Source organism: Daphnia pulicaria, chromosome 3, assembly GCF_021234035.1.
Source record: "Daphnia pulicaria isolate SC F1-1A chromosome 3, SC_F0-13Bv2, whole genome shotgun sequence".
Classification (NCBI taxonomy): Eukaryota; Metazoa; Arthropoda; class Branchiopoda; order Diplostraca; family Daphniidae; genus Daphnia; species Daphnia pulicaria.
In genome coordinates, this window is record NC_060915.1 from 7,757,821 (window position 1) to 7,895,001 (window position 137,181).

At 41.8% G+C, this 137,181-nt stretch overlaps 13 protein-coding genes, 3 long non-coding RNA genes and 1 pseudogene across 26 annotated transcripts; 9 read left to right on the plus strand and 8 right to left on the minus strand.

Moving 5' to 3' along the window:
- Positions 1-8,076: 8,076 nt before the first annotated feature.
- Positions 8,077-8,995, plus strand: LOC124329422. Its single transcript, XM_046788485.1, has 4 exons — positions 8,077-8,294; positions 8,444-8,636; positions 8,713-8,833; positions 8,910-8,995. The coding sequence occupies exons 1-4, from the start codon at positions 8,089-8,091 to the stop codon at positions 8,993-8,995; spliced, it is 606 nt and encodes a 201-aa protein (XP_046644441.1). The 5' UTR covers positions 8,077-8,088.
- A 2,283-nt stretch (positions 8,996-11,278) lies between these two features.
- On the plus strand, positions 11,279-14,449 carry LOC124329334. Its single transcript, XM_046788375.1, has 11 exons — positions 11,279-11,589; positions 12,085-12,306; positions 12,417-12,546; positions 12,616-12,734; positions 12,809-12,940; positions 13,028-13,240; positions 13,319-13,548; positions 13,617-13,686; positions 13,813-13,885; positions 13,953-14,139; positions 14,198-14,449. Exons 1-11 carry the CDS (start codon positions 11,532-11,534, stop codon positions 14,348-14,350), a joined length of 1,587 nt encoding a protein of 528 aa, XP_046644331.1. The 5' UTR covers positions 11,279-11,531; the 3' UTR covers positions 14,351-14,449.
- Positions 14,450-15,350: 901 nt separating this feature from the next.
- Positions 15,351-19,008, plus strand: LOC124329496 (alpha-tocopherol transfer protein-like). 5 transcript variants are annotated; one of them, XM_046788568.1, is made up of 8 exons: positions 17,045-17,257; positions 17,330-17,422; positions 17,593-17,731; positions 17,805-17,893; positions 17,959-18,109; positions 18,168-18,361; positions 18,562-18,672; positions 18,742-19,008. In XM_046788568.1, exons 3-8 carry the CDS (start codon positions 17,683-17,685, stop codon positions 18,901-18,903), a joined length of 756 nt encoding a protein of 251 aa, XP_046644524.1. In that variant the 5' UTR covers positions 17,045-17,257; positions 17,330-17,422; positions 17,593-17,682; the 3' UTR covers positions 18,904-19,008. The 5 variants fall into 5 exon arrangements, with proteins under 5 accessions (XP_046644526.1, XP_046644524.1, XP_046644522.1 ...); XM_046788567.1 differs by lacking the exon at positions 17,330-17,422 and adding an exon at positions 17,259-17,295 and having other exon boundaries at positions 17,046-17,170; XM_046788570.1 differs by lacking the exons at positions 17,045-17,257; positions 17,330-17,422 and adding an exon at positions 15,351-15,498.
- Positions 19,009-19,124: 116 nt separating this feature from the next.
- LOC124329495 (alpha-tocopherol transfer protein-like) lies at positions 19,125-20,847 on the plus strand. 4 transcript variants are annotated; one of them, XM_046788562.1, is made up of 7 exons: positions 19,125-19,356; positions 19,505-19,691; positions 19,750-19,838; positions 19,910-20,060; positions 20,126-20,319; positions 20,410-20,520; positions 20,611-20,847. In XM_046788562.1, exons 2-7 carry the CDS (start codon positions 19,619-19,621, stop codon positions 20,773-20,775), a joined length of 783 nt encoding a protein of 260 aa, XP_046644518.1. In that variant the 5' UTR covers positions 19,125-19,356; positions 19,505-19,618; the 3' UTR covers positions 20,776-20,847. The 4 variants fall into 4 exon arrangements, with proteins under 4 accessions (XP_046644518.1, XP_046644517.1, XP_046644520.1 ...); XM_046788561.1 differs by having other exon boundaries at positions 19,125-19,352; XM_046788564.1 differs by having other exon boundaries at positions 19,125-19,352; positions 19,591-19,691.
- A 646-nt stretch (positions 20,848-21,493) lies between these two features.
- Positions 21,494-23,172, minus strand: LOC124329497 (cdc42 homolog). The gene is made up of 6 exons (XM_046788571.1): positions 23,029-23,172; positions 22,701-22,824; positions 22,566-22,638; positions 22,375-22,484; positions 22,120-22,317; positions 21,494-22,047 (listed from the first exon to the last, which is right to left on the minus strand). The coding sequence occupies exons 2-6, from the start codon at positions 22,803-22,805 to the stop codon at positions 21,958-21,960; spliced, it is 576 nt and encodes a 191-aa protein (XP_046644527.1). The 5' UTR covers positions 22,806-22,824; positions 23,029-23,172; the 3' UTR covers positions 21,494-21,957.
- A 472-nt stretch (positions 23,173-23,644) lies between these two features.
- On the minus strand, positions 23,645-49,482 carry LOC124329329 (histone-lysine N-methyltransferase PRDM16-like). 2 transcript variants are annotated; one of them, XM_046788368.1, is made up of 4 exons: positions 49,391-49,482; positions 30,004-30,462; positions 27,972-29,032; positions 23,645-25,274 (listed from the first exon to the last, which is right to left on the minus strand). In XM_046788368.1, exons 2-4 carry the CDS (start codon positions 30,367-30,369, stop codon positions 24,533-24,535), a joined length of 2,169 nt encoding a protein of 722 aa, XP_046644324.1. In that variant the 5' UTR covers positions 30,370-30,462; positions 49,391-49,482; the 3' UTR covers positions 23,645-24,532. The 2 variants fall into 2 exon arrangements, with proteins under 2 accessions (XP_046644324.1, XP_046644323.1); XM_046788367.1 differs by lacking the exon at positions 49,391-49,482 and adding an exon at positions 40,132-40,795.
- Positions 49,483-59,512: 10,030 nt separating this feature from the next.
- Positions 59,513-60,816, plus strand: LOC124329423 (annotated as a pseudogene).
- A 2,189-nt stretch (positions 60,817-63,005) lies between these two features.
- On the plus strand, positions 63,006-65,135 carry LOC124328274 (endoplasmic reticulum resident protein 44-like). The gene is made up of 7 exons (XM_046786982.1): positions 63,006-63,118; positions 63,218-63,279; positions 63,347-63,422; positions 63,491-63,643; positions 63,719-64,321; positions 64,385-64,518; positions 64,584-65,135. Exons 2-7 carry the CDS (start codon positions 63,229-63,231, stop codon positions 64,830-64,832), a joined length of 1,266 nt encoding a protein of 421 aa, XP_046642938.1. The 5' UTR covers positions 63,006-63,118; positions 63,218-63,228; the 3' UTR covers positions 64,833-65,135.
- Positions 65,136-65,924: 789 nt separating this feature from the next.
- Positions 65,925-74,964, minus strand: LOC124328259 (collagen alpha-1(IV) chain-like). Its single transcript, XM_046786970.1, has 25 exons — positions 74,608-74,964; positions 74,010-74,204; positions 73,854-73,898; positions 73,481-73,702; positions 72,496-72,783; positions 72,245-72,406; positions 72,043-72,172; positions 71,802-71,951; positions 71,556-71,732; positions 71,323-71,487; positions 71,087-71,248; positions 70,828-71,009; positions 70,629-70,759; positions 70,449-70,555; positions 70,191-70,384; positions 69,905-70,111; positions 69,193-69,834; positions 68,321-69,126; positions 68,076-68,253; positions 67,922-68,003; positions 67,666-67,836; positions 67,404-67,589; positions 67,156-67,333; positions 66,973-67,087; positions 65,925-66,901 (listed from the first exon to the last, which is right to left on the minus strand). The coding sequence occupies exons 1-25, from the start codon at positions 74,689-74,691 to the stop codon at positions 66,563-66,565; spliced, it is 5,298 nt and encodes a 1,765-aa protein (XP_046642926.1). The 5' UTR covers positions 74,692-74,964; the 3' UTR covers positions 65,925-66,562.
- A 279-nt stretch (positions 74,965-75,243) lies between these two features.
- Positions 75,244-99,623, plus strand: LOC124328258 (collagen alpha-2(IV) chain-like). Its single transcript, XM_046786969.1, has 25 exons — positions 75,244-75,712; positions 75,822-75,873; positions 89,793-89,930; positions 92,188-92,430; positions 92,496-92,720; positions 92,814-93,002; positions 93,075-93,191; positions 93,286-93,450; positions 93,511-93,718; positions 93,787-93,881; positions 93,980-94,360; positions 94,460-94,835; positions 94,910-95,031; positions 95,119-95,281; positions 95,345-95,584; positions 95,652-95,687; positions 95,756-95,881; positions 95,987-96,201; positions 96,268-96,958; positions 97,021-97,602; positions 97,680-97,849; positions 97,969-98,170; positions 98,243-98,414; positions 98,508-98,622; positions 98,698-99,623. The coding sequence occupies exons 1-25, from the start codon at positions 75,642-75,644 to the stop codon at positions 98,953-98,955; spliced, it is 5,352 nt and encodes a 1,783-aa protein (XP_046642925.1). The 5' UTR covers positions 75,244-75,641; the 3' UTR covers positions 98,956-99,623.
- LOC124328261 lies at positions 78,407-79,486 on the minus strand. Its single transcript, XR_006916244.1, has 2 exons — positions 78,830-79,486; positions 78,407-78,752 (listed from the first exon to the last, which is right to left on the minus strand). It is a non-coding gene; the product is annotated as an uncharacterized LOC124328261 (long non-coding RNA).
- On the minus strand, positions 90,990-92,181 carry LOC124328260. The gene is made up of 3 exons (XR_006916243.1): positions 91,650-92,181; positions 91,365-91,484; positions 90,990-91,136 (listed from the first exon to the last, which is right to left on the minus strand). It is a non-coding gene; the product is annotated as an uncharacterized LOC124328260 (long non-coding RNA).
- A 1,684-nt stretch (positions 99,624-101,307) lies between the features above and the next one.
- Positions 101,308-109,005, minus strand: LOC124328342 (synaptic vesicular amine transporter-like). 3 transcript variants are annotated; one of them, XM_046787087.1, is made up of 17 exons: positions 108,804-109,005; positions 108,642-108,693; positions 106,207-106,361; positions 105,342-105,536; positions 105,087-105,225; positions 104,000-104,058; positions 103,841-103,924; positions 103,663-103,758; positions 103,487-103,573; positions 103,285-103,386; positions 103,106-103,194; positions 102,954-103,039; positions 102,819-102,870; positions 102,643-102,748; positions 102,503-102,580; positions 102,291-102,424; positions 101,308-101,982 (listed from the first exon to the last, which is right to left on the minus strand). In XM_046787087.1, exons 3-17 carry the CDS (start codon positions 106,325-106,327, stop codon positions 101,911-101,913), a joined length of 1,500 nt encoding a protein of 499 aa, XP_046643043.1. In that variant the 5' UTR covers positions 106,328-106,361; positions 108,642-108,693; positions 108,804-109,005; the 3' UTR covers positions 101,308-101,910. The 3 variants fall into 3 exon arrangements, with proteins under 3 accessions (XP_046643043.1, XP_046643044.1, XP_046643045.1); XM_046787088.1 differs by having other exon boundaries at positions 108,642-108,720; XM_046787089.1 differs by having other exon boundaries at positions 108,642-108,741.
- Positions 109,006-115,665: 6,660 nt separating this feature from the next.
- Positions 115,666-117,341, minus strand: LOC124329324 (electron transfer flavoprotein subunit alpha, mitochondrial-like). Its single transcript, XM_046788360.1, has 7 exons — positions 117,187-117,341; positions 116,955-117,107; positions 116,621-116,885; positions 116,318-116,551; positions 116,144-116,247; positions 115,921-116,062; positions 115,666-115,848 (listed from the first exon to the last, which is right to left on the minus strand). The coding sequence occupies exons 1-7, from the start codon at positions 117,226-117,228 to the stop codon at positions 115,775-115,777; spliced, it is 1,014 nt and encodes a 337-aa protein (XP_046644316.1). The 5' UTR covers positions 117,229-117,341; the 3' UTR covers positions 115,666-115,774.
- An 81-nt stretch (positions 117,342-117,422) lies between these two features.
- Positions 117,423-126,388, plus strand: LOC124329323 (calcineurin-binding protein cabin-1-like). The gene is made up of 19 exons (XM_046788359.1): positions 117,423-117,704; positions 117,819-117,932; positions 118,002-118,151; positions 118,219-118,320; positions 118,385-118,596; positions 118,664-118,880; positions 118,952-119,409; positions 119,468-119,734; positions 119,803-120,091; positions 120,164-120,405; positions 120,479-121,091; positions 121,159-121,503; positions 121,571-121,857; positions 121,917-122,584; positions 122,651-122,750; positions 122,836-123,121; positions 123,188-123,474; positions 123,541-123,862; positions 123,932-126,388. Exons 1-19 carry the CDS (start codon positions 117,618-117,620, stop codon positions 126,242-126,244), a joined length of 7,359 nt encoding a protein of 2,452 aa, XP_046644315.1. The 5' UTR covers positions 117,423-117,617; the 3' UTR covers positions 126,245-126,388.
- A 689-nt stretch (positions 126,389-127,077) lies between these two features.
- Positions 127,078-127,925, minus strand: LOC124329544. Its single transcript, XR_006916809.1, has 3 exons — positions 127,777-127,925; positions 127,391-127,658; positions 127,078-127,274 (listed from the first exon to the last, which is right to left on the minus strand). It is a non-coding gene; the product is annotated as an uncharacterized LOC124329544 (long non-coding RNA).
- Positions 127,926-129,378: 1,453 nt separating this feature from the next.
- Positions 129,379-130,555, plus strand: LOC124329498 (endochitinase-like). The gene is made up of 3 exons (XM_046788572.1): positions 129,379-129,579; positions 130,025-130,225; positions 130,297-130,555. Exons 1-3 carry the CDS (start codon positions 129,495-129,497, stop codon positions 130,302-130,304), a joined length of 294 nt encoding a protein of 97 aa, XP_046644528.1. The 5' UTR covers positions 129,379-129,494; the 3' UTR covers positions 130,305-130,555.
- Positions 130,556-137,181: the final 6,626 nt, after the last annotated feature.

Sequence of the window (137,181 nt, forward strand, 5' to 3'; positions counted from 1 at the left end):
CTTTTGCCCCTTTTAGTATTATCTATAGACAGACTACAGACTGTTCGTTTACTCAACCGACCAGCATTGGTAGAACTGTATAGTGCTTCTCGGTGCTTCTTCTTCTTGCTGTGCTGCTGCTGTTGGTGGCCTCGATTCATTGCATTCCATTTTAGAAATGGTAGTGTAGTATATTGTCCGTTGAATGTTATACACCCCTCTCCCGAAATTATGGACACCTTCTTTATCTTTTTCGTTCTCTATCCTCCTATAGATCCTTCCTATAATTTACCAAACGAAATTTTCTCTCATTCCAAACGATGGCGCCTATAGAGTTTCAGGTTCTCGGAAATGAGCAGCAACTGCACACCAAAATAAATAAATAAATAACATTTTGTTTCTTTTTAAAATAAATTTTAAAATAAAAAGCAGTCGCCCACCACGAAAAATGAGAAAAGAATCGAAGCTGCTGCTGCTGGACCACCGTCTTCTCCGACGGTTTTTCGGTTGTTGTTGGTGTGTACTGGTTATTGGTGATGCGTAACGCTGGAGGTTGATACTCATTTTCATTCCTCTCCTATATATCCCCCCCCCCTCTCTCTCTCTATCCCCTGCTGCTGATGGCCGTCCTACATCATCCGACCCAACACACTATACTGACGGATTACATGATCGATTCCTCCTACTCCTCGTCCAGTCAAAGATCCGACCCACACAGAGAGCTTCTTAAATTCCCCGGCCGACTTCTTTTTCTTTTTTCTTCTTCTTTCTTTCTTTCATTCGCCCCCCACTGTTGATGATGATGATGATGATGAAATGAGCACTACGGTGGCCTTCCCTCCTTCAGCAGCCAACCGTTGCCGGCCCATGGTTTTCTTATACATATTGCGGGCACAGGTGAACGGGCCGCTCATATATATGTATTTGTTGCAGCGATACGTGGATGGAGGTTCAATCGGTCGGATGCTGCTGCCCGCGCCGCTGTTTCCATTTTACCTGAATAGACACGTTATTATTGTTGTGTGAATTTCTTTTTTCCTCCCCCTGTTGTAGGCCACCGAAACAAATGATTTATGATGGCGGTGGACCAGTCGCGGCGGCAATAACGGTCTGTTTCTTTTTTCCTTCCATCTTTTGCGACTCATGGGGGTCATTACGGACGGATCCCGGGTTCCACCGACGCAAGAAAACGCGGCCGCTGTTGAGCGATGACTCTGTCGGAGAAAGTAGTAGAAGAATCAAAGTCGGTTCGATTTTTCTTAGACCCAAATGATATTGCCTTCTTCATTTTCTTGTACTTTTGGGGCTGCCCGTCAGTGTAACAACTGCGGAGAGACCCCCCCACAACAGCAATCGTGCTCATGCAAATTCAAATGGCTACCGTTTTTCGGTTTGAATAAATAGCTGTGCACATGCACACGGAAGGGAGATGTATATGAAGCACAGCAGCTTCTCCATAGGCCGAACATCGTCACGCGATTATGATTATTTCTTACGTTTCAATGTTGAGAAAACGGACGGGAAATTTGCCGGCGGTCTTACCGATTGAGAGAAACAAAAAATAGCCTCGAGGACTTTTATTAATAGAAATGGCCATCCGTTTGAATCGGCTCTTAATCGCACTATAACAAACGGCCGCAAAAGGCTCTCGTGAAGATCGTAAAAAGCTATCAAGAAAGTAGAAGCAGCTGTTTATTCCCCAGCTATATACTCAGACTGCTGCTTCTGGCAATCAAATTCTTTGTATATATTTATTGCTACTTAATGGTCGCCTCGATGGCGTCGGGATGCTGTTGATCATTTCCCATGAAAAAAAAAAGAAAAAGTGTAAAGAGAGAAAATGGGTTGCTGCTCATTTCGCCGCCGACAGATCTTATCTTTTCTTTTTTTCACAAAATAAAAAAGATAAGCAGCAGACATACTTTGCTGCATTGGCGCGTTCCTCCATTCAACTTGTCTCGGATCATAGTCAGATCTCTTCATCACATTTCCCCTTTTTTCTGTATTTGTGCTGTATAGCTGCTGTTATTTGGCGTTTCTTCTTTTCCATCAATACGTGGGCGGACAAATGGCGAATCTTCTGAATGGGTTGTGAGAAAGTGTGGGAAAACGTATTGGCTGCTATCGAGTATATGTCCGGTAGCGTAAAAGATGTTATTGTTGTGATTTGCGGCTTTTCAGAATTGTTGTGCAGTACATTACAAGACGGAGGATTTTACACATTCTTGAGCTCCGGAGTGGCGCCCGGCCACTTTAGTCGCTACTTGAAAATCCATTTGCGGCGAAAGTCGTCATGTCTTCCTTGATTTCTAGTTCTCATGTTATACTGTGCATTTCTGCGTGATGGCTATGACCAATCAATCTGCAAGGACATCATTCCTTGAAAGTCAGTTTTCAGAGACATTGGCTAAATAGGTTGCAGAAGGATGTTTTAGTCAAACAAGGTTTCACAAAATAAAAAAATAAGAAATAATAATTAACACTGCGTTTTTCTACATGTCAGTTAATATGGCATCTAAAAAATATTTTTGATTATTTTTCACGAATATTCCTTGCGTCAGGTTATTTCACACCTAATTTATATGATTGATGGGTAACGACTAACGACCAAAGATTTTATTGTTTATAACAGGCTTATAAATTTGAATTTTTTTTTGTGTGAATGTTTTTTGCTAGCCCGCAGGTAGTCAGCAATCAAGAAATGTTTCCATCTAGCGATAACTTATGTTACAAGAAAACAAAAACTTTGCTCTAAAGAAATTGAATTTTTGTGATGCTGCAAATAAAAAAAAAATATTTATTCCTTCGTTTGCTAATACACGCATACCAAGTATATGATCTTCTGTGTATTTAACTAAGTAACTTGCAAATTATCGGCGAATTATTCAGCAAGCAAGAAATATATTCGACAGAATCAGAATTGATTGAAACGAAATGAACAGCAACATCAAAGAGAAACAAACCAGAATAAGCTACTCAGCTTCATGTATCAAGGTCCTGAATAACGAAATTTAATATTCCAGTTTTTCTGATGGGCTTGTTGCTCCCAGTCCGCAATATCATCAGGCGTCAGATTTTCACAACAACTGATACAGATACTTTTAAGCGGATTGTGATGAGTCATTAAAGCATCGACACCTTTTTTTGTCACCGAATCACAGTACTTTAACATTAACTCTTCTAAGTTCTGTAACCGATGACAATTTACAAGTTTTTGCAGAATATCGTCAGTGAGGGCATTACAAATATTAACGGAAATAATTTTGAGCAACGGAAAGGACAACAAAAAAAAAAGGATTTCTGAAGTTAAATAGTAACCGTAATAAATTTCAAGTTTCTGCAAACTGGAATATTCGCTTATGACAGGGAAAAAATTTGACCCGATTTCAGGCAAAGGTATATGATTCCTACCTCGGTCGCCTCGGTCAATTAAGGCCAAATATATTAGATTTGGACATAGTTCGACGATTTTCCAAATGTTGCCGACATCAAAGAACATAATGTAGAGTTTTATCATTGAACTTCCAACCTCTTTCAGTAGGGGGGCTATACCACCATCAAACGTGATTCGAACTTGACGTTCTTTAAGCGGATAGTTGCAAATCCTCAATTCTCGAAGATTTTTTAAAGGTATCAAAGATAAGAGATCTTCATCTGTTAAAGAGTCCATCCGATCAATGACGATACAGGTAAGTAAAGGGCACACGGATACAATTAGTCCAAGACCATGATTTCCATGAGGACTAATTTTTTGAATTAACAAATAGCGAAGTGAGAGTTTGGGTATTTTTGCAGGTTTTCGATAGCAATATTTGGACGATGTTGTAGCCAAGTTTACCAAGATTTCAAAAGTAGTTTCATGATAAAGGTACTTTAAGGCGGGTAAACATTTTAAAGCCATTTGCGCTCCTCTTTTTGTAACTCCGGTATTGTTAATCATCAAATTTTCAAGGGACTTCATCATTGCTTTATTTTCCTTTCCATCAATATAGTCGACACAAAGGAACTTTATTCCAGCATTTGTCACATCGTGGCAACCATTAATATTCAACTTCCTATTTGACAAAGAAAATTACCATTATATTACATAGAAATAAAATATGAATCGAATCAAATATATTTAAAAAAAATGATTTTCTTATATCTTACTTTAACTTTTTACAAACAGCTCCAATGATCGATAAACAATCATCTTTCACTTCACTGCCCTTTAATACTAATGTCTCCAACTTTCGGAATTTGTAGAAAATAGATAGATATTTTTCAGAGTAATAAGCCAGTTCGACATGCGTGAGCTGTCGGGATGTTAGACAACGAAGGACTGTTTGGTTTAATGGCTTCAAATAGTTTGATGTCGTGATATGCTTGACGATTTCCTCCAAAAGAGATATGGCTGTCCAAATTCAATAAATAAAATGATTATGCCTAGATAAATTACTACATTTGTGTAGCAATTTTACATATTTCGTATACTCTGACCAAACTTACGTAATTGATGAAAGGGGTTAGTTGGTGGTAGTATCCGTACATAGTTCCGATAATAGTTCGTTTCATTTAAACGGAAATAATTCCATTTTAACCATGTTTTTCCATTTTTTTCTATTTTCGAAAAACGGAAATAATTCCGTTTATTGTTCCCATAACAGTTCTCAATAAAAAAATCACCGTTCTCGATGCATTTTATTACACATTCTAAGCAAAATTTCAAAAGAGTTGGTACAGTTTTAATATTAGGCATTCTTTTTACTACTAATCCAAAGAACTAGGAACTCAGTTAATCAAGAGGGTATCAAAGACTGAAAGAAACAACACGAATCGAAAATTTTCTGGAGGGAAGAGCGAAAGTAGCTAAATCGATATAGCTGTAACCTTCCCCCAGGTCTTGAAAAACAGTACTAAATCCCAAAGGACCATTGGTCTAGCTACCAACCTTAACAACGTTTAATAACGTTTAATAACTATTCTTTCGCAGAAGTGTGGAACTGGTGTGCAATGATGAGATTCCTTTGATTTCCTGTTAAGGCAAGATTGCGTGCATATATCGTTGGCAGCGCCACTCTCACTACACCGCCAACATAACGTTTTCCGGAATTCATTAAAATATAATTCCAATTATCAATTGTTACTTGGTAGTTTTAACCTATTAAGAGTAAGACAATTATTCAAAAGAAAATGTTTTAAAAATGTTGTTACATAATTGACTATACGGCCAACTATTGATTTGGCCCTCCACTCGGTACTAGCTAAGTTAAAAGCGCTTCAAATTTCAATTGGATCAAATCAATGCCATTATGCCAATGTCATGTGAAACAACAGCCAGATCCGGATGGTGTAAGAGGCCATAAAAACTTCTGCAGATATTACGCAATCTAGTCAAGTTAAACATTCAAGCGTCGTTATGTGCGCATTTCCAGCCTCTTGAAGACGTGATTGGCGACGAGTTGCCATAAGTGATTTTCTGTTGAGCATAACATTATATCTAGAATTAAAGGTTCAAATAATATAAGAACATAAACCACATGCATCTCGTCGTCTCCCTTGATCTCACGTTCGTAAACGATGATGGTCAATCCTTTTTCTTGCACTTTATTTCGGGATCTTACGTGTTCTTACCGTTGCGCTTGTGCGTGCTTTTTTTAATGCAATTTTTAGAAAAAAACAAAGGGTTGCAACATATCTGTAACACATACCTAGACTTTGCGTCCATCCATAGTTGTCTTTTCTTATTCGAAGTTTAAAACAAAATTCGTGCTGCTGCGTTCAGGGAATCCCTCGGCCGATCCGCTCACTTTTCTATTGGTCGCCATCGTGGGAATAATATTCGGAAATGGGTCGCAAACTGCGCACCTTTTGGCGCTCCAGCGTTGAGACAGAAATCAATTAACTTTTTACAGATTGAAATAAGTTCAACTAAAATACATTTTTCCATACCGACTGCCTTCATCATGATTTTTTCGTGGGAGTCGTCATCTCCGACAACCAACAATAAGAATTTGCCGGTTTCGAAAACCATTTTGAATGAAGAAGTAGCCTACATTCTTTGCCTCAAATGAACCATCGCGCCATTAGAGCTTATCAAACGACGATCATGGAATAGTATAGAATATTATCCGGGTTACAAATATAGTCAGACAGCAAACTGTGCACTTTTTAACCTGACTCGACAATAATCGCTGGAAAGTCCCAGCGAGTTCACCACGGTTGTATATATACACTAAATATACGTGAGCTATATTGTGCTATGCTATTTCTTGACTTTGTTTCCTTTTCAATTACATGAAACTGGGCCAGGCCTGTATAATAGGGGTATACAAGTTAGAAGTCTTTTTCATACGATTAAGTGTGTTATTCTTATTCACAATAATTTCCATTTTCTGAATGGTAACACCGGGGAACACCTCATGTCCAGTTACAATGGAAACAAGAAATCCAGGTTGGATTGTTGAATGTAAGCAATGCTGGGCTGGCCGGACTGTAACTCGGTGAAGTTGGGTATATACTTTGGCGAGGCAGGCGGAATAACAATAACGTGACGTGAGCAAGTTGTTTGGACTGCTTGGAAAGTATGCCGGAACGGATATATTTTGGACAACCTTGGGAATAAGAAGGCAATGTCAGTAAATAATTTGTGTTGATTGGTGAATATCCAGACTGCGTGTATAGCGAGATGGGGAGCTATAGGGAGCTAGGCGAGTAGCTTGTAAATCCTGTGTTTAGCCGGTAGACCTCAGTGAGTAACTGGGACTTGTCGGAGAATAGCTCGGACTGGTTAGTGAATATTGCTAGGTGAACTAAGACTATAAGATGGACTCGATGGTGAATAAGTCGGAAATGTCTGGCTGTAGCTCGTCGAGATAGGAAAGTAACTATAGGACTGATGGTCGGCGAATAAGTCGCGGAGACTTAGGACTGTAACTTGGCGACTCCGGTGAGGAACTCGAACTGGTCAGACTGTTATTCGGGATATTGTTAAACTGTATGATATGGACTCGCTGCCGTCATGGATGGCTGATATACAGTACCTACCAGAAGTTTGGAAACGCGCAAGAGGAGCGGAGAGAAGCTTATGTAAAAAGCCGATTTTCGCCGCGTTCCCCAAAAATCGGGTTTTTGACGGAGGGTGTTGAAATTTTTTTTGGAAGTAGCCATAATAGTTGGCTACTTCCTGAATTTTTTTCAACGAAGCTCTTTATTTTGCTTTTTTTGGCGTGTTTGTAGGGCTATTTTTTCCCTAATTAGAGAGCGGCAAAGTAGCCACTTTTTAATACGCTTGTATAGCGTGTTTCCAAATTTTTAGATCCATTTGTAGCTGCCCTCCCCTTAGATATAAAAATCTGAAAACAAATTCAGGAAGTAGCCAACTATTATGGCTACTTCCAAAAAAAATTTCAACACCCTCCGTCAAAAACCCGATTTTTGGGGAACGCGGCGAAAATCGGCTTTTTACATAAGCTTCTCTCCGCTCCTCTCGCGCGTTTCCAAACTTCTGGAAGGTACTGTAGGTGCATATGCAAGCGATGAAGGCGAGTAGAAAGACATTCCCAGACTAGGAATGTAAGGACTCCTGCTCAGACCAGGTGATCCTGGCCTTCCCAGTTGAATCACTTTTGGGAAAGTTGGTTCACGGATTTCACACGTTTTCCGTCACGACGAAATAGAGGCAGCGGCACTCTAGAACGCTTATGCGTGCATACCATTCGCACGTAAGCAAACTCTCTGGGAACCAAAAGAAAGAAAAATGTGATGGGGGAAGGAGACGAGAAGTGAAATAAGTCGTCCGCATCGGACGGATGAAACGAAAAATATCTGATTATTTTTTTGGTCTACCTTAAAACATAATTCAAAAATTATGTAATAGGCTATTTATATTAACAAAACCGTCTTGATTTATTCTGCCACGTTTTTGCCGTTAAGCCCGTTGGGCGGCTTACGTATACCACCAGCAGCGATAGCTACGGGGAAAAGGACAACGACTGAACTGAATTGAATGTTCCCGCTACCCCTATAGCTATACCGATTACGAGAAAAAAAAATGAATAACGCTTGCAGAAGAGATTTCGATTTGGAACTTCGATGTTGTTTTCATATCAATTCAATAGATTGCGAAAAATGCACGTAACACGATCCCGAACGGCGCAATTACGAGCACAGGAAAGGGGAGAACAAATAGACCCAGCAGTGATTGCAAATCAAATACAAGTGAATCCTGCTGATGCACAAGGACCACCCATTATTGAAGATCAACAAATAGACCCACCGATTGAAGATGTTGATCCTGCTGCACGAGAACCAGACATTAATGATGATCAACAAGGGTAAGATCACTCTTTTTTATGTGTGATGTCTTCTCGCCTCTTAGGTGAATTGCTGTGTTTTCTGGTGATAGATGTACACATCTATAAGGATGATTTTCACACGCGAAAATTGTGAAACAAACAATGAAACAATTTTTTATTTATTAAAGGAATGGCGAACGTCAACACAGACGACCAGCTGACTATTACAGACCTGTAATACGCCGCCTTCGGGGCTTTATCGATAATCATCGAACCCAAATTGAAACTGATTTAAGAAATCACCAACAACAACAAAGACAGAATCGGGAAGCCCTTGAGTTGCTCCTTAATGAAAGAAATGAACACCTGAATCAATCCGAGGTATTGTCATTTTTTACCGGTCGCAATCTATATTAATTTACGTGTCTAAATCTGTCTTAATGTTTTCTTATCTCAGAGAGATCTAAACGTGATGGTAGAACAATTGGAGATCGTTTTTCGACGACAAGAAGAGGAATTTATAAGAAGACGTGATGAGCTTAATCAGCGTGAAAATCAACTCAACCAAACAGAAATCCGTCTGAATGGCCGTTCTCTTTTTAACGAACAACGCAACATATATCTGCATAACCTGGAAAGAAGTCTTTTGCAAAGAGAACGACGGATCCTACCACAACTTAACCGGCGACATCAACACGATCAACACAGAGGCGGGAGACGTCGTCGGTAAACGGTTATAGGACTATCCTTCTGTCATCCCCTTTTGTAAACTTTCATAAATGCCATAACTCTAATCAACGAAAATACACAGCATTTATAGATATTTGAAATATTTCATACTATTCTCTTTATCTTCCATCTACGTGGGAGAGCTGGGAACCGCAAAATATACAACAAATTGAACCATTACGTCGATTTTAATCTACGCGAGTTAGTGGTGATGAATAATTAGCAGACGGTGTAACGTAGGAAAAAAAATATAAGGAATAAAGGATTGGCGTGCTGGGTGCTATGTTGGATGAACAACATGAAAGGAGAAAACTGACGGCAATAGAAGGGCCCGACTCGGACCACAAATGTAACCCACCCACGGTGATTTGGCGGTCATGCAGAAAATTTATTTTTCATAGGAGACCAAAGTTCTACTAATGTTGCCTTAATTGTCTCATCTTGTGTGTTCAAAAACATGTCGTCGGTAGATTCTGATAGATAGTCTACTGGTAGATTCTCGGGTATTTGATGTCGGCATCGATGTCAATTGTCACGGTTGGAACCGGTCGAAACATAAACACACATACACGTGAAACAAACCGCAATCAGTCACAACAAGACAACAGGTACCTGTAATATTTACACAAGATGTTCACTTTTAGGTGTACTCCAGAACAGCACCACCACCAGTTTTTAAACTTAGAAAACTCGCACTCGTGTCGTCGATTTTACGTCCACCCAGTTGTCCGCGTTTGAAAAGACTGACGTTTTCCTCACAGACAAAAGAGTTCGAACCAACCCCCCCTACTAGCACAGAGATATCCATAGGATATCCTATGGATGTCAGAGCCGATCCAGTTGGATGTCCCAGTTGGACGTCCTATGGATGTTTAAAGGATATACTAATGTCCTCTCCTGTGGACGTCCAACTTGGGATATCCATGGACGTCCAAAAAACGGACGTCTTTGGTATCAGTTAAAAATTTGGGAAAAATTAAAATATGTTACTTTATCGGGGGATCGAACCCGGGACTCCTGAATGCTATGCCAGTGCTATGCATCAATGCTATACTTGTTCTTATGAATATGAAACAAAGGGGATACTCAAGCTTCCCTACTAGCACACAATGTCCACAGGACGTTCTATGGATATCATGTGAACGAAAACCGTCCGTCTGTTTAGCGTCAGCTACGGATATCCTATGGATGGAATGTTTGGATCAAGAAAACACGGTCCATACTGGGATGTCCTATGGATGTCCATCGGTACCAATCTGGGATGTGAAATTAATCGTTCGTTTCAGATCCTTATTCTGATATCCATACGATGTCCAATACTCATCACGAATGTACGGCTGACTTCACATCCGAGATTGGTACCAGATGGACATTCATAGGACATCCCAGTATGACCATCCGCGACCAACCGTTATCTGGATCAAAATATACCATCCATAGGATATCCGTAGCTAACGCTAAACGGACAAACGGAAAATGGACCGTCGGATATCCAATGGACGTCCTATGGACAATGTGTGCTAGTAGGGCCCCCCCCCCCCAATGGTTGCTGGGTCTGATAGGTGCTGGTAAAATATTTTTATCGACGTCCCTAGTGGTCTAAATTGTGAGATCCATTATTTCGGGGAATAAATTATTGTGAATTTCTGAATTTCTAAGAAAATGTGTACATCAGAGTAGGCTATATCAGCACAAGAGATTAAAAATACAATCGTTTACCAAAAATAATATTGAAAAAGATTAAATAAATTTATCATGCATGTCATATACCAGCTCAGCTCAGCAGATAACCATTATCTATTTGGGTTGCTTATTCTCGTGCGCGTAATTCACATCCAGTGTAATTCTATATCCCCAATTGGCCCTGATTGAATTAAATTAACAATTACAAATTCGTATTTTTCAGCATTGGCACGGGGACAAATCGGGAAAAATAGAATGATCATCCCTGTTCTCACTTAGTTAAGGCAGGCATGCTGCATGCTCAGCTTCCGATCCGTTTCATATTTAGTCACTGTTTCAGTGATGATCAATTAATTTCCCATTAATTAAAAAATACGAATACGGTATAATTATCCTCCAATTTTCACGTTTGTGTTTCATTCAATATGTCATTGTAATGCATCCTATCTTTGCTGAGGTGTTTAAAAAATTTGAAAATTGTTTCGCTTTTGGATTCTAACAACTACCCATAGAGGGCAACGCTTATCGGAACGAGCCTGCGCTACAGAAACTCACTATACAAAAAAAATATGCGTCGGGGTACAGAGAAAAATATTCACCAGTCACAACTCTAGGCGCATTGTTTTTAAACGTCTTGAATAAACGCGCATCTCCTCGTTTTAATTGAAATATTTCCAATTAATTTTTCAATCAAATTTTGATTCACTTTCCCCTTTTAGACTTTAGATAATTGAATTCAGCTGCCGCAATCGCTAGCTGTATTTGTATTCTAAAAATAATAGGCATCGTTCATTTTACGTTATATTCATTTTAACCTTACTACCCCATAAAAATTTAAAAATTCGACAGACGCTCAAAGTAAAAATGTTTGACAAAATTATTTTCCTGCTTTTTGTTGCGTCCGTCGTTTTCTCCAACCCGAGTAAGTACAAACCTTCTTCAAGTTCAGCAATTTCATCGCTTTTTTTCTCTTTCTAATTCAATTTCAATATCAATGATTTTTGTGTTGTCTGTATTATTTTCCTATTTGATCAAGTTCTCAAACAAAATATTATTCTTGGTTATTATCCTACTATTCGTTGCTGACATGCCTAGCCGGAAACTATCCATCGATCTATACAACGGAGCGATGAAATTTTTATCGTTACAGCAGTTTATCGCTTAAACCCTAAAGTATGTTGGGTGGGGGTGGGGAGTGGTACTGGGGACGGTTTCCTTTGACGGAAACTGATAAAAGCTGGAAAAAAAAATGTGTTTTCAAAGAAGGATTTCAACGATGGATCATGTTCAAGTCACAATTAATACCGACAAGCGTCGGATCTTTTTGTAATTATATAAAGGCTCCTATTGAATAAAAGCTATATAACCGTCGTGATCTTTTACAGTCATGCGATATGTAATTTTATATTCCTATTAGTGAACGAAGCCGAAAAGATTGACGAACTGAAGAAGCTGGAGAGATGCAGCTTGCCACCCGTTAAACCAAACTCGTTCATTTGTTCTCTTACTATCACCCCTTCTTGGACTTATGACGCCAAAGCCGGAGAGTGTCTGAGCTACCAGTACGGAGGTTGCGGAAAAACAACGAATCTTTTTGGATCCCAGGATGAGTGCAAAGCTGCTTGTAGTCGTGGACCGGGTAAGATAACATCTAGACACAACGGTTATCTCTTAGAATTCTGTTTATGCCATTTTATTTATGCCAGTAGTTCATTCTCAAAAATTTTTATTGAATCACGAATGAAACAGCTAAGGAAAAATCGCTTCAAGAACTATGTTGGTATCGCAACGTTTCCTACTACGCTGGCCAAGAGATTGCCCAGGTCAACAAGGACGATGCGTGCAAAACAGATTGTTTTTGCGAGAAGAGTGACAACCAGTAATAAGAACCGTTATTCTCGACTTGATTGCGCCACTGATTAAACTTGAATGAACAAATATCTTGAAGTCGAGGTGGGGCCACCATCAAATGTAACCAGATCGTCTGCGACGAACTCATCCCGCCGCAAGAGGAAGGCTGCGTTCTAGTCACGTTACCCGGCGCCTGTTGCCCGTCTTATAAATGCCGTAACAAGAGACAAACATAACGGTAGATCGATTGATGTACTAATACTAGTTTTGAATCAATTTTTCATTTACAGCGGAGAGAAGTCTAGATCAGGAAGGTACCCCAGATGACATTTGTGTTTTTAACGGTAAAGGGTATCTTAAGGGACAGGCGATTCCTTCCGGCGATCCGTGTAAGCGATGCGTCTGTGTGGACGGATTCAGCGGTAAGATTCATTCATAAAACATGAGATATTCAACATAAATGCATTGTGACTTTTTGAAAAAAACAAAAAAAAAACAACAACAAACAGGTTTGAATAGTCCGGGCTGCCACGAAGTTCACTGTATCTTAGATAATCGCATTGGATGTAACCCCGTTTACACGCCAGGAGTCTGTTGCCCAACTAGTTACAGGTGTAATTCGCCGATGGCAAAATTTTTCCCGCAAATCGATTCAGATCTTTCGCGCATCAAGTGGGGACATGGAATCAACAGCAAAGTGCAGCTTAACACGTCCCTTTACGGTTAGTCTTTTTTCGTTTTCGTTAATATGTCCCTTATTTTTATTTCCATTAAAATGATTCGACTTAATAATTTTAAAGGGAAAGACATGATGATTGAAGCTGACGTTTCTATGGGTACCATTGTTGGTGGTGACGGAAGTATTTTACCAATCATGGCGCATCCACCGTTGGTCTCTTCTGACCTAAGCCTGGAAGAATTTATGGATACTATTCTAAACAGCGGTACATTTAAAGGAATTAAGCTTGACTTCAAAGACATAGAAGCACTGGAACCGTCTTTAATGGCAATTAAATCTCGTGCTAGTAAGGTATATAACAGGGATGGATTTTATTAGTTAATGCATCGTCTGAAATTTCCGTATTTTATTTCTTGAAGATAACCGCTCCTCTTTGGTTGAACGCGGACATTCTCGCAGGACCGGTGAATGCCACTACGAAGCCAGTTGGTAAGACGAAGTTTTTTAGTATTTATTTACGTTAATTACAACCACTCATCATTTGTATTAAACCTTTATGTCTGGTTTATTGGATGCTATAGCTTTTTATTATTCATTCATCTGTTCCTTTGACAGATATTGGACGATTCCTTGATTTGACAAAAAGTTATTTCCCAGATTCCGTTCTCTCCGTCGGGTGGACTACTAGGTTCCGTTATCGTTAATTTACGAATATTTCATTTTTGTGGTATAACACGGACAACTATAATTAACAGGTTTGGCCCACAAATGACTTGGCCTTTGCAGATTATCAACGAAGGATCTTACACCATGGACCATATGATTCAAATGCGAGATGCTCTTCACGCAGCTCAGATTCGACAGCCGGTTACATTCCCAATCCGGGCAGGATTATCAACCTCGCCAGAGTCGCAAAGAAACATCCTCTGGTTACTCGAACAAGTATGTATTATTCTTCAATTTTAATTTGTTCATAAGTAATGAAAATAATTTCATATAGATTGAAAACAGTTCGTTGACTGTCTGGAGTTCCCAATACGACATTGTAGATGTTCCTGCATTAATGAAGCTCGTCAATCATATTGGGAAAGAAAATATTTTCGTCGACGTGCCCAGTGGTCTGAGTTGCGAGATCCAACATTTTGAGGAATAGAGTCATCAGCCATCCTATTATCAGCTATAAACTGTGACTCGAATGCGAATCACTATATACCTTAGATCTGAAATAAACGGTTATAAAATTACTTAAAAACACTAAGCGGAAATAGGATTAACATAACACAGTGTCAATCAGTTATCATTTCTTTAAATTGGAATAATTTGCAAGTTATTATTTTTGTTCTTAAACTATTAAAATTATGTCTTGAGTTTCCCACAGTAGAACTCCAAAGACATAAGAACTCCTTTTTTAAATATTATTAAAAATACCCGACAATAGAACTCCAGTACCCGACAGTAGAACTCCAATATTTTTTAAATTATTTTCATGTTCGACAATAGAACTCCATTGATTTTAAAATTATTTTCATGCCCGACATTAGAACTCAATTGAATTTTTCAATATTTTTCGTAATAGAACTCCAACATTTTTTAATTATTTTTATTTATTTTCAAAATATGAAAAAATATGAAAAATATTACAAAATATGAAAAAATATATATATATTTAAATATTTCTTAGTACGCCGAAATCATGAGTCGACAACCCCCCCCCCCCCGTACGCTCGACGATGGTTTCAATTTTTAAAACCAACGTGCAATCCAAGCGTACCGAAAAACCGTAAAAAAATCAACCATTTTGTCACTTGTCACAAAACTATCAGTTGACGGTTGGTCTAGATTACATTTTTTTAGAAAAAAATAGGGACGTTATTCAACCTATAAGTAAACTCGATCCAAAAATCATGTAATAAGAAAATAAAAAAAAAAAGTGCGGTTCTTAAATCGATAAAAAGATGCATATTAGTTAGTATTTATAGTTTAAACTGGATGGGTATCAGTTCGACAACCACAGCAATGGATCAAAAAGGCTGAAGTGAACGTACCATTAGGTGGTAACTCATTCCTTATCGTTGATAACAGGTGGCTAAATTCTCTAGAATTCATTGGGGGTAAGGAAATTCACTTTGTCATTGTCTCCTCTCTTGTTTAGCCGCTGAAGAATTTAAAGTAGAAATCAAAGAAGAAATTGTGCACACAGACCTTTTTAAGAATGTCTTCATTTTAACTTGATTTTTCAACACTTTTATTGTTTTTTTGCGCTAAACAGTGTCGAAATTTGGAACATTACAAAGTCAAACAGTAAGCATTTTTCTAATCCATATGTTGTTACCACCTTTTGATGCCATTGTAAGTTTTTGACAGCAGCCTGTCAGAGCGTTTTTATGTAATAGCCTTTGTATGAATCCTAAAAACTAGTGATAACTATATCATAACTGAAGCAAACTGAAGCGAGAAAGAGTTTCGTAATCCTTAATTTAATACCCCCATATTATTCTTAAAAAGACTTTTTCTGGTTTAAGAAAAACTAAAGTATTTTATTTTTTATTTTTTTATTATTATTATTTAATCCAGTTAGCGTTTTTGTCACTAGAGGACATTATTCATTAACGTGGTGTAATTTTTTTATCAATTTTACTCTCTTCTTTATTAGGATATCATGACGGAAAGAGTGTGCTATAGTGGCCTTCTATCTCGAGCTGATAAGGTGAAGGTGAAACTACGCTCTAACCACTGACATAAGACTCTCCTGTTAGACCTACTGATATATATACAATACATAGGCCTACTTGGCAAGCGATTGGTACACGCATTTACAAAAACGGTACTTTTTTCAAGTGCCAAAAGCCGCTATTTTTCCGAGCAACATTAGATTAAATGTGTTCCTTATTTTCAATAGAAGTTTTGGCATTTGGTATTTTTTATTTATAGCTTTAATACCGCAACGGTTATACTAAATCATTCTTTCTTAATTCTTAGTTAAGTAACACATGGATCATCGGCAACCAATTTCAGTCAAAAGCGTTTTGATCAAACACATTTCAATGTGCTTTTTTCTTTTTGATAACGTTCAAGTTTCTTTTTCCTTGTGCGCGTCAATAACAAGATAGGCTAGAAGAACGTACACTACTACACTTCTAGACTATTGGTTATACTGCTGTCATATTGATACTGTAATTGACCATGCGATATACGCTGACTCTTTTATTCTGATTATTGGACGAGAACGGCGATATTTTCCCAGCGTCTGTCTGCCCGAACAAAATACTTTTCAATTTTTGTGTTAAAGAGTGACGGCCACAGTCTAGAAGTAACATAAACCTCTTGAAAAGATTTGCTAAATGCGGAACAGGAATCGTTTAAGGACATGCGATTCATTTGTGAATGAAAAAAAATATTCAGTAAATAAATGAATGAATCACAGTATCATAATAATATTAAGCTAATACAATAATTTCGAAAAAAAAGATCCGAAGGGAGTATATCCTTCATTTTCTTTATTTCTTGTTGTCCGAGTCGAAATCGGAAAACATGTTATTATGCAGTGTCACGTAACATAAAAATATTGCGTATTTAGAAACGAATTTAGAATTTTCAAGAAAATGTATCAATTCCCTGCCGTGTTGGAGCCCGAAGCGAACCAATTCAAGGCCACTGAACAGAGAGGCGCCGTGATACGAGTCGTGGCTCTGAGCAGATTAGCAGAGAGGAGTTTATTATGATGGCGACGAAACGAGAAGCGTCAAAGAGGCGGTTCTTCTTCCGTGTGTCCAGGCGACCAAGGAGGACTCCTCAGTCCTCAAGGCTATAAAATGAAGCATTTAAAAAAAGCCTTTCAAGGGCGTAAATACTGGGGGGAAGAAAGAGCTATATATTAGGTTCGCAGTTCTTGCGTTGTAATAGTCAGTTGAAAATTAAAATCCGAGGGATAGAGAACACGAAGCGTACAGCGATTCACTGGAAATACTTAAAAGTAAGAGTGGTTTACATGTCCAATTGCGGATGCCCCATTTGAACGATCGCAAGTTCACTAACCTTCACGTTTTGTTCACGTGTTACAGTACGTACTGAACTTTGAGAGCATCTATCTTCTTGCTGGTTTGTTTTTGTTCCTAATAAAATTATTTTCTAGCGTTGAAACTTGAAACACAATCCACTAATCCAGTGCGTGTTCGCTGTCTAGCCTATTATTGAAGACATTTTAAAAATAAACTTTTAACTCTGGGTACGATGCTGAGTTTGTGTTAAAAGATATGGCGAACAGTGAATGTTTTCTAACAAAGAATGTTTGTTTTACATGTTTGGTTTGCCAATAGGGAATTACTGCCCTTTTTTCACTATACACCAAACTGTTGGAATACTAATGTATTTTATTTTTTATTGCAATTTTATTAGGTTTCAAAGGATTTCATCAAGTTAATATTTGTCCTCGGTTGTTTGACACAACTCTGTTGCTTTCGCCGAGGCATTTGGAAATTTTAAATCATGTTTGACGAAGTAAATGGACTGATGCGCCTCCGCGCTCTGGTTGACGGTACAAAATGTTTATCAGTTAGTTCATGAACTCTTCGTGTCCCCAACTAAACCAGGATGTTACTACGTTACAGAATCGACTTTGGAACACCCGATAAAAGAGGAGCTCCTTCTCTGCTTCCTTCGCGCGCGAAAATACAACGTAGATCGAGCCTTCAAATCTGTTAGAATTTGACTGTCTTTACCGACTGAATTCATTTTTAACTAATATTCCTTCTTGATTGACAGCTCAAGAATTATCTCAAAATGGTGAAGAACTATCCTGAACTTTTCACCAATTTGTCCGCATTCAAATTGCGTTTTCAGCTTAAGGAACAATTGCAACTCGTTTATAAATCCAGGGATAAGCAAGGCCGTCGTATCTTTATTTTCCGAGCAGGTATAAAAAAATCTTTACGTTTTCAATCACAAGTGTTACAAAATCTTGACTAACGTAGGGCGATGGAATCCGAAGGAATGCTCCCTAGATGACATATTCCGCTGTAACTTATTTTGCCTCCAACAGCTCGCTTCAAATCTTGACTCTCAGATAAACGGGATTGTGGCCATTGTTGATCTCGAAAACCTCGGTCTGCACCAAGCAAGGCACTTTACGCCGAGCTATGCCAAGAAAATTGCTGATTTATTAATAGTACGAATTTACTTGACTATTTGAGAAATTTGCAAATCAAGTGAGGAATCGCTGAATTCGACTTCGTGCAGAAACTACATGCTATGTAAAATTTGTCGTTTCTGAAGTCGAATTCTTGATGAGAAACGTACGAACTTGAAAAGCAGATTTGCAAATCTTTAGTTATTCATTTTTGTTTTTATAATTTGTTTTTATTGCAGGAAACATTCCCCATAAGCTTTCAAATTATCCATATTGTTAATCAAAATTGGATTGTTCACACCCTTATGTCCATTATTTGGCCTTTCCTGTCAGCTACAATCCAAAAACGGGTAATATCGGTTTTATTGCAATCTAAATCTTTTATTTACATTTTTTAAAAACATTTTCTTTAAATAAAGCTGCTATATCACGGATCTTGCTGGGCTTCTTTGCACGAATACGTAGACGTTGCGGATTTGCCAGAAGATTACGGCGGTTTTCGAGAGCGGCTGGATTGCTCAAAACTGCCTGACACTAAAGTCTCCATTGAAGAAACTTGCAATTTATTCAACTTGAACTGACACTGTGATTTAAATCTTCCATATATGTCAAATATCCTCCCCCCTTTTTTATTAAAAATGTAAACTGAATTGATGTAGGCAAATAAACGAATGGGTCGTGAAACTAAAAATAAGACAGCGTATACGCAGTTTCTTGTTGAAGACCACATATTATATTTGAAAAAGGCACGAGTTTTGATATTTCCTTCTATTAACAGCAGCATGTCTAAAGGTCAAGCGAAAGAGCATACACACGCAATATGTGTAGTGTACTCTATGTAGATCAACCCTCTCCAGAGATAGGCAGCCGGTTGCTCGAAATTATTTGGGTCAGTTATTGCCAAAGACCCGGACAGTTTTTTTCCCACAATACATTAACTGAAGATATCACTCGTAGTTCATTAGTCAATCGACAGCAGTCCTTATACTCCGACCTGCTACTGTCCGACAGTCAAACAGTTCAGAAAATCGTAAGTGAGAAAATATTGATGCTTTTTTATTTTGAAATAAGCGCGCTAAGTTAAAAAGTTAATTTTGAAATTTAATTTAGTAGTAAACTCTTTTTCATTTAATAAACTGCCAAAATTGTGTGACTTTATTACTCAATATCTTCCGCCAGCAGTAAATCCCACCCGCAAACATCGGTAGTCTGACTATATTCGTGCGTGCCTGCATTAAAAAAGTAAAACAACAATTTCCGTGTGATAGGTGATCGATCTGCAACTAATAACAAAAAATGAGCAGCATAAATGAATTTAAAATGGAAAACAACAGTGAGCTCTTACTCAAATTCGGCTCACTCATCAAGGGTAAATTCGTTTGCAATAAGTTGCTTCGTTTTCTTCACTAATTCTCTGCTTTCCACAGAATCCGACATTAATTTCCAGATACCCGATGAACTGATGCTGTGTTTTATTTACGCGCGCAAACGCGAAGTGCAACGCGCCATGAAGCTGGTAAAACATTCTAAATGATGACACTATATCCACCATTGAATTTAAAATTAAATATTTCATTTGTTAAAAAGTTAAAGAATTATTTGAGAGTGATGAAAAACTATCCGGAGCTTTTTACTGATTTGCGGGGTGAACGCGTGAAACACGTTTTAGATTTGGGCCATCTTCTGGCGTCTCCCATTCGCGATCAAAACGGATCCCGTGTCTTCATAATAAATGCCCGTAAATTTCATCAAGAATGTCTTCGTTTTAACTATGAAAGTTAAGAGAGTAACTTTACTTTGTAGGTAATTGGGATATTCGTCGTTGCAGTTTAGAGGACGTCTACAGTGCTGTTGTGTTCTGTTTTCAAAGGATGGTGTCTGAAATGGAAACTCAGTCAAAAGGAGTAGTGGGCATCATGGATTTCCAAGATTTCGCACTTCACCAAATAAGACACTTCACGCCATCTTTCGTTAAGAAAGTGGCCGATCTCATACAGGTACAGTAGATCCCCAGCCCTATACGTATAATACACCAAACATTTTAATGGGGAGAATATTCAAAATAATGTCTGTCAATAATATTTTAGGACGTGTTTCCCATTCGTTTGAAAGGAATTCATATCGTGAATGAACCTCGGATCATAAAGATTCTTGTGGCTATGATATGGCCTTTCTTATCAAACAAAATTCGTAATCGGGTTAGTTGTTTTTGTGTATGCACTTTTAGTTATCACCGTCACTGTTGTAGACTATGCATCTAATGTCGGTTATTTTATTTTATCCCGAAGCTGTTTTTTCATGGTTCGTGCTTCACAACATTGCATCATCACGTTGATCCCTCTTGTCTACCAAGCAATTACGACGGTTGTTTGGGACCGATGAGTTCTATGCATTTCTCCAGCGTATTCTTTGAAGAGGATTACTACTCCAATATATTCGAATGTTTCAATTAAAAATAAGCTTGCTGCTTAATACATTAAATTCTATTACAAAAGTAAAAATTAATATATTTGGTTAAAATCACGGATTTATAATCTAAATTTTTATGCTTGCCTTGATTGATGATTCCATATCTTTAATTGTTGCAAAAAAATTTTTGCTAAATAAATATAAATCTCAATTATTTTCAACCGATTTTCCGCTGTCTTTATGAATTCCGAGAAGAATATGCATAAAACTGAAAAATTCAGCAAATTCCTACTACAAAAAATTAATTTAAGTTATAATATACAGTTTAAAAAATTAAAACCTTTGGGGAGAGTAGTTAATTTAAAAAAAATCATTTTGCTGTCGCTGAACGACAGCTTATCAAAAACATGTGATAAAGTTGTATATTACATATTAGTTCATACCAACCAGGACTTAAATTGAACTCGTTTTTCGTTTGTAGTAGATTAAAAACTGCTGATACACAAATCAATGACGTCAATGAGCAAATGAGTTGCTAACCAACCGGCAAAACTATTTATCAATGTATGATGTGCGCAAGTGCCATACGCAATCTTACTTTTACATCTGCTCCGGCGATCCTAAGCGTCAAAAGTCAAATTCAATCAAATGTTTTACTTATATTAAATAACAAAATAGTAGCAGATAAGCCATAACATTGCGACGACGCAATCGTCCAATGTAGCGTAAATTCTGAACTGACCAGCATTAATAACTGCAAGGTATAAGAGAAAATTTTATTGTATATTCTCTCCTATGCCATACAGACAAGTTTTGCGATGAGGATTACAATGATGAGGCCAAAGTTCTTTTGTTATGCTTACTTCTTTTTTATGAACAAAGAAAAGAGAGGAGAAAGGAAGGAGAGCAACAGAACAGGTATGTGTTATTTCCTAGATCGAGAAGGTAGAGGATGAATGAAAAGAAGATTGGAAGAGCGCGGCAAATGGCCTGCGAAACACGCGCACGCACACACAAAATAATCGAAACGATAATGACACGTTGAAACTGGTTAATGCAAGAACTGGCAAAAAGAACGTATCATCAGTATTTTGCTTTTCCATCTTCTCGTTGAATAATTCCATTGGTTAGTAGCAAGGTGTCATTTAAGAGTGTTTTTTTTTAGCTCTCCTTATTTTATATAAAGGAAATTTTATTTTGCCTGTTTTGCTGTCAATTTGTCTTGCTCACAGAATATTACACCTCCTCTTTTTGATAGGCTCAGGAGGTTCCAGTGCTGCCAAGATGGCTTCGTCAAAGACGTTCTTCAACCCTTTCTGCGAGAGACATAATTCAACAACCATGTTACCTATTTGCGACTATGGAGAAACAGAATTTGCTCGACTTACCTGAGTGAGGGCAGAGCACTCCACGTATTTCACTGCTTTCAGTTCGCGAGCTAGCTTCTCTCCCTGGTCGATAGTGATCACTCTTTGCTTATTTTTTGCCAACTTCTCTACTGTTGCCGCGTCGTCTCGCAGATCGATCTGCGTTCCAACTAACAAGAAAGGTGTCTTCTGACAGTGGTGTGTAATTTCAGGAACCCACTACAAACAGAAGGCATTAGTTCACAGTTTTTTAATGATTGAGCTACTAATATTAACCTTTTCTTTGACATTTTCAAATGACGACGGTGAGACAACAGAAAAACACACCAAGAACACATCAGTCTGTGGATAACTAAGTGGTCTTAATCTGTCATAATCTTCTTGACCTGTTGTCATAAAATTAAGAAAATATTGTTAAGTAACAATGATAAAAAAATTATATAAATGAAGTTGAAAGGAATTCACACCTGCTGTATCAAACAACCCAAGAGTGTAAGGTTCACCTCCAATCATAACAGTGACAGCATAATTGTCAAATACCTAAAAAATGTCAAATAGCTGTTAGAAATAACATCTTGAGAGAGTATCACAAGATAGCTTACTGTTGGAACATATTCTGACGGGAACTTGTTGGTGGTATAAGAAATCAGAAGACAAGTTTTACCCACTGCACCATCCCCCACAACAACACACTTGATGGTCTGCATTGCTCCTTCCTGTCAGACTCTAAAATGAAAGGGAATAGATTACATTGATGAAATGGCTTACATAAAATTAGCAGATCACAACGAGATAAGCGGGCGAAACGAAACTATTCGACAGCCATTTTGATAGATAGGACGCTGGGCGAAAACACACACATAAAAGTGGAGTAAGACCTCGGTTTTAACCGGTCAATGAATAGAACCTCAAATCACTTTATTCACTTACGATCAATATCTTGAAATGTAGTATCAGCACAATTTGCTGAAAAATATTTAATATCCAAAAAAAGCGGTTGTGGAAGTGACACTTGGAGAATATCAAGGCGTGAACGTCCCTGGTGCAACGTTGCCACTTGTCAGAAAATATTTCAGGACGCCACCGCTTCAACCGCAAGCGACAAGCCACACAAAAAAACATGGGAAAAATGCGAGCGTGTGTGACCATCTGAGACCACCAATTTCATTAAATTGAATCGTTTATCGCCGTTTTCTTTTCCCTTACAACTTTTTGATCAAATATCAATTGTCTCGAATTTGTGGCTTCAAGCATTTTTACATCGTATTCGAAAGAGCAGGTATATTTGTTTTCGCTTTTCATTGTTTTAAAATTTCCTTTTTTTTTTAAAGAAATCATTTATTATTCCGAATTTATGGGAGGAATGTAAGATGGTATCCGGGTGTTGTTGCAATTATGAGTCATCTTAAGGTTACGGTTCAGTTTGCGAAACTTTGATGAAAGAGAAATACCGGAGACATTTTGTTTTATTTATTTTTTGTATTTAATTTCAGGAATCCTGTTTTATTTTACAGAAAAAAAAAATAATGAATAGCAGTAAACCATATTTTCCCAGCTGCCTGTATATTTTCTATTAAAAATACACTCTGAATTATTTCAACACTATTTTGTACCTCATTTGCAGAATTTTTACCGGATGGTGCAGGGAAAAGTGCTGATTGATAAACCATAAAAAAAAAACATTCAGAACAAACTATTTTAAATTTTTCGTATAAATCAAAACAAAAAAAAATCATTTCCATTTACGTTTTTCTTGTAAATTTGTAGGTAGCAGTAATTTGTTTCAAAACCCACCAATAAAAAAAAAAATGAACGACAATTCGGGAGGGGAAAAAAACAGAGATGAGAAAAGAGGTCATCGGGGGTGAACACAATGAGATGGGGGATTATCATTCTTCTACTAAATTAATTATAAAATCTCAGATTACGTTCAATTCATTGGCTACGGTCCATGTGTGTCGCTGATAGGCGACGATCCGTGCAAGTGTCACCGAGTGAAGATAAAGTCCAAGGGTCTCTTCCGGACCAATAGCGTCGAAATCAAATTGGGTGCACCAGTGCTTGCTATCCAAATAGGAACAAATCGTGTTTCACGTGTGTTTGTGTCGGATCATCATGCTGACGTGTCAGTGATGTCTCTTGGGTGTGTGTACCTTGCGTGTGTGTGTGTGTGTATTGCTGGACGGGAAAACAAACAAAAAATGGAAGAGAGAAACTGCACTAAATTAATAGAAGAGAAAGTTAAAACAAAAAACCGGGCCGTAGAATGGGAGTGAAGAAACAAACCAAAAAAAATCAAAAATAAAATAAAGGGAGGGGTCGGTTGATTCGTGATCAGCCTATTCAACTATCTAGCAATATTATGTCTGATGACTTTTTTTACGTAACAGAGAGCAGCAGTTCACAGTCATCAGTCATATATTCAAACGGAAATTCAACTGGACGGGGTGACGACGATAATAGCGGCGGAGTTTGGCGACAAAGTCGGCGACTTGTTGTCCGTGTGGATGGTCACCTCGCATGAGAGGACTCCCGCGTTGCCTTCGCTGCTGGGCGCCCCGGCGCTGCTATTGCTGGCGCCGCTGCTGCTGTGGCTGCCGGCCTCGCTGGCCGCATCGGCCTCGTCTTTGACCGAGCTCTCCGCAAGCTCCTCATCAGCGATGGTTTCTTTCGAGTTGGCGAGATCGTCTTCCTCCTCGGCTTCCTCTGGACTGGATTCGATGGCGCTTTCTTCTTCGTCGTCTTCCTCGATTTCGTGGTGCCGGGCTTTCTTATTCATTGGCGACTCGTCGTGGTCGGAAGAGCTGCTGCCGGACGGCGATTGGGCCGGCGAGTGGACGGGAGATTGAGCCCCCATCATGCCCAGGCGGCTGTTGAGAATCGGCGAAATGTTGTGGTGCAAATCCGGGATGGCCGCCCGTCGGTGCTGCTGCTGCTGCTGCTGGTGATGATGCTGGGCGGCGGCGACGGCGGCCAAGTCGGCGTAATAAAATCCTGCGGCCGGCGGCCTCAAGAGTTGGACGCCAGATGGCCTGGCGCCGGCTGCGGCCGTCATTCCGGCCGCACGACTTCGCTTACGATCTTCGTCCAGAATGGTGGGCCCGTCCGATTCGTGCTTCTTCAAATGTCGGTCCAAATTGGTTTGTTGCCCGAAACAGCGGTCGCACAGCGGACACCTGCCGTCAGAGAAACGAAATAGACGATGAGTCAAGGTGAATGAGAATATCAAGAGAATATAGACGAGAACATGCCAACAACATTTCCTGTCGATATCATTTCACCCTTTCAAGGCAATGTTACAGAAGAGAGAAAACAAAAACAAAAAACAACATGCGCGGAATAATAAAGAGCGTGATAATAAAGTGTGATATTATTTTTATTTGACAGAACAGCGAGTTTGATAGCGATGTATATTGTATACGCAATGTCGAGGAGTGATGTATATAGCGTTGGGATAGCGGAGAGGACCCGCATGACGACATCATTAAACCGCAAATAAATAACCGAAAAGAGTTGAGAAATCAAATAGGAAAACAGAAAAAAGAAGGGGCGCTGAAAGGAGGAGTATTTCGAATGAGTATGGCGAATAGTCGCGACAGACAAGGACACGGGCGATGTGCTCGATGGCCGTGATCGCTCACGTTCGACGGTGGCGGATCAGCCGCAGCCAGGAATGACGACTGCTGGCTGACCAGAGAGAGCGGAACGGCCCGTTCAAATAAGTCGAATTGCGCGCGACAAGCACTTTCCATTCAGCGCTATGCGATCTATCGATTGACTTCTTTCTTCTTCTTCTTCTTCTTCGACTTTTTATTGTTTCGAAGCCATTTTTTTTTCTTCTTTCGCTTCTTTGTCTTCCTTCTCTCTCGAGTTATCGGCCTATCTTATATATACCTCCCTTTCCTTTTTTCTTTTATTTCTATATTCTATCTGATTTCGACATTCCCAAAATTGCCACCTACCACCCAAAGCGATGAGAGCTCCGACGAAGCATGACCGCGCCGATTTTCGGTGTTTTGTTTCTTTTCTATTTCGTATTTTTTCGTTTCCTTTTTCTTTTTATGTGTATCTGCTGTCTGACGCTGTTTGGTTATATGGCGAACGTACACATAGAATCCCGATCAGCAATTCAAGTAGGTCAGTATGCAGCATGATCCTATTCGACTACGAAACGTAAAAAAAATAAAAGGAAAGAAGAAAAAAAAAATCGTTGCGCAGCTTTTGCCTTGGTCTTCAGGGCGGTTCCTATACGCTGGCGTGTCGTGATCACACACCCTTCGCTACATCTGCCTTGTATATATATATACATATACGTTTTTTTTTATTATTATTCATTTATATATTTTTTTTGCTAACCAATCCAGTTCGCTCCTCTTTTGGTCACGCGTTCAAAATACTGTTTTCTTCATCTTCTTCTTCCTCTTCTCTTTTTTTTCGAAATTTTTGCCCCTTTTGTTCGCTCTCTACTCATATTTAAAATTCAGATTTTCTGTGTCTGGTTTTATTTTTTTGAAAATGCGCTCAAGTTTTCCTGGCCGCCAGCGACCTGTATTTGTTGCTGGCCACTGGACACAGCAGATTGATGGTAAGCCATCCCTCTCGTCTAATCAGCTACAATAAGAAAGTATAAACACCTTCTTCATATTGTGTGTGTTTGCACACGTACATGACCATTCACGGGTTCTAACGGTGACATCATTCAGCGCAAACGCTCCGTGTCGATTTGCCTCACCACTCCCAAAACCCCCATTTCCAATCCCGCTTTGCAACCAGGTATATCAATCATCGGCCACAGTAGAAAATACAACTTTTCTTTATTTTACAATATTTAATGAAAAGCTACACCTGTGATGAAAGAAGTTAAAAAAAAAAATGTCGAGACTTCTTTTTTTCCCCTATTCGCTTTCAGTTTCACACGATTGAGAGAGAGAGAGAGAGAGAGAAGATTCATAATCAATGCAAGCGAGCAGCGGGGGTTTCTTCCCCCGCATTCAAAATACACGAAAATAGAGTTGGCTTTCTTCTCTCTCCTGTGTGAAAAAAAGAAAAAAAAATTATATAGCCGAAGAAGGGCAGCCACAGCGGAATGGGAGAAACGGATTTTTAATGAAGGGATGAGCTCTAGCGCCACAGCATCTTTAAACGCGTGACAAAACGAGGCGGCGCAGCAGTATTGCGCCAAAAAAAAAACACAGCGGTCGTGAAAATGCTTCTGCTTCACCGAAGAAAAAAGGCGAATGAAATATGAATCGGCGGAGGATTCGTGCTGTTGGGCCGCCTGCGCTCGGTCACAGTCAAAAAGTCTATAGGGATTTCGAACATTAACGACTTTTGCGCGGCGCTCCGTCCAATCGGGAGAGAAAGTTTGCGTCGCGCCCGCCGGTCCGTTTTTTTTTTTTTATTTTTTAAATAGACCAAAGTGAAAGAGAGCACCGAAAAAAAGTCGTCATTATGGTTGTTTTTTTTTTCTTTCCCTTCATGTTCGGGTAAAAAATAAAAAGGGAAATTTCCGAATTTCTCAAGAACATGATGACTAGCTAAATAACTGTTCTTCTTGGTGGGGGGAGAGACTCTTTGCAAGCATCGCATTTCACGCTTGACCCAACAGAAAGTAAAACCAATTGAAAGAATTTCGGTTGGCTATATAGTTATCTATCCGCGCGCAGCCGGCGCCGGTTAGCGAGTACATTTGGCCATTTAAGATTTGGAATACAAAAAAAAAAAAAAAAAAACTGGTTATTCGCGGTGAAAAAAAAATAATAACGAGACGAACTCAAAAGTTGCGTGTTGGACATCGCGTAGAGTGGAAAAGGTAATTTTCCAGACTAATGGAAGATAACAACAAAGAAACATGTAGTAGCTACGGTATTTACCTGAACGGTTTCTCCTTGTTGTGAATGTTGCGAACGTGTCTCTGCAGGTTGGACGAGATGGAGAAGGAGCGATCGCAGTATTTGCATTTGTAAGGCTGTTCGCCCGTGTGAGTCCGCAGGTGGCGGGTCAAGTTGGCCGAGCGGGGGAAGACCTTGCCGCAGAACTTGCACGAGTAGCGGTCGCGCGATTTGTTCACCCCGGTGCTACTCGACGCGTTGCCCGTCTTGTTCGAATTGGACGACTCCTGGCGGCCGAGCCGCGGGTAGTTGCTGCCGCTGCTGGACGCTTGGTGGTGGTGATGGTGCGAGACCAGACCAGTGGCCGGATGGATCAGCGGCGGACAGGGCCGCTGGTGGTGCGGCTGGTTCGGCGGATACGGTCCTCCCGGGAAGACGGTGGTCAGACGAGGGATCTTCTCCATAGAGCGGTACATGGCCTCCAGCATGACAGGGTGGAGCGTGGACGGGCAGAGCAGTGGCGACGAAGTGGCCCGACCGGAAGACGAACTGGGCCGGACCGGAGAAGCTGGCGCCGAAGAGTAAGAAGCGCTGGACGAAGACGGGCGGACGGGAGATGTGGCCGGACTTCTATTGTGGATCACCAGAGGTGGGCAAGGTGAGTCCTGGCGTCCGCGAGCGGGAGAGTTGTCGCTGGAGCGATCCTTCTTGCCGTCAATCCTCAAATCGAGCGGCGCTCCGGATTCATCCGACGGAGAATGCGGACGCCGAGAGGAGAGATCAAAAGGCATTTGGTCCCCCTGATGCCGATCCTGTTGCTCGCGTTCCTCCTCCTCCTGCTGGAGCTGTCGGCCCGGCTTGATCTGAACGGTCAGCTGGCGCAGGAGGCGCGGAACGGCCTGCCCTATGCTGGAGTCGCCGCTGAGCGGCCCGGGGTAGACGGACGCTTGCTTGGGCGACATTTCTCCGCCACCACTGGAATTGGACTGCTGGCTGGCGCTCATTTGCTGGTGCTGCTGCTGGAGTCGGGTGAACAGCGAGGCGTACATGTTGGCGATCTGCAGCTGCTGAGTGGCCGTCGCCGCAGCGGCGCTATCCGTGACCTGTGCGGGAAATCATTGGGAAAAGGAAATTCGGCGACGATTAGATCGGCGATTCAAACTGAATGTTAATGCAGTCACAAGCGGCACGTTTATAATAACGTTCTTTTTCCTTCTTGCGACTTGTGTGTTATTTTCTCCCGAAAGTAGGTCCCGCGTATTACATAAGCGTAATTTACGGTTGCGCTAAACACGGCGAATAATGATCATTTAAAAGGCAACAACCGAAAAGCCCCAAAAAGAAAAGAAAAGAAGAAAAATCCATGCCGAATGGAGGGTACTACAATGGAATTGGGCGCTATTTTGTCGCTAAACGAAGTCTTTAACTGGTGAAGAGACGGCACGGCTTATATGTACGTATGTAGAGAGTATATAGCTACATTAGGCAGGCAAAAAGGTCAACCTGCTTGCCGGCGCGATTCACCTCTCGGCGGTCGACCTCATCAGTCATCATTGACCCTAGAGCGCCTCCTATCCGAGGTGACATTTCCTGTATGAATTCCCTTTTAACTGGAATCTTTTTGCCAACCACCAACCACCCGCTGCCCAATTTCCTATCGATGCCGTTTTCGTGTCCCGTATTATTTAGTATTACCTTGTCTTCTATCTACGATGTATAGTACATAGTATATACAGTCTGGAAATTATAACCTCGTTTGTTTTTTTTGAAAGCATTCTGGTTTCGAACAAGACTGGCTATCCCTTTCTTTACAGAGCACACGGGGGGATAGGTAGCCTTAGAAAAATGGTCTTCAATGGCAAATCGAAATCTTTCCCAATTCTCGGTGATAGAGCCACCGACAATGGAAAGGTCTCAATTGTTTCGTGGAATTTTTTTTTGCCGAGAAGAACCTTGATGGCCACCAGTAACGAGTTTCGGATTCTTGTTTTTTTTTTGCTTCCCTCCTCTAATTAGAGGAGAGCTGGTAGTAGCTGGAATTCCATGAAATTGGGGCTCTAGTGCAGTATTATACCTGTGGAATGAAAGGCCATGGAATGGTGCTGGCGGCCATCGCGGTCATCCAGGACGGAGGAGGCGGCGGCGGTGGGTGGGGCAATCGGTGGTGATGACGGTGGTCCATGGCTAGTGGTGATCTGGCTGGCGGTGGTGATCGACCGTCCGAAGGATGATGAGGATGGTGGTGATGATGGAGACTATCGGCCTTCATCAAGACGTCCCAACAGTGCTGGTAGTAAGCGGCGGCGGTGGCGGCGGCTACAGCAGATGAGGCGGCCTCTGGCTGCTGCGTTTCCACGGCGACGGATGCGATGGATGGCGGATTGCGACGTCGGCGATGATCGGCGGCGGTGAGTGGAGGCGTCAACGATTGCGGGTTCATTCAGAGGAAACGGCAGATCGCAGAGTTGTTTTTATGGAGCTCAGGGTGAGACGCAGTGGTGATTTCAAATCCAATCAGGCCGAATGAATCATTCTATATTTATAAATAGCAGCAGCCAGAGAAAAGTAGAAACAATTAATGAAGGTGATCCAAGGCAATGGACAATTACGAGAACATGAGATCGAGCGCAGCCCATTTCTATTTTGGCAATGGCCAACACTTTTCCCAAATAGCTCTATCATTGCAACTCGATCGGTTTCGCGCTATAGACATCGTATCGCTTTATCGAGGTCGATATTTTTAAACGTCATCGCGCTCGGTTAACGTTGCGCTCGATTAGAGAGTGGACACCGCAGACGGAACCAGCCAGCAGCGTCTATACATGTAAAAGGGACGGTGCAGGAGCCCAACGCAGGCTCTGCTGCCGCGACTCGATAATGGCGTTTAAAGTGCAGCAGCAGCAGTGGACGACAATGTGGTGGTTATATAAAAAAAGAAAAGTAAAAGGGGCAGCGGGGGACACTGAAGAAGAGGTGGGGTGGGGTTGCTTTAAAACAAAAAAAAGCCCTAAATTGGCACAGCCCAGAACTCTTTTTTTTTTTTTAATTTGGTTCCGGTCGATTGTGCTGGCGTTCAACCCACTTTCCCTGTTTTTTTTTTCTTTCTTTCTGGTTCTTGTGGACTCCATTCCTGAGGCTATTTGGTAGCAGAAGCGCGGCAAAGCAATGACATAACAACTTTGCTATCAATGCTGGCTCTTTTTGGGGCTTGCCAACTCTCGTTTTTCTTTGGCGGACACAAAGTCTTGCGTAAAGTCGCATCGACAACTATACTACTGCCTCTGTCTATACACTATACTCTATAGTATATATAAATAGCTGCACTCGTTTTATTTTTCTCTCCTTATTCTTTCTTTTTTTCTTTCTTTCTTTTTTTTTTACCTTGTATACATTCGGCGATGAAGGGAAACAACAAAATTGGAAGTGAAAACACCCAAGGAATCGAGAATAAACACCGCAGACGCTCCGTGACGGAATCCGGGAGACCGTATCGCCTCCCACTCGGCGTGGTTTGATTATTACTATAAGATCTAGAGTACTACACTATTTTCTTCTTTTTTTTTTAATATTTTGTTGTTGTTGTTTCGTTATTGCTTGTTATCCTTTCCTTGATGAGAAAGTGTCGCAAAAAGAATACGGGCCAGATATTGTATAATATAAAAGAAGAAACGGTTGTTTTCACTCGGCTCGTCGTCGAACCTCATTAGTGCGACGACGGCCTTAAAAATAGAAAAGAAAAAAAAATAAGCGGTGCGTTTAGATTGTTGAGAACACACACACATTCATCGAATTAGTTACATCAACCCCATCTCGTCCGTAATGGCCCAGTCAAGTCCGTGTCGTAAACATTTACAACGACTTTTTTCGCCCATCGAATGCGAGGGCGATCTGAATATATAAGCTGGTCCACATTTTTAAAAATGAACCGCCAGTCGTCGAGTATATGGTTTAGTTCAGGTTTCTCCAGTGAGGAGGGAGGCCTATATATAATATATAAATTGTCTATAGGGAAACGGAACCTCTATAGCGCCTAGCGGGTGTTGTTGATGTGTAGGAGCCGTGAAATCGGTCGCAAGGGGTTTCCAGATCGCGTCATCACCGCTCTCGGGCCAAAGGCAAAAGCCCTGGCAAGGCAAAAGAAAGAAGAAGAACGAACGAACGAACGAAAGAAGAAACACACACAAATTGCCCATTTTGTGGGCCAAATTGTTATACGTCGTTTCATTTTTCTTTTCTTTTCCTTTTTCATTCGGTTGGAAGGAAATCTCTTTTTCTTTCTTTTTTTTTGTATTTTTTACGATCGAGTCTCTTCTTCTGACGGTGACATGCGTGACCCCATCGACTCTTCTCTAAAGCCTCAACCAGACACTTAAAACGCGTTTTTTTTTCTTTTCTTGTTATACTCTTAAATGATTGGATTTTTATATTTTTTGGTTTCTAACTCTCAATGTTTCCGGCCTCTATCGCTGTAGGTCAACCGGCAGTTTTCTTTTAAATTTTTTTTCCATTAAAAAAAAAGTAGAAAGAAACACGACGCGTGCCTAGCGCTACTCGCGACGGTGCCTCATCGGGAATGCGCAACCGATTCCGCCCCCAACAGTTGAGGAACAGGGGGAAAACAAATAAAGCGCAGCACCTAAAAATGTGCGCGAATTGTTTCAACAGAAGAATTAAAAGCGAGAACGACTTTTTCGGTGATTCTGAGAACAATGCCATGGCCGGCATCTCTCGTATCTCTGATTAATTCGTTATGTAATACCACCGCCAGCTGAACATTTTTTTATTATTTGTAGTTCCCAATTAAAAATTGAACAACAGAAAGTCGATGATAACAACAACATTTTAATGAGTGGGCATCTAGGGAAAGGAGTGGGCGGATATACAACTCTCGGGTTCGTCAAAAATAGACCAACGAAATAGAAATTGCATGTCAAAAAACAGGATCGCCCGTCTGGGCCTTCAGTCTCGTGCTGCTGTCGGACTTATCTAAAACAATTTGTCTGGACGTTCTTATATATGTCTAACTTCGGGAGATCGGGTTATGGCCGGCCGGGTTCGCGCAACCGAGTTGACGTTGCTCCACATTCAAGGAAAACCCAAAAATAAAAGTCTCTCATTTTCTTTCTTTCTTTTTTTGTTTTTTGTTTTCGGGTCCCCACGAAAAGACATGAAAATGAATAGAGGTTTCACCCATTGTCCACATTTTTATACGGCGAGCGACGAATGTTCCAAAAAGGCAGCCAGCAAAAGAAAAAGAATGAAAAACAAAAAACAAAAAAAAAAAGAACCGGAGCGGTGCATTTACAACCAAATAGGGAAACGCGCAAGGCAACGGCTGCAGCAGCAGCAGCAGACCACCAAGTTTGAAACAGATGAGAGTCCTAAGTACTGCCACGGTTGTATAGTATAGAGCAAGTGTGGCCATTACATCACTAAAGAAAGACGAAGAAGAAGAAGAAGAATGGGGTTTCCCTTCTATTTTTTTCCCAGCGCGCCCACACTCATCTGTATAGAGCGAAAGGATGAGCGAGGGCCATAGGCGAGCAGCCGAGTGAATATCCAAGAAAAAAAACACATTAACGATAGAGAAGAAGAGAGGTCCAGTTACTCCAGGTGGCGTGCGGGCACGACAAATACGACGACGAGCGAGCGCCACCCGGTAATTTGAATCAAAGTAATGGCAGCAGTCGCCTCTCGTAATGACGGCGAGAAACAAAATGAAATGACGGCCGGAGCTCTGCTTTAGTTAGTGCAGCAGAAGAAAGCGAAATTCTCTTATTCTCGCTCTCGCTCGCCTTCGTGTTCTTTTTTTAAGCTTTGTTATTTCTCGACAGAGACTCTCCTGAATCATAAACGTCGACTAATTGAGTTAATGGCGCTCCGCTGCTGCCGGGTGATGATGATGCTATCGTCTCAATAGAAAATCATCACGAGATGAGGGGCCAGCAGCTAGGACAGGAGAGTCAGAGTGCTGAAACGACCGCAAAACAGTCGAAACAAAAGCGAAGAAAAAAAAAAGGAGAAAAGAGTCTGGCCATCAAAAAAGTTTTCCGAGCGGATAATTGAGGTTTACATCTCGATAACCTGACGCAAGAAGAAGAAGAAGAAGAAAAGAAGATAGCCAAGCGTGAACGAATTTTCACTGATAAATCCGAGCTATGGGCAGCACGAATCGTTTTTTTTATTTTTCGTATTATAATAGAAAGGGATCCGACAAGAACAACATCCAGATTCCGGTTCAACTAGATCATCATCAACCTTTTCGGTTTGTTTTGTGGCCGAGAGAGTGAAAGATGGCGAACAAGACAAGCACGAAACATTGTTTAGGGGGAGAGGTGAGAGGAAGAAGAAGGAAAACAAAACTGGAAAATCGTCCAGGGCACACAGCACACACGAAAGGAGATCGTGTCGGAGCGGATTGATCAGCCACTCGTCGTTGGCATCGCATCTCACGAGTGAAATTTATATTCAAGTATGGCATTTGGGGTTCTTCTAGCTGCTATATAGTGCACACTGCACACTACATCTCGACTAAACTCTCTCATTTCTCGTTTGAAGCCCAGTCAGTTTTGTAAGTAAATCAGCCGCGAACTAGCCGAGTAGTGCAAGAAAAAGAAAGGAGAAAGAAAATGGAAATGGAAAAAGAGTGCAGTGCGCGACTTTCTCCCCTTTGGCGTCAATTCAATCCGGTTTGATCATTGGCTCTCTCTCTCTCTACATCTGGCCGTAGATGCCGAGTAGATGCCCGGCAGTTTGGGATGGGATCAATGTGTGAATAAAAAGAGCACACACCGCGTCGCTGCTATATCGCCATCACCATCACTCACAACTGCTGGGCAAGGGAAAAAAACAAAAGGAGCCTCTGAAGCTATGCACGGCCATCAATTGTGCGCTCGAATTGGTTGGTTCCTTGTGTTCCCGTTTTTTTTTGTTTTTTATTATTATTTTTCGGGATGATCCAGATGCGCTGGCCGGCATCATCTCTCCGCTCTTGTAATGACGGCCCTCTCCTATAAAAAATAAAGATGCCCATAGCTCGTCGGCGGGTATTTTTTTTTTCGAAATATATTTTCATTTTAATTGCCGCTCGCGTTGCCGACAGGCTGTTTGGACCGTATGCAAATCTCACCGGTCGTCCGAATTATGGACATTGATGGCTTTAGCTTTCATCATGAGGAGATATAAAATGTAGGCGCATCGCCAGAGAGAGAGAGAGAGAGAGACTTTACGTGTTACATAAACAATAAGGACCCCTATACATCTCTCGGAGGAATCAGGGCCTATATACTAAGTCGATATTATGTGCATGTACGCATATGCATAAACATGCATGTATACGGTCAATCGTATAAATAACATCGTACATATATAATCGCAGTGAATGGCTTTGGTCTTCCAAGGTTTTTTTTTTCTTTTCCTTTTTTTTTTCGGGATTCAGAAACGGGATATAACCACACCTCCCCTCAAGGCTGGGATGGGCCGTCTCTCTCTTTCTCTTTGTTCTTATTTCTTTTCTTTATTTTAGATTTTTTTTTTCTCCGGCCACATTTCAATTTTTTTCTCATTCTTCTTCTTCGCTCTTCTTTCCTTTATCATCTGCCCAGGTGCTGCTGCTGCTGGCCCTGGCCGGTCGTAAGCTACGCATTTTCCTCCTCATTTCTCCTATCTACTCCTCCCGCCCCAAAATAACAACGCGCAACCTTTTCGATGCGTCATATCATATTGCGTATGCGCTAGCCAGGCGTCGTAGAGTACACTCGACCCTGGACAAGTAAATTAGATCGAAGTTCTATACCAAAAGGGAAAAAATCAAATCAAATAAGCAAATGAAGGTATACCAAAGAAAAGAAGAAAAAAAAAAGAAAGGAGTCCACCATTTCACCCGGGCACACGACGGGAGGAGACATTCGACACAAAGGGAGAAGGTCCCCGGACGACGGACGAGAGAGAGAAGGGACCGGTTCGATGACGCGACCGTCAGCGAAAGTCAAACCCGTCGAGATTGATCTGGCATTTCGTGAGACACGGTGTGCATTGTCCTGATTTCTTCGCTCGTCTCTTTTATATTCTCTATGGCCGGCTGGCGAAAACAAACAAACAAACAAATGTAACGGGGGGGTATACACTGGCCGTCATTTCGTCTGGTCATCCATTTGATTTTGTCAACGACTCAACGAAGAAATGTCCAAGGACGATGGAACGACTCCGCTCTCAATTGCGCAAATTGGCGTTAATCACCGACGAATAGCCCAAACACGTCGTTAATCGTGGGGAAAAGAAAAAGGGCAAACAAACAAAAGAAAACCAACTCACAAACGGCACTGAACAACTCCGGAGAACGAAAAAGGAAGAAGAAGACACAAACACAAACGAAAAAGAGAACTAGAAATGGAGGGAGAAAAAAAAGAGGAGGAGCAGAGAAGGAAAAATAAGAAAAAAGAAAAAGAAAAGAAACACAATTTTCAATGACGTCGTTACGGTGAACTGTGTGGAGCGCGCGCGTCTCTGTGTATAGAAAGCCCGGGCGGCCGCGTGTACTATAGATCGCGGCTCGAGATGCACGCATTCTCCCATCGAGAAAGATCTCCAAAACGAGAAGGAAGACGAAGAACGAACGAAGGAACGAAGGAACGAAGGAAAGAAACGAACGATAGAAGGAAAGAATGAGGCGAAAGAAGATGACCATGGTAAGAGTGTGCAAAGTGACTACGCCCTTATTCTTCTTCTTCGAACGTCTCGTATATTTTTTGAGAGTTCTCGCCGTTGATGCCCCGCAACTCGCCTTATATATATGTGTTCTCCGCCACTATCGGAGCTTCTTCTATACGTATAATACCCGTTCTTTTCATTTTTAACGTCGGCTTTTATCCCAATATACTAGTAATACTTCTTTTTTTCTATTTTATTTGTGAATTCTCTTCTTCGTGATTAGGTAAGATGGCGGGGGGAGAAAAAAAAAATTCAAGGACCGAAATGGAAAACGTTTGCGCATACAGGTACTATGTCGTGTGGAAGCGAGTGGGAAAGAAAAAGAATCTTGGTCGCACCAAGAAAAACTGGACCACCACCATCATGCGACGACCAGCATGAAGATGATCCGTGAAGACTTTTAGCGATCCAATCGCCAAGACGCGCTGATAAACATCATCCCATTCAACAGTCACCACTGCCAAAAGAGAAGTTTTCCATCACACACAGAAGGCCATTCCGGTCATGGCTGCCCCTCTTCTCTCTTCTTTTTTTTTCTTCTTCTTCTTCTTTTCCTTTTATCTTTTGTCTTTTTCTTATTTTCCCATGTTTTGTTTCATCGCCTTATTTTTTTTTTTCGTTCGTTCTTCCCGCTCTCTCAGCACATACCACGGCGCTTCTATTTTATGCTCGATCTTCTTTTTTTTTCCTCTTCATGCCCAAAGCTCATCACGAAATCGCCACTGACCCCACCCAAATTGTCTATTCACGGGGGCCTTGGGAGAGGAGAGCGGCCAGCCGGCGAGAGAGAGAGAGAGAGAAGTATACGCGATCTTTTATATATAGAGCAGTCCCTTTCACCTGGATCTTCCCTGGACGCGGGCGCGCCACTCCTCTCTCTTTCTCGAACTACTCCTCCCATTTCTGTTTTTTTCTTCTTCTTCTCCTTCTTCTTCTTCTCTGTCTGTCTATATTTTCTTTTTCGATATCGATGTCATCGCGAAAAGAATAAGAAAATAAGACGACCAAAAAAAAATTTAAGGCGGTCGATGGGGATAATCAGCGTCACGAACTGGCCCCACCACCGTCTCTCTCTCTCTGTGTGTGTGTGTATGCTGGCCGAGAGCCCTGCCCAGCCAACCGACCAACCCAGCTTTCTCTTTCACTGGACTCGTTCGCGTTTTTTTCCCTATTTTATTTTTTCTTCTTCTTCTTCTTTCTGATTCGCGCCATTGTCGGAATGAGCACTCTCTTCTTCTCCAAATTCCCCTACAACTATACCACATCGACCCGCTCTCTTTTTTTTTTTTTTCACGTATGATTACGTTTTTCGTCATGTGATGTAAGAATATTGAATTAACTAGTTTGGAGGGGGGTAGACATCAATTTCGCAAGATTGCTCTTCTTAAATGATTATTTTTTCGTTGAAATGGAGTCATTCCCTCAATGGTTATCGCTCGTTTCGATGAAACACAACGGACCATTTCGAGCAATAAACGTTTTTTTTTTTTTTGGTTTTTAAATGCATATGGCGGATAAAGGTGGACAAATAGAAAAGCGGCCAAGTCTCTCACACGCGCTCAGACCCTCCGTCCGATTGGCCCACCCACTCTATAGCCTCGTCCACTTTCGCGTCGTCTTTTAATAATCGATAAGAGATAATAAATGGAAAGAGAGTGAGAGACTTTCCCGGTCCGGTTTCGACTCTGGCCGACTAGTTTCCTAATCAGCTTGCGGAAAGAAAGAGTTGGGAGGAAATAAAAAGAAAAGAAAAAAAAAAAATTGAAAAAAGAAAAATGGGAAACGAAGATGAGAAAAAGAAGATGGACACATTGAAAAAAAGACGGGCGGTACACATAAATTTACGCTATTCACATGCATTCCGTACCAGGTACCACGACTTTTGTGTTGGTCGATACCTATATGGACTGCAGGTGCTGGACATGGCTATGTGTAACAAGTTCCGGGCTGCCGTTATCTATCTGCGATGACGAAGAAGAATGTCTGTCCGTGTTTTTGTTTCTTTTTCTGTTCGTTTTTTTTCGCCCCTTTTTGTTGTCGATTTCTTGGTTACCTGGACTTAACTTTTTTTCACACGTGCGTAAAAACTGACTGTGCGCGTCGTTAACTCCCGAAATGCTCACAATAAAAAGAGGCGTGGATGGTGATGGGTAGGAACACAGGGGGGGGACTCCTTTCGCTCATCCGAAAGGTATGAAGAAAGTAGGCCAGAAATACCTTGCCTTTTTGTTCTCCCCTTTCTGTGTCTCTGTTTGCTTCTGTGTCTCTTGTCTATTTCTCTTATTTCTCTCTCTCTCTCTCTTGTCTATCCGCTTTATTGATCCCCTCCCTTAAAAAGAAAAAAATAACGAAAGAGCGTCCGATCCAGTTAGTCCAGTTATTCGCTATGGAATTGTCGCTATCCCAATGCCCAATTGTGGACAGCGATGGCCCAATAGGGTCCGGTTTTGGGGACTGGGCAGGGAGAGGTGCAAAGTCCTGGATGGACTAGGGCAGTTGGGGTGAGTGAATGAGAAATCGGCGAGAAACAAAAAGGAAAGGACCCGAAAGTATCTCAGATGAAATGATTAATCAAAAAAACGAACAACAAAAAAAACAGGATAGGATTCTCGTGCGCGCTGAGTCCCACTGTTGGGCAAACATGTGTGTGCAGATGGTTAATAAGATATTCTCGAATGCGTTTCAAAATCTTCGTCGCCGGACGAAATATATGGAACAAGGTCGTTAATTGTCACTCTCTGATGGAAAGGATGCATGGAGTTTATTGGCTACCTACGTCGTGAGACTGCACTCGGCTTGTTTTGTTTGTTTTTTAAAGACGAAACATTCCACAAATTACACTAAATCCGGCAATGGGTCACGAGCGCGCTTCGGAATTTTTCGGGGGGAAAAAAAATTACGAAATGACCATAATTGGCGTAAATAACGATGTCTTGTTTGCGTTAGGACGGAAACTAGCGAGACGTTTGCCCGTCAAATCCCCCACCTTCTCGTTCTCGAGAGTGAAGATGATGGATCAAAAGGAGAATCGACATCAGACCCCGTGGGCAGCAGCAGTGCTGGCCACAGCATATAGAGCCATTCGGACACGGTCACTATAATGTATAATAGACTTTCTATTGCGCCAGCAACATTTGGCCTTTGGATATGATGCAAATAACAAAAAAAAATCAAATAAATCTGCATCCAATTTCGGAATGTTTCTTGTGATTTTTTGCGATACTTTTCTTTGTGTGTCGCGGGACCGTATCAGCCAACTGTCGTATAATGAACAGTAAAGGTCGTCACGATGTTACCCAAACGACATCTTGTTTATTTGCGCGATTTCGGTTTGCTTTTTTTTTTTTTGCGTGTGTTAAATAAAGTGGCCTGTTACCTGCCTGTTACAACCCAATCGTTTTACTTTACAATTCAAAATACTTGTTCTGATTGCTATTTTTCTTTCTCTTTTTTTTTTTTGTTGGTCTGTTAATTATTCTGAGAGATACATTACCTTGCCCTTGTGAAATAAATGTAGGAAGTGAACGCGACGAACAGCCACTCGTCCGGGCGATCTTGACGATTGAAGAAATCAGAAGAAATGAGACGGGCGACGACCGATGTGACGAAGGGTGTATAGGCGATGGATAAAACCGGAACACTGCGCGCAAGGTCAGTGACGGAGATTGAAACGAACCGATCGTTGAATATCCAAATCAATCACGCGCGCATGCAGTTCACGAGTTGCGATGAAAACAACTCGAACTAGACCAAATTGTCAGTCGGCAGCGATTTAATCGTTGGTCAAATCGACTTTTGAAAAAAATTCACTTGTGAAAATCGTTCGATAATATATTTTTTTTTTCGATTTGATTAACTGGAAGGGCGGAGGCGCTGAACGAAGGCAGGGATTGATGGGGTTGTGGCAGAGGGAGAGAGTGGACGAAGACACGTCCACCGGGCGACGAGGAATCACTGAAAGTGAAAACGAATTCGTTGGGTGGCACTGACCAATAGGAGAACCAACCGAAGCGAACAAAAAAAAAAAAGTAACGGGATGGAGACGATGATGACAAAAAAAATGTGATCAATCGTTCAATAATGAAAAGTCGGGCGTTAGCGACGGACACGTGCGTTCAGTTCGGGACCGGGCGCCCGAATGAAGATCAGTGGCAAGTGGTCGCCATAGTCATTAGAGCCACGCCGAGCACCGGTGGCCACGGCAGCACGGCGGCTGCTGGCGAATAAGGCAAAAAGGGAGGGGAAAAGAAGGTGGAAGAAGAAGAAGAAGAAGTTAAAGAAGAAGAAGGAAAAAGGAGGCGGCGGGAGTTTGGGCTGGTGATTCGCGCCCCCATCGCTCTCCGTATAGCGGGAGCGAAGGGGGAAAAAGAAGAAGAGGAGAGAAGAGAGATTGGGAGGTTGAAAAGGTGGGGGGGGGGGGGGGGGAGAGAGAGAGAGAGAGGAAATGTCTTGATGTTGTTGTGTATAGTGCAGCATAGCCCAGCATGCTGCTGCTGCAAACAGCCACCAGAAGATTTTCAAACTCTCCCGCACACACCGGCATAGACACACACCTTTTGGAAAGGGGGCTCTAATACACTGGCGAGAGTCTACAATTCGAACGGGTTGGCCGACGCCCTATTTTGTTCCTCCTCCAGTTATCTAGTCCTCCTCCCACCCACCCACCTTTCTTATTGCAAATGTTGCGCTACGACTATTTTTTTTTCCTTTTTTTTTTACCTTGTTGTTGTTGTATAGACATAACACTGGGCACGAGCATTCTGAAGAAACTTTTACTCTCAGTTCTAGATTGGCGTGGCGAACCCTCCTCCACCACCACCCATCAACCACCCCACCTTGTCAGCTGGCCTCGCACTACTGCAGTTCAGCTGTCCTCCCTTTTTTGGTCCAGCAGAAGAAAGAAGAAGAAGAACCAGAATTTCGAGAAAATATCTAACAAGAGCCGCGCGTCTCTTATTCTTGTGTTGTTGTTGTTTTTTACACAATTCTGACGGAAAAAATTGTGTGCGAAGAAGTAGAGCATCGCCTTTGGGCGACTTTTTTTCTTTCCTACAGGTCTATGCTATATACATCCAACAGTATTAAAAGTGGTCTGGAGTTTTCTCTGTTGGCTCTCTAGATTGATGATTCTGCTCGATTAAAATTTCGAATGAGTCAGTCAGACAGAGAAAGATGGGGGGGAAACTGGAATCGTTTAGTAAGTAGTGTCTGGTGCTGGTGCTCGACTATCTAGCGAGCGTAACTTCTCATCCAGTGATTTACATAATAAGTACTATATGCCGTGTCTGATAGACGGGCGAAAAAGTTGACGGGACTATAACAATATTTGAATTCCCAATCAGAGCGATATCATCGCGTCTGATTAAAGTTGGGAGAAGAGCACACATCAGCATGTCTATTATAACTCGGTTGGAAATATAGGCGCGCTTCACATATAAATATAACGGGGCGCCCGATTGAAATGAATGAAATAACCGGAGCTCATCCAAAACTTTTTATTTTTATGACGAGGCAGAGCATCAAGAAGCTCCAGGACTTGGGCATCACGTCTATCCAAGAAAAAAAAAAAAATAAAATCAAAACCATCTCAAACTGACTGGAGAGAAAGTTGAATCCATCGGGGGGGCTGCTCGGCATCAAAAGAGGGGAGGTGCAAAAAACTTCAACGCACGGACAGACGGCTATAATTCCAGCGCTCATGAAATCCAAGTTCATCGCGACAGAATCAATTTGGTTGGGATGATTAAAAGAAGAAGAAGAAGGCAAACAGAAAGGCAGCAGCAGCAGCAGTCTCAGCGAAGAAGAAGAAAAAAAGGGGGCGATGCTCATCTGTCTGTACTTTGTAACAAAAAAAAAATGCCCTGCCACCACCAAACAACATCCGAAATGATGGATATTTTCGTTCAACTTTGGTCATAAAAAGCCAACACGTAATATTACACATATCAGCTCTTCTCTCGAATGCGGATCAGACGCAGGCAGGCTGGGGAAAATGGAAACGACAGCGTTTTCACTCCGGAGAAGCAGCGGGAGGCAGCCCCAGTTCTCTTTTTTCTCTCTCTCACTTTGCTGCTGCTGCGGCTGCTGCTCGCGCTGCTGCATTGCAAGTTGCAACCCGTTCTTGTTCTTCTTCTTCTTGTTCTTGTTCTTCTTCTTTGGAATTAAGACGAGCTGCGAGCCAAGAAAGAAACTGATAGGAGCCCCGACGAGCTAGGCGGAGAAGGAGGTTTCCCCCGCGACGAGATTGGATGAAAAGTGAACTTTCTACTGTGTGTGTCTGTGTGTGTGTATCTATCCACTACACTGTATATACTCTAGATACACACCTTTCATCAAAGGTATGAAAACGAAATCGTTATTCGAAAGAGAAAAGAGAAAAGAGAGCACGGCGAGCTAGCGCTCCTGATTATTTAGAACGGGTTCTTCCGCCGTCAATTTCGATCTTCATATTCCGTTTGCCAATCGCCAACATCACGAAATGAAAAAGAGTCACCCAAATTGCACATTTGTCAAACATCGAACCCACTTGACGACTTTTCCATTTTCTTACGTAACTTTTAACTTAGTCAATTTATATTATTCCGAATTTCTCCGATTCCCGCAGCGGATACATTAGACTATATAGACGTGCCAAGGTTGGCTGATGTTGCTGCATCGCCGCCATTGATGGGCTTCTTTCTTTGGGTGGGGGGGTCGAAAGAAGCTCGCCAGTTTAACTCGCCCATTTCCTACGCAATCGATGAGGCTGCTTTTGGGCAATTCAAATCGGTCGCAATCATAAAATCAAAAAGCGGCCGAATTGGCGAGGGAAACCAGTGAAGGATATAAGAAGAAGAAGAAAACAACAACCAACCGGCTGGCGCAAAAGTATCGAATCGTGAAGATCGGTCAGAGGTCGACGGCGTGCGTGAAAGCGAAACAAAACTATATATGTATACTGTGTATATCCCGCGAGGGTCTAGTTTGTTTGTATGTGTCTGTGTTTGTGTTCGGTGTGTGTCCGTAACGGTATTGGCCTCCCCGCGTTCCATCGCCGAGAGAGAGAGAGAGAGAGAGCAACAATAGGAGAGAAGAACAAGAAGACGCAATAATATAGCCGAGCAGAAGAATAAGAATAATAAGACGGATACGATTTATATATAGAAATATAAGGACGTGTCGTTCTCTATAGAAAATGGAACGTTGGCAAACAAGATATTCATCAAAATTTCAATAATACGATTATGTTTGGGCGGCACGAGAGCAGGAAACGGACGCTAGCATTTTCGACTCTTTTCTTTTCTTATTTTTTCTTTTCTAGAGAAAAGAAAAGACAAAATTTATTCAAAACGTCAACTTCATCTTCCTCCCACTCTCTTTTTTTTCCGCCTCAAAATGTGAACGATGACCCTGCTGGCTCCAATCTGTAGAATCTACCTGACCCATACGGGGCAGTTTGAGTTTTGTGTGGACATCAAATTTTCCCTCCCAGATAATGACAACTATTTCCTCTCTCGGATATACATACGTTTACTGTAACATATATTCCATCGTAGACCTAATCTGAATGAAAATCAAATAAAGCGGGTGCAACAGAACCAATAGAACAATGCAATGCGATTACTACTACGAAAGGGTTGACAAATGCGGGACAATTCATCTCTTTTTTTTTACTAGCCGCCGCGTTTCGTTTTGGTTTTCTAGATCGTGTTCCACGCTTGATCGGCTGCCGATTGGGACGATTTATCAACCAATAATAATAATAACAACCTTCATCGAGGCTTCGTCTACTTAGAAATTGACTTCACGCTCTAATTTCTGTTTTTTTCTTCTCCTTTTTGCCGCGTCCGATTCAGCGTTGAAAAGTTACAAACTTCCCCGTTTTTCCACAAATTGGTTGCGTACATTCTGTGGCCATCCACGTCGTCGTATTGTTGGCTATAAGCTTGTCCTATAGCGTTGGCATACCAGCAGACTATATAGCTGCTGCTGTAAAAAAAAAAAAGTCCGCATCGCCAACTGAATAGAAGTTACTTGACGATATCGAATTAATTCGACAAATGTGCAGATGTGATGCAAAAAGAACCGTTGTCACTGCTTGAACTAGCGCAACCGAAAATTGTTCGAGCATTTCGAAAAAAATTCACCTCAGCAGCGCTAGAGCATCGTCCAGTTTTCCACTGTGGTTTTTATTCATCGCGACATTGCCCCGTATAGGCGAATTAACTCTCCCGAACGCAATTTCAAAAAACCGCCGAATATACGACTGGCGGAGTGGCGGTCGGTCAGTCAGAAGACCACGCCAATTGATGAATTCCAGTTAATCCACGACCATCGTAACATTTCCACCGCAATAACTTGTGTTGAAGCGACGTTGTTGTTGTCTATAGGATGATGCATATATATACTGACGTGTGGATTAACTCTCACGTATGTGCGCAGCGTAAAAAGACACGCAGTTGTAATTCAACCGCCGTCTCTTCTGCGTGAATATCTAGCGGTCAGCCACGCAAATTGGCTGGTGGACTACTCAGGCGATCCGGGACTAGCGCAACAAATTCACCTCAAAAATGTAGACTAGACTATACACAGTCAAATAACATTGGCATCTCTGTAATCTTTCTTTATTCATTTACGACAAAGCTGCGCCTTATATGTAGCCTATTGTCAGTTGGCGCGTGTGCTTTTTGAAGAGAGAGAAAAAGACACACAATGGAAGAAGGTAAGCCGCAATCTCATGATAGTATTTCCGGCCCGGAAAAAAATGTTCATTCAGAAAAAAAAAGATTAAAAAAAAGGTCGAGTTGAGTTCTTCGAGGAGGATATCCTCTGACCGGTCAAATGTAAATCTCAGAGCCGTAGCTACTTATTATTCTGCTTGTGTATACTCTGCCGTCATTAGTTGTATGGTAATCATGTTATATTCCTCTCGGACCCATAGGGTATATGACAAAGGAGGATATAATAGAAAACGCTGCCCATTAATGATAATGAACGTGGCATTCATGCCGGCTGACCTGGAAGTTCAAGAGTCTTGACCAGCACACCGTCGTCGTCGTCCCTACCACAAAACAAAAACCCGGAATAACGCCGAATGGAAGAGACAAAATCGAGCACACGCGCATATATGTATCCTGTTATATTATAGTCTCCTCCCACTAAAAGGCTACCTACACGTCAAGTCATTAAGGAAATATATACGACTTGTTAACGATTGTTTAAATCCTAATGATTAATAACGCAAACAAATGAAGAGAGTTTTGATTACGGCGTAATCACGTCGATCCGGGGTTTCTACCATTGGCTATTTTATTTTGTTTTTTGTTTTTTTGTTGTTTGGCTGGTTGCAGAGTCGGCATAAGATATATATAATAATAGTCTTGGAAAGAAAAGGAGAGCGAGGGAGAGAGAGCGCGTTGTTTAACAAAAAAAAAAAAAGAAGTTTCGGAGAGGGGCAAAAAAACGGCATCACGCGATGATGGGAGTCGAGTGCTGTGCGGTCCCGGAGCGTGCCGTTTACTCAAGTCTATGTAGCAGAAGAAGGGAAGGAGAGAAGAAAAAAACGGAAAATCGTCAAGGCAAAGGTGTGGTCATCTGATTCGAGCGCCATCAGTCAGTCCAAGGTCTTGTGTGTGTGCATTGTATATATGTATATACGCGATTCTTTTCTGTTATTATTTCTTTCAATCTCTCTCTTTCACTTTTTTTTTTCCCTCTTTCTCTCCTTTAGCTCTCATTTTCGACGTGTTGCATATCGCTTAAACTCCCTCGTCCCCCTCGGCGCGGGAGCTGGCGTCTCCGTTTGATTGACCAATTGTTACTTTTGCTCGGCGCTCGCACTTGCAATGCTACCCATTTTATTAGCCTATATTACCCTGCTGCTGGCGCTTTGTAAGTATGTAATATAGTCATGGCCCCGGTCGCTGTGAACTTGATGTTACTCTTACGTAAACACGACAAACAAAAAGGGAGCGCAGCATAGAAAATCAGGAGTGCGATTAGACTTGTCGTCGTCCCTATTGCGCCAGCGCGCGACTAGATATGTATCGTGGCGCGTGTGGAGGACGCGCGTAGGAGGACCCTGGAACGGATCCTTTGAATCCGTTTTTTTTTGCTGTCCCCCAACAGCCATCAGCAGACGTGGACAAAGAGCTAGTGAGTGTAGTAGTAGGCTATTAGGTTACATATTTCACAACAACGCCAAAGGTTTCGATAGGAAAGGTCATTGCGAGCAGCAGCACTCTTGACTTTCCTTCGTTGGTTGCTGGATTGCAGCAACGCGAAATCTCTCCCGTCGAAATAATATACGCAGAAGCTGTCGCTTGTGTCTCGTATGCAGATCGGTCAAATTATTTGGTCGGCGACGCACGCTCCTCCTCTAGTCGCTAATTGAAATGTTTTCAGGTGCGCTCAATATATAAGAAACAGCGGCGGCAGCATAGCCACCGATCGCCATTCAACAAAGGAAAAGAAAAGAAAAATAGAGAGAGAGAGATCGCCGACTATGTCTAATATGCTCGGTCGTAAAGTAGGCCACGTTAGACGAGAGATGATGCTAATCAGCATCCGCGTTGGCTTTTATTTATTCATCGAGCGTCCAGAACTCTATATACAGCACTATTACCATACTACGGCGCGGAATAGAACTTGATAGCCGTGGGCGATATTTGCGAGCGAAACGACGTCCCGCCGAGCGTGAAACGGCCAGTCGGGTCTCTTCTTCTTCTTCTTCTTCTTCGCGCATACACACACAAATCGTAATCATGATAATCAGCGGGCCGATAAATCAGACGCTGAACTCGCTCAACCCGATGAGGTCGATCGTCTTTTCTTGAAACGATCGTTTTCTCGTGAACGTCGGCGGCCGGCATTACCGCATCTTCTGGCACACATTTCCCGCCTAATAATTACTTACTTAAAGAACGAACCGCTGCGGCAACGTTTTAAAAATAAATAAATAAATAAATTTCCTCGCTCGATATCACGGTCCAAAGCCGAGATTCAGCATTCTCGACTTTCTTCGTGAATTTTGAGCGTATATATCGTTCTATGCAGCAGACCATAATAACACCAACAAAAAATCAGGTTTGGGAGGATTCCAAGAGCAAACTGGAATAACACAGAGCAAGGCGTTAATTTCTTGGCTTCACCTCTATTTCGATTGTAAAGGTAATACGTTCGTTTTTCTTTAAAAAATCAACTAAACTCGATAGACAGTCTATATACGTGTTCCACGTACCAGACGACCTTCGACATTTTGGTTTTCTCGGGTTTTCTTGATTTTCGTGGTCTCTTCGTCACTGGCGTTGCTTTTTATTCTCGGTAATGCGTCGTCGGTATTGAAATATTGTTGTGGCCTTTATAACGGCCCGGGTATGTCGCTCGCCAATACGCACGGAATGGGGAATAGCAGGCTGTTTGCCTTGAATGTGTTCATTTCGACAATCGTTTCGAGTGAGTGCCGATAAGACGAGCGACTACTGTTGTTTCGATCGAAAAAACAAAACACAACAACAACAAGAAAAACGTTTCCTTCGCCAACATGACTTTCCAAACACTTGCGCACACCAAGTATATATAGACGCGGAGTTATTTCAATGTTTCGTGCGCCACATTTTTCTTTTCTTTTCTTCAACAAATAAAAAATTCATTGAAAAGAAACGGAAAAAGAAATATAAAGCCGCGGTTCAAAGTTCATCCTCGAATTTTTTTTTTCCTTACTCGCGCTGGATGCGATTATTATACCCTGTCACGGACAATAAAGGCTCTATTCAGACTTCATTTATAGTTGGTTGTGTGTCTCACAGCTTGCCGTATAACCTGCACATCCTATACTATATAGACTGTACACATTTAAAGATGCTGCAGGCAGGGCAGAGTTCGAAATCCTCTCTCTCTTTAATTGACGTACCGGATATAATAGCGAGTCATGTCTTTTGCCTTCAGTCGAATAAATCCGACACGTGTGGCCACCGCCGTACACACTATGTGTGTGTGTGAGTGTATACAGTGCGCATATACGCGTAACAATAGTAAGACAAACGCGCGCACACACGATACTTTATTCTCTCACGCTAGATTGTTTTGATTTCGGAAATTCTGCACTAACTTTTATTTTTTTTTATTTTTTTTATGTGGTGCGCGCTGTACATATTGGCAGAGGCAGCTGTAGACAGTGTGCAAACGAGAAAAAGTGTGCGGCCGTGTTACACGTCTGATGGGACGTGTGTGCTGTGTGTTGTGTATACGGTAAACGTGACAAGATACAAGCGGTTGTTGGGGGTCTACATAATTTCTCGTTACGCTCGGCGCCCAACAGAAAAGCGACCGCAACAGACAACGGCAACAACAACAGGAAGAGAAACATCTTCTCACGCTCGCGTTGATGTGCATGAAAAGTGGTTTTCATGCGCGCACAGGCAATTGTAATAGTATACGCGCAGCAGTTCTCTCCGCTGTGTACGGGCCAGGTATTTATGTGTGCTCATCTTCTAGCCGTCAGGTGAAAGTCTGCCAGAAATTTTTTTTTTTCTTTTTTTTTTTAAGACGAAGACGGACGTGCACGCAAACCAAACACGAACCGAAAAACACACTGTTTCACAAACGCCTTTTGTTCGATTGAACTTTTGACTGCGGCTTGACGAATGATGGTTTTTATCTAACATTTATTCTTGGCGCTGCAGCATATTCTAGACATATTCACGTCGTGTACGAACGACTCTACACTTGATGATGAAACTTGGAAAATAAAAAAATCTTGGCAGACGACTTACCGGTGTCGGCGATGAAGAGCTATTTTATGGAAGATGGGCGAAGGGATGAAATCAGATGATGTCGTGGCGACGGCGGCGAAGAGACGAATGATCCAACACGAGTCGATTCTCTCGGCGTTTGTCTCAAATAATCAGGAACCCGAAACCGCCTAGGAGGAAACTGTTGAGCCTCCGATACACGCCAACAAGAAGCTATATCCCGATGTCGGAAGTGTGTTATGTGCTCAGCATGCGCCGTGGATGCCATAGCGCTAAAAAGGCCGGGCCCAGGTATATTATAAGGAATCGAATTCTCATCTTTAGATTTTTCCTCATCCCAAGCCACTCTGGTTGGTCTTCTATACGGCAAGAGGAAATGCGCGTGTTAAAACGACGTTTAGAGAGAGAGAGAGGGACCTGTGGAAATTCTATTGGGGCTGTCGTTCGGTGCTGGTCGGAGGAAGGCTGGGTTATGTGATTGGGGTTGTTGATTGTTGAAGAGAGAGGCCGAGGAGTGTGAGGATTTTTCCTCCTCTCCTTTTTGCCTGGCTCAAAAGGCAGCCGTTGAATAATAATGATGAAACAGCAGCAGCAGCAGCAGCCGCACAGAAGGAGCTGCTATGCAACGTTGGATTTCTTTTGGGTCGAGAAATCTCCGCCTTTAATGCCGCCCCGCGTTTCCTCCGCGGAACGTTGTTGTTTTCTCTAATCAGACGCTGTTATAGCTGGCGCGCGCCACGGCTTCCCATGTTTGCCGTGACTCGACCCCCCCCCCCCCCTCTTACTAATACCCTCCCCCGCATCATGTCATCACCATCTCATTAAATTAGAAGTATAGCTTCGAGCACCGTGTCAGGTGTTTTCCTCGTTCTGAAGCCGAAGAAACCAAAAAGAAGAGGAAAGGATATACATAATACAGAAAGGGAGCGAGAGCCTTGCGTGATGCCGATTCTATCGGCATATATGAAATATAAACGGTCGTCATGATCGGATCCGATTTGCTGCATAACTGTTTCCGGATGTCGTTCTTTTTTCCCCAAACGGAACTTATCAATTCACATATAATTTTTCCTGGTTTTTCATTAGATTAGTTTTTTGGGGTTTTTGTCTTTTGTTGTCTTGGTTGAATATTCAAAGCGCTAACTTTCTGTTGAAACTTATAAAAAGTGATGAATATTTTGAGGCCACCACCGTTATTGATACATGTGGCAAAGGACAATATCACGGTTTCATTAAGTATTTAAAATAATATCTTAAATCAACTCTAACGGGAATATCTTAAAAGGATTTGCATCTTGGAAATACTATATACGTCCTGCGGGTTAATTTATGTTTTTAACACGCATTTGAATTACAAAGAAGTAGGGGAACGAAAAATAAAAATAAAAATAAAATTTTGAACTGGTTTTCTGACGATCAATGATACCCATAAACTTCAGAAAACGTACAAGGTAAAGCTTTGAGGACTTTACCAGTAAAAAGACTCGTTTACAAAGTCGACGAAATTATTTTGGCATTTAAAAACAGGTCATTTGACCTTAAAACCTTTACACCCCAGTACCGCACATTTACCAGAATTTGCAAGGATTTTTCAAACAATGACCCAGTTTATTTGCCGACACTTGCTGCTATTTTTCATGATGACAGTTCAATCGAATATTCTAATTTTAGTCGCGGGGATAACAAGGCGAAGAATTATTTGCAATATAACGAGTGCACTGTTGATGACGATAGTTACCGGTAAACGGTGGTCGGAGAATCACTTATTTTATTAATGAAAAATCGAATGGGATCGTAATCCGTAGAATGTCCATTTGATCCGGCCTGAATTCTCGGCCATGTCCGCCGATTGGCAGCATGGCCAAAGAAAGGCAATTCTATGAAGCAATGCTGATTCAGGATCTTCTAGATAAGCAAATGTACAGTTGAGTCCCTTCTCCGAGGACTGCTCGCTGATTGGTCTATGGTCTGTCGTCGTTTTTCACGGTTTTTTCAAATGAGAATTATCGACAATTTCTCCGGACGAGAATTATTTACAGCCGAATTTCTCCCGAGGGACGGATAAAACTGTCATAATGATTTGCATTCGTGCATCGGCCAATTACCATATCGTATGTCGTGCAGTACTATATAATTCCCATCATATTTCAAATGCGCTCTCTGTTTTTACTGTCACCGTGTCTAGAACAACGTACGAATCAGCTGTTAAGCCAGCAATGTATATTGAAACACGAATGGCAATCAAAACAGCCAAAAAATAAATAAAATAAAACCCCAGTTGGTTAAAAATGACCGGTTTGGGTTGGAAAGTTGTCGTTTCCAGTAACTGAAACGACTGCCGACTTCTTAGTTTGTTATTCGTGTTTTGAATATACACACATGCACACTCGTTGAGTAGCACGTTTGATGGTACTGGTACTGTACGACATGCAAGATTCCGGAGGCCAGCACCCGAAAGGGAAACACCGAGTGTTATTGATATCGGGGCCAAGGTGATTCCTCATCATCGTCCGTTATTAGACTATCTCAGTGGCGCAGTTGTATATAGAGTGAAATTCCCAGCGATTGCGGGCACTCCACAGCAGCGACCGTGTAAATTACGTCGCAGCCAATAAACAAAATCATCGGACCTAGAAAATAATTCAATAAAACAAAAACAAAACCACTTCAAATGAATCAAATCCATACATTATGGCCTTATCCAGTATTAATAGAGTGAGCTGGAAATGGGTGCGAAGACTCTGACGAGAATAAGTTGAAAAAAAGTAAATAAATAAAAGTTGCGTCGATCCGCGCACTCTCGCGCGCTTCTAAATGGCCGGGAGCGAGATATTACTGGAGCTCTGAGTGATGGCTGCGCACATGTAGGCGCTGACATGCGTGCATCAGCACTGTGTCATTATACATCGTGAAGAAAATAGATTAGCGCACGAGCAGAAGTCCGTCCAGGTGAAAGGGGAGTCCGTTCGGCGAGGTTGGGGCTGACTCAGGGATATATAGCGGGAATCGCTCGGCCATCTCTTTGCTGCACTCGTCCAACGAGTTTTGATCGCGTGATGGCACAACACGAAAGCACAAAAGAGTTCTCGAGAGCCACTTGACCACGCCCGATGCCCCAATTTCTCGGATGACGACAAAAAAATCTGATCTGGATCACTTTGCTTTTGCTCTCTCTCTCACCTCGCATTCTCCGAAACCTTTCTCATCACGGTCCGCTTGAAAATCCAGTTTTCCATCAGTCTGACCATTCCGGTTTTTTCGTGGAACCTTCACCGGTTTTACCAATTATATAAGGAAGAGTGTCCGATCTTCGGACCTTGCAAGTCGCGAAAAGGAAAATTTCGATACCTGTCTAGTCTTTTGGGAGGAGGGAGGGTGGGGTGGGTGGGGGACCGAAAAATGAGTTTAATCGAAATGCTGCCATTGGATGAAGTTGCTTATTCTGAAAATGGAGAGTTCGAAAACTTTCGTGGCATAAAAAACAAACAAAAAACAATCACATGTAATGTGCGTAGTTATGCGCGAAGATGGCCAATTTGTGATAGAAATTATTGCTGATGAATGTTCGACGACATTCCTCTATAATACGCCCAGAAATACCGAATAGTAAATAGCTAACTGTTCGCTTTATCGTACATATATACGCGCTGTTTTCTGCTTTTCAAACAGTCAAACGTGACTGTCAACGAATAATAATCGCACAAGTTTATAAATGAAAGCGTAAGCCAATAATTTCGACATTCTGGGGCGGCCTTTTTTCACGCAAGTCGTCGTTTCTGTTTTTCCTTTATCTCAATCCTTCCATCTCCATCCTTATTCTCTTTCTCTCTATGCCGTCGTATCAAAAGTGGTTACACGGGAGTCTTTGCCGTTCCCCGAAATCTCCCTATCTGGAAACTAGATCAGCCAAATGAATAAACGAGAGACTTTCGGATCTGTGGCTCAATCAGGTTATTTTTTTATTTTTTGTCGTGAGCAAGTGATCTGGGAAAAACTCTCTTCGCTGCGTTGCGCTTCTTTTTTTTTGTTGTCCCGACTGATTTTTGTAATGAGCTAAATGATCAGGCATTGCGGCGTAGAATGTGCACGCGGGATAGGACCGGCTAGTTTCGGGCCAAAAAAAAACAACAACTCGAGTTTCGCTGCTGATATACGCTCTCGGGGGTCTCCATTTTTATTTCGACTTGAAACTACAAAAAAAAAAAAAAAGTCGAAACGAAAGAGAAATTGGTTGTGGAGAGCAGGAACAAATGAAAGGGTCAGGAAGAGTGTTCTGAAGGGTTCTGCTTCTGAGTCGCCAGGGCATGGGCAGTGTAGATAATTGAACGGGAGACACACGCAAAAAAATAAGGAGAATAAGGTGCTGCTAGCCGAGGTGATAAAAGGGGGTATATTTTATGTAGAGCGAGACGAAGCAGCAGCACGTTATACACTCATGAGCACGGTCAACCGGGGAGAGTCAGGATTCCTTTATAAGAGACCAACCGCGTCCTGAAGCAACCCTCCTTCTTCTCCTATATATTTGTTGTAGAACAAAAAGTGAGACAGAAAGAGAAAGAGAGAATAGGGCGTTTCACTGTCGATTTCTTCGATTATTGTGCGCTTGCTATTTTTACAATAATAGACGCTGTCAAAGTTGTGGCCGAGAAAAAAAGAAGAAAAAAAAAACTGAATCGCCGAGCCGAAAGGCGTTTTACTTCGTGACGAGCGTGCTACGTATATATACACGCTCCTGCTGTTATGTGACTGTCATGTGGAGGATTCGCCCAAAGGGGCGCGGTGAACGCCGACGCTGCCATCACCAACGCAGAAGAAACAAGAGAGACACTGGAAGACAAAAAAACAAAAAAACAAAAAAACAATAATAAATAAAAACGAAAAAATAATGGTAATAATAAGTCTGTTTGGGTGAAAGTCATCGCGAATGAGGAGCGACCAACCGCACCGAATCGTCCGAGCCGCAAAATGAGTCGAAATGTATCCACAGAAGTGGATTTTGGATGAAGTATAGGCTATATAAACGCATAGAAAAAGGGCGTGGCAGATGAGACTTATTCATCATCATCATTCGCGCTTTCCTATATACTCGGCTATACGTGGACGTGTGTAGTCCTTGATATACGGCCACTAAACAACCCTGGACGACTTAGCATTCAAGTGATTCCCGAATCCCAATTATTATCCTTAAACCATCGCAAAATGTCATTGTGTATTATTCCAGAAAAAAAAAAAAAAAAATGTAACATTCCGGTTTTTTCGTTTAATATTTTTTTTTCCCGTTGAATGTCAGTATTTCTTTTAAACTTTTTTTTATTCCGTTAAGGTCGAAGTATGTCCCGGATATGGAAGCAAGCGTTATTATTTATTTATTTATTTTTTTAGTTCTATATTCGAGATCGAAAAGGATACACGCAAGTCATATAGATGAAAAATCATTTTTCTATACGTTAAATATAGAACTTGAACCCATACTGAGAGGTAGAGGTCTTTATATAAAAAAAACCGGCTCCAAATAGCTGCCGGTCGGTTGTACTACAAAGAACCAGCAAAAAAGTGTTTTCCCTGCGAGTGCTGGGAGGAGTCCTTGCTAACGTGCCTACAGTGTAACCTGCTGGACTCCTGTACCAAAATCGCGAGGTCGTCACTTGGGCTCGAAAACGTCGAAGGGCGCGTCATTTGAAATCAGGAATGACTCATGCTGAATGGTCAATCGTTGTCTCTCTTTTTTTCAAACCGTGTGATATTGATTGGCTAAAACAGGCAGAAAATAGGTCACTAGATAGAGAATCATTTTGATGACATAACTGGACCTCGAGACCCAAAACTTCTATATCTGTTGTTTGTATGGCAACATAACGATCTCGGCCAGTAGTTTCTGTCTGGATAAATCGATCTGATGGCTTTTTCTATCTCAAAAGTCAGAACAGGTTCAACAGCTGAATCGCTGATCGACTAGTAAAAAAAAAAACAATTTTCCCCTTAGATTTTCCAGTAATCGATTCGTGTCACGGTGAATTTCGATTGCTTTATCTTCGTGCTTATCTCTATCTGGTTTGGATTATATAGGCCTAAGACTGTCATGTTTTTGAGGGACCAAGAAGTCGTGCTCTGGATGGCAAACTCAATGGATGTACAGTTATTCATCGACGGCGTCGACAGTGTCAAATACAAAAAACTAAACAAAAGAAGAGACGGAAAGATAAAAATTAAGACCTGGAGCAAAAATTTCGCTTTCTTCTTTTCAGATCCAACTAGTTCTGTATCTCACCATTTTTGCCATTGATTTTAAAGGGTTCCGCTCTAGATCCTTCCGGATTCTTGAAAATAATAATAAAAGCAAAACAAACAAAAACCAAACAACACGGCAGATATGTTGAATCCATTCATTCTCCTCCAGTTAGAAGAAAGACAACTTTTACGTAAAAAAAAAAGGCAAAACAGTTTCACCTTCTTTTTTCTGTAAAGCTGATGCCTGTAAAATGTATCCATAGAACGGGTTATACCTTAGAAATAGACACGGAAACAGGCGCGGTTGAGACGCCCGAAATACGTATAAAGGAGACAAATATAAGAAAGAATAAAACGACGATGAAAACCAGAAAGAAAATAACGCGCTTTCAAATTTCCAAATTGGTTAGACGAATTGAGGTTTTTGAAGCGACCGAGCCAGTATATACTTACTGTCATCATGAAGCACGACACTATCTCTCTATAGCATCCAAACTATCAACTGTTGTTGTTGTTGTTTTCATGTTCTTTCGTAAATAAAGACGCCATTGTGTTTTTCGTTTCTGTCGGCGCGAAATGATCGTAAAATAATAAAGAGCAGCTGCGCGGACCCATCGTAGCGGGTGGTTCGCATTGATGTTTACCTTATTCGTCTTTTTCGTGAGTGGCGAAGAAGTCTAGAGCGAGAAGCCTGGCGATATACAGAAGATAAGGAAGAAGAAAAAAACGGTATCAACTATCAAGCACATTTGTGGGACAAGCGGTCGGCGTCGTGATTGCACGAAAACAAAATTAGAGTATAGATTTTTTTTTATTATTTTATTTTGACTTTTAGAAAGAATCGCTGTTATAAGCTGCGGCCGAAAAAGTCAGGAATATTAGTTGTCATGCCATCCAAAAAGAAATCATAAAAAGAATGAGATTTTTTGCGACCCATAAAAAGATAGTGGGCTAGTGTATAGTGGGCTCCCCTCTTTTCTTATCTGGATTTTTCTTTCAATTAACCGGTTTGATTCGTTTCACGAAGGCGCGTTCGGGTAATCTTGACGAGGAAATGAACGAACGCGCAGAAGAAGAAAAAAAACAACACGAAACAAAAAGCGCCCTACTTTCACTTTCGAGGCAACCAAGCATCGTCAGCGGTGCTCTGTTTTGGCATTCAAAAAACTGAATTCACAAACACTTTTTTGTATTCGACTAAGAAGAAAAGAATACAATTATTCTACCAAGAAAGAAAGAGAATTACTATCTACTATAGCTGGTCTCGCGGTGATGGCCTGTCGATTCGCCGTCGGATTCAGTCGGTCATGTCCGAAGCGGCACCAATTAATTCGAATCTTTTCTCTGTCAAGAGCGCAGTTTTCTCTCTCTAAATCTTGAGACTTTTGTTCAACCGACGTTTCACTATCAAAGGGCAATATACAGTATACATTTTTTTTTTGGACTCATTTCTTCAATCCGTCTCTCAAAACCACATCAATGCTCTAGATTTTTTTTTCTTCTATAATGCGCTTATTTTCTGCATTTGATGCAAACTATTGCTGAAGGCGTTTCATATTCAACTTCACCCTTTTCTTGGGAGGAGTGACTTTTAAATATCTAATATGCGTGTGTGTATATTTTTAAATATTTACATTCATTTTACGTGGGTTCCCATCACGATCGAATTTAGTAAGTAACGGAATCCTTCGTATTTCGATGATTTGCTCCCTTCGACCCTTCCGCTTTATATGATGGGATTCTTGGAGGGTAGAATAATTTTTTTAATCAATTGCATCGATCATAAAAGCGAGAACCAGCAGTACCTATAGCCGAGAACAGCCGAGATATCATCTCATTGAATAAAACCTTAAAATGTACATAGAAATTAAAATGAATAATAAGGTGGAGGCAATCACGCTTAAAGTAATTAAATTGTTAGGGAATATGGCGGTAATTTTCACTCTATCGTACCCAATCAATGATATTTGAAAAAAAAATACAAAAAAATAGGGAAGATAGAGCAAGTAGGCACACTCGTGCAAAACACTTTTTAATCTGTCATCGTTTCTAACTCAACAATCGAGCCTATTGTTAAGTAAAAGAAACCATAACAAATTGCTATGGGAGGAAAACCGCTTAACTGTATAGACAATCACGATACGTCTATACCTCTGCTCCGTATAAAAAGAATTCCCGTTATCGTGACTTGGAAACAACTATCTCGCAACTACCAACTTTACCTAGCTTCTAGACCATTATTGTATGGAAGGAAACTAAAATTAGCCGTATTTCTTCTAGGCACGTCATTAATTAGCATAGAATAAATACTCCGATGACGAGATTACATTTACATTCAAACGCCATCTATACCTTATGGTTTGAACGAGAGTAGTAAGCGGTAAATTTGACAGGACTATAGGAGGATCATCCAAACTTCCGACGTCAAGTAACAGACATTGAAATTTTTTCCCTTTCAATGAGATTAATTGTATTCTCAACAATAAATATAAATAGTGTATTAGCCTGTCGTAAGCATTTGAATGATCTTGAACATGCGATCCACCATCTCTATTGGGCGAAATAAATCACGGTGCGCATTTCCAGAACCATATAGACAACGAAGTGCAAGACTGGATGTAAGCGATGCGCGTGTAATGCCTATGGTAGCGCGTCGTATGCTCGTATAAACAAGTTCGTGTTTTATTGCATTTCCCTACGGTTCCAATGCTTCATACACCGTTATTTTCCCGTGTAACTAACTATACATATGAAGTCATTTACTGGATACAGGTGTTAATTTTCTAATCCAGATGTTGGGCGGTTCTCTCTCGTTTATATATGTTCAAGCTATAATTTGTCGTTGGCAAACAACCGAACAGGATCCGCGAGTACGACACATAAAGGGTTACAAGCAGTTGCGAGAAACGAGGGAATAGAATAACGTATCTATAGAAATTATTACTAACCATTTGCATGGTTGGCTATTAAACAGACATGAACATTATCTACTTCCACGCATCGGTCCAAGTTTACTATTCTATTATAGCCAACCTGGTTGCAACTATTAAAAAATGTGAATAATATATGCACATATGGTACGCAGTTGTTGGGAGCACGACAGTACGAATAATAAATCTGGCACTTTGCTGTAAACGTTTATAGTGTATATAGTATGGTGTGTTTCGTATTATATATGACGTGCAGGCTAAACGGTTTCTATGGAACGCCATAGGGACAAAAAATTAACTGCTCCCAAGTTAGCATTAATTTAGTGCTCTCCAAAAATAAGTGCTCACAATTTAGTGGTCTCTCGCATCCGCCCTCTAGCGGGCGGTTCAAAATATTTCGCTATCAATGAAAATATTGACAATTGAATATCGATTAAAATCTAATTTTCGAATACATCAGCGTCGATCAGCGTCTGCCCCATCACCTCCGTCACCTCCCTTCTGTCCTGTGATTTTTATCGTGTCTTTTTATGATTTCATCTTTGTCGAAGTAATCTTCGTGACTAGTACTTCGTCGATACTTTTTCTTCTTCCCCAGCAGAAGTAACAATATTAGTCCTGGCATGTTCCGATGTTCGGCATCGCCGGAATCCGGAATGGATGTTGGATGACGGATTTCAGGATTCTCGGAAGACATAAGGGGTTGCCGGGTTGGCAAAGGTGATGAGGCAAGAAAAAGGGCAAGCATTCGAATTTAGAAATCCCATAGTTAAGCTAAATATTGGATTTTAATTCGATATAGCTTCGAACTCCTCTCACAAGCAGGCGGAGAAACGAAATATTTTGAACCGCCCGCTAGAGGGCGGATACGAGAGAGCACTAAATTTTGAGCACTTATTTTTGGAGAGCACAAAATTAATGCTTACTTTGGAGCAGTTAATTTTTTGTCCCTATGGCGTTCCATAGTTTCCAGCTACATGTAATAAGGCTCCTTGTTTGTGATGTATAAAAGTTAGTTGAAAATTATCTGTTGCTCTGTACACATTCTGTGTAATAGTCACTAGAATGGCAAGTTCTCAGCGCTTCTTGTCGGCACCATTTTCTGGACATGTCCTAATAAAGACTTTAATTTTGTTCATTATTTCAATGCTAATTCCAAATGTAATCGCTGCACCCAAACTAATTTTCGAAGATAATTTTGACACACTGAACAGGTCCACCTGGCAACATTTAATAACTTCATGGCGCGGTGGCCAGAGTCAATTCCAATATTACACTAACCGCACGGAAAACAGGTAGTATGTTATATATACTAGAAACATGTAGCTTATTAAAGGGGAATTTTTTTCAAACAACTATTTTCTGAAGTTATGTTAAAAATGGAATATTACATATTGTCCCTACTTTCACGTCCACCCGTTTTGGAGAGTCTTTCTTGTACAACGGTACACTCAATTTGACCGCCGAAGGATGCAATTTTATTGGTCCGGAAAACCTTTCCAGCAGCTGTGTCAGGTTTTATTTGATTTTAAAAAAATACTTTCCAATTAGCTTTTTTATGTACGTGATCTAAAATCAGGAAAGGATGACTCAATGGTGATATCATTAATCCAATCCAATCAGCGAGAATGAGGACCATTAATTCCTTCAGTTTCACTTACGGGACCGTCGAAATTAGGGCCAAATTGTCGCGCGGAGATTGGCTGTGGCCCTGTAATTTTGAAGCTAAAAAAAATTCAATACGATTGCAATTTTTTTTAATAAATTGATTTTGATTTTTTGTTTAGCATTGTGGCTATTGCCGACCGATAATGTCTACGGAGAATGGCCCAAATCGGGAGAAATCGATATGGTTGAAATACGTGGCAACGAGAAATACTTTTGCGATGGAATGCAAGGTGGTAATAAACGGGCTAATTCTACATTGCATTGGGGTGCGAGCGTTACGCAAGATAAGTACGCCAAAACTAGATGGTCCAAGTAAGTTAAAAACTAAAGGAATCCTGCTGCATTTTTTGTTTCCATTAATATAGCATTGCCTAGATAAGAAAAACGTTATTTCCTTTTAGATTCCTGTCCAATGGCTCATTTGCTACTGAATTTCACACATACGGTTTAAGCTGGCTACCGACCGGAATATCCTTTCTTATTGACGGCCAAGTAATTGGGAACATTACTCCGACTGCCGGTGGATTCTGGAAACTGGGAGGTTCAAGCGGTACCAATATTTGGGCCAATGGTACCATCATGGCTCCTTTTGACAAACGAGTACGTATTTATTCAATCTAACTTACGTAGGCTATAGACATTATAAAAACAATGATTATGGCTATGACAGAGATGACAGACTAGGCCTAATAATTTGTATTTTGGAGTATACTTCATTTTGAAAGTAGCGGCTGGTGGCGATTATTTTCCCGACCGTTGTTTCAATTATAACGACACAGGGGCGTTAGTTCCAAAGCCGTGGAGTACCAATGCCACCGTGCAAATGAAACCATTTTGGGCTGCGAAAAATCAGTGGTACCCAACTTGGACTCGCAATCCTGAAGACAGTCACATGTTGGTCGATTACATTCGCGTTTGGTCACTATAAATGAAGCCATGATTTGTCATGCCAATTGACAGTTTTTTTTTTTTTTTTTACTTTCTGGTGTTGGTACATTTCTCCTTTCCTATTTATATGGTACAGCATAAAAATAAAATGCAGTGTTTACACTCACTGGCGATCTTTTAATTGAATTTCTATCGCAACCCTTGATCTCCACTAACGTGGTTAGACTTAATTTAATGATTGTTGGAGTACGCTTCGCTTTCCAATTTGCCGTCAACGAATCGATCGTCTAGTCAGTGATGGAAGAAATCCTATGATTTGCCCAAAATAAATGTAACAGCATAAATTATCAAGTTCATCGGTCAAAGGGTAGGTTATTAGTATATATTTAAAAGAAAGAGTATTTATATATATTACGCAGTGTGCGCTGTGGGGGGGGGGGGGAGGGTTGTAGGGGACGAATGGTAAGCTGGCAGTCAACACCACCAGCTGTGTTTTAAGGAAACCTCTTAGAAGTTCGATGTGAAATTTCTAGTTCAACACAGTCACGGTTAACAATCCATCTCAACCATAGTGCAAATATTCATTTCTATCTAAATTAGGGCTGTAAAGTAATTTCGAATAATTTTTGTTGTCTTAAAAAAGTCTATTTACAAGTGAAGTAAATTTTATTTGTTTACAACATCTTTCGAGTTTGCAATGGGCTGTCTCTGTAGCATTTTGAGTGAGTATGATAAAAAAAACTTGTGTTACATAACTGCAGTAACAAATATATTTTTTTTTAATAAAATAGGTTTAGCATGTTGCGGGGCTAAAGTTGTCGGTGCAGCAGTATTTTCTATACTTGGATCTGTTATGTCAGGTATTTCACTGGCTATATAAGCTATTGCTGTTAAATTCTTCTATATGAATATTGTTGGCATTTTTTTTATTTGTTCATTTTAAATAACTCCTCAAATCATATTTTCGTTACAGGAATTGGTGTTGGCTTTGCTGTTGTCGCCGGAGGAGTTGCTGTTGTCAATGCTTTTGCTAGTGGAGCTTTAGTTACCGTGGCCACTGCAGTTTTAGCGTACGTCGGGATAAGATTCGTTATTCGTTGTTTACGTTGACACGGCGCTTATGTGAAATGGTGCATAACTGAAAAGGTTGGAAACAGCATATTATTTTCTTAAAAATACACGTCCGCATTTATTTTTTAAATTACACTTCGGTAAACTCCTCATAAATCTAAATTTCGACAGAAGATGAATAAACCGGATTTTTAATTTTATGGCAAGCGACGAAGTGATGTACGCTGCCCATTAAACAAAAATAATTCTGATATATATTGGTATAGGCCTCCTCTTATTCGCAAGAATGAAACTACAGAGCTCTATCTGTTTGCCATTGCCGTATTATGGAAAAGCCCCTGCTGTGCTAATTATACACAAACAGTCCTGTTTAGTACCTAAAAGGAGGTTTTTCATTCATGAGAAAACCAGAAATCAAACAGCAGTAAGGAATATTTTCGACTTTCTATTACTTGTTTTGTCAGGTTTCTTTTTTTTTTGTTAACCGCCTCATCAGCACATAATAACAGAGCTATAGTATTCTATAGCTCTGACAGGCTCTGATAGAACCATGTTAAATTTCCCACCGTTTTTTCAAGGCAGAATTTTCAAGTCTTGCAACTCAGCATCCCGGCATTGGTCTATATTTAGAGTTGTAAGAGTTAACTGTCGAATATTAAACAGAAACGCATACAAATTATACAGAAATTAGACTTTCCTGGTATATTGAACACAACTATTTTTTTAAATATTGCAATAGAATAAAATATTTCTTTACCTAACTTACTTCCCTATTTAATTTAAAATTTAACAGGTTAAATTCGCCGTTAACCGATTAACCAATACGCATGGTTTGCGTGGCATTCTGTGAGTCGTCTGTCTACTGTCTTTGCGTAACAGCGTAAGTGACTTTTACGGACTGCGACACGGCTATTTCCTTCTTTTTAGGGTTCAGTACGTTGTGTTCGCCGCTATCTTTCTGTAGGTATGGGTGGCCATACGAAGGGAAACTAACATCATAGTAGTTTTTAAAAAATTTCTGCACTCATCATCAGACTACAAACAATATCGACATTTTTTCTAGCATTTTGCAACATGAGGATATTTCGCCACGTCACTCCTCTTAACTTCGTAGTTCAATTTCTGGTAAGAACAGAATATGATAGGAGTAAAAATGTTGGTAGATTAACATATGTTTACTTTATTGTGACAGGTACTCTTCAGGTTATTCAGCCATGGAGAGTGTGGTGCAGTACAGCTCACAGCTGACAATTTTGATACAATTATTGGTATACATTACTTGAGCTATTGGCTTTTCAATCATTTCACTTACTCTTCTTTTTTTGTTGTAATACAGCAAACACAGAATTGGTGCTAATCAACTTTTATGCGGACTGGTGTCGATTCAGCAACATGTTAGCACCGATTTTTGATGAGGCTGCTGACAAAGTAACTTCTGAGTTCCCTAGCTCACGGGTGATTCTAGGAAAAGTTGATTGTGACAAAGATAGTATGAACATAACTACTTTCTAAATGTTTTTAACTGTGTAATGATAATGTTTCTTATTGTATGTCACTCTTACAGCTTCTATTGGCACAAGATTCCATATTTCCAAATATCCCACACTAAAGGCAGTGAGAAATGGCCAGTTGTTTAAGAAAGAATACCGTGGACAGAGATCCGCTGAGGCCTTCGCTAATTTTGTGCGGGAGCAATTGGTCGATCCGATGAAAGAGTTTACTCAGCTCTCGGAAGTACAGCATAATCAAATGGATGACAAGAAACGGCACGTCATTGGTTATTTCGAGACGCGAGATTCACCTGAGTACGCCAATTTTGCTAAATTGGCTGCTGTTTTGAAGGATGACTGCAATTTCCATGTCGGGTTTGGCGAAGTAACCAGAGCTATGCATCCTCCTGGCCAACCAATTGTGGCTTTCAGGCCAGCCAAAGCACGTTCTAATGATATGGACGAATCTTTCACTGGGGATCTGAAGAGTTATGATGAGTTCAGTATTTGGACAACAGACAAGTGTGTGCCGTTGGTGCGAGAAATTACTTTTGAAAATGCTGAGGAACTAACTGAAGAAGGTCTGCCCTTCCTTATCCTCTTCTACAACCCAGATGACAACAATAGCATTAAAAAGTACAACGAGATTATCAATCGCGAACTGTTGGACGAAAAACGTAAAACTACTTGTAATATTTAATAGAAAATTCAGTGTTTTAATTTTTTTCCTGTATTCTTAGAAAACATCAACTTCTTGACAGCCGACGGAGTGACATTTGCCCATCCTCTTCAGCATTTGGGGAAGAGTAAAAAAGATCTTCCACTCATCGCTATCGATAGCTTTAGGCACATGTATCTCTTCCCTAAGTTTGAAGTACGAGCACTAAATGATATAGATTTAAAATAAAATAATATTCATATTCATTTTACTTTTTTAAGGATATAAACATTCCTGGTAAGTTAAAGCAGTTCCTCGCCGATCTACATTCCGGCAAACTGCACAGAGAATTCCACTATGGTCCTGACCCAGCTACCGATCCTCCTCTGCAACTTGAACATCACGCAGGCAATGAAAACAGCAAAGATGATGATCTAAGCAAAAAGCCAACTCAGCCACCTGAATCAACATTCAAGAAACTCGCTCCATCTAAGAACCGTTACACGCTTCTAGATAAAGACGAGTTATAAAACTGTGACTTTACAAAAAAGAGGTGTGGTGGTTTTTGGTTGGTGGCCTTTCTCTTTTCTCTTGCACGATTAATTCTCTTGGTCTTTGCTCTTTGTTTTGTCACTATATTTAAAATGAAAAATGTTTCGATCCAAAATTCCAAGGTTTCTTCAGAAAACATTTAACCATACAAATTCTTAAAGATAGAATGTGACTCTTTCAGTTGTTACTTCTCTGAGCATAATTTTCCCCTTTCCGCCATATAGCAGTTGCCGTTGTTCAGTCCTGGCCACCAGATTTGTAAATACAACAGTTTAACCAAACTACATATGCTACTACGCTTTTGTTGGCAGATGTGTTAACATGTGTGATCAAACTATAGTCTGGGTGGTGTGGAAAGTGGTCTGTAATGAGCCTGAGGAGAAGAGACAGCGATTCCTTAATTGACTATTTTATAATTCGACATTTTCCATACATTTCCAATGCTTACGCATGTTAGTTTTTTTTAACGTCAGAAACTATTTATGTTCTTTTTTCAAACTCGTTGGAGTTTTATTGTCGGAAATTTAAAATATTTAAAATTCAATGGAGTTCTATTGTCGGACCTCAAAATAATATTAATATCGTTGGAGTTCTATTGTCAGGTTGTGGGTTTCTACTGTCGGGCACTGGAGTTCTACGGTCGGATATTTTAAATAATATTTTAAAGAGGAGTTCTTGTGTCTTTGGAGTTCTACTGTCGTTGGAGTTCTACTGTCGCATACAAAGAAATTTTTAAAATTATTTAAAAGATTGGGGTATTGTCGATGGAGTTCTTTTGTCTTTGGAGTTTTACTTACGATGCCATACCATTACCAACTGCCGCCACTGGCCTGAAAGGATTTGGACATTCAGGCCAGTGGCCGGGGACTTTCCAGGCCATTTCCAATGCTGGCCTCAACGTCGCGAGGAATCAACGTCTGGCCTGAATGTCCGGCACCCTCTTTTTTTTTAGTTTGTTTGTTTTCGTTTTTTTTGTTTTATTTTTTCATATAGGGCTAATATTGCAGCGAATTATCTTGTTTTTCACGGAATAGGATTTTTCTATTATTCAAGTAAATCTCCTGTTGAAATAGTTTTAAATTTAAAGTGTATTTGCTTTAAGATAAAAACAAGATATTTGTCGTTCAAGATGTGGTGAAACGGTGTAGCTTTTTCATGAAGTAACTTCGAAAGAAGCTGGAGCAGTCAGAATTTAGAATAATTCAGTTGACAAAACGTATGGAGAAGCAGTATTAAGAAATGGAAGAAAAGCCCCATTGCAAAGAAAAGAAAACTCGGAAGAAGGCGCTATCATCGAGAAAGAAAACTGTGTTTATCATTAACGAACGGCAGTGAAAGGTTCCGAAAATGAAGCGCGCATACGCGCTCATGAATTTATTACAGGTATATTTTTTAAAAAAGAAAAAAAAAGTAAGGTTCAATATCTACGGATTTTTGAGATTGACAAAAGCAACGACCAATAGGAAAGCACTCATATTCCCTATTCTGTACATCATAAAAGATTAATAAGTGCCATTTCATCTGCTAATTAGAAGCTACATTTGCAATGTAAAGATAAATTTGGAGAGCTTTGAAAGTGAAACGACGGCAAATGCACAGGGAATTCCAGACCAACGTTTCGCATTAAGATATTACTGACTTTGGAAGAAGACTAATCTGAATGATGTTTCCTTCGGGCTCTTAGAAAAAAAAAATAATATTTTTGAAATTAAAATGACGATGTTCGCCTGCCAGACCGGACAGATCGAGACGAACTGAAATTCGATGGTGGTGCTCTACTAGAATTTGGTTGCGCGAATTTGCGTTGGCAAACAGCGCAACGAGATATGCGCGAAGTCAAATCGCCAGCCTTCAGGGTTTGTGGCAGAGGCTTGGCAAACTGTCTATCCTCTTCAATAGTGGACAACCAATAGGAGGTAGCCGTAGCGTAGTAGTTGCAGCGACCGTGTCCCTGGCACTCGATAAATGGCGTGGGTCGGAAGTCTTCCAAACACGAACCTGGAGACACTAAAGACTGACCACTTCCTTCAGCTCCAGAATCGGTGTGCTAATTTTTGATCAAATTGGTCGTTACTCATCAGATCCTTAGTTTCATATGAATAATTGACACATCCATACCATAAGGAAGCTGTAACCGATCCAAAGTTCCTGCCATCCAGCAGGACAGTCGGGAATTTCCATACTCTGACTGTGTACTGCAATGACGTAAGTGGGGGTCTCACATACTGAACATCTATTTAAGGAAATTCAATCACTCAATTCATTTCAACGAGTGATGATAATTTCAATATGGAAATTTACCTCGACACGTATCGGGTGAGCTCGTTGCCGGTTATAGGCGTCATCATCATAGGCATAGGTTCGGGCGTAGATAACCAGTAAGAGTAATCATTGCGGCTTGCGTAATTGCAAACGTTGTCCAGATTGCAGAAAAGGAATGGCATAGTACTAAATCTAGGCATACAGCTTCCCGGTGCACCTGTGTTAAAAAAAACATCATTTCATTATTTGTCAACCGGCGGGATGGGTTAATTTGATAAAATGAATACCCAAGTCCTGCCCATGTGCCTTAGAGTCGCCAGTGAGATGAAGTAGAGAGTAGCCGGTCCACAGTTCTTGAGAGCCAGCTGGACAGCCAGGTATTCTAGAGCTCTGCGAATGGCGTGTGTAGAAAAAGCCTCGTGATTTAGGGGGAGGTGGAGGAGGAGCCGGTTCACCAACCAAACCTTTGGGACCTATACAGTAACAAAAAATAAAAACACGGCGTCAGTTATGAACAATCAAACCAGATTCAGTTTTTCAATTGAAAACCTTTCTGTCCCGCAAGTCCAACTGCGCCTTCCAGACCGTCATCACCACGGAAGCCAACAGGGCCACGCAAACCGGGCAATCCAGGAAATCCTTGCATTCCAATATCTCCAGCCATTCCCTTGAGTCCCTCAAGACCTGGCAGGCCGATTTGACCTCTTGCGCCCGACATGCCTAAATGTTCAATTTGATGATTTGGATTAAATTTTACATAAACATGATACTTCTTTTTTAAACGTAATTGGTTGCGAGTTTATACCTGGAAGACCGGGAGGTCCTACGTCACCCCGCTGTCCCTTGTCGGATGGGAATCCAGGAGGACCATTATCTCCCATCATACCCTAATAGCCGATCAAAATAAATTAAAAGAGTCTTGAAAAACTCAAATTTTAGTTAATCAAGATGAGCGCAACCTTGGATCCAGGGAAACCTTGAAGTCCTACGAATCCAACGTCGCCGTCTACGCCTCTCAAACCGTTTGGACCAGGTTGGCCAATTTGACCATTGCGACCAGCATCGCCTTGCATACCTTTAGATCCTGACAAGCCTGGAAGACCATCAAATCCAGAATCTCCACTTTGACCTTTGATTCTTTTTTGAAAATAACGAGCGTGAATAAAACTGTAACTGGGAAGGTTTCAATTAAATTATTACAAACCTGATGCCAACAGATCCTTGAGAGCCTCGTTCGCCCTTGTAGCCTTGTCTTCCTGTAACACCGTCGATACCTGGAAGCCCAGTTTGTCCATCACGACCTGGTGTTCCAGGCAGGCCTTTGGCTCCTTGTAAGCCTCTCTGTCCTTTGAACGAAATTCCGGGCAATCCTTCAATACCAACGGGTCCATTCGGGCCATAATTTCCTGGTGCACCTTTCTGACCAGATCGTCCATACAGACCAGGTCTGCCTGGTACTCCTGGCATACCGGGCTCACCCTTCATTGGATTAGGGCCGGGAATACCGGGCATGCCGATAATACCGGGGAATCCAGCGTCACCCTTTGCTCCGTTAAAGCCTGGATTGCCCGGCAATCCAATCTGGCCCTCATAACCTTGAAGACCTTTGACACCAGGAGCACCAAGTAGTCCATCTTCACCAGGTGGGCCAGCAAAACCAGGCAAACCAGGAGTGCCTCTCTCGCCGGAATCTCCTTGAGGTCCGATAATTGCGTTGAAACCGGGCAGACCCCTATCGCCAGCTTCTCCTTTAAGTCCGTGTAAGCCGGGTAATCCTGGTCGGCCGCGCAGTCCCATATCACCTGGAAGTCCGGGTCTTCCGAATCTGCCCGGCTCTCCATCTTCGCCGGACATACCTTTGTTACCGGGTGGTGCGGGCTCAGCCGGGGTTCCTGGTGGTCCTTTAAGCCCATCGAAACCAGGTCTGCCCGGAATGCCAACAAATCCTTGGTCGCCAAAATCGCCTTTAGAGCCTCTAGCCCCTTGCGCGCCAGGCAGACCCGGTTCGCCCTAGTAATTCAAATTATTTAATTATTTTTTTTTACATCAACATTTTCACATCGAGTTGTTTCTTACCATAAGTCCATCACGGCCAGGTATGCCTTGTATTCCTTGGTCTCCTCGTAATCCTCGTGCGCCGTTTTGGCCCGGGATGTTATCTCCAGATTCACCCTTATCACCTTTGAGTCCGTGGAACCCGTTCGTTCCTGGGAAACCCTGTGGGCCATAAAAGCCTCCTTCTCCTTGGTCTCCTTTAGGGCCACTAAAGCCCGACTCTCCAGGCGAACCAGGCAAACCTGGCGGTCCTCTGTCGCCAAAGGGGCCTTTTCTACCAGGTGCTCCATTGAATCCATCCAAACCCGGAAATCCGTCGTTGCCAACCATTCCTTTGTCACCTTCCAATCCTGAAAGTCCTGGCAGACCAGGGCTACCCGGGAATCCGTTAATACCGGCCTGCCCAATGTCACCTGACATGCCCTTTACTCCGGGGTACCCGTCGACTCCTGGTAAGCCCGACTTTCCCTTTTCACCCTCCACTCCTTGACGGCCGTTAAGACCAATTTCTCCTCGAAGGCCTTTGAGTCCTTGGGGTCCTGGGAATCCATCTATACCCGGAAGTCCAGTATCGCCGAAAATGCCAGGCAAGCCGGGTGGTCCAGGAGCTCCAGGACGGCCCATGACACCCGTGACAGTGTTGCCTCTGTCACCTTTTTGTCCCTGTAAAAATAAATGAGCGTCAGATGATAAAGCGAAGAAGAACTGTATTCAATGTAATCAAGATGGTTACCCTTGAACCCGGTAGACCTGCAAGACCAGGAGCTCCTTTCGATCCACGAAGTCCAGCCAGTCCCTGCTCACCCGGCCTTCCACGACCACCGGGGATGCCTTCATATCCGGGCTCTCCTTTAGGTCCTCTCAATCCTGGCAAACCAGGAGGTCCGTCGTAAATATCGAGTCCCGGCTCGCCGCGATCACCTTTGCGACCGAGTATACCCTAAATAATCGAAATGAGAACGGAAATATGAAACAATTCTGCCATTGAAAGAAAAGAATGAATTTGAATATCTACTTACGGGGTTCCCATCAATTCCAGGAAGACCAGGTCTTCCAGGCTTTCCACGGAGTCCTTGATCACCAGCCATTCCAGGATAACCCTTCAAACCAGCTTCACCTTCTCTAGAAATGCCTACTGATCCCTGTACACCTTTGGGTCCTGGCCCTCCCGTTCGACCGTTATCACCGTAAACTCCTTTGTCCCCTTGCAAACCTGCAAACGACCGAAAAGTTTTGAAACGCACCACCCAACATGAAATGATTCCCGACTACAGTACCTTGATCTCCTGATTCTCCGATGATACCGGGTTTGAGTACTAACTGATTTCCTGAGTCACCGCTTTCACCTTTCAGGCCCGGCAATCCAGGTTCACCACGGAAGCCACTAGTGACATTTAATCCGGATATCACATCAAAATAAATTGAGCATTTATGTGTGCATCATTAAAGAGACTTACGGAATACCGTTGCGTCCGTCATCTCCACGCATAGCATTTTCAGCACGAGCATCTTCTCCTCTTCGACCCGGTAAACCGTGTCGACCTGGTAGCCCATCTCGGCCCGGTGGACCGCTGTCTCCGTCAGAACCCTTTTGACAATATAGAAGTTCAATTGTGAAATCATTTCGATCTGATTAGCTCATTTTAAGTGTTTAACCTTTTCGCCTTTGATGCCGATCAAACCGTCCAATCCTGGAAGCCCGGCCGGACCTATTGGACCAATGGGGCCCTCGTATCCTGGGAATCCCTTGTCTCCTACGTTTCCTTGATTGCCCTTGATATCCGGAGGGTAGACGAGTTCACCTTTGTCACCATACTCTCCCTGGCGTCCAGCCAAACCTAATTTTAAGTAGCAACAAAAAATAACGTAATTTCCAGTCTAATAAAGAATAACTAAAGAAAGGAAAAGGAAAAACCTGCCGCTCCCGGTCTTCCATCAAGACCAGGATAACCTGGTCCTCCCTTTCTGCCAAGTTCGCCCTTCAATCCTCTAGGTCCGGGTAGTCCTTGAGGACCAAGAGATCCAACTAAACCGGGTAAACCGTTTTCACCACTGTCTCCTTTGGCTCCATTAATACCTTTGGTTGGTTTAAATTGTTAGCATTTATGGGTTTTTTTTTCCACTTTAATTTATTTCGAGTTTTTCATTTACCCGGTGGGCACTGAGTGCACGCATCACCAGGTGGACCCTTGACTCCAGGAAAACCATCTGATCCGTCTAGACCGGGAATACCGTGATCGCCAGGAATGCCAGGTAAGCCTGGAGCTCCTTTGGGACCTTGGAAATTAACACCTTGCCCAGGGAAGCCCTTAAGTCCTGTAAGAGAAAAGTTCACAGTTAGTTATGGCATAAAGCATTTACCCTTTTATGTAAGGTTGTATTACCCTCTAGACCGGGGTCTCCTCTCTCTCCAGGTAAACCTTCGTGACCATCCCTACCAAGAAGACCATCTGGACCTGGTGGTCCAATAACCGTAGCACCTGCCTGACCTTTCCGGCCTGCAGTACCGGGTACTCCAGGAGATCCAGGTAGTCCTGGATATCCGGGTGTTCCTGGTGCACCTGTATAAAAAACGTATCAGAATATTAATGATGGACGTGATATAAGTTTGCCAGAAAAAAAAATCATACCGTCGTTGCCTGGTTCTCCTTTTATAGTTATTCCTTTCCGACCAATTTCGCCCGGTCGTCCGTTAACTCCCGGTTCACCTGGCGATCCTCGCAGTCCGTAATTGCCTTGTCTTCCAGGCAGTCCATTTCGACCAGGACTTCCTTGGGGACCTTTATAAAGACAAAAATGTAAGAAGAGTCAAACATTTTTTGCGTTTTTCATTTTGAATTTCAAATAAATTTCGAATTTCTCAAAAATTACCAATAGGACCCTGAACTCCTTCGGCTCCGGGGCGACCTTCTTCATCCAGATTGGGATCGTAAATTCCTGGGGGACCAGCTGGGCCTTGTAAACCAGGAATGCCGGGCATTCCTGAATCTCCAGGAATTCCCTTTTCGTTTCATTAGCAGATATAACTGAGATATGTTGATCACGTCAGGAAATATTTAAAAATTCTGTTTACCTTGACACCGTCTAAACCAGGTCTTGCTGCATAACCAGGAGCTCCTTTACCACCTTTCATGCCAGGTGGCCCGGAGTTTCCGGGCTTTCCTTGTTTACCACGGGGCCCATCCATTCCGTAATCTCCCTTGTAACCTTTGTGGCCAAGTGGGCCTGGATATCCCTATGCAAAACAAAAAAACAAAAAAGAAAAGAAAGAAAAAATACAGAGCACTGTAAAAACCAAAAAATAAATAACATTTTATTAATTACTTGAGGCCCTTTTGGACCTATTGGGCCGGCAGGTCCTTGATCTCCTTTCATACCGGGATCACCTTTCATTCCGGGGTTACCAGTTATGATTCCGGGTGGTTCAGTAAATTGCAAATCTCCTGGTGGACCTTTTTCTCCTTGGTCACCTTTCAGTCCTTTACTCAATACGGTTTCTTCACCTGGTAGACCCCGTCTACCCTTCAAACCAGACGATCCTTCGAATCCTATATCACCAGCATCGCCTCTCTCTCCGTTATAGCCATCAGTACCGGGAAGTCCGTCAAATCCCTATCAATCATCAATCAAGTCATTTAGAACTTTGCGCAGTTAATCACAATATACACAGGTCGGAAGTTGAACGAAAAAGATTTACAGGATAGACCCAACTTAAATTAATTTCGTTACGATATATTTTTTAATGCAAAAATGCAACTGTACCCCATCGATAGTGGAATCGGGAAGTTGCGATTTCTGTCTTAACGGATTAAATTGAGCCGAATTTTTGTGGAGGATTTCGCTATAATGTTTGCAGAAAAAGTTGGGGTTTTATGGCGAGGCAAAAAGTTTGAGATTTGCTAAACAAGCGAAAATCGATAAGGGAGGCGGTGGATCGGAATTTATAACTCGGGACCAGCGCCGTCGGGTTCGAAGTCTGTTTAAATAAACATATGGACACTAAACTGAAGACTGAAAACATCAATTCGATAAGTTTGATAAGGGCAGGAAAAAGGTTATAAGCGAGTCCGCCGTTTTCGACGCGCCATCTCTTGAAAAAATCCAGACTGTTATTATTAAAGACCATATGATTTCGGGGAACAGATAATAAAATTAAATGATAATTTTGAAGGACGTTTTAAGAGTGTTCTATTTTTTTTTTATGTTGTTGTTTTGTTTTTCGTTGACTTTTTTTTGTTTTGTTTTTTGGAGAGGAGGGAGGGAGAGGAGGAGTCAATTGAAAATAAAAGTAATGGATTAATTTGCTTACCGGAAGTCCGCCTTTGCCGGGTTCACCTCTTTCACCTTTCGTGCCTGGTGAGTTGATTCCTCCTTCGCCAGCATCTCCGCGTGGACCTAGATCGCCAGGCGGTCCCATGGGACCTCGTCCACCTGGAAATCCTTTCAGTCCCAGCAGTCCAGGAAGTCCGTCTGTTCCGTTACAACCGTTCATACCGGGAGTACCAAACGGTCCTTCAAGGCCGGGTAAACCCTACGATGCCGCGCACGAAAACAATTGCAATAATGATACATAGACAATTAGACGGCAGCGGACAATTAAACAGCGATAGCGCACTGATACGTGGTCAACAGTTCTGTTTAAAAATTCATTCAAAGAATTGTCATCAAAATTTTGAACTCACCGGAATGCCTCCAAAGCCAGTAATTCCTGGAACACCTGGATCACCCTATTTAGCGAAACAATTCAGAAAAATGTATGATTATTAATTGCTATTTTGTTACAGCCATAAAAATCAATCCACAAAATTATACTCCGTACAGGCAATGATGTAGCTTACCCTGTGGCCTTTTTCTCCCATACCACCAAAGGAACCTCCTTCTCCGTTAGGGCCGAATGGTCCGGGAGGACCTTCCGGTCCAATATCGCCGGGAATACCTTGAGATCCTCGCAGACCCGTCAACCCCATTTCACCGGGGAATCCTTTCTCTGCCACACATTGGCAGCGTGTGTTGGCAACGCAGCCTTTACAGGCCTAAAACATTTGAATCCGTAACAGAAAATATTACAAACATTAATTCTGAAAAAATATAGAAAATTTAAAATATAAGAAAATATTATAAACAGAAAATATTAAGGTCAGATGATCAATTCAATGATCTGTTTAATCAAATTAACACAATAAATCAACCGACAAAATGTTTAAAAGTGAGAAAAGAATCATGTCGTCTTAAAAAGAAATGTTGTTTAGGAAGATGCGACCGATCGTTTGATAACGTGTGGGTTGTGGGCGGAGCATTTGGATGGGAGTTTGAACGTCTCAAGAACGAAGGGAAGTTTCAAAGACAACGGTTGAAGCCAGAAGTCAAAGAAAGTTTACAATTTGTCCAAACGAAAAAGAATAATGAGGAGAAAATGAATGTTCATCAACTACTTACGGCCGCGTCGATGGAAGGTAAACAGACGAGCGCTAGGAGACAAGCTGCGACCGATGTCACTAGCAGCTTCTCGTTACGGCGCATCGCGTTACGTTGAAATCGCGTACGATCAAATTTAATTATGCCCCAATGTTTAAGTTTGTTTTGTTTTGTTCTTTAATCACAGAACACGATCATTGGCGGCATGATCGCCCCCACTCGTCACTGATGAAACCACAATAGCGATAAACAAGAGAGTTTCTATTATTTTTTGTTTTTTTTTTCTTCTTCTGAACTTTTACACGGAATAACGGATGACGGTTCGGCAAAGCTCTAGCTTGCACAAGGTTCCTACTCCGTCTGACCAGAGTTCCAGACCGAAAAGCAAGAACCAGCGCCGATGGCTCCGCCTAGCGGTCAGTGTTCATCCGCCGGCCAATATTGTCAATCACTTCCGGAAGAATCCATCAGCTCAAAAATAATTGTCGTAGTCACGGCCCATCTTTTTAGCGCGCTGAAATTAATATTGCAAATGTTTACCTTTGAATCGAATTATATATTTGCCAAAGTTTGGAGATCTATTTAGTCGTGGGCGGAGCCTGTAGCGAGCAAAGGCGGAGTCATCCAAGGTGGCCAAGATTCTGGAGGTTTTGGAACACTCTCATCGGTTACTCAGGAGTCTTTTAGTGGGGAAGACGCGTGTCGGAGTCTCCCTGCGCGTCCAAGAGAAAAAACAGTCGAGAAGCAGCAGCAGCATTACCTCACTCGGAGGAGACCAATATTTTTCTTAGCGCTAAAAGTCAAAGTTGTTAGTGTGATACAAATTTTTTGAGTTCGTTAAGGACAGTCGCATGGCCAGTTGAATCTAACGTACAGACACAGTGACGTTGTTATAATTGTTTGCACACCCCAAAGCGGAAGAAACCCAAATAGTGACTTGGGTTTCTTCATTTTGTGTTCCTTTTTCTGGTTCCAAAGAAGAAGAAAAAAAAAAGTCTGACCCGTTGACATTGAGCAGTTCGCCACCGACAGAAAGTCCATCCTCATCCTCAGCGATGGCGGGCCGGCGAGCGGCGAGCCAACATCCCATGGTCCGACCCATGGTCCGATGGAAGCGCTACCAATGGTGAGTCCAACCTGGGCGTATTATTTCCACTTTGCGCTACTTCTGTATAGTCTCGCAAAGAAAAGTCCACTGATACATTTTCTTTGATTTGTTGTGAACTTGTTTGCAGGGTTATCGCTATCATCGTCTTGGGTGCCATCATTGTCAGCAATAATGCCCAGGTAAGGCAGTTTTCTACCTTATTAGTTTCCGCTTTTTCCATTGACGTGGCGCTAATATTTGTCTTCAATAAAAAAAGAGGACAAACTTTCGATCATTCCTTGTCCAAAATGACGGAAGGATTTGAAAGTTTATTTCTGGTTCGAGATTGAGATCGAGCGGGAAGTTTGCATTGCTCAGATTAAGCTACATAATATTTGACAAGAAAAGATGATTTTCTGTATCGACACTTAACAGACAAGGACATTCAGGCGCCGGATGTGGTAATTTGATTACGAGAGTCCCGCGTTCATGTCTATATTTCGAGAGACAAGAAGTGCATCAACACTAATAATAATAATAAAAAAAGAGAGAAAATAAGGCAGAAAGAACAATCTAGAAGGATGTTAAGAGGACAGATGGGCCCGACGTGTTGGCCGATAGCTGGTCTAGGTCAACGCGATTTCATTCCAACATGACCCTTGATGCTGTGATGTGTGAGACTTGTTTCTTTTCTCCGACAACCTTTTCTTGTAATAGTTACAAGCCTTATGACTCTCGTCAACTCTTGTGAGATATTTCTCGCGTGTTTTGCTTCTCTCGCTCGCCCAGCGCTGCTGCGTCTCTCTGTTTCTCGTTCCTTTTCCCTTGTCAGACTTGTTGGATGCTATCGATCCTCCGGGAACGGTTTCGATTACACGCGCGCCTTTCACGCATCGGGAGGCCAAAGTTCAAGATGAAATGTTGGGTCGGCAGACGAAACGCCCACCGCCAACTTGGTTATAGCAGCCGAGTTTCTTGTCGTTTTCAATTTGTTCCAGTGCCACATTTTGAAACCCAGTCTGCCATCGCACTATCAAAGGGCCATCTATTCGCTTTATTTTGTCTTGTTCGTCGCTCGTCGCTCCAACAGCCGATTTCCAAATCTTTCGGCACGCCAATCGTTTCTCGCTAATCCGTCGACGTCTTTTATTTCTTTTTCAAAACACCCGCCAATTATAGACAATACCACGAAAACAAAAACAAGAGTAGTGATGTCATAGTATAGATTTTCGTCGGCAAAAAAAAAAGCCTATATCGTCAAGGCCAGGCTTGCAAGTGAAGCAGCGATTGCTCAGTTCACTTTGACGATGAAATTCGATCCCGTTTGGCCCACCCTCGCTGCCTGACTTGTGTCTTGTGCTGGCATGAAAGCTGCGGACGGACCCAGGAAAAAAAAAGCACCCAAATCTACTTCATGAGACTCTAAAACATTGGAGAAATATAGAAAAGGTCTCGACTTTCCGAGTTATTTTCTTGGCTTTCCATTTTGTCTCGCTCATACTCTCTCCGTTTACGAGCGTCTGTGTCCCGTGTGTGGTCCCCTTTTTGCGCTCGCCGTTTTACCTCGTCGAAGAAAAACCAACAAGTAGAAAAGCGAATGCGGCAAATGGCAATGAATATTATAGTAAAAGAATATTACTTGATGGCAATGGATAGTGAAACGTGTTTGATGAGTCTGTGGAGTCTGTGCGGAGTAACCAGCCTATCGGTTGCACAGCGAGCCCAAAACCTATCCGGTCCTTATTAGTTGTTGTGAAGACAAATTGAGCGGTGGGAATGCTGCTAGAGCTGCTGCCGGGCGGTTTGGGCCTTTTGCTTGTCACCGGAGACGTCAGTCACAAGAACCCAGTTAAGGGAGAAAGAGTGAGGGAGGGGTGGAAAGGGGTGGAGGGTAATTTCAGAAATTGGTTTTGTCGAATTCTTTTCACGTGACGCGCTAGTCGACTTTTTGAATAGTTAAGGGATATATAACTTGGTCGTTAAGAATAACCGAGCCGTTTTCCAGCGGCCCAGCAGCAGCATATATAAGTCGGAGTACGAATGACACTCCTGTCTGACATTGAGTGAAATTTTCAAGTGGGACTTTATGGATTTGTCGTCGCCAGTGGTCCGTCTCTACATGGCGGAAAATATATAAGTGTCTGAAATGAGCTCATCTTCCTCGTGTTGTTGGCCAACCTTCAATCTTCGCTTCATCGGCCTGGTGTAAGTCCGTCTTTCCAGAGGGGAAGGAGGAGGGTGTTGTGTTTTTCTCGTGCCAATATTGACACTAAGTTTGTAGTATTTGACAAAACAGTCATATGCCAAAAGGAGCCTAGTCAGGCGATGAGATATGCTCTGGGAAAAAAAGGGCGGCAAGAAAAGACATTTCCGAAAAAATAAAAAAACTGGGGAATCATAAAGAAAAAAGAACTGCACTGGCCAGCAGGAGAACTGTAAGAAAAAAAGGAAAGAAAAAAAAAAAGACCGCTTGAGCAAATATCAAGCCCTTCCCCGTTTGCCGTGCTAAAAGTTTTGTCTTACGTCAAAACAAGCATTGACAGAGAACAAGGGTAATCAGACGGAAAACTACCAAACAAATAAAGAAACAACCGCCCAGGGTGGCGCTGCCCAATCGGCAATCTTTTTTCGCAGTCATCGTTGTCAAGTCAAGTCTTCAAAAACCTTATTCGCTCTTTCCCGTTTTTCTGTACGTCCGTCTTGTTAATGATAAAATCAATAGAGTTGATTTTGTTCTGAAAAAAAAAAAAAGAAATTTCTGCTTAATTTGCCTTCCTCGTTTGACGTCAATTCTCTTTCGCCCGATGAAAAAGATTGTGGGGTTGGTTTAAACTGACCGTTCTTATCTCCACATCTGACAGACGACACAGGGGATTTGTTCATTCAATCATTCCTACCGATTAGTTCATTTATCTCCCAGTTTTTTTAGTTCAATGATTCCCCCCAGAATCAGAACGAACTGTTTCTTTTTTATTTCCCCCTATCTTTCCCCTTCTCGTGCGAACCAGCCGAAGGCGTCTCTCATCGTTGAGATTTTCTTTTTTGGGTTGTTCACTCGGCCGGAGCGTGACCTCTTCACCTGTTGGAGAAACAAGAAAAATCAAACCAATCTACAGTGTATACAACAAGAAAATTAAATTAAAAAGGAAAAAGAACCTCAAGCAGTGTGGTGGGATATATTTTCCTCGTGCCGTGATCTCTTATCTTGTTCTTTAATTCTTTTCGAGCGCCCCATCTCCTTCTTCTTCTTCTTTCTCCTCTTCTTTTTCAATACTTTCTATTCGAGCTTCAACCCGTTTCACACCCTCGGTCGTCAGCCAGCGGCTACATTGAAAACCTATAGACACACCTTGGCGGTCTTGGCTCTATTGAAAATGAACCGGCAAAACTTATGACTCTGTTAGGTTTTACCTGATTTCGAAATCAGAACATTGCACGACACTCTAAAAGAGAAATTTCACTTAGAACCCCACGTCGGAGGTCGGACATGTTTGCGACGACAAACATGTCGGAATTCTTCAGATTGAACAGGAAATTGCGCAAAATCTTGAAGCGCGGTTGATTGAATTCGAATTTCCCTCCATATGTTATAGGTATCTCATTACGCATGTGCCGAGTTGCTGCGTGATATGTTCTCGCTTTCTCTTTCGTTCGTTTGTTGCTTCTTTTATTTTCTCTTCATTTTTTTCGGGGTTGTTGTTGTCTTATTATTTTTTTTTGTTTTCTTCCATTGTTTTTCTCTCGGAGAAAAACGGGGTCCCCCCTATCCCTTCCATCCTCATCACGACTGGCAAGTCTCCTTCTAGTTGGGCACACCAGCGGTAATGCTAGACCCGTTCCCAAATGTGAAAGAGAATGAGAGAGAGAGGGGCAAGACAGAGAGGGCCTTATCAACACGTCAGCCAAGATAGAGCTAAGGAAATGGGGAAAAAAAGAAAGAGCATCCAGGAATTCCATTGGAAGCGCTCGAGAGGAATCGGAGGGATTGGTATCGGCTGTTTGAGTCGTGACGACAGGTGTTCCATCCTCCCGTGACCGACCAACCGAAGCTCTCGACTGGGTTGCAGCCGCACAAGATTTTCGGCTAGAATAACACAACGACTCAGAGTCTCAAGAGGAATTATACAAAACAAGAAAAGAACAAACATCCCAAAAGTCGTAGAGTCATCAGAGCCTATATATATATAAATATAATGTATACATTGCCCGCCTGTGTGTGTGTGTGTGTGGGTATTGATTGCATGATGCGGCCAGTGCTGCGAGATTGTTTTACGGAAGCCTCGACAGCAACTGACTCTTCGATTCTTTGGAAACTTTGTACCACCGCCAGCGGTTTCTGCTGGACATGTTGACTGTGAATGTTTCACTTGATGAAAATGCAGAGAACGAATTCAAAAAATCTAAAAACTTAAAAACCAAATCGTTGCCATCACACCGCGCAAGTTTTAACAATCGGGTTTCATCTTTTCAGAGAGTCGCGCTCGAAACCCACACAATAGAAATGTAAACGAAAAAAGAGTTGAGAATAAAACGCCGCAGCCGTTAATTGTTGGATCTCGTTTTTTCGTGATCCTTCCTCTCAGCAATTTCGGACGGTTAGGCCCATTTTCCGTGTAAACTTTAATTACCCACAACCCCCCTTTCTTCCTACCTACTTTTCACAAAATTTCTGAATAGACTGTAGGCGACGTAGTATATAGTTACAGTCTTACAGAGAGTATAGAAAAAAAAGACGAATTCGTCTTAGACTCTTAGACTTTTCTCGCCGAGGGGGGAAGAAAAATAACAAAAATATTTTGGTTGGAAAAAAAAGATGGTAGAAACAATTTGTAGTTTGTTTTAGCCGAGTCACGGTGTCGAAAAGAGCACATGGTTTTCATATTTATACATCCTTCGTCCACCGCACGGATGACTTGAGTTAACATCGTATACGGATTTTTATTCTCTTTACTCTTCAGCTGTTGGTTAGAAGTTGCTTTCACGCCTCGTCCGCATAGCGTGTCAAATAGCGTCAAATAGCGCGGAACTAGACGATTCCATGTTGAAATTCAAATAAATCGTTGAATAATGGGGCTGAAAGAATCAACGTTCGCTAATGAACAGTGATGTCTGGAAGACCGACCTCTAGATGTTATTGGCAATCCATTTGGTCTAGCCGTTCGGCTTCCCTTGATTCCGAAAATATTCACACGTTGTGTGCGTGCGTCGATGGGGGGATGTGTTGATTGGCGATGAATCATCGCCACTCGCTAAATGCGGACTGTTGAATGCACAAATGTCAAAAGGGACAGAAAGCCATTCAGCTGCCCGCCCCACACTGTAGGCGCATTATTTATATGTGCACGCGAGCACGCATATACACGCAGACGCATTCGAAGAGGTTTTTGTTGTTCTTTAAAAATAGCGCAGGCGAGCTCCGAGCGGCTCCGAGGTGTTCCGGGGCCCGAGCCAGACCCGCTGTCTGCTCTCACAACCCGCTCAACGCAAACGGGAAAAAGAAAACGAAATAATCATAAAAGTAGAAAGAAGCCCAATCTCGGGACTGGGACACTCTCCGACTGTGCGCTAGATCCCTGCTGGGGAGTTCTGAAAAAAAAAGTTGGAAGTGAAGACAAGCATAGACAATCAGCTTCCTATTTAGAGCCACACCAGCAGCAGATAAAAGCGCAATAAGGAAGCTGAAAGAAGAGCTGGCCAGCGAGCTGCGGGCAAAAGCAGCACTCGATTTTTTGTTTTTGTTTTCCCAAAGCGTGATTGCACCGTCAGATGAAAACTATGCAGCTATAGGCAAACCCGCCACCCCCACCCCCCAAAATGCCCGGCCGTCTCTACCTATAAGTCTCTGGGCTGGTGTTGATCAGTGCCAGCTCGCTGGACTCTCTATTCTTCTCCTTCTTTCTTATTTTGGTTAATGTTGAAAGTTTTGTTTTTTTTCTGGAGAGAGAAAAAAAAAAACGAAGTGCTCAAGCCGGGGTGAGAACAAACAAACAAGTCTGAAATTTTTCTCATTTTCTTCCAGCCAAGAGAGCCATGGCAGAGCCTGCTGGCAGGCCCAAAACTATGCCGGCCGAAATGTTGGCCCTGTCGTCGACCCGGCCGTTCAACTTCCCTTTAAGAAAATAGAAATCCTAAATAAAATGGGAATAGGCGTTTACATTGAGCTCATTAGTGGTGGGCTCACTAGGCTTTCTTAGTCTCGTCCAGCAGCCGGCCATCAGTCGTGAGAGGAGGTCTCACTGATGTGCAGCGTTGGGACAGCATATGCAAACACATCGCCTTGTGTGTGTGTCGGGGTCGAATGATTGGCGCCACCGCCGTGCAATCGATGCCGCATGTTATGGAGAACGTTCCAAAGTTTGTCTCTTTTCCAGTCAGCTGGCTTCCGCACAGCAGCAGTGACAGCAAAGACTCTTTTCAAAAAGAGTGGCCCTCCGAGTAGCCGCCCGCCACCACCAGCGGCCTTATCGCCTCGATATCGGATGTTACACGACGGGCCGATGGTCGAGAGATGACGAAACAAAAACGCAGCAGCAAAAGGAGAAGAAGAAAACGACAAATAGAAGGGAATTAAAAAAAGAAGAAGACGAACATGAAGAACAACATGGAGACAGAAAAACGTCGAGTGTGTTTGCTTATGTATATAGAAGAAGAAGTTGGGACGTGGCTCATAGAGCATTTTGGTACGTCGTCATGCGATCCGACGACCCAGTTTATTCCAGTGGGTGGCGGCTGCTGTTTGATGGCCATGGCTCCGATGTTCAGAAGCTCAGCTCAGCGGTGGCCCGACGACCTCTGACCCCGCCGACTCGGCTGCCCTGTTGATGGAGTCGTTTTTCCCTAGCTTTTTTCTTCTTCTTCTTTCTGGTTTTCCCGCAGACGTGGCGTGTAAACACCGCCCATCATCAGCACCATCTGAAAGACCCTTGTTTTATTTTTTCTCCTTTCCAAAAATGAAATGAAATAAAAACCTCTCCTCATCTTCTCTATACAGTCGTCGAGTCCGTTCAATATCCGTCCGATGAGGTTCATTAAAATAACATTCCGTCAGCTCGGCGGGTGAATGGCCGTGCTCGTGAGCACGGGCTCTACCGATATTCTTATCCGGACCCCGAAGAGTAATGGGCCGATAACCGTTTTATGCTTCGTTTCTCTTTCTAGTCGTCATTTCCATTCAACCCTGTAGCGCGGTAGAGACTGTATTTTTAAAAAGGAAGACTATACATATTGCATACATTAAATTCAGGAAAAGAAATCCGACGTGACCCGCAGTACGCGTTGAATTACTGAATTACTTCCAGACGTGAATTCCACTTTGGATCACGCACCAACATCACCTGTTTTTAGCTTGATTTTTTGTTTTCTCTTCTCGCAAGTCAACGTAGGAATAGGAATATCAAGCACTCTCGCACCCCATAACATAAACAATAGGGAGAGGGAAGTTTCGAGTGACTCGAGGGTCGGGAGCGGAAGGTGCCGGCGTGAATATACGCCACACATTATTATAATATAATTTTGAACAAGAAAAAAGGAAAAAGAAAGAAAACAACAACGAATAGACGAAAGATCCTGCGCCCAGATCTGTCGACTTTGAGATTTTCTCGGTTCCTCGTTCTCTGGGTCCAAGGCATTTTTCTGGTGTCTTGATTTGAAATGTTCCAGGACTTCCAACTCAACCGAATCGAGAGAAAGATTGAACGCGATCTTTTTCGAAACTGTTAAGACACATATTGGGGCTTGGGGATGGAGACGAATGAAGCCGATAGGGACGACGAAGAAGAGAGAAGAAGAATCTCCTTTCGTTTGAAAGATCGTTTTTTTTTTTTTCTTTTTTTTCTTTTGTTTTTGTGGCTTGTTACTCGAATTCAATCAAGATTCCGTGATCCAGCCACGAAAAACGACAGAGAGACAGGGAGGGTTTTCGTTTGGGGGGGTTGGCTATTGAGAGGGGTATCTGGCGTGCTGGCCGTATAGTGGCAGCTCCCAGCACTGCCAACAGCTAGCTCACTACGTCTCGAGACATGCACACGTAATCAGATCCTGTCACTGATTCCGTTCATCCTTACCGAGACTGAGACTGAGAGAATAAAAAACAAAAACAAAAAAAGAAATGTCCAAAGAAAATGTAAATTTTAACAAATGATGAAGAAGAGCCGAATATTTCGTCGTCTTGACAATTTCTGTTATAACTTTCTCGTCGTTTGGCATTATTGTCTCAAATTCAATTTCTCCTTGTGTGTTTTTTTCTATCCGTCCCGTTTTTGGTTGTAACTTGTTTTTGATTCCCTCCTAACATCTTTTTTTTTGCTGACTGTGGCCATTAAAGAAATGTCCAAGGCGAAAGAAGCGAAATTAAAGTCTATAAGGTCACGTCACTGTCTGACAGGAAGTTTATCCTACATAAATAATAAATCAAATCCAAAATAGTCCAAAAAGAAGGGAAAGAAAATAATAATAATGCGTCGAAGGAGATAAATCGTCGTGAAGTTGAAAAGAGACCGACGATTTGATAAGAGCCATTCAAAAAAAAAAGGGGGAAAAAAACAACAACAAACAAACAAACAAACAACCGAGAGGATATGTAGACATCCCAATTCATGCCTTCTTCTCGAAAATATATCGATAAGCGATGCATATAAGCCAAGCAGCCAGCGAAATCCGAACTGGTTTTACCGCTGTTTGGTCTATATGACGACAACTAGACTTTCAGACTTTTACTTATTTTATCACTTTTTTTTTTACTAATAAAATTTCCAAATTCATGTTATTTTTTCTTCTTCTTTTTTGCCGGAGAAATGTATAGTGCGCATAGCCATTAGCGAAGCGGCGAGCAGCTTTTTACTCGGCAATCTCTTAAAGTTGAATAGGCTATCGGGCAGCTGGATCGCCAACCAACCATACAAATTTTTTTTTTTTTCTCTTCTTGTCGTATTGAACTGCTTACATGTGGCGATGTCGATCGCCACCGCCGCTACTGTGTCGGATGTTTACACGCGGGATGAATCGCTGGAGCGGGAATATAAGTCGGGAGAATCGGGAGCGGCTCGAAGCACGCGTGTATACAAACAGAAGAAGGGCAACTGCCACAGGGAACTACAGGGAGAGGGGGGAATGACGACGACGACGAGGAGGAGGTATAAGATGGAAAAAAGGAACGAAATGACTGGAATCTATTTATACGTCCCTCCGCGTTCCGTCGTTCTATCTCTGGGTCGTCCTCTTTTTTCGCCCGTCTCTGCTTCTTCTTAGTACACATCTACATGTACATATATTCCTCTCTTTTTTTCCCTTTTTTATTTTTCTGATTTTGGTGGCCCTTCCCTTTTCGAGAATCTTCTTCTTTTACTTGTGGTTGGCCCAGCGCTATCGAAACCAAAGTGGGAAAGTCCACCACATGCGCACGGTTCTTTAAACGCAGAGGGTACGGCCAAATGTCTGCGTGCACGTACACTGCTACTTCGTCTGGAATGTCACCGATCTCGCCATGCAGCATCTCTTCTTCACACCCACAGCAAGACATTCTGACAGTCCAAACAATGCATCCATCAGCCGAGATTCGATATTATACGCCTGGGTGTTGGGACCCTTAGCAATGACCAGTGCCCAACTGTGCATAGGGGAGAGACCTTTACCTGGACTCTATACTACTTCGTGTCTCTCCATCTCTTGAAAAGCTTCTCATTGAAAAGGATAGAAGCCACTCTGTCTCTCTTTCTTTCAACCTCTGCCATAGTCTAAATAGAGATGGTCGAGTGCAGGAGAAGGGAGATCGCAGTCATGAATGATCTGGTCTGTGCTCGGTGACTGTGTTTATATACGATAACGGACACGAAGAAGAACCGAGACACAGGCGGAGGAAGAAGAAGTAAATGCTTGAGTGGTGTGTACATTATATAAGGACTATTTCGGAGAGCCCCGCCGAAAGGAATCCCAAGCAAAAAACCCCCCAAAACGAAAGAGCAGAAGGAAACGAGAATGTCGAAGAGAGAAAGGGACCAGGAGGGGAAGAAGTCAGGAAGAGGAAGTGACTGGTGGAAGTCGTCCATCGTCCGGCATGCACAGCAGACTCCAAAGAGTTGAATAAATATTTGCCTCTACGGTTTCGGCCTTTTTTATTTGACTTATTTTGTTTCTTCTTCTTTTTTTTTTGTTTTATGGCGTGTGCAAGAAAGGGACAGAGAGAGAGAGAGAGTACGGACGCCGCAATGGGCCCTTGAGAAATTATAAATAAGAGACAAATGAAAGATATCCTCCACAAGAAGACGGGAGAAATATTGCCAGCGGAGGCGATACGTAAACAACAGTCGGCGCTATAGCTAACAACGACTATACACATGTATATTTATATACACGCACGGTATAGAGTGGATAGGGGGGAGAGTCGAGACTCGAAAACTTTTTTTCCTTTTTCTTATTTCTATATCCCTTGGCCTTTTTTATTTTTTCTTCTCTCCTTCTTTTAATTTTATGTCTTTAATACGTTCGTCGAAGCTGGTTTGTGTGTGTTTGCCTTTCGATGGCTGGCGCAGACCCGGGAGGGGCCTTTCCCTGGTTTCCCTGCGAAAATTTAAAATTACCACCCATCTATATCCCAGCCGCCTCTTGTCTTGTGCGGACTCTTTTCTCACGGGGATGGCGCGATCCGCTCTCTTTTGTAGTTCATCCTCGGCAGGTTTTCTTCTGTGTGGCCTTCTGTGTTATCTTTGCATGGGTCTTCTACTTAGTCTCTCGGTCCGTTCGTTTGAATAGAAACTTAGAATGTCGGCGCAAACGTGGAGATATTCCGGCCCTCACAGCACACACTGACACCTCACAGTGCTCAGACCCGACTTCATACTCAACAGGGCCTGTGTAGCCGGAGTCGCAATGTTGAATGTGTCGGAAGGCAATAAAAAAAAATCGAGAGAAGAAGGAGGAGGCGGCTATAGGGTTAAGGGAAAAGGAGGGAACTAAATAGAATTCTGAGCCTCCTAAAGTCACGACTGGGTGAAACACTACCTGGCAGCATTCACAGCAACTTTTTGAATTTGGTATATTACTCTTCTCTGGTTTCCTCTCTCCTGGGTCCTGTCTGTATACTCTAAGATCTCGATGACACCTTCTAATAAACAAGAAATGTTTGGTTCCATTGAAGAAAAAAAAAAAAAGAGAAAAACTGACGAAAAATGGAGAATAAAGAAGAAGAAGAAAAAATATGGAAAATGTTGTCCCCGAGAGTAATACAGGCGCTGTATAGTCTTGTGCGCGATGATGGGAGAGATAACCCAAAATAGCTAAAAAAAGAAGCCGAGAGATCATAAACACCGAAAGCGCATTAGAAAAAGGAGAGAAAGAAAGTCACATGGAAAGGTCGAAACGATGAGAGTCACACGGCGGAGCAAATGGTTTCCAGCAGTATATCTACCCGTTTGCTGCACATCGCGCACAACTTGTACAGCAGTGACTATATTTACACACACATACTCGAAGACAAACTGGTATAGACTGTGGGTAGTTATGGGTCTGGCTGGCGTGTACAACTTATTATATTTCTATTGGTTTGTCGCGAGTGTGCACGAGACAACATCCGGATTTTCCGTCTCGTTACTCACAGCACCAGCAAAGTCGGGGGTGAAAACGAATAACGATTCCGAGGTCTGAACGGAACTGTATACATACGTAATACTGCCACACTCTGTCGTTCTCCCCCTACATATACATGTTCTGCGGAGATTTTGGATTCAAAATAAAAAAGGACGAAAGAAAAACAGTCGTGGCGGAGTCAATGGTTAGAACGGGGGAAATGAAGAAAACAACCAGGTGCGTGGTATAAATATCTAGGCAGCATGCACACTGTTTTCTCTCGTGTCGTTTCGTGTCTCTGGAACCTTCTCTCATCCTCCATGAATGGAGATATCTATTTCCGAAGGAAAAAAGGGGAAGATGGATCGCTATTGTGAGGACCTCGAGGGCTGAGATAGACACCAGACAGAAAGTCAGAAACTGGTAGGCCAATATAAGGGAGGAGGAAAGAGGAGGAGCACAGTGTCACTTCATTGACGGGGACATAGAGAAGCGCATTCACAACAAGAGGAACGAAAGTTGAAATCTGTAATGTGAGGGCGAGCACTGTTGCTTCATCTAACCAAAATTTCAAGTTCAGGCCAAAATCGAGTGCCCACCAGCACAAAAGAAAAAAAAGTTCAGATTTTTGGAGGGAGCTGGCTGGAAAACAACAATTTTTGGACGAATTAAAACACATCATTGCTCACTTTCTCTTTGAATGTAGCTGTACAATTAACCCATCAGCGCATTCCTCACAAATCCCACAACCCATTGTAATAATCGAATCGCCAAGTGTACAAGCGAACGAAACCTGCAACCGTATGATTTACGACTTACTGTCATCTTATTCTTCCAGTCTTTTCTGTGTTTTTTTTTTTGTTTTTTTGTTTTTTCCTTTTCTTCGTATTGTTATTTTCAAGTTAATCGATTTGTCGACACGAGAGATATCTCTCGTGTCGCCGCCGGAAAATAGGAACAAGTAGAAAGATTTGCCGAGAGTTTAGGGGGTGAAATGCATTCAAAGATCATCAATTATACGCTGCTGGATGTGCGAAGAGGCTGGACTGCTGAAACTTTCATTTGTAATAGAATGAACCGGCGAAAGGTCACAGTCGTCCAGCCCGGCAAGATTGTCCTACCAGCCTTTGCAGCAGCATTTGACTATATAGAAGACTGACCCCCCTCCACCCTCTATAACCAGTCATCCGGCAAGCGACCCGAGAGATAAATGATAATTCTGTCCGACCGCTTTGTTCACAGATGCTCACACTTATAAAACCACAAATCTATCGAACACAATTTTTAAGGGGGCTTGTTCTTTTTTCTATTTCCATTTATTTTCCACCGAAAAGGTGAATAACTGAATATGTTCGATTGTTCAGTGTTCACGTTAGTGCTTTTATAATGGTGCTATAGGACAAAAGAATAGAATTTTGGATTTTCTATTTAGTCCTTAAATGGAAAGAACGGGAAATCGATAAAAGAAATGAATGGATTTATGACGCTAAGTTGTTTGTCACCTGTGACTCGTGAGACGAGTGTTAGGACACGAGATGCTGCCTTTCATCAGCTTAAAATGTTGAAAAAAGAGATAAAAAACCCGAAGCGTTTGTCGGAACCTCTTTATAGATTTATAGAGAGAGCACGCTGAACAAATTATGCATGATTAATTTTTTGTTGTTACTAGAGAATTTTATCAACGGGACATTTCCATTATTTAAGAAACCACTAAAGAAACTGAACCGGTCATTTGTTTATCTTTAGCAAAGGTTCTCAATTATTTAAAAAAAAAAAAAACGGTGCCGAAAGAAATCGTCGAAATGAGGCCAAAAGGATTCAAGGAAACCAGTCAAAATTCAGTTAAGCTTATTACAATGTATACGTGGGCCGGGTGGCATGTCGCTTGTGGCTTTTTGTGCAAAAAAGCGGAAGAAGAAAGAAAAGGAAGTGAATAGTCCGGAATAGTCGCAAATAACGATGACGTTGTGGCTGCGACAGCCGCGCGCGCCAGCCGCTCGTCAAAAGCCCTCGTCGTCTTTTGAATAAGACACGTTTTCTGTCTCGTACTCGTACTCTTATACTATTTTGCGCGTCTCTCCACTTTCTGAATAGCATCCAGCACTTGTCCCTACATATACACCATTTTCCGAGACAGGGGAAAAAAAAAAAGAGAAAGAGACTGGAAAAAAAGGCAACCGTAAAAGAAATTAACACAGAGATCCGAGAAAATACTTGCATGGGCAAGAGGAGAAATAAGAGAGAGAGAGTGACAGTGAGAGAAGGGGACCGAAAAGGCTTTGTCGCATCTGTTTCAGCTGCCTTTGATGGCGTCTCTTTTCTTTGAGCATTTCAAAAATATACCGTCATAACGACAGGAAACAGGCACAGCCATATAACTGTGTGTGATGACCCCCCCCCCCCCCCCTCTTGGCTTCTGTATTTATCCAGGATATATAGCGTATACAATTTGCCTGTTTTAATTGCCCTATACTGATGTACTGATTGTCTTGTTTTTACTTTGCAACCTTCGCTGTAATTCATTTTCTTGATTGATTATTTTTTTTTTTTTTTCGTACAGCAATTCAATTCCAGTTCTTATGGCGGGCTCTACGGACGGACTGACGACGACAAGACTTACATGGCGCCCAAAGCTGGAGACTGCGGTGGATGCAGCTCACCTTGCACTCCGAAATGCGTGGCTGAAAAAGGATCGCGGGTAGGTTGCCTAAACAAAAGCATCATTACTAGACCATTTGACTCGTCTATTACCTCGTAAAAACGCGTCTCAATTACTAGCCCTTGTAATTTTGCGCTAGGCAGACCACCTTTGAACTGCAGTCGAGTCCCGTTATACATTACATTTCGTTCCTCATTAAAGTCCTTTTTTGAAATACCGACACAAAGAAGAGAAAGCGAACGAAGAACTCGTATCCCGCATGAGTATGTTGCTATTCGTTCCCTTTTTCCTTTTTTTTTGGATTTGACAAGTAGAAGATGAAAGCTCTAATATGACTGCTGGTATACAAAAACGTAATGATCGTCCCGAAAAGAAAAGTTAGTTTGTTTTCTAATCCACGTCACTCAGCTTATCATGTTATTGGTCCGTAAACTCCTCGGCTCGGCTTGATGAGAACGCCAGCCAAGACAAACTGTTTATATTCCGACGTTTAAAGCAACAAAGCAAGCAAATCAGCGCAAAAATAGGATCGCGTCAACACACATCAAACCAAAGCTATATTTTTTGCACCACCATAAACGCTCAGTAGCGGTGTGCTTTAAGTTGTTGGGTATCCTTATAGAAGCTTCCGTTTAAACACGATCAACCAAGAAGTGCCGGAGTGGCAGCAAAACCGTCTTGGTGGAAAAAAATTGTTCAAGTTGCACGTTACTTCAAGTGTATGAAGTTCAAATATTTCGGAATTCGATTTTTTTACCCACAGACAAAGTCGCGAGGTACAAAAACAGGCCCGATCTGTGCAGGTGTTCTACACGTGAGCTATTTAATAACCCCGACTGAGAAAAACAAACACGACAAGAGAAAATAGTTCCAGTCAAAGGCCTAGCTCAGGAATAATCGTATTCCGCATCGATTTATGATAGAACGACACTCAATAGTCAGAAAGGAAAGATAGAAATGAACTTGTCCTACCTTTAAGCCTAGGAAATACAGCCAGGCATCCCCAAGTGCTCCATCCATCCGCAGAGATGAAGCTCCATCCATCCATCCATCCATCCATCCAGGAAGTTGAAGTTGAAGCAAGAAGTTGAATCCACCAGGAGGGATAAGTAAAAGGGAGTCCTCGTGAATACACCCACATTCACATGGGCGTACACGAGGACAAAAACAAAAGAACGGGGAATTGAAGAGATTCTTAACTCGGTCGATACTGGAAGTTTCTCCAATTAAAAGGATGCTGTTTATCTAAATAAAAAATTTCAACAATGAGTTACAAGAAAAAATATTTACAGAAGAATGACAAGCAAGGAAAAGTTGAAACTGAGACAGTGGGTAAACCATACCCTAATTGTTAATAATCAGGAGAATTGAAGGTTTCCATGAAATACACTGCATTTATATGCAGGTCATGCATCATTAAAAAGTCTGGCAGGTCACATGCAGGTTAATAAAAGTAACGAATAACATTATTACCTCAGCAATGATACTGTGATTGTTGCTGACAGCAGGAGGTAAAAAGTCAAATCATATGACTGGAGGATCAGCACAAGCAAAACTTTGCTGTTAATACAATGGCTGGCTCAGGCCCCAAATCTGCACAGAGAAAAAAGTTACATATAGTATAGTGCAAACAAACTTCCATGCATCGACAAGGGGATAAATAATAATAGCAAGAAGTAACAATTCACAAACTTGGAAAAAGTTTAACTCTTCAATTTAAGCTCCCATAGTCATCTAATTTTTATTCCAAGTCTTTACCTGACAAACAGCATGGAGTGAAGATAATGGAAAGCTGCGACAATAAAGTTGACATGTATGACGATGACCACATTTTTGTGATTTCATTTCGGGCATCCAAGTCCCAAAAAGTGATCGTTTCGTTTTTATTTGAAATCTTTTTATTTGTCTCCCTTTTTTTCGAAACTTGCAAACGAAAACGAAAAAAAACTTGCAGACGACGATAATCTTTTAATTAGCAATACTTATATAAGATATCGATTAGAATTTATTAAAAATCGACCCCCCCCCCCATCCAAATTGCAAATTCCGAACCGCCAAAAACAAAAAAAAACGCGGTTTAATTACGAATAGCGGTATATAGGCTTACCAGTAAATGGCTAAAGCGTGAAACTGTTCTTATCTGCTACTTGTCTCTTGTTACTAATACCAGCAAAGCCTTTAGTCTAGCCTTAGATTTTAAGATATACAAAAGGCGAGAATGTTTGTTTCACGTTTTATTTGACAGCCACAAATAATCCTTGCTGGATTCCAATCACGCATTCTTTTCAACATTTAGGGACCGCCAGGAGTACCCGGTAATCCTGGCCCTACTGGATTACCAGGATTCCAAGGAATGGAGGGTTTGGAAGGGCCCAAAGGTGATAAAGGTGAACCTGGACCACAAGGACCTCGAGGGCCAAAAGGCGACCGTGGTAAAATGGGTATGCCGGGTTTCCCTGGTATCAACGGGATTCCTGGTATTCAAGGTCCACCAGGACCACCCGGCATGAATGGCATGGACGGTTGCAACGGAACCGATGTAAGTAAATTTTAATTCATATTTTATGCATTTTCTGACATCTTTTTACTGTGGAATTTGAATAGGGAGCTCCTGGAGGAATGGGAATGGTTGGTGATCCTGGACCTCGTGGCTTGCCCGGTCTGCCTGGTGGAAAGGGAGAGAAAGGTGAGCCGGCTCAAGCTCCATTTCCCGGTAGCAAAGGACAAAAAGGTGAACCTGGACTGGATGGTGTTCGCGGACCCGCTGGATTCCCTGGCCCGGCTGGATTGACGGGTGGCAAAGGCAACAAAGGCGAACGTGGTTTACCGGTAAGATACACCTTCCCCCGCCAACATCCTAATCTCGAATGATTTTGTTAAATATTTTACTTTATTTTATGTTATTTTTGCGTACAAAATCAGGGATTGGCGGGTAAAGAAGGATTGCAAGGAGACAAAGGTCTGCCAGGAATCTGTCGTGAGAGTGGCAGAGGCGACAAGGGTGAAGCTGGAACCAAAGGCGATTCTTGTTTAGGTGGTAATGAATTTGAAGGAAAGGGCAACGTAACATACATAGGACCAAAAGGAGAGAAGGGTATGCTCGGCATGAAGGTAAACCTAACAAGTCAATTCAAGCTAAATCTTTTTAGTAGCTTAGTTAAATTAAATTTTTTTATTCAATAGGGTGATAAGGGTGACTTTGGGCCCGAAGGTCAACCCGGCTTTATCGGTGATGCTGGCTCAAAAGGAGATCTAGGAATGAAGGGTGAAAAAGGATTACCTGGACCGGCTGGCCCTCGAGTAAGTTTTTTAAACCTTTTTTTTCATTTATGATAATCACATTCAGTATGCGATGAAAAAAAGCACATTCTAACTGTGCTGTTGCGTCATTTAGGGTAAAGACGGATTCCCCGGACCTCCAGGACCAACCGGACAGAAAGGTGACAGGGGTAACGACGGTTTGGATGGACTTCCCGGTCGACCTGGCCCAAAAGGTGATGGCGGATTATCTGGAATTCCTGGTCTGCCCGGTTTGAGAGGACCACCTGGAGCCCCCGGAGTAAGTCTTAGTCGTTACCATCATTAATTTGAAAATTCAATATTTTAATATTTTTTGAAGGGAGGCAAAGGTGTTCCTGGACCCCCAGGCCCTGCCGGCCCGCGTGGATTCCCAGGCCCTCCTGGTGGCAACGGTATTGACGGTCTTCCCGGCGATCCTGGTCCCAGAGGAAGTCAAGGTCCTCCTGGTGGTGCTGGTAGTCCTGGATTACCTGGAGCTGAAGGACCCGCTGGTGACAAGGGTGACAAAGGAGACGGTGGACTAGCGGGTAATTTTGAATCTGTGCAGTATTGTAAACATTAAAACACCTTCATTGCATTCCTGAATTATTTTAAGGCTATCCGGGTGAGCCTGGACTTCAGGGTCCACCCGGATCTCCCGGTCTTCCTGGCCTGATGGGTCCTCCTGGTGAAAAAGGAATTTCGATCGTGGTAAGTTATTGAAAAATGCGGTATTTAGTCATTTACTGATTGAGTTTGAATTTGCGATTGTTGAATTTTCGAAACCATTTTACCATAATTTGTGATAGGGCCCGAAAGGACTGGACGGACTTCCAGGACGTGACGGTTTGCCTGGTTTGAAGGGTGAACGCGGTTATCAGGGAATTCGCGGACCTCCTGGAGATGCTATCGACGGTATTCCTGGTACACCAGGATACCCCGGAATAAAAGGAGACAAGGGTCGTGACGGCATTCCTGGAACTCCTGGCCTACCAGGGTTCAATGGGGAGAAGGGTGACGCTGGAGTCTGCTTTGCCTGTAGCCCAGGCATTAAAGGCGACAGAGGAGACCGTGGATTGAACGGTGTCAATGGCCCACCTGGTCAACGTGGTGCCCCTGGCGAACGTGGATATCCCGGACAGCCGGGTGACGATGGTCTTCTCGGTCCACCTGGTTTACCTGGTCTCGAGGTTAGCATAATGAGTTTTCGTATGTTTTGTTCGGTCTAACTATCTTTGCGTTGCCATATCATGACTATTTTCATTGTTAATAATTACTTAATACCTTAGGGTCGGTCTGGTGAGCCTGGGCAGCCAGGACCCAAAGGTCAAAAAGGAGAAATGACTGTTATTCCGGATATTCTGGCACGAGGACCACCAGGTGACAAAGGAGATCGAGGTGAATACGGCCGACCCGGTCCACTGGGTCCTCCTGGTTTACGTGGACCTCCTGGACAACCTGGTCTCTCTGGTTTCCCTGGCATGAAAGGCGACAAGGGCCAAATTGGTTTCCCTGGATTAGACGGTACTCCAGGCACACCAGGTCTTTCTGGTATACCCGGTGAAAAGGGTGCCTCCATAAAGGGTGAGCCTGGTCGTGATGGGCAAAACGGCCTGAAAGGAGATGCTGGTTTTGAAGGCCAGAAAGGTGTAAAAGGAGAACAAGGTACGAAAATTGTATTTTTCTATACCACCGATTTCCATTGTTTTTGTGGTAATTCACATAATTTCTCTTTACAGCCCAATGTCTCGACGATCTTGTACTCCTCAAAGGATTGCAAGGACAAAAAGGAGAAAAGGGCGACATGGGCTTGAAAGGTGAAGGGGGTATGAAGGGTGAACCAGGACTGGAGGGTCTCAGGGTCAGTTGGAAAAAGATATTTAATTTTTCACGTGCTTGTGTCTTTTTTTGGCTGAAATTGACCTTTTTTTAATGTACAACAATTCAGGGATCGATGGGAGAAAAAGGTGACATTGGTCCTACAGGACTTCCAGGTCCGCGCGGCCCACCAGGCCAACGCGGTGACAAAGGCGCCTTAGGCCCCATGGGATTCCCCGGTGAAGATGGACCTCCCGGCAATCCCGGAAATTCAGGCTTACCTGGCTTGAAAGGTACACTTTTGTACTTCATTATAGCCTATTATCTCATATTCTAAATCAATCTTCCGTGTGCAGGTGGAAAGGGTGAATCTGGAATCCCTGGAATAGGAAGACCCGGACAGCCAGGCTTGATCGGCGAACAAGGAGAGAAAGGATTACCTGGACTACCAGGCAAGCCCGGAGCTCAAGGACCTTCTGGCCCTGGCGGTTTCCCCGGAGAAAAGGGTGACCGTGGAGTGGCAGGATTGGACGGCCTTCCTGGAACCAGAGGAGACAAGGGAGATTCAGGACCACCTGGACCGGCTGGACCACCTGGTTGTACAAATAACAATATATTACATGATGATTATTACTATTATTATTGTTATTATTATCAATTCAGGATTTGCTGGACCACCTGGTCGGGATGGTGGCAAAGGTACACAAAATTTTCCAGATATAATTTATTTGACTCATCTGCAAATAACCAATGAATATATCTCGCAGGCGAACCAGGCCTTCAAGGAGAAGCCGGACGACCAGGTTTACCGGGCTTCCCAGGGTTCAAAGGAGATCTTGGAATTGAAGGTGGCGTTGGTGCACAAGGCTTACCCGGACTTCCAGGACAACCAGGTAATATAATCACCACGTTTGTATCAAGATTCTAATTTGACTTTACCTTTTTATTAATGTAAATGTATTTCAATTAAATTTTGCTGTTTTTTCACTGACGATTAGGTTTGAATGGCCTGCCGGGAACTCCTGGGGCCAAAGGTGATCGAGGACCATCTGGTCTGTCGGGTCTACCTGGTGACGCTGGTCTTCCTGGTCTTGACGGACGCAAGGGTGATATGGGTATGAAAGGTGACCGTGGTAATCCCGGTCTAGATGGACTTCCCGGTAAACCCGGAATTGGAGGCGAAAAGGGCGACGTTGGACCAGCAGGTCTTTCTGTAGGTTAATCATAAATTGATCATTTGAGAATGGTACACTAAAATTACGGTCGCATGACAATATAGGGATTTAAAGGTGAACCAGGATTCGCCGCAGACAAAGGACAAAAAGGCGAACCTGGAATTCCTGGCATTCGTGGTGGTCCCGGCAACAATGGTTTGGACGGACGACCCGGCGAGAGAGGTGACAAGGGTGATCGCGTTGTGGGACTTCCAGGCCTTCCCGGTATCAAGGGAGACGCCGGCTCACCTGGATTGCCTGGTTTGGACGGCTTGCGTGGACCCAAGGGCAACGACGGTTTCGGTGGTTTTGCCGGCAGCAAAGGTGATAAAGGAGATCGTGGTATTTCTGGTGCTCCTGGATCTCCTGGTCTTGATGGCTTACCTGGAGTGCAAGGAGACTCTTGCATTCCTGGTGGACCCGGTCCGCAAGGCATGAAGGGCGACAAAGGCATTTCTGGTCTGCCTGGTATCGACGGCCTCAAGGGTGAACAAGGTTTGACGGGTCCTGAAGGACAGCCTGGCTACAATGGACTTTCTGGTGCCAAAGGAGACCGTGGCTTCCCTGGCGAAGCAGGTCTACCTGGACCTCGCGGTGCTAAAGGTGATGTCGGTCTCCCAGGCTTCCCTGGCATTCAAGGTCCAAAAGGTAATCCAGGTCTCGACGGGCTTTCCGGAAGAACTGGTGAAAAAGGAGATCGTGGTCTTCCTGGACCTACTGGTGCTTCTGGTTTGGATGGTTTGAAGGGCATGCAAGGTAAAAAAATCACTTATAATTACTTGGGGAACGTTGAATTTAAATATCCGTCTTTTTTTAAGGCGAACCCGGAATTTCTGGACTTCAGGGTCCTCCCGGTCAGACCGTTAAGGGTGAAAAGGGTCTACCAGGGTTGAACGGCAAACAAGGCCGTGATGGTATTCCTGGCATTGTAGGCGAGAAGGGAGAAATTGGATTCCCTGGTCTACCTGGCAATCGTGGTCCGCCTGGTGCCAACGCTCCTCCTGGTCAGCAAGGTGACGTTGGTGAGCCGGGTCCGACCGGAACACCTGGTTTGTCTGGACGAGATGGACCTCCTGGTCGCCCAGGAATGGACGGCCTTCCCGGTGTTTCTGGACCGAAAGGAGATGTTGGACCACAAGGCCAGCCAGGTTACCCTGGCGAAAAAGGTGATCGTGGTAACAACGGTCTACCCGGACTGCCTGGACAATCTGGAATGAAGGGTGATCGTGGATTCGATGGCCTACCTGGTTTGCCCGGTCCAGCCGGTTTCCCAGGCGAGAAAGGTTTCCCTGGACCGGCCGGTCCAACCGGACCACAAGGTCTTGTCGGTATTAAAGGTGATCGAGGTAATCCTGGTCTTACACCCCCACCAGGACAAAAAGGAGACTCCGGTCTACCAGGTACGTTTATTTTTCGTATAGTCAATCTTTGAAAAAAACAAAACAAGGTTCTAAGCAGGATTTTTCTTTTAATTCAGGACAACCTGGACGCCCTGGAATGCCTGGCACTCCAGGCTTGGATGGCCAACCTGGAATTCAAGGCATTAAGGGAGACAAGGGAGGTAATGGCCGCGATGGGCAACCCGGCATTGCCGGACCGATCGGCCCTAAAGGAGATCGCGGATTTGACGGGCGCCAGGGTCTACCTGTAAATAATCACTTTTCCATTTTTATTGAACAAATTCAAAACATTTGAAAGATATGAATGAGATCTTATTATCGACCCAAGGTGATTTATTCGTGGTATTCTTATCTCACTTTGAACAGGGCTACCCTGGAACAATCGGTGAAAAAGGAGATGCTGGACGCTCATGCGAGCAGCCATCTGTTTTCCAGTCAGGTTTCTTGGTAGTAAAACACAGCCAGTCGACGACAGTTCCCTTCTGCGAGTCGGGTCAGGTTGAACTGTGGAAGGGCTACAGTTTGCTCTATACTGAAGGCAACGAAAAGGCTCACAATCAAGATCTTGGTAAGACCTTCACGTTTTAATAATCTATTACAATTAGAATCCATTTATTATTGTATCTATCATCGGTAATAGGATTCGCCGGCTCATGCGTCCAACGATTCAGTACGATGCCGTTCCTGTTCTGCGATGCCAACAACGTATGCAATTACGCCAGCCGTAACGATAAATCCTTCTGGCTCTCCACAAATGCCCCCATCCCCATGATGCCCGTTTCGGACGCCGCCATTCGGCCTTACATCTCTCGGTAATTGCGCTAGAATTATTTCCGTTTTTTTACGCTGTTTTATCAACCAGAATAAAATCTCGGTAAACTCAAAATTTGTTTATACGATTATAGGTGTGTTGTCTGCGAAGCTCCTACAAATGTCATCGCTGTCCACAGCCAGTCGATAAATATTCCAGAGTGTCCGCAAGGCTGGGGCGGTCTGTGGATCGGATACAGTTTCGTCATGGTAACTCGGATATTTGTAATGCCATAAATATGCCCGGTTCATATACTAATATTTTCATGATCATTCCTCCTCTAGCACACCGCAGCCGGAGCGGAAGGTGGCGGCCAATCGCTCTCCAGTCCGGGCTCATGCCTCGAAGACTTCCGCGCCACACCGTTCATCGAGTGTAACGGTGCCCGCGGAACTTGTCACTATTTTGCAAACAAGTTGAGCTTCTGGCTGGCCACTGTCGAGGAGCAGACACAGTTCGACCGACCTCAGAGCGAAACTCTAAAGGCCGGAAATCTGCGCTCGCGCGTCAGCCGCTGTCAAGTCTGTGCCAAGAATTCTTAAATTTCCCAACATAAAAATTAAAAAAAAAAAAAACGAAGGCGAGAAATTGGTGGGAGTGAAGGAGGGAGACATCGATTCATCTTCATACCGTACTTTAACGTGGATCTTTCGGTGTTGTTATACAATGCCAGACGTTACCTGTATGCCTTTCTGATTGCCTCTTCTTATTTGGGTTACAGTAGTTTCACACCTCAATATTGCGCTCACTTATTGTCCGCATTTTTTCTTTTCATTTTTCAGAAACAACGAAATTCATTCAACAATGTGTCGCCACATAATTACTGACTATCACAATTGAAAGACCGTGTTTTTTTTTTACATCTTTCTTTCCAGTCATTCCTCATTTTTTTATTATTTTATTTTTACTAAAGGCCTTTGTCAATAGTACTCATGGGTTCTTTTTTATAATTCTGTGTTTCTTTCTCTGTGCGGTCGACAAACTTTCAGCGAAATGAGTTGGTGTTTTGATTATTTCGCTTGATTTCACGGATGTAACGTTGAGTTCTTCACCAGTCTTTCCCATTCTCCATTCTCCCCGCTGCAGCGCCTGCCAAAGCTAAGTCACCCTTTCACATCTAGAACTGGTCGCAAGAATCACAATGTCTCGCTAACGACTTCAGAAAGAAAGAAAAAAAAAAGGAAACTGACAACAGATAACAACAAGAAAACAATCAAAGCAAGGGCCATTTTTTTAATTATTATTTGGAAACTGACTTTGAAGAGAATAAGGCAGATTAACATTATCCGCAGTGATTTATATACTACTTTGTTTCTCGTCTCCACTTTCGTTCAAACTGGTTCGTTATAAATCTAGGCGATCTGAAAACGAAGAGTACGCAGTGAGTAGGTGAAGTGAAATCGCGCGCAAAAAAAACAGATAGCGAAGCACCAAAAGGGATTCTTTGATTGTTTTCTTGCTTGTTGTTTCCCAAAATCCAACGATTTCCCAGTACGTTTTTGAAATTCTTCTATTAAAGCTTATAGTAGTTGTGCCTATTTTCTAGACAAATGCAATTCAGTCACAAGCTAATTTTTTTTTCTGATTCTCTTCAATCAGGGTTTCTAAACAAACATTAAAAGAAAAGAAAACATTTATTTGCATTTTTTGTTCCCGTATCACATATACTTTCTTTCTTAAAAAATTTAAAATGATATGGAATTTTGTATTTTCAATTCATTTTATATTTTCCTCTCGAAGCGCTTTCTACTGACGCAACAATGCTGTGTTCATTTAATTTCGTGTTCAGCAGGTGTATAATATTTTTTTCGATGAAATGGAAAAATTCAATTTTTTTAACATGACCCAATCATTTCAAGTTCCCCGCCCCAACGTCGCCCATCCGCACAATCCGCACAGTGCGATGAGAACGATGACCCCGTGTCCCTAGATTGACGACGAGCCACCACTTATGCCTTGTTGTGTCAACATTAATTAGATTTGTTTTGAAAAAAAAAAACCTTCCTGGTTTGAAAATTTATGAATTCTTCACTGCCAGTTTTTAAAAGCTTCTGTTGAAATCCTTCCCTACTCAGTACTCTACAGCAAATAAATACATATACAATTCAGACAAATGTGTTGCGTTCATTCACTTGTAACTGATAAACTGTCCTTTGACGCACTTTACAAAATGTTAATCCAGCGTCTTTCAGCAAGGGAGACTGGCGTCGCGTCAACACAGTGAATTAAATAAGAGAAAAAGAAAAAACGTCAGACATTAAATTCAAATGGCATCTTCTTTGCGGTAACCATTCGATAAATTACAACCCCTCTCAAAACGGAGAACAGGAAAAGGGCGAATTTCTTTAGCTTTAAAATTTGAAAATACTCAACCTAATAATAAGCCGGTATTGTAAGTCTGTAGAAGACCCATAAACCGCGAGAAAACATGACTTTGGCTTACTAGCTAGGGTTACTGTATCTTTTCCCGATCATAAACTTTCAGCTCTCTTTTTGCCTATCTTTCTGTTGGCTGCAAAGTTACTACAACCCGAAGACCAAACAGATTCCGTCGACAGCAGTCTAAAGACCCCAGCTCCAACAATGTCAAATTCAATCTTTTACACCCTTACGGGTGGAGGACTCCTTTCGTCGTGATTAGAAGGGGAGAAAATACATTCTCCCAGTACTGTCGTAGATTCTTTTTGGGGTTATGGTGCATAGGGTTATGGAAATAATAGTATAGACGTGTAGAACGCTTAAATTCCCTCGAATAGAAATTTTCCTACAAAACGTGGATACGGACAGCCATTTTCTAGGGCAGCGTTACTGATTACGGAATTGAATTCAAGAATTTAAAGTTAAAAGCTGAATGAATAAAAAAAATAGATTGAAAGAGACGATAAGCGTTTTAGTGGTGGTGTGTGACATTCATTTGACATCAATTTTTTTCCATCAACAAATAGAAACAGTCAAAATATTAAATGATGATGCAATAGTATACACACAGCACACGGTACACGGAGACGCAGCACGGCAAAACATTCGGCGAATATAAGCAGAAACAATTTTTGAAAACAAAAAGGATTGAAAAAAAAACTGTCACCGATTGTGCATTTTTTTTAGAATTTATGGAGAAAAAGGATTTTGTCGGTATTGATTGAATTAAGTCACCGCACTTCGAATAAGTCGTCCCAGCGTCTTAAAATTATTCTTGTTGAATAGAGGCGGAATGCCCGAAAATCAAAATCGATTTGAATTTCCCGCTGACAGACCCACTCAGCCATAGCGAGTCCTAGGGCGGGTTTCAAACGATATGCCTCACCTTACTGGATTTTGGCAGTCAATTATTTGAAAGGGACGTGGTCGGACGTTGGATCGCTTGCGTGTGGTGAAAATAAAAAAATGCGTAATTTTCGTTCTTTTTTCGAAAGTTTGTTCTTCTTCGATTTCTTTCCGTTTTCAGCAGGGTGGTCTATTTTTCTTTTAATATGTTCCCCTCTTTTCGGCTTTATTTCCTATGGATATTCTTCTTCCATTTTTTGAAAGGCTTTGTAACTGATGGTAGCTTTCTCCGCCATGGCAAGACACTGCAACAATAACAGAAACATATAAGATAAAATACCCTTTGCCACTTCTGAGTCGGGATGCTGAACATTCTTTTATGTAACAACCTTTCATGCATCCGAATAATCCCCATCCCTTCCCCCCAAAATGTATAGTCCAATTTTTTATGTTCCAAAAAAATATAAAGAAACTTTTTTGCTTTCAATCTCTGGAAAAATTGTGAACCTTAAATCGAACGTTTTGGATTTTTTTTACTGTGACGTTTACAGCCAAGAGTTTTACAATGTTAAGTTGGGTGTCGAAAAAGGTGTTAAAAGAGTCTATTTATTACCTGGCGTTCTTCTTTTGTGGGTGGATTGCGTAAGTAGTACAATAGCGGAGCGTACATAAAGCTGATGATGGCAATGCCAAAAAGCATCCATTCGAAACCGATCGTTTGAACAAGAGTTCCACTAAGAGCAGGGCCTGTGTCGCGAAAAATGTTATTAATCGTAGAAATGATCAAAGTCGATATAGTCAAGTAAAAAAACTTGCAGTTCTCACCGATAGCAAACCCAAGACAAAAGGCAACGTCTCCGATGGCGTAAACGGAACCATAGACAGCGGCATGACGGATATCAACTAATCAAATAAATCGTAGCATTTTAGTAATATTCCAGAGATTTCGCGTTAGTGCATAGTACCTAGGTATCCCAGTTGAGGCATCATAGAAGAGTCAACCATGCCAATGGCGAAACCAAGTCCGGCATTTGGCAGAACCAAATCTCCGATGTTAGTCGCGAACGGGATCTGTCATTAAACGAATCGTCTTATAGCTTTTTCAGTTAGTCGTGTGTAGACTTAATTCAAAATCGTTTACCAGCATGAGGCATACTCCAATTACCACCAAACCGACCAGAGCTGCTAACCACCTGTCAGAGACGGGGTAGGCGAAGAATTAAAAACAAATATTAATTTATTTAAATTTTTTCAAATTATTCATTCATTTTCTAACCTGCCCATTTTGTGCCCGAGAGGACCGAACAAATTGGTTCCTATTAGGTAAGCGATGGATGCCGGAAGAAAAGCCACTCCCAGTTGCTATAAATCATTCGTCATCAACAATTGTCATTGAATTATGAAACAACATTCAAAAAAATAACTGACCCATTTAGGAGCGCACATCGTATCCATCATCCAGATCGGCAACGACGGTTCTAACATTGCGATGCCCATATTACCGAATGTAATTGCACCTGGATAGCGGACGTCACAAGATTTGGTTCGTATTCATTATTTTAAATTCCGTGATGTTCAGTTATTAATTGGCATCACTAATCACTAACCGGCAGCGACGATGATGTACGGGTCCATCAACAGTTCCTTGACTGAAGGCGGTTCGTCCTCTTGTTGGGCAATCGCCGGTTGGAGAACGAGCAATTGCAGTACTAAAAACATTCCGATAATGAAAGAACAACAAAGAAAGCATGCAGCAATTAGAAAATCTATCAGAAACAATTATAGTGGTAAAAAAATAAATGTACTGACATCCATCGCCCAGAGCTAAGCAGGCCAAAATAAGGAACGGAGCCGTTTTGCCAACAAACTGGTACATGATGCCACCAAAAGGGGGCCCTTTAAATCACCAACAGTAAATAATCAGTATACTTTTAATTACGTAACATTGTCCATGATGTTTCATGGGATCCTTTTTTTTTACATACCAATCAAGACGCCTAGAGCCAAACCCCCAAGTGCAATACCCATTGCGTTGCCTCGTTCTTCGTCGTTGGGATAACTAGCAGCCAGCATTCCCATTCCTGCAGTCAGTTAAATCAATTTTATTAAAAATATTCTCTGTTCGACGACATTCGAGGTGATGTCAGTGAATTTTGATTTTACCTGAAACGCTAGAGCAAGAGGATCCGACTCCTTGAAGGGCTCGAGCAACAAAAAGAACTGTGTAATTTCTCCCGAAAGCAAATACTGTAACAAATAATAAACAATTAAGTTTTGAAGATAAATGTTGTTGTTTGCAGCAGATAATTTAGTTTTATTTACTGATGGTTGACACGAACATGATGACAAATCCAGCAAACATAGGGATGCTGTAGCCAATCCTGACAAATAGTAATAAACGCATTAATTGCGTCCCTCAATCTACTGATTGGTTTCAATGAAAATTTAAAATATATTTTTGTCAACTTATTGGGAAGAGAAATCACTAGTCCATGAAGTGATTAAAGAAAATAAATTTTGACAACCAGTTTCTTGTAATAAAAATAAATTTATGAAATCCCCAATTCTACAGATAAAAAAAAAATTATCCGGTTAATTGACTCCACATCTCATATTACAATTTCGGTGTTTTTTTTATGCTTTTATAAATATTAATTTAAAATGTAGTGCCTACACCCGATAAGTCAACTGCTGGCAGCAGGCTTAAAGATACAGCGATAAAAGGCATCGGAAAGCTGAGAATGTTGTGGCCTGTTGCGTGTCGTGGGAGAAAAGTCATCAAGGGAGAAGCGGAAGGACTCGATAGGGTGCGACAGGGACGATAGGGAATGTCGTCCGGAATCCCCAATTCCGAGTACGAATACAATCACGTAGAGAATGGCCTGATGTTTATGTACGAATGATGTTATCTCTTGCCGTCATCGCTGCGCGTATTATACAACAATATCTACTGCAGCAAGTGGTAGAGGTGAGGGGGACGAGAGTTGGAAGGGTAAAGTTATTCATTATCAGTTGTAGCGGCGGCGCCTAGAGGAGGAAAGCGAACAGGATGCTGCTGCTTATTGCAAATAGCAGGAGCAGCAGCAGGGTTGACTCTCGTCGTTCTCATGGGATCTGCAGTCTCAGCAGCACATGTTGCACTCCCGATAGTCGCTATCCTACACCAGTCAGCATCCCACTCTCTATACATTTTCCCGCTCTATCTGTGTCAGTGTCTAAACCATTTTTCAAGCGCTTTCTATATAGCCTTCTCGACTATACAGCGTCTATCAAGGACAGGGCAATGAATATGAATGCCGGAAATCGCCAACACGGGACTAGATAGAATAGCGATTGTTTAACCCCAAAAGAAGCCCAGAGCGATGCGACAGTGAGTAATTCTACTTGGGCAACAGAAGTGGTTTCTCACCTATTGGTAAGCGGTCCGACGAACGGGTTGGTTAGTAACTGGATGAAAGCTTTTGACGCGAACATAATTCCAACTTCGACATTTTCCTGGATGAGCTCGTTGTGCTTTGCCATGTATTTGTACTCGGAGTCAGGATCACCTAAAGTGCAAATCCAATCGTTTATTTTCCAACTTAACTTTTTGTTAGGGCGGGTCACGCGAGCGATTAGGTGAATTGAAAATGAGATGAATTGATGAACGTGGTGGTGGACTCACGTTTAGCGGAGTCGGGGAGGCATCGTGAAGTGACGTTAATTCCAGGATCTTCGTAAGCTCCGTTCTCAAACAAGCCGGGCATCGTACTAGTCGTGTAAGTTCCGAACGGCTCTGTTACTTCAGTGACTACGGATACGTTGCTCACGGGGTCGTGGCGATGACGAATGGTGTACAAAAATTCCGGGATGATGGGAACTATAAATGAAACGGATAGCTACATTTTGTCGTCAAATTAAAACTTTTAAAACTATAGAAGACGAAAAAAAAAGGAACAAATGAAGCAATATTTGAATGGAAACGCCCGATAAAACAAAATAAATAGACATGCTGTGCAATTTAGGTTATTTAGGCGCTAAGTGATTTTCTTGACTCGGCGGGGCAGCTAGGCTATATAGTATATAAGGACGTTCTCCCTCTTTCTGAAATTGAGATGTGTTCGAGAAGAAGAGCAGGAGCTCTTGTTGACTTGGCTATGATATATGCTAGACTATGATGCAAAGTGCTAATGGAGTTGGAATTTGCATTCGAACACAGTGACACATTCCGGCATCGGTCTCATTCTTCCCTCTCCTCATCTTAAACCATTGTATAGGCCTATAAAGAGAGTGATAGTCTATATCGACCCATCGTGTCAATGACATCCAGCATCTCATTAGAGCATCAGCAAGCATGAAACGTATATATAGTCTCTGCATTGGCAATGTCGGAAAGAAGAAATATGAGAAAGTTACAGGATGACACATCTTACGAATTGGCGCTTGATTAATTCGATGATAGCACTGGCTACGGATATGAAGCCAGCCCTTATACTGCTGTCCGCTGTGTGATGTTGTCCCACACTTGTCCCGCTCTTATGCAGTCTTACCTACAGTGGTCAGTAGCATGTTGTCCAAGAGGAGCGCAATGGCAACGATGATAAGCACCAAGCGGCGCGAACGGCGACATCGCTCCAGGAATTCCATCGATTCGTCACTGAGGATCCCCATGGTGGATGATAACGGCCTCCAACAAGATGGTCTCCTGAAAAAGCCGAACACGAGATAATACGTAACATATCAAGAAAAGATTTTTAAAAAAATATCCACGAAACTCATTATAACCCCATCGTTATAACTTGAACTACTCTTAAATTTGTTAAATTTGTACTTTTTCACGGCCGGATATATAGATGTTTGATTGAATTCGTTTGCGTTTATTGATTGTGTATGTGATGCTTGTTTGTATTTGTTTCTCTATGGGGGTTTAACGATAAACCATTTATATCGAACATGTTCAACAGATTCTCGACCTCCTTTGCCGAGAAAAAAAAATTAAGAAATGACGAGTCGGTCCAATTATAAGCAAAGCAAAAAAAAAGGGAGGAAAATATGACGGAGGGAAAAATGGATGGCCAAAAAAAGAGATGCTGTCAAAGTTATTTATACGCCGTGTTCTTCAGTAAGAACATCCATTGCTCCCGCCCAGTTCCTATAAAACTGAGCCCCTTGTGATTGACTTCGTTCTCCTGTGAGCACGCTCGCTGAGTGATACGATACTGTCCCGAGCATCAGCCACGTCTGTGGCGTCGCTCAGCGACACACAGCGAGATATTGAATAGGGGGAAGGGAGGGCAACAGACTAGAAATGAAGAAACCCAATCAGTGTCTCATCACATCGGAGCACGTATTGGTTCTACTCCAACATGCTTCACCCTGGCTGCTGGATGGGGGGTGGTGGACTACAAAAGAAGACGGTTGTTGCTGCACTTGAAAATTCGTGGCGAGATCTATATATTCCTGTCTGCGTCGAAGCACTTGCAGTACGCGGTAGCAACGATTATATGTTTAATGCTACATTGACAACACAACGATGCGCCAGATCCTCGTGGGGGATACTGCTGCAGGAGGGAACAACCGTCAAGTGCGAACAATGAACTCGTCAGTCGATTAATTGAGAATTTCAAGCGCATCAATCAAAGAAAGACGTCGGACGCCCCCGCCCCAAATTTTTTAAGAGATCAAATGACGACGACGGAGAATTAAAAATTAACAATAGAAAAGTTAGTATTCTTTTATTCGCGTTGGCAGCGAATATTAATTTTTTGGGGTTTCATTCCTCGCGGGAATATCGTCAATTCGCTGAGGGCTTAGACAGTCTGAATCATGTTCGCCGGGAGTCTAAATTAAATCGATAAATTTTTCTTATGACTTATATGCTCTGACGTGATTGATTGAAAATGATTGTCATGGTCGTCTGTTCGCAACGACGATTTAAGACTGGGCCAGGATTTTTTTTTTTTTAGCGAGGACCTACCATATCTCTCTCCCTAGTCACTCCCTTTTGTTCGTGTCCCTTTCCTTTTGGCTTGTGTCTATTAACGAATTTCTCAGTAGCTATATGCCTGCTATAGACAATTTCATTAACGGGAACAAGGACGCGTACTAACTGCTTTTATCGATACGAGGAGAACAGTGGAACATAGAGGACATATGAAAATTTCTGATTGGGTTGGAATTGACGACGGCTATAGATGAACAGTGGTCTTTACAATGTCCGTTATAGCGAAGAAGGCTCTTAATTGGCAATCTAAAGCTGATCTACAATATGATTGGACGATCATCAAATTCACTTTCGGTGGTGAGTTCCCTTACCTTTTACACAGTGGTTGACCTTTAGCGTGCGCTGTTTTAATCGATTATTATTATTACGCTGGAGCCTATACTCCTTCATCATCTGAGGAGCAGATGGGAATTTTCAGTAATAATTGGAAATTAAAAATCAGCTATGGATTGGCTATATATAGACATCCTGCTGTAATATACTATATCTACCGCCCTTCATAGGAGACATGTATGATAATTTTCTAAATCCCATCATAAAGAAAAGATACCGACAGTTCAAAACTTTCCAGTGTCCAGGTACGATTTTAAAAAAAGGCGCGTAATTAGAAAAAGTTGATGGGTCGAAATCGTCCCCGACGACCATTTTCAGAGTAAAAAAGCGGTCGCATTCAAGACACAGAAAAGGAAGAAGAATGGAAACAATCAATTTCAAGACAATCGGATCACGCGCTCGACTGATTACATGGAACCCGCTTTTTTTTCCTTTCTCATTTCCAGTGTGTCCCTTAATTATTTTGTCATGTTCCGTTAGTTAGATCATATGCATCGTCTGTGATTTCCACGACGAATGGCATCGGAATAACAGCCACATTGTCACAAGTTATTGCTTATTTTCTTTTGGACCAATATGTTGCCGAAGCAACCAAGACGGGGGAAAAAGTACTAGTGCGTGTGTACTTAGAATCAATTGTTGCGTTACCTTTGGTAGTGTTTCAGGCTCGGCGCACCAATGTCAAGTCATTGCTGAACTTCTGTTAACCGTAATACATACAAGATGTCTGTAAGAATCAACTGCTGTCCTATATAGTTTGCACAGTAAAATCAGTAGCTAAGTTGAAAATAACAGTAACGGTTGGTTTACCTTGTGATGTTGGCGGACTAGATTTGCGAGCAACGATTTTCGAACAAGGGAATGCGAAACTTCCCGTCAGAATGGATGTGTGAAACAAACAGATTGTCCGGCAATCTTCAGCAGAGCTCCAAGGAAGACTACGCCCGTCCTAGCAGCCACCGCTGGATAGAGTGCTGCTGCTGCTGCTGCCACGGGGAGGGATGAGAGAGAGCAAGAAGAGATAGCCCTGCTGCCGGAGCTGTATGGTGGTGCCAAAGAGTGCTGAATCCCAAGACTCGGCTATTGACTATGCGCTGACGACTCCGTGAATGTACTAGGAACACGCGCTGGCTGCGGCCGCCGGCTCTCCTAATAGAAAAGACAGACGCATCCACTCAGCGTTGGAAATGTTCACACAGTATAGGCGTTAACTACGTTTTGGCACTCTTATTTTCAATTAAATGTTTTATTTTATTTTTTTACTTGTCCTATTGATCCTTATACTTGCCGAATCGTTTTCATCATAGATGTAGTCCATTATCGGCATTGTAATCAAATTTCATACCGCACCCAACTTTATTCGTGGTAATTATCTTCTTAACGTAATTCTCTTGTTAACCGGTTGAAGTTCAGCGTTTCAATGAATGGGAGAACTGAAGGTACGTCGTCTATGACTTGTATGATGTTTGGCTATTACTTGATGAAGATCACTATTTGGCAGATGATGAGAAATGGTGTTGATTTGGTTCGAAATAATCTTTCAAATAATAAAATCTGTGCGTGTGGGTGGATGTAATTGCTGCACAACCAAAGCACAGCCAGCAGCTATAGTAATAGTCTACTATATCAATCCGCGGATCGTGATTGCGAATTGCGCCGAAGCAATGAAGCCGAGGGAATATTTTATGTATAATAGAAGCTCAGTATAGGCATTTCGGCAGTCTTGACTTTTCCTTTGATGTTATATACGCATCGCGACTCGGCTTTGGGTTTCACGGCCTACGGTGCTATGCTGGCCCTGCTTTTTATATATATCCTGTGCATATCTATGGTTTATAACACTCGATCTCTTTGGCTCCTCATCGCCCTGACTTTTTGGCCTTTGTTTTCTCTCAGTCTTCCATCTTCTTTTCTTCTGGCTCCTTGGACGAGCTCACGAGCAGCATAGTTGTCATTGGTGCCACACGAACACGGAATGGCAATTAAAGAGTCAACCGTCTGCCAGTATAATCCACAAAAGCCGCTCGGGCGCAGCAGTTCACGTACGTGTACGTACGTACGTAGCAGGGCAACGCCCACCTATACACAACAGCAGCCGCCCGCCACCACCCCATGCAGGAATAAGAGTCCTTTCCGACTTGCACGACGTCACTTCGATACCTCCTCCCCTCCATTCGATTACATTCTCAAGTCAATGATAAGAAAGCGATCCCTTTTTTCTCCTCTCATCTTCTTGTGATATTTCCCCTTTGAGTCGTCACGCGCGACCGTGCATTTTGCCTGGAGTTTTCCAACAAGAAAAAAAAAAAGGAAAAATCCATTTATTATACCCAATCCATTGTCAATTCAACAGCATCAAACTCATCAATTCAGCAGCGTATAAAACTCTTAGGAAAGGATTTGATTTCCAATCGATAAATTTCTTGCGAATGACATTTCAGAAAATCGATAAGAGCACATCTTCTTCAACAGGTACTCGTGCCAAAGTTTTTTTTAAATTAAACAGTTACAACTAGAATGGCGTGCAGTCACTGGCCTGCTGTTGTATACTTACAAAATTGACGCTGTACTTCATAGGATTTACAGAATTAATAGGAGAAAAGCATGAGACAATCCAATCCGATCAGAGCAGCGCAAGCGGTACAATTAGCTATCAGGCGCGATGCGGGGGGCAACACTGATCTCTGTTTGTGTTTACTATTTGTATATTTATAGCACTTTGCGTACAGCTGTTCCACTGTCGGCTTTCCCTTGCAATTGGGGATAATATAGCTGCTGATGGCCGCGGCGAATAAAATGAGATTTTCTTCGCTCTGTACTACGTCACAAAGTGTCATCTACACTTGATCCCTCATCACAGTCGTAATGAAGAGAGAGAGAGCGGAGGAGAGTTGAGATAAGATATGAGAATATAGGATCACTGGATCCCTTGATGGTGAAGCAGAAGATGACGTGAAGTGTTGACGCGCTTAGATTGAAGAAAAGACAATTTTTAAAAAAATCCTTGGAAGGAAATTTATTGAGCGGAAAGCCGGAAATCTGCGATGTTCAATTTCAACGAAAACCTTATTGTTAAGATTGTCTATGAATGGCTGTAATTGGCATATACTCCGGCCGCCCCAAATTGATGCAAAGTTGATTTAGATAGCGGTTGTTAATTGGTCGCGTGATGTTGGCCATAACCAATGCAGAAATCTGTTTTAACGTTTCCTGACAACAGCTGGTTGGTTACACTCCTGCGTTGTCGTGGAAACTGCATCTATATTTATTGGTCGGAATTTCAAATTGAGCATTATTTATCCGTTTAATATTGTTTCCTATTTATTCGATTTTTTTTGAGCGTCGGAACGGTATATCCTCGCATACAACTTTACGCCATACATCAACGGATTATTATTAAAAAAAGACTACAGGAATGCGCCAGACAAAGGGAACATTTTTGATCAAGAAATTTGTCCATGTGTGTTCGGTTTCAATATCAGGCTTATAGCAGCCGCTCCGCCAATTTCTCGACCCGAATCTTTTCCCCCTGTAATGGTTAACAACGCACCGACGAATGTAATGGATGAAATGCGCTGCTGCTCTCTCCTTATTACACTGCGAGCGATTTGAAAACGCAAAGAGATTGATCTTTTTTACGAATAAGGAGGATGAAGGATGGATACGGTTTGAAGTCTCGATCGACGAATAAGCGAGAGGCATCATCAAGCTGAGCTGGTTAAGTGCTGGTCCCAATGATATACTGTCTTGTACTGTGTCCCCATCCCGATCAGCTGCGCTTTTCCCGTCGGCAACAAGCGTCCACGTCGTCCCCATATTGGTGCATAGTCGGCAGCGCACGGAGAATATACAAATTAAAAAAAAACCTGATTGTAACGCAACGAAATTGTTAAAGCAAAGAAGGAAAAACTGATGGGTGAGCTGCTGAGCACAGCAGCAACGTTGAACTTGCTTTTTCCGAGAAATACAATTAGTTGTCGTTCAGCGTGCTGGATCGACGTCATGCCGGAGCTCTTAAGTGCATTGGCGTTGAACGTTTTAGACGTTGGGCCAATGCGATTGTTACGGCGCCACCAAAGGGTTTCCGATGGCCGCGCCGCATCGCTTGTATTGTCAATATTTCTTGTACCGGTATCAACCATGTAAGAGCACTTAGCGTATAAGCAGCATCGAGAGGGGGGAGCACTGAAGATCATAGATTCACCAGCGGCCGATGTGTTGAAGGGCCATTTAATCACGGTCCGTCTGCAGCGCGATCCTGTGCTGGATATACTAGGTAGATCCGGTTCATTTCTTACAAAAGTGAACCAAATAACAGACCCGACCGCGATCAACCAAGCCGCAAGACAAACGATCAAGATTTTCGACATCATGAATAAAACAGGCGTGTGCTACTGGGAGGCGGGCAACGGGTTTTCTATTCATCCGGACGGGCCGATCGGTTGTGGGAGCGCGTGGGCGCCGGTGTTTTTGTTTGTAACCTCCGCTGACCGCTGACACCGTCGCCTTGAACATTTGCTCTTCTGATGGGATGCTGGTATAAGGCACGCCCTCTGTTCCGCTATGGTAATCAATTCAATATTTAACGATATAAAAGAAAAGACGGTGCGGCTTTCTGTTGAAAGATGAAAGTTCAACACATTCCTGGCCAAACGGGACCTCTCGGCCGCCGCTAGCTGCTGGCTCCTTGTTGCTCGAGTGACGCGCAACCCTCCGGCATTCGTCCCTTTCAAAGGTAATTGGCTTATTGGAAAATACCGTGGACGGAAGAAGAAGAGTACTGCTGATCTATAATGCGCCTTCTATTCTTCCCCTTTTATTGGGTAGGTCGACCGTCTTTTTTTAGATTTCTAGAGGTATTCTCCTAGACGCCCTTTGAGTCTGGTCGCGTATAACTATGCTCGATCCACTATGGCATCGATCATTGGAATGAACCCTCCGTGATCTTCTCCGAGTTCCTTCCTGCACCCACGCTGAATGCCCGGCCATTCTCTCATTTTGGAGCGGAGAAGATTCTTCTATCTGTGTCACGACTCTGCTCGGCTCTCTGTGCCGTTTCTTTGGCTGCTGCTGCTGCGGATGCTTGCCATTTTATGGTGAAGAACTTGCCTCAATCTTAACCCGGAATCACCAGTTTTATGTCCCTTGCTGAGCTCCAGTATAGAAACGCGATTCTTAATTATTATAGAGAGACGATTAAATATCATTGGAGCCTTGTTAGTTGACGACTTGGCTAATGGATCCGCATCATCTTAATGAAAATTGTTGCTAGGGGCGAGAAGTCTGGGAAAATACTAATACACCAAAAACATATCTGTATGAGTGTCTATAGCTGTTTTCTTATGAAAGGGCTTTCGACTTGAGTCTGAATTGACTGAGGGGGGAAGGGCACGGTTGAATACGTCATCGTCTATTGATTTATTGCTTCATGACCACAGTGAATAGGAGGAATCGAACATGTAGTATTAATGATCACTATCCCATCAACATAAAAAGTATGTGTGTGTATAATGGAAGTAAAAGCTGTATGTAAGGCCACTCAGGGGAATGGGCTATAGTTGCGGAATTCATCCTTCCGGTTTCGGAATCAATCGGGATCAATCAATTCCGCTCGGATAGCGATCCGGCTGGACTTTTGTTGTACAAGAGACACAATACCGTTTCCCGTCTGGCATTCTCGTCGTCCTATTACGACGCATTACCGGGCGTGTACAATGTACAATATTGAAAGAATTAGAATCGATAGGTTATTGTGTGCATTTCTAGAAACGGAAACAAAAAACAGTATAGTTGTTCGATGGCAACAGTCACTTTTGATAACGGTCGACTCTATAGCAAAGATGGAATAACAATTCAATGTGTATAGGTATCAGCAGAATTCTCACTGAATACATAATTTACAGATGGAGAAAAAGCCAAGTGAAAAAGAAATAAAATAAAAACATACTTGAGTAGTCCTTTTTTCCATATTCTCTCAAGTAGCTTTAGACTCCTCTCGTTTCCGTCATTTCGTCGCGTTGATCCGTCGTGCTGGAAACTATAATCTCCTATACCTATATAGTATCCGAGATGTTTCCATTTCAAACGAAATAACGACTGCTGCCGTCGCGCCACTCCTTGGCTGTTTTTCAACTACAAATTCGTCTTTGTTCACTGCAGGATTTACGCATCTAGACATGTGATACGAGCATATACGATGTGACGTATTCGTTTTTATTCGTACAGTTGAGAGCCGTCGAACATTTTCCGGGTTTTACTTTTTTTCCCCCCTCTGATTTATTTATGTGAGTATTATAATTCTTTCGTACGTAGGGGTTGAGGGTATTGCTCTAAGACCATATACCAGTAGGCCTATCTATAGCTATAGCGACTTAGCATGACTGATTTTCGTCTGCTCTCTGATGGCGAGCGTCTCTTTTCGTTATTGATTTTCCACAGGAGAGGGCGAGTGGTGTCTGAGAGCGCTAATTCTGCGGACGGAACGATGAGATGGGCACCACACACCCCACACCGAAGAGTATGAAGAACACAGCAGCGGCTGCCCGCCGTTGAAGAGAGCTCTATTATCCGATCCAACGAGTCATTGTCATCAACAGATGAGAGACAGGCGGGGGTTTGATATGCTTCACCATGAAACCCACAAAAGAAATAAACGAGTTGCAAACATATTTTCGGAAATATAGACTCGTAAAATGTGTGCCCTGTGTGGGTCTATCTACGTGTATTAAGTCGGGTGTGCGATCTGCTGAATTGTTTTATCTGAGTGATTCTTTTTTTTTTACTAATATACACGCTTAAATGGAAGGAACGTGAGACTCGGCGGACGACAGCTTGCAACCGGATTGCTTTTCATCGTGATTTAGCGTTTAGAGTGTTGTATCTTGCAATGCGATGGCGACGTCAGGGCGGCTCGTTCTTGCATTTACCAGTTGTTACGTCTTGCTGACGGGCGAGACGCTGACTACTAACTGGCCAACAACTCCTAGAGGGAAGATCCACCTCAGCTTTGGTGGCCGGGTCCGCCAGGCATCATATTCTTTGTCTAAATGAAAAAGTCTGGGCTTCACTGTGCGAGAGAGAGACACTTGGCCTTTAAGAGGCGGCAGCATGTGACACTGTACAGCACAAAAAGGATTTCACGAAATGAAGATGAAAGATGAAGCAGGAAAAGAAGAAACGCGGAATGAGCACAGTTCTCTCTGCCGTCTTAATGGCCTGTGATATCAGTGGGCATATCTGCGTCTTGACGGCACGCCTCACTTGTGATGGAACCACTGAAACCCCCCTTTAAGACCCATCTTCCATGGTACTATGACGGCTTTCTCGTCAGGACTAATGAATGTCATTTTGCTGTTTATTTATCGCCTTCGTTAGTCCCTGTAATCTTCCCCTCCCTTCCTCCCTCCCCCCCTCCCAGTCGCAGTGAACAATACACCTCATTATTATATGGGGCGAATAGTTTGAATGCGTTCCGGAGACTAGATGGTTCTGATCCGATTCTGCATGAATCGACAAGTGGCTCACGATAGTATCACAAAACAACCGTTCCGCAAAGAGTCCTTGTCTGGCCTTGCATCAGCGGACGCCCAGACTCGACGAGTGTAGAAGCTCTGATTGAATGGTCGACAACATTTAAGGGATTCCAGATCGGGTGTTCTCTGACCTTTCAGGGTAGAAGGATACTATCTGTATATTTTTTTGTTTGTTTTTATCCCATATTCCGTACACATTTGCATTGTTTCTTTTTATAAATCAGCAACAACGTCGCTTCAATTTTTTTTTTACTTTTTTCCTATTTTCTCGGTGAGTTCGGGCACAGCAGCGAATAAATCAGCTACCAGGCCGATATCAGCAACTTGATTGAAATGAATTAATAGTTAAAAACAGTTCTAAAAAGAAAATTGAATAATATCCATCAAAACGTTACCTTGGAAAATGGGAGCTTCTGCATCTTTGTTGATGGCAACGATGGTTTTTGAATCTTTCATGCCAGCCAAATGTTGAATCGCACCAGAGATTCCAACAGCGATGTATAATTCCGGTGCAAGGATTTTTCCTGTTTGACCAACCTGTAGTTGCCACGTCCACGAATAATCCAGATTACCAATTTGCGTTTTGACAAAGAAAAAAACAAACAAATGCTAGTCAACCTGAAGGTCGTTGGATACAAAACCGGCATCAACAGCGGCACGCGAAGCGCCTACAGCAGCACCCATCTTGTCGGCAAGCTTGTAAAGCAGTTCGAAGTTTTCACCTGATTATATAATAGAATTATTGTACTATTGTACCATGAAGGCATAAAATATTAAGATTATCCTTCAAACCTGATTTCAATCCTCGACCACCACTAACGACGATCTTGGCACCCGAAAGCTCTGGACGATCAGACTTAGTCAACTCTTGTCCAATAAATTCAGAATTAGGTGAGAGATTGACGGTTTGAGTAGACGCTTCTGAAGGAGCAACGGCATCCCCTATGAGAGCAGCAGGAAAACTTGTGGGCCTAATGGTAACGACTTTAACGCCATCATTGGATTTCAAGGTCAAAACAGCATTTCCTGATTTAAATGGAAAATTGAAGACATGATGACATATGAAAACAGACGTACATAGGAGTTGGTACCCACCAGCATAAATTGTTCTGACAAAAGTATCAGCATTTGTGATTGCAGTTACATCTGAAATGGGGGAAACATCTAACAGTGCAGCCACTCTGGGAAGCACAGTTTTTCCAAAAGCAGAAGCACCAGCTAAAATATGAGTAAAACCAAATTGCTTTTGGGTAGCAACAACCAAGGGGGCCAAGGGTTCAGGCATCAATCCATGAAGATTGGCATTTTCAGCAACAAGGATCTTTGATATCCCGGTTGCTTTGGACAATTGTTCTACTACCTAAAATTAGTTTGAAAAGTTAACAAAGCTTCAGAATTCTTCAGTACAGCAATCATCTGATGAATTTACCGATCCACACTTGGCTCCTGCAACAAGACAGGACACAGTTCCACCAACTTTCTGAGCTGCTGTGATGGCACTCAATGTGACAGGGTTAAGTTTGCCATTGTTGTGTTCAGCTAAAACCAAGGTACTTTGAAAACGGTGGGCTAGGATGAAAACCTGGCAATGTGATTTAATAGAATAATTTACAGTTTCAAGAACAACAGCATATAATTTCAAATAATATTACAACACTCACATTCCTTCCTTGGAAATTGCGCAGCTGTGAAATCGAAAACATTTTCTAATGCAAACTTATCAGAATTCTGGATGTACTCCAACAGACTCGTCACCCAATTATGATTACACAACGAAAAATATGAATCGTTACGATTAAAACTAGCAGACTGAAAATCCCGAAATCAGAAAATCGCGATCCGTTGTTCATTTGTTTGTAGCGGGATGGGAACGACTCTCGTATCGTCTGCTGTTCTAGCTTTGAAAATATTGTCTATTAGCGTCCCATTTTCGAGTGATGTTTAACAAATTTCCTCATACAATTTAGCAACAATTCGATAATACACTGAGAGAAAAGTTGTGTATTCAAATTCTAGCAAGTTTAGTTCATAACAATATCGTTCCTTACAGTAGGCTAGTTTTCAATGATTCTAGCTTGTGTACGGGACGAGAATGTTGAGGATTGCAGCCTTAAACGAAGAGTTGTCTGAAGAAAGTTCTGGTGTTGATGAACCTGTTCTACCAACAAAAGAAGTCGAAGTAAGTGATGGCTATAAAAGTACTTAACTATTCCAAGAGAATGAGATGAACTGCATACCAAAAACAAATTGAAAATATGTTTGTTATTTATTTATTTTTTATTTGCTTTCTCAGGAAGCTGATTCGTTGAACTTGTACAAAGAAGCTCTAGATCTGAGACAGAAAAATGAGTTTGATGCTGCTCTCAAACTCTTCCATCACACTCTTGCCTTACCTTGTATTGAAAATGTATTTAAAAATATTTCAAATTCTTAGATTAATTTGATAATGTCAATCAAATTCTCACTTTTAATTAAGGCCTTGTTGGATGAAAAAGAAGAAAAAGATAATAGAGACATAGGCACCTTGTCTTCCTGTCTCCAAATTAAATATGCTTGTTTGAAAAACATTGGTGCTTTGTGTGCTTCCAAAGGAAATTTTGATGAAGCACTTGAGGCATATCTTGAGGTAGAGTGAATAGGCTAATGCAAATTTTTATTCAAACCAACTTAGCTAAAATCATGCTTATCTTTAGGCTGTGGAAGTTGATCCTCTTGATGTTACTGTTTGGCACAATATTGGAAAAATTTCCATGAGTTTAAAGAACTTTCAGCTTGCAAGACATGCTTTTCTTCAGGTACTGAATTCAGACAGAATAATAATAATCACTAATCTCGTTAATATCTCTTGCTACAATATAGGGGTTACAGTGCAGTCCCAACCATTGGCCTTGCCTGGATGGAATTATCAGCGTTCTTTATGGGCTAGGTGATGATGTTTTGTGCCTTCACTACATCAATATAGCCCTTGGAAAAGACCCTTTCTATACCAGAGGTCTTATTTTCCGAGATTTTATTTTTGAAATATCTCCTACGTTGAAAATTGACCTGAAACAAATATTCAACGAAAAATGGTATGGAATTACTAGTAAATAAATGTGAGTCGCTTCAAGAAATCTGATAGTTATTTGTCGTTTTCAGGATCCATTTGTTTGAAAGTAACCCATACAGTGAAGAAGAAAAACAGGAATGTCTGAATGAAGCACAGCAGCTTCGTGAGGAAGTTGGCGGTCTATACACGGAATTTATTTTACCAAGCATTCCGTTAGCGAAGAAGATTGAATCGTTATCATGGATTGCTGTTGGAGAGAGCTTACTGGCTACTTACAGAAGTATGTCGGAAAGCAGCGACTCTCTGGTAAGAAAAGTATTTTTTTTTTCTTTTTCGAAATCAAACCAACTTAATAAATTTAATCTTTTCCTTTATAGAAAATGAGTTGTTCTGTACAACTTGAATTATCAAAAGACAAAGAAGAAATTTCTAAAGTCTCGGTTGATCCTTCCACATCGGCTTCATCAACTAATATCGAAATGATGGAAGATGGCGATGGTCTGCCGGAGCATCAGCTGACGGCGGAAACCTCAGCTGGGAAAGAATGTTTTAGTGTTGATGAAGCGTCCGATAAAAAAGAATCACCAAGAAAAATTTCAGCGAGTGAAGAAACAGTTAAGTCTGATGTCGAAACTCATGTGGATCCATCTTTAAAAGCAGAAGCAATCAAATCAGAAAGCAGGAAACGAAAACGATCGGTAGAGAATGGAATTTCTGTATCTGATAAAGAAATTCAACGGCGATCTACCCGTTCTAGAGCTTATGCTCAGCAAGTAGAAGAAGATATTTACAGCCTTCGAGCGGAATTGCGGAGTTTCTTGCCTACTTGTCTGCTGTGAGTTTTTTTTTAAATCAAACCCGTTTAACGAGTTTATGTAAATTTGTTTCTATAGTCTAGATGAGAACTTTGATGCTACGAAAGAAACAAAGGCAGATGATACAGGTTACCCAACGGTCAATGATCATTGTAATCTTCTTGAAGATATCCCAGTTTCTGAAGAACAGAAAAGTGTAACAACATTTCTGGAAAAGTCTCAAAAATCGAAAAATAGAATAACGGATTTGCTTGCGGAATTTTGCAAATGTGTTACACAACTAAGTGGTTATAGGTGGACCAATAAACTAAGTAACTTATTTAAAGATGCATATCAGATTGTTCGGTACGTAAGATATTCTTATTTTAGTTAATTAGGATTTGTTTGTTTTATTTTCTTGTTCTGTTTCTAAGGAGTGTTTTCCATGTCTCCGACATATTCCAGCCTGAAGAAAACTCGAATGAATTTGGTTTCGAAATGTTGATCCACGCTGAGATCTTTGTATCTAGCCAGAAGAACGATACAGGCATGCCAATTCCTTCATGGTTTATCGAAGATCTTATGTATTTGTTTCAATGGTCTGATCCTATTGATACGCAGTCAACACTTTCCAACCACTTTCGGGCCAGAGTATTCTGGCTTCATTGCAATTGGAATTTTCAAAATGGTCGTATAGAAGTCGCTTCAAATTATTTACAAATGGTAATTTTCCAACACACATTTTTTTTTGTTTAAATTTCTTTTTATGATTTTTGTTTTCAATTAATTTTTTAGGTAAGCTGTTGCTTTATGACAAATAATGTTGAAGATTCGCAATCAAGTATTGTTTGGCCCATCGTTACTCACTCCATTGATAAACCGTTCGTTTTGAATTTGTCCGATATTAATGAAATGGAGGAAGTTCTTGTTCGAACCATGCAACTTGAAGACATTATCATATTGCACCAAAAGAAGAAGTATAAACAGCTTGTTAGTATTTTGAAAGCGACATTTGTCATTCCAGGATCGAAGTCCAGGTGAATTTCGAAATTGAATGGTATTTTTTATGACTAGTAATTTTAAATATTTTTTGTTTTCACATCTCTTTAGCAATCATAAGTACCGGGTTCCGGTTGATCGACCCACTCAAATAAATATGATGTTGGAAGGATTGACCGCTCTCGAAGATTTTGACGATTACCTTATCTGGAGTGAGAAGTCTTTGGACGAATCAACTAATCAATATCTTGAGGCCTACAATCGTAAAAGTAATGAAGAAGCCATTGCCAGCGATCAGTCTGTAGGAGTTCAAGCGGCCTCAGATTGGTCAAAAGTTATTGAGAAAATTTCAACTGAAATCGAAGAAATCCTTCACTTTAAACGGACATCGTTAAATGTACTTAATCGACGAGCGTTGGTTCGATTTGCTGAAAACCTAGTTCTCATATGCTCTCACCAACTTGAGGCTCCAGACGCTTCCTCCAAAATGCCATTGGGATCTCCAATATTTTGGGTTCTTCTACACCGAGTCATTGAATTTGAAGAGAACCGCATCACATTAGCTAAGAAAAACGTCGAAAATGCTCTGCAAGACGAATCAGACGAAGTAGGTGATGAGGCGCTTCCATGCTCAATCCTTTTTCTCATATCAGCCCATGATCTACTTGGAAAGCACTCATGGTGTATGCTCGATAATGGTGTTTTCGTTCTTTATCTTTTTGAGGTGAAAATAATTTTTTAACTTTTCTTTCATAACGAGTACATTTAATTTTGTGGGTCTGACAATGTAGGTTTTAATGCGGAAACGTCGGGTAACTCATGATTACGAAGATCGCGAAGAACTAGGAAGGGCTATTGAACAAGCCTCTTTTTGTGCGCTAGGTTACCCGACAACCAAAAAATCAAAAAGTAGATCTCTGACAGATCACTCTGTAACTGTTGTTCCTTTCACTTGGAATCGAGTTTTGCTATTGGCGGAATTTTTCCTCCCGATTCGACAAGATCTTCCGGAGTTTGACACAGTTAAACCGACTTCAACTGCCGAACAAGAGATGTTGCTCCAGAAAGTTTCTAGCTTAATTCCACCAGAAATGGATCCTCGAAACAGACTAGAAGACATCCAAAGCTTCATCCAAGTTAGTACATGTTTGATGTTTGTTAATGATAGACATGTGTGAGTAAAAAAATATAATTTTTATTTAGGGGCAAAGATCAGACATTCCGGAATATTTAAACCACAGTTGTGTGCCCAGTGAAGTTGAAAATGTTTTCTACCTACTAGGAGATTATTATTTCAAAAACAAAGACTGGACTAAGGCTATCGAAAATTACATTCTGGATTTGGCCTTAGTACCCGATCGTTTTGATTCTTGGGCTGCTGTCGCCCTGGCAATAGGAAGTAGATTAGAAACTAAGCTGAACTCTTGTGAACGCCTAAAGAACCTTGGGACTTTTCTCGATCGAGCTGAAGCTGCATTGCGTTGTTTTCGGTAAATTTGGTATTATTTTGATTTTCTCCTCTATTTAACCAAGGTTTTCCTTTTTCTAGGCGTGCCCTTGTCCTCCGTCCTTTACAAACTACCCTGTGGATCGAACAAGGTTCTACTGCGTACATGCTGCATTCTTTCTGTTCACAGTTGCTTCGTAACGAAACCGACTCCCTTAGCATTGAGATGTTTGAACGGCTTGAAAAGGAAAAAGATCGCATGCTTAATATCGCCCACGACTGCTTTGTTGCTGCCGACAAAGCATCATTGGCTGGAATGAAAAAAGGAAATGGAGACGATCAAGACGAACGTTGGCTGCATCACTATATGCTCGGCAAAGTTGCCGAAAAGCGATCTAAACCTTTCGTTGAACTTATTGAGCACTATCAGCGCGCTGCTAAATTGTTAGAGGAATCTTCTGCTACTTATCCAAAACGCATTCCTTACAACACCTCACCGCACCTCAGCGTAGAAGCTCTAGAAATTCATTATCGCATACATAGCCACTGTTTAAAGACGTTGATGAGTTTAGAAGGACGACCACAAGATATTGCTGCATACTTTGAAATTTCGAAACAACTACAAACTGTTTCCAATGGAGCGTTTGCTCTTGGTGGTCGAAAAGTTTCAATTGAGCAAAAGGAAGACATTTTTGAAAAAGAAACGAAAAAGCGCAAAGCATCAAAACATGAAGAAGAAAAGCCAACCAAGAAAACCAATGTTGATACAGGTATTTCATTTCCTGCTTTTTTTTCTTATTGATCAGTTTATTTCAACATTTTGCAATTCGTTTTAGTCCCAGAAGTTAAACTAGAAGGCCGCGCAGCTACAATTCATGATGTTACTATTATTCTCAACGAAATCCTTGAAAAGGCTGTAGGAATTGCTAAACCTTGGTAAGTGACTGCAGTCAGCTTATTCACTTTAATTTAACCACAAATTTAAAGAGTAACATATCCATCGTTAATTTTTTGCGACTAGTAATTTTATCATGAACGAAGATGTGATGATAAAACAACTACCCTCGGAATCTGTGGAAGAGGAATTCGCTGCCGCATCATCTCCAACGGTTTCTGGAATGGAACAAATTAAAGAAATGGATTCAGACCCACCTAAAGCATCAAATAGTGAACTACTTTTAAATCCAAGCTCTTCTGCGTCTTCTACCTCTGATTCTAGTAGTTCAGACTCCGATAGTGAATCAAGTTCAACAATGGATTCATCCGACGAGAAAAAAGAGAAAACAGCGGATTCAAAAAAGATTGCGGTAAAACACATGCGGAAGTATTGTTCTCCATATTGAATCTAAAAATTTTTATTTCGTCATCTATAGGCAAGTGCACACGGAGGTGAACCAGTCCCTGACTTGCAAGCAATGGTGGACATGTGTTTAGTAGCTATTAAAGAATGTGTTGGACGATTTCCGCATTTCTATAAAGGACTTTACAGATTGGCTCACTACTTTTATCATTCCAAAGTGAACCGAAACATCGATGCATGTCGAGAGTTACTCTTTGGTCGTCCACTCTCAGCTTCTATTGTACAACTCCAACAGCAGCAAGGCGCCGTGCAAATCAGATACCTTCCGACCGGAGTTGCAGGATTGTTTACGGAATGGAGGTATGTGTACTCTTTACCGTGACAAAAACAAGTGATAGCAATAAAATGACATCATTCACTTTTCAGGTCAAACAATTTTTTTCATGGAATTTGGCGAATTCCAATTAACGAAATCGATCGCCCTGGATGCTTTGCTTCACACATGGGACGCAGTGCAGCCCTGCTTTTGGATGTTTTACGTGAGACGCGAGATCATCGTTTGCTAATGGAGCTTGCCTTAGCCCTTCAACCTGAGCCTGAGCCAGACAAGAAGTATTTATTCGATTCAGAAAGGGAGCAGCAGGCTAGCCTTGCTTTGAGTTTGATGGTGCAAGTCTTGCGCAGTCGTTTGCAGGAGATTAAAGATTCTTCGAACGCCGTTTCATCGGAACATTCTTCTCCCCAGCAGGTAATTTTCAATGTGTAAAAACCAGTTATGCCATTTTCATTTCTAATCTCTTTGCTTCATTGTTTATAGGGATCTCCAAGCTCGTCGAAGAAATTATCTTTGTTGATGGACACATTTCGTGCTTATGATCGTATTGAACGGAATCTTCCCGGTCAAGAGACAGTTTTTGGAGCGTTGCTTATTGACGGATTTAAAATCTATCGGGGCCCTAAAGATCACAATGAGAGCGATGCAAATTTAATGGAGCAAGCATTGACATTCTGCAGAAACAAACAGGCGCAATCCAGAGCCAGAGTTGGTGGAGTTCGAGGAGGTTTAGCATCTTCTCTTGGCGTTGTATCAACACGAGGAAAACGTGCCTACGTTTCTAACCGAAGAGGCAGACCTCCCGGAGCAAGCAGGCCTACTTCCGTAAGAGATATTTTAAACGCTGGAAGTTTGCCCGTTCAGACTCCATCTAGCTCATCATCCGGACAAAATAATGCAACTGTCATGCAAGAAGCCATGAAACTCCTACAATCTGCTGGAGGATCTGTAAACAATTTACCTCAACACCTGAAGAACATTCCTGGAATTTCAAATTTATTAGCAATGTTTTCTAATCCGACCGGGGAAAAACCGCCGACTGATGCTCCCGCTCCAGCTCCCGCCTCACTTCCCGCTGTTCCCGTTGCGCGCAGCACGTCAAAGAAAGATGCGCCTACTCCGAAGGCTGTTGTGCCAACTCTTGTTAGTTCTGCTGTTTCAAGTGCGTCTCAACCAATACCGCAAACCTCGAGTATGTCTATGTCTAATCCTCTATTGCAAACCTTGGCATCAATGGGCGGAACATCAGTGAGCGGAACACCTACATCGGCGAGTTTAGCTGGTCTTGGAATGATGGATCCAGCACTTTTAGCCATGCTATCCAATCCTTATTTTAATCCGATGAGTATGTTCGGGATTGGAGGACCAATGGGAGCCGTAGATGCATCATCGATGTCTAAAATGCAGCAAGATTATCAGCAACAATTGTCAAATTGGATGCAGACGGCTCTAACTCAGTCTTACGTTATGTCGAATCTAACCCCACCTTACTTCCCTTTAGCGCAGAGGGGTCGTGGCCGTGGGATCCGCAAATCATCGTCTAATCGCCCAAGTACAAAAATGAGCTCCACTACAACGGAAAGCTTCAAATCCACTACGAGTGCGGCCAGTGAGGCTTCTTTTGGAGTGACTAATCCAATAAAAGCGTCTACTCTAGATGGTGGTTCCCGAAACAAACCGCTGGATTTTATGAGGCGGAGTGATTCCACTGAGGGAAGCAAATCAACTGGAAAGAGTAACGAAAATCGGGCGAGTTTAACTGCAAAGTTTCCAAATGACTTTAAGCTCCCGCCACCACTGTTTGAAAGTTCAATGATGAGACCACCAACCCATCAGGATGCTGGAGTGAAGCACAAATCTGTACCTTCTGGCGAAAGTAGCAAAAAGAAATCGCTTGCGCCGCCTTCATCGCACCCTACTGGCAAACCCCACAAACGGGCAATAACAACTCCAACAGTAGATGTTAGTAAGTTGATTGCTGGATTTTCTCAAGCCTTTGATATGGAGCGAATCAGAAAATCGGAGGGTAAAGCAAACGACAGTGTACCGTCGGCTCGTGGAAAAACCCCCAGGGATTTGCATAGCGCACCTTACTCGTCCAAACAATCTAGCAAGCCTGTAGGATCGAAAGATTTACCTGTTTCTCCATTCCCGATCAGTTTAGGTCGGGACATTACCGTAACAGCTACGACTGCATCTTCGAAACCTATTGTTTCTCATTCTTCGTTTCTCTCCTCTACATCGTCAACTGGTAGAATGAAACAGTCACAATTTTCGCAGCCACAATCATCTCATAGCAATACAGGCTATTCAGGAATGGCCTCAACTTCTCTACAGTTTTCGCATGGGGGAAACAGCGGAAGACCTGATCCCCATAACATTGCCTTTTCCGTGCTGCAAAACCTTCCGTCGTCAATGTCGCTTTTAGTGAAACCGAATACTGCTTCGCATGCGAAACATGCCAATAAAGAGCAATCGGGGCCGATGGATTTGGTTGTTAATAAGTCGAGTCAACACTCAAGTAATCAGATGGCTTCTTTGCCTAAGCTGACACCAGCCCCTAAACTTCAAGGAAGCAAAAAAGCAAATCAAGGAAGTTCGTCGCAAGCTCCACCTCTTTCCTTCAAAGCTGTATCATCAGCGTCGCCAGTCCCCCCATTCCTTCCTAATCTAGTTGCTCCTTCGCACTCACCCCAGATTGCAGTACCGCGCAATCCGTCCAATCAGAAACCAACAAAAGCAAAGACATTTGAAAAGGATTCAGGCGATGATTCAGACGTGGTAGTTCTTGATTAATATATTTTCTATTCTCATTTTTGTACGGTAACACATTTGCGTGAAATACATTCGTCGAATATAATGTTGTTAATACACATGTGTACAAATAATTGGAATATTTAACCTATTGTCCACGTACACATATGCTGAAGCGACATATTTAAAAAAGCGCGAAGCAGGGGGGGGGGGGGAGGAGGGCGGAACTTCATACAGGAACCTAGCAAACCGGAATATGTGTTGCAGGTTTTTATTGTAAGGTCACTTGGTGATTTGATATAAAAAGATAGCAAGGTATTTTTTTCATAGAGGCGGGCACCGGGAGGTGTAGCTGTTTTTTGGCGGGATTATCTAGACTGTTCAGCGTGTTGGTATGCTCAGGTTCACGATATACAAACTTGCAGATTGACTCAATCGAATAAATAATACAATTAGATTTTCTTCCAGCCCTTAAATGTTGTCATGCTAATTAACTCAAATGTATTATATTTAGAGAAAATATAATTTATTTCACTGAATGTTACCCCATTTCCGGCCATTGCTAAAGTAAAACAAATGAATAATCGATTATCACTTGTTTGTTTTTTTTTCGTTCGTTGACAGAAGCGGAAAGAACAAAGAAGCAGTTGATTGCCAGACGGTCGTTTTATTGTTTGCTCATTTCATCTACAGTCATCGGTACAGTCATCGGTACAGCCATGTCTGCCACGTGTCTTACTTCCGGGAGCCAAGAAGATCTCAACGAGCCGGTTACTTCCAGTGCTACTACAAAAGATATTATTGATTGTTTTGAAAAATTCCTGTCACGCCACGTAAGGTCGGCATGAAATATTTCGTCGTCTCGTCAAATTTTGTAGACGGTGAGACGACGGCACCGCCTCATTTGTCGAGTCAAAACATTCAAAGTGTCGATTGTATAACACCTCGGGTGCCATCGTTTCTGTTCGCCCGCCAACAACATCGCAGCAAACCTTCGTCCACTCGCAGTAACTCCATCTCTTTTTGGCCACCAGGAATTCGTCTGATGGCGCCCAGTGAGTGCTCTGGTTACCTGTGTTTGAATGCAACATCCAATAAATTTAAAAGGTACTAAATTAAATTAACTTAAAAAAAATAAAACCCAATTAAAAGAAAAAGGTAACAACAGTATTCAACAGACGAATTTACCATGTTCTCTAAAAGGTTGCAGGACTGGCATCACTCGATGGGGTGAAGTGGGGATTTTAAATTTGGATTTAGGCGACGTACCTCAAGCCAAATAAGCCATAGGTTTTTCTTTCACAAGAAAATTGCCAAACTTGAGAATTGGCGTGCTTTGTTGGGGGCTGCCCTGTTGCTCAAAGTCGTAATGATATCCGGCATGAAGATGTGACATGGGCGACAAACGATGCTGTGAGCCAACTGCATATTCGTTTCTGAACGAGATGGAATCAACCTGCATCACGCCAGACCCCATCATAAAAACACAAAAGAAGAAGTGCAAATTACTTTAGATCGAAATTCGTTTGGTTCTGCTAACACACAAATTGATATCAAGTTATCAACCAACGAACCTGTCAACAATGTTGTTACTGCGAGTAGACGAAGGTTTGCTGCGATGTTGTTGGCGGGCGAACAGAAACGAAGGCACCCGAGGTGAATTACGATCGACACTTTGAATGTTTTGACTCGACAAATGATCGAGGCGGTTGCCGTCGTCTCACCGTCTACAAAATTTGACGAGACGACGAAATATTTCATGCCGACCTTACGTGGCGTGACAGACATTTTTCAAAACAATCAATGATATCTTTTGTCGAAACAATGGAAGTAACCGACACATTGAGATTTTGTTGGCTCCCGGAAGTAAGACGCGTGGCAGACATGGCTGTACCGATGACTGTAGATGAAATGACTTATGAGCAAACAATAAAACGACCGTCTGGCATGAGCCATCAGGCATCAACTGCTTCTGTGTTCTGTCCGCTTCTGTCAACGAACGAAGAAAACAAAAAACAAGTGATAATCGATTATTCATTTGTTTTACTTTAGCAATGGCCGGAAATGGGGTAACATTCAGTGAAATAAATTATATTTTCTCTAAATATAATACATTTGAGTTAATTAGCATGTTTTTTTCGGGACAAATTTAAGGGCTGGAAGAAAATCTAATTGTATTATTTATTCGACTGAGTCAATCTGCAAGTTTGTACATCGTGAACCTGTGCATAGCAACACGCTGAACAGTCTAGATAATCCCGCCAAAAACAGCTACATCTCCCGGTGCCCGCCTCTATGAAAAAAATACCTTGCTATCTTTTTATATCAAATCACCAAGTGACCTTACAATAAAAACCTGCTACACATATTCCGGTTTGCTAGGTTCCCGTAGGAAGTCCCGACCTCCTCCCCCCCCCCCCCCACTTCTCGCTTTTTTAAATATGTCGCTTCAGCATATGTGTACGTGGACCATAGGATAAATATTCCAATTATTTGTACACAATTAACAACATTATATTCGACGAATGTGTTTCACGCAAATATGTTAGCCTACCGTACAATAATGAGAATAGAAAATATCTTATTAGGATAATATAACCCCAACAATTGTCAAATTGGATGCAGACGGCTCTAGCTCAAAAAAATACCGCGCTTGAAAAAATGAAAGCGGTAAATTCATTATCGACACTAAAAAACGATCCACTGTCAATGAGTAGCCTACTGACACTTACAACGCATCATTTGCGTTACCTTCGCCACCAATAATATTGTAAGCTAATAGATTCTGGTGTTAATACTTAATACCCTACAAATAAATATTTTATCAAGTAATTTTTCTCGCGTTTTTAAACTTGAAGATTATATTTGTGGAAATTTACATTTTACACAATTTTTACACAATTTTTACACAATTTACATTTATGAAAGAAGAGTTAAAGATGTATCAATTTAATACACACAAACTCCCACGCCACTTCTAATTTTGCGTCATCACCGTGACTCACGAATTGTGTAATAATAATAAAGGGCATCGGATTTTTAAAAAACGAACACTGAGATTGATAGTAACTAACCCGTCTTTCATATCGTTTGAACGTAAGCTATCTCATATTTGCACCTCGATTGCATTTACCTTGGCCATGCAGCTGATTATTTTTTTATTATTTAATCGGCCGACAGCAGTGGGTTCGAGGACACAAATCACTGTGTTTGGTACACTTGCTTTGCACCGAATTACACCAAAAACCTAATCCAAATCTAGGACTTTTAAAAAAAGAATAATTTAAAAAAAATGATGTTTCTCAGATGTCTGTCAATCACCTTGGTCACAGTGGCATTTCTGACCCGTATGCAAGCAACGGCAATGGATTCACAAGGTATTTTAGACCATATCTAGGCCTAATTTCACTTTGTTTGTTATTCTTGCATAATTTGATTGCGCAAGGTATTTTAGCTACGTAGTTCAGATCGATTCAGATATACCCACTATTATAGCCTTATAACCTGCTTATCATTTAGAATTTCAAGGCGTTGTTACTACACGTCGTCTACCATTTCCCTAATTTTAACGGAAAATCACAACTGATATTACTAATAAAAGTTTTAAAAAAATTAATCTTTAGTTATGGTTAGAATGAATTTCTGTATCCGGTCCCGGTGTATAATTCACGATTGGATCTAACTGCATTAATGATAAGTAATTTGAATGAATTTGAAATGTGTTGATTCCCTGTAATTGACGCTAGATTTATTCATTTTTAACTGGACAAAAACACAACGCTGATTTGCTAATCAATATGTTAGAAACATTTTCTCTCCTAGAAACCGATAGGCGTGTTTCCGTGTGTCCAGCAGATGGAGTGTATCCAAATTACTACAATTGCTCAACTTTCATTACCTGTTCGAACGGTATTCAATATGTGATGGCTTGCCCGGAAGGACTCATATGGAACGTAGATACGAACGCTTGTGACTGGCCTTACAATGCAGAATGTGTTGCCTATCCACGGAATATCAATTTAGGCAAGTTCAAGTAACAAAAATAAAAATAGACCCAGTAAAGTAACCATTGATTTCTTTTTCATTATGTGTAGACGGATAGAGATATAGACTACTGGGTTGTCGAACGCTTCTATATATTAATCAGCATTTATTATTACCGGGATCTAAATTTAGTTTCTGGATTAAGAAAAGTAACAAGATACAAAATTTTCCTCCTGTAGTCTATTTTTAAGAATGTATTATTGTAATTTTGTGAGTCGTTGTGGTCCAATACCACGAAATCTATTAGCCTACCTTCCCTTATGTTATGTAATATTAATCTATAGTCCAATAAACAGCATTAGAAATCTGGCCTTCCATCTCTAATGTTTTAACTGAAACAAAACATTTCCTAAGTCACATAGGTTTAGATTAAATTTTTTGTATTGTATTATTTTTATTATTTTGTTGCAATTTATTACATAATTCGATTTGATGTGGTGTCTCTTTCGGTCGCTAGGTGGCGTCCATTCACCTCCCAAAAGAATATTTTAAATAAACAAAAATTTGAATTTCTGTTTTTTGAAAATAGCTCCAAATTTAAAAAAAAATGTCTTAAATTCATTTTATTTTGCATTAAAGTTTATTTTTATAGTACCGTCTGTTGGACAGTAGCCGCCTAGTATAAAATACATCTGTCTGTATCCAGTTCCCGTCAGAGTGCAAAAACCCATGAAACTTATTTCTGTCACTAAATGTTAAGGATTCCTTATTCCAACTTGCTTTCCTCCTCGTATTGCCCTTATAGAGTGTCGATACTGACCTTGATATTGAGGACCGGCGGAAATTTCCCGTTCTTCGCCAAGTACGGTCTGACATGGAAAACTGGATTTCAGGTATTTTTGTTCCCTGTGTTTTGATCCCTTCATCGTCATGTTTAGCTATCTATCCAAAATTTTATGATTAAATACTCTATTTCGCCGCTTTCGAGATACGGATACAAGATTGGAAAAATATGAACCGTTCCATAGTTTAACAGAAAAAAAAATTTTCTTCTTTAAAAACGCCAATGATCCTGCAAAGAATAGAAAATCCCTCGCACATTCAGGCTGCCACTTTTTTTTCAAATGTATTCATATCATCCGCCCGATTTTTCACGGATACTTGTAACAAAATAATCTCATCGATCCCCCTCCTCGATTGTATAACAGCGGGGATAATTGTTATTCAATGTGAGATTAAAGTGTAATCCGTTCTCCGCTAGATGGTTCCATATTTCTCGATGTAACTGTATATATTTTCTTTCCTTTATTTTTTATTCAGTTGAACCTGTCGAAATAATAAATTTATAACGACTCAAATCCATCAGTTGTTATTCTTTCCTTTTGATGGACTCAAACGAGTTCATTGTGTTGCGACCAGCCGCTTCTTTCGATTAATCCAAATTAGTCAAAATGATGGAAGAGCACACATAAGGGGTCTTCCATACAATTTTGAGGGAAATTCAAAGAAATAAAAAAGGAAAGATGATCGTGTCGTCAATGGTACAGGATAGGAAGATGGAAACAAGTCTAAGAGAGGAAGGGGGGATAAGAAAAAGGGAGAAAACGAGCTCTTTTACGATTCAAAGGCCTCACACCAGTGCTGTGTCTTGTTCTTGTGTCGCGGAGCTCATTTACATAAGGCTCTCTCTTCATCTCGGCCCGCGTTCGTGTCAATTAACTCCGGAGGAATATAATACACACACAGAGGGAGAGACGACACATAAAAAGATATAAATAAAGGATACCAAAAAAATAACCTTCTCACTCGGTGGGAAATGGATAAGAGATCGGAGATCGTTCGCACCCGACTATGTCATTGAAAAATTCGATCCCCCACCGTATTGTCAACTCGCATCCATTTATATTTTGAAAATCTCAGAGTGTATGCCTGCACACGGTATACACTACAACCTAAATATCAAAGGCATATCTCTTGGATATGTGATCTATCCCTTGGCTGTCTCGGTCGTAATTGAGCTTATCATTCACTTCTCCATCAGCATCCAACGGCGGGACTGTGGATTTCTATCTTGACCTTCTTCGTTCTTAATTCTTCTTTCCTTTTCCGAAATGTTTCAATTTTTTTTTTCTTTTTCTTTTTTTTTCTTTCGAAAGAAGTTGTCACAAGTGGATAAACTGGGAGAGACACCGACGTAGTTCTCGTATAGCCGGCGAGAACAATTCCAAGAGCTCCGTGAATGTCTGACCCCGAACGGACTCGTCTCTTTTATATTTCTCGTGTCTCTATCGTCGCTTTTGTATAACTCGCATCGCTCGCCATCCCGTTTTTTGACATTCGAGATTTCGAATGCGCACGACAAACATCAAGAATAGGTGAAATTGCTTACGACAATACACTACTACTTTCAAGAAATCTTTCTTAAATTTTTTTTTTCTTTCCTTCTCTCTTTTTCTTTCCGCGCTCCGCTTTTTACCTGCACCTTATTCTTTATCGCCCCGCGTATAAGCGCAACGCCGACTTAATGTCGGAATCCCGACGTTTTTTTTTTCTTTCTCTCCCTCTCTCTCTCCATCACTCACGCTGCCACGAATTTGACTTGTTTCTTTCTATTTTTTACTTCTCCGACAGGACCAACAGACAATAGCGAGAAGGAAAGAAACAAAAAAGGGCAAATCGAAATAGTTTTTAAAAATCGCGCTCAAAAAACAAACAAACAAAAAATTGAAAAAAGAAAAAAAAAAGAAAAAACGGATAGAGTAGCTCCATGACATCATCTCATATATCCACCCTTCTCGTTATGAATGTATATAGATAGGAGAAGGGATCGATGATATATGCCATGAAACGAACAACCAAACGTGTTTTTTTTTTTTCTTTTCCCTTTTTCTTCTCTCTTTCTTTTTTGTTTTCTTATCCGAAATATTTCAAACAGGAGAGTGCCGTTGGATACCGACATTTCCTTTTTTTCTTTTTCTCTTGTTTTTTTCTCATCCCCGCAGTAGACACAAGGCACTGTCCCCCCTCCCTCTCTCCGACTCTACAGGAAAATTGGCTGGGGCCCGCGTTTGTCCTGATAAAGCCACCATCACATCGACGCAACTGCCAGGGCGAGCGCCCATCTACGCATCGAATAAATTCGAGAGAAGAAAGAAAAAAAAAAAAAAAAGGAAATCCTTGTCGCTTCGTTTTCTTATTTGGCCCCCACAATGGAGAAAGAGACTGAACACACACACATACGATATTTATCAACAAATAACATCATCATCATCGTATAGTCATTGATCGATCCTTCCTGAAATCCGAACGAGGCTTATCTCGACCGTATCGGACGGGAAAGAGCAGCAGAGAAGAGCACTCGAGAAAAAAAAAAGAGCGCGATCATCAAAGGGCACGGAACAAGCGAATAGAATCGGAGAAGGAAAGTAGAGAGAGAGATATGAATTCCTCCTTGTTTTCTTTTTTCTTTTCTTCTTTACCTTTTGTGTGTCCGTTTGATGGCTCTTTTTCAGTCCAATAAATCCACGCAAATGCACCGCTTGAATGGGGATGGACAAAACAAGTCACACATCGAACCCAACAGAATTTTTGTTTTAAATAAAAGAGTTGAGAATTCCAAACATGGAGAAAAGATGAAAGGGAACAATACAAATGACTCTGTAAAGGAATATACATATATAAGAATAAGAAGAAAAAACAAAAGAGAAAAAGGGCCGCACACCTTACAAGTTTTGTTAATCTCACGTCACTATCTCTCTGTCTCTCTATTTTTTTTAAACTGAAAAGGAAAGAGAGAGACACAATGCAACAGCCGAGAATATGTGGGGCTATATTGTAGTGTCCGCCTTCCATTTCCTTTGCGGACACTCCGACAGGAGCTCCTTTCATCTCGCCACTTTTCCTCCTGTCGGTCCGCGTCTGTGGGCGTGAGAAAATCATCTCCGAAGAGTCCGCCAGGGAATCGCCAACTTTCACTCAATTATTCCAACGATATTTTTTGACTCGATCGTGCTGGTCCTTTCTCGAGTGCAACCCAATAGAATTTTGTGTTTTCTTAGTAGAAGACGGTCACCGGGACAAGGTAATGAGGGAAACAATGGAGTGCACGTAGTACTATAACCTTGCCCTTTATCACTGCTTCACGTGTCTCACGTCGCTCATTGAAGGTTTCGGGTCCATTTGTCGTCCTGATTTTTCAGACCTGCCGTTGTTTCTCTACTCGAGAGTGTAATATCCTCATTATGCACGATTATGCAGAAATACATAAATTGTGAATGTGTCGAAGAACGAAGAAAAACAGCAAACAGGACCGCGTGTCTTTCCCCCAGCTGAAATAATGAATTCCACCTTCAGGGTGGACCCTATTAATTTCCCAACGTCCAGTTATACCGTTTTGTTGTTGATAAACGCCAACAACGAGCTCGCCCAAGGAGGTCGCCTGCTGGCTGGCCCCGGCCGGCCGGCCAGCTGGTCTAAATCCTGCAAAAAGATAGGTGTGTGTTCCGTGTCTCAAAAAGTCTCTTTCGCATAAATCAGTGAACGTTGTTTTGCATCAACGTCACGACGAGAGTGTCTTCTGTTTCTTCTTTTTTTCTTTTCTCCCTCCCAGCAAATAAAAAAATATTTAATTCACGCAGAGAAGAGAGAGAGAGAGAGACAGCAGAAAGTTAGGATTACACGTCTAAGAACGTGCAACCAAAACGCTGAGTGAAACGGAACGAATTAGACAAACCGGTCGCGTCGTCTTTTTCTCCGGGCAGCGATTTTCTTCGTGCGACCATGTTAACTTTGTTTTTTCTCCCTCCCCATTCGATTTGATTTTCCACATGTGATGAAGAAAAAAGGAAAAAAAATAAATAAAAAAAGCTTTTTCCCAAAAGAAAACAAAAATGAACGTGCTTTTACAATGTGACGGAGACAAAGCGCTACTGTTACATATAGTCAGCAGCGGCCAAAAGGCGATCCGGGGCTGCTGGCCGGATAGTTATTTGAATGTCCCCCGGTTGCCTCTACTCTTCTTTGCTGATAGAGATGTTGAAAACTACCAGCGCAGAGACGGGCAGTCAGCAGATAGAAAACAAGACATCGGAGGGCATCTTATAAGTCCTCTGTGTATCCGTCTTATTCTTCTTCTTTTTTAAAAAAAGGGAGGAAAAAAAAGAAAGAAGAATAGAGCCGGGTAAAATACATACAGAGCTGTATAGTGTGGGATGCGAGCACAGGATAGAAGATGTTTATTGGATAAGAGCAGAGTGGAAAAAGAGCCGAGTCAGGTGAGTGTTTTTTCTTTCTTCTTTCCCCACAGTTTGTCCTTTTCTTTTCAGTTTTTTCCTTTTTTTTTCTCTCTCTCTCTCTCTCTTTAAGGGAGATAGACACTTGGAGTCCAGGACATTTCTATCTCTCTTTCCCTGTCTCTCTCCTTTTTTTCTCTCTTTTCTTAAAAATAAATTTTTGTATTTCTCTTTTTGTGTCTGCTGCTGTTGTTTTCGTGGCTGTTGAATAACCTAACTCCTATATACCTCCGTGTTTCTCCTTTTGGCATTGTAGAAGGAAGTCAGAGAAGCTCAAGACTTTTGGAGAGAGACGCGGACGGACGGACGGACGGACAGACATGCGCTCATTGTGTATTCCTTTCGTGTACGGGTTTTTTATTTTTTTTTTAAATTCTATTTCGTTCTTCGTGATGGCGGCTTTGCTGCATTTTTTTTGGGTTTGTCTCTTTTTTTTCTTTCGTGTCTTGATTCTCTTCTTGGCGAACGTCAGGCTCAGCATGTCAATGATTCAAGGCAAAAAGGGGGGAATGAGACAAACAACCGTCACATGAGCACCGATGAATTCGTATAGTTTTTACTTTCGTCGTTCGTGTTGACTGGTGAGGGAGGAATAAAAAAATCGACATTTTTCCAAGGAATTTCAATCCCTTAATGATAAGCGGACCAATCTCGTCCTTCGCTGGTACCAAACGTGGAACATGAAATCGTGTAAAGGCTCTAAAGATTAAAATACAAATCAACAGCAGCCAGAAAAAAAAAAAATAATATTTCGATACCGACTAAATCGATAAGTTTTGCAGGAATTTTTCGATTGGAACCTTCGGGAAAGAAGAAAAAAAAGTCGACCGCGGTCGTAATTTTTCACGAACATTTTGCGCAAGAAATTCCTTCGCGGATCGATAAAAATCTGGTCGTGTAAAGAAATGTGCGCAATATGATAATATTTTTTTTCAAAGGGTTGGCTGACGTCATTTCTTTTTATTTGTTCTTTTTTTTTATTATTCAATAGAAAAGATAATGAAAATGTTAATCGAGGCGGACGGGAGTTTTTTTAAAAAAGAAAAGAAGCTGGATGGCCGGACTCGCAGCACCGCGCTCGTTCTCCTTAACTTCTTTTTTTTTTCAACTTGTCGTTGTTTTTGGTGTGGAGAGGTTCGCTTCATCACTGACAGGATCCGATTCTATCGCACTTCGTTTCTAGCCATTCGATTCCGGCGGTTTTCCCATCCAACGATTTGGATTTCTTGTTCTTTTTTATTATTATTCTTTTTGCTTCTTTTCTTTTTCTTTTTAAGTTTTTTTTTTTTCAAAACGAATCAATCTCGGGGGAAAAGTCTGACGGAACAAATTTATATTATATCCTTGTACAAAATCGCCTCCATATAGGCATATAGCGAAATGCCCTGCTGGACTCTTTTTTCCTCTCTTCTCTTATATTTATGTAAATCAATTTTCATGGGAGGTCATCAACCACTGGACGACTTTCGTCACACAGCCAAGAAAAAGGACGACGTTGATCTTATTCTCTCCCTTTTTTTATTTTATTTTCTGTGTCGTTCTCGCCGTTGGATCCGTGTCCGCGTGTGTCGTAATCTCCACCCTCCCCGCGTCAAGAAAGGAGGAGGCCATCTGGTGGTGCTGACAGTGTCGTTTTTATTCAACATTTTCGGTCGGACGGACGCGGGAAAATGAAAAGGGGCGCGTCACACTTGACGTTCTCAT

What these genes read in the sequence shown, in the direction of transcription:
- LOC124329422 (XM_046788485.1), top strand. Translation starts at nt 8,089, where the DNA reads ATGCACGTAACACGATCCCGAACGGCGCAATTACGAGCACAGGAAAGG. An exon ending in ATTAATGATGATCAACAAGG is followed by an intron (nt 8,295 to 8,443) that starts GTAAGATCACTC and finishes TATTTATTAAAG; the next exon opens with GAATGGCGAACGTCAACACA. An exon ending in ACTCAACCAAACAGAAATCC is followed by an intron (nt 8,834 to 8,909) that starts GTCTGAATGGCC and finishes TCTTTTGCAAAG; the next exon opens with AGAACGACGGATCCTACCAC.
- LOC124329334 (XM_046788375.1), top strand. Translation starts at nt 11,532, where the DNA reads ATGTTTGACAAAATTATTTTCCTGCTTTTTGTTGCGTCCGTCGTTTTC. An exon ending in CTGTGTGGACGGATTCAGCG is followed by an intron (nt 12,941 to 13,027) that starts GTAAGATTCATT and finishes AACAACAAACAG; the next exon opens with GTTTGAATAGTCCGGGCTGC. An exon ending in TCCGTCGGGTGGACTACTAG is followed by an intron (nt 13,886 to 13,952) that starts GTTCCGTTATCG and finishes TATAATTAACAG; the next exon opens with GTTTGGCCCACAAATGACTT.
- LOC124329496 (XM_046788570.1), top strand. Translation starts at nt 17,683, where the DNA reads ATGTTTGACGAAGTAAATGGACTGATGCGCCTCCGCGCTCTGGTTGAC. An exon ending in CCTCCGCGCTCTGGTTGACG is followed by an intron (nt 17,732 to 17,804) that starts GTACAAAATGTT and finishes ACTACGTTACAG; the next exon opens with AATCGACTTTGGAACACCCG. An exon ending in TAGATCGAGCCTTCAAATCT is followed by an intron (nt 17,894 to 17,958) that starts GTTAGAATTTGA and finishes CTTGATTGACAG; the next exon opens with CTCAAGAATTATCTCAAAAT.
- LOC124329495 (XM_046788562.1), top strand. Translation starts at nt 19,619, where the DNA reads ATGAGCAGCATAAATGAATTTAAAATGGAAAACAACAGTGAGCTCTTA. An exon ending in AAGTGGCCGATCTCATACAG is followed by an intron (nt 20,320 to 20,409) that starts GTACAGTAGATC and finishes ATAATATTTTAG; the next exon opens with GACGTGTTTCCCATTCGTTT. An exon ending in CAAACAAAATTCGTAATCGG is followed by an intron (nt 20,521 to 20,610) that starts GTTAGTTGTTTT and finishes TTTATCCCGAAG; the next exon opens with CTGTTTTTTCATGGTTCGTG.
- LOC124329497 (XM_046788571.1), bottom strand. Translation starts at nt 22,805, where the DNA reads ATGCAGACCATCAAGTGTGTTGTTGTGGGGGATGGTGCAGTGGGTAAA. An exon ending in TGGGTTGTTTGATACAGCAG is followed by an intron (nt 22,485 to 22,565) that starts GTGTGAATTCCT and finishes TTATGACAACAG; the next exon opens with GTCAAGAAGATTATGACAGA. An exon ending in AGTGCTCTGCCCTCACTCAG is followed by an intron (nt 22,048 to 22,119) that starts GTAAGTCGAGCA and finishes TGTCTCTCGCAG; the next exon opens with AAAGGGTTGAAGAACGTCTT.
- LOC124329329 (XM_046788368.1), bottom strand. Translation starts at nt 30,369, where the DNA reads ATGAACCCGCAATCGTTGACGCCTCCACTCACCGCCGCCGATCATCGC. An exon ending in CATGGCCTTTCATTCCACAG is followed by an intron (nt 29,033 to 30,003) that starts GTATAATACTGC and finishes TTTCCCGCACAG; the next exon opens with GTCACGGATAGCGCCGCTGC. An exon ending in AACAAGGAGAAACCGTTCAG is followed by an intron (nt 25,275 to 27,971) that starts GTAAATACCGTA and finishes CTCTGACGGCAG; the next exon opens with GTGTCCGCTGTGCGACCGCT.
- LOC124328274 (XM_046786982.1), top strand. Translation starts at nt 63,229, where the DNA reads ATGAGGATATTTCGCCACGTCACTCCTCTTAACTTCGTAGTTCAATTT. An exon ending in CAATTTTGATACAATTATTG is followed by an intron (nt 63,423 to 63,490) that starts GTATACATTACT and finishes GTTGTAATACAG; the next exon opens with CAAACACAGAATTGGTGCTA. An exon ending in AGTTGATTGTGACAAAGATA is followed by an intron (nt 63,644 to 63,718) that starts GTATGAACATAA and finishes TCACTCTTACAG; the next exon opens with CTTCTATTGGCACAAGATTC.
- LOC124328259 (XM_046786970.1), bottom strand. Translation starts at nt 74,691, where the DNA reads ATGCGCCGTAACGAGAAGCTGCTAGTGACATCGGTCGCAGCTTGTCTC. An exon ending in CGGAGAATCAGGAGATCAAG is followed by an intron (nt 70,385 to 70,448) that starts GTACTGTAGTCG and finishes GGTCGTTTGCAG; the next exon opens with GTTTGCAAGGGGACAAAGGA. An exon ending in CTGGCCGTGATGGACTTATG is followed by an intron (nt 69,127 to 69,192) that starts GTAAGAAACAAC and finishes TTGAATTACTAG; the next exon opens with GGCGAACCGGGTCTGCCTGG.
- LOC124328258 (XM_046786969.1), top strand. Translation starts at nt 75,642, where the DNA reads ATGGCGGGCCGGCGAGCGGCGAGCCAACATCCCATGGTCCGACCCATG. An exon ending in AGGAGACGGTGGACTAGCGG is followed by an intron (nt 93,719 to 93,786) that starts GTAATTTTGAAT and finishes AATTATTTTAAG; the next exon opens with GCTATCCGGGTGAGCCTGGA. An exon ending in ACGGGCGCCAGGGTCTACCT is followed by an intron (nt 97,850 to 97,968) that starts GTAAATAATCAC and finishes CACTTTGAACAG; the next exon opens with GGCTACCCTGGAACAATCGG.
- LOC124328342 (XM_046787087.1), bottom strand. Translation starts at nt 106,327, where the DNA reads ATGGGGATCCTCAGTGACGAATCGATGGAATTCCTGGAGCGATGTCGC. An exon ending in CCTCCCCGACTCCGCTAAAC is followed by an intron (nt 105,226 to 105,341) that starts GTGAGTCCACCA and finishes TTTGCACTTTAG; the next exon opens with GTGATCCTGACTCCGAGTAC. An exon ending in GTCGGACCGCTTACCAATAG is followed by an intron (nt 104,059 to 105,086) that starts GTGAGAAACCAC and finishes ACTATTTGTCAG; the next exon opens with GATTGGCTACAGCATCCCTA.
- LOC124329324 (XM_046788360.1), bottom strand. Translation starts at nt 117,228, where the DNA reads ATGTTTTCGATTTCACAGCTGCGCAATTTCCAAGGAAGGAAT. An exon ending in TGTCAGAACAATTTATGCTG is followed by an intron (nt 116,552 to 116,620) that starts GTGGGTACCAAC and finishes CATTTAAATCAG; the next exon opens with GAAATGCTGTTTTGACCTTG. An exon ending in TTGTATCCAACGACCTTCAG is followed by an intron (nt 116,063 to 116,143) that starts GTTGACTAGCAT and finishes TGGCAACTACAG; the next exon opens with GTTGGTCAAACAGGAAAAAT.
- LOC124329323 (XM_046788359.1), top strand. Translation starts at nt 117,618, where the DNA reads ATGTTGAGGATTGCAGCCTTAAACGAAGAGTTGTCTGAAGAAAGTTCT. An exon ending in ACATCCAAAGCTTCATCCAA is followed by an intron (nt 121,504 to 121,570) that starts GTTAGTACATGT and finishes ATTTTTATTTAG; the next exon opens with GGGCAAAGATCAGACATTCC. An exon ending in GAAAACCAATGTTGATACAG is followed by an intron (nt 122,585 to 122,650) that starts GTATTTCATTTC and finishes AATTCGTTTTAG; the next exon opens with TCCCAGAAGTTAAACTAGAA.
- LOC124329498 (XM_046788572.1), top strand. Translation starts at nt 129,495, where the DNA reads ATGATGTTTCTCAGATGTCTGTCAATCACCTTGGTCACAGTGGCATTT. An exon ending in AACGGCAATGGATTCACAAG is followed by an intron (nt 129,580 to 130,024) that starts GTATTTTAGACC and finishes TTTCTCTCCTAG; the next exon opens with AAACCGATAGGCGTGTTTCC.